Source organism: Notolepis coatsorum, assembly GCF_963971535.1.
Source record: "Notolepis coatsorum genome assembly, chromosome: 3".
NCBI classification, from domain to species: domain Eukaryota; kingdom Metazoa; phylum Chordata; class Actinopteri; order Aulopiformes; family Paralepididae; genus Notolepis; species Notolepis coatsorum.
In genome coordinates this window covers 96,395,193-96,539,371 of record NC_140167.1, presented here as the reverse complement: position 1 = coordinate 96,539,371, position 144,179 = coordinate 96,395,193, and the positions used below count along the sequence as shown (strand labels likewise).

General features: G+C 44.9%; 2 protein-coding genes across 2 annotated transcripts in view; both read left to right on the top strand.

Annotated features, from left to right (window-relative positions):
- Positions 1–38,309: 38,309 nt before the first annotated feature.
- Positions 38,310–103,330, top strand: LOC311225925 (dynein regulatory complex protein 11-like; the record flags this gene model as incomplete). Its single annotated transcript, XM_084311316.1, has 21 exons — positions 38,310–38,405; positions 40,284–40,434; positions 40,648–40,750; positions 49,024–49,351; positions 53,137–53,259; positions 53,791–53,970; positions 56,203–56,274; positions 65,168–65,373; positions 67,279–67,363; positions 67,566–67,667; positions 68,343–68,418; positions 91,384–91,490; positions 91,983–92,078; positions 92,491–92,543; positions 93,082–93,164; positions 95,998–96,105; positions 97,310–97,509; positions 101,457–101,543; positions 101,659–101,833; positions 102,304–102,542; positions 103,232–103,330. 21 exons carry the CDS (start codon positions 38,310–38,312, stop codon positions 103,328–103,330), a joined length of 2,769 nt encoding a protein of 922 aa, XP_084167442.1.
- A 19,822-nt stretch (positions 103,331–123,152) lies between these two features.
- obscna (obscurin, cytoskeletal calmodulin and titin-interacting RhoGEF a) overlaps positions 123,153–144,179 on the top strand; it is a gene marked incomplete at its 5' end in the record, with an annotated part of 182,792 nt that continues 161,765 nt past the window's right edge. The window contains 2 exons of the mRNA XM_084311315.1: positions 123,153–123,459; positions 125,465–125,626. Of these exons, the coding sequence (XP_084167441.1) occupies positions 123,153–123,459; positions 125,465–125,626 (469 nt within the window). The remainder of the gene's footprint in view (positions 123,460–125,464; positions 125,627–144,179) is intronic.

Genomic DNA, 144,179 nt, shown 5'->3' with positions numbered 1-144,179 from the left:
GCCGTGTAGCTCTCACCTCCATAGCCATGAAGTGCTTTGAGAAGCTAGTGAAGGGCTACATCTGTTCCTCCCTCCCCATCAATCTGGACCCCCTGCAATTTGCATATCGCCCCAACAGGTCGCCCATGTGCTGCACACAGCAGCATCACACCTGGACAAGAGGCAGGGGAACTATGTGAGAATGCTATTAATCGACTACAGCTCAGCATTCAATACCATAGTCCCCTCCAAACTCATAGCCAAGCTCAGGGACCTGGGCTTGAACTATGACCTCTGCCAGTGGGTCTTGGACTTCCTGACGGGCAAACCCCAGGTGGTGAGAGCAGGCAACTGCACCTCCTCATCCATCACTCTCAAGGGCCCCCCAGGGCTGTGTTCTGAGTCCCCTCCTCTACTCCCTGTACACACATGACTGTGTGGCACAGCGGAACAACAACACAATTATCAAATTTGCTGACGACACAGTAGTGGTGGGCCTGTTCTCTGCAAACGACGAGAGGGCCTACCTGGAAGAGGTAAAGGTTCTAGCGGGATGGTGTCAAGAGAACAGCCTCTCCCTGAATGTCAGCAAAACAAAAGAGATGATTGTGGACTTTAGGAGGTCGGGGGTCAGGGACTACAGCCCCCTGAGCATCGACGGGGCACCGATTGAGAGAGTGAACAGTTTTAAGTACCTCGGAGTCCACATATCTGAGGACTTGACATGGACCACACACATTGACAGTGTTATCAAGAAGGCACGGCAACGCCTCTACTTCCTTAGGCGCTTAAGGAAGTTCAATGTGAGTTAGAAGATACTCAAGAACTTCTACTCATGCACAATAGAGAGCATCCTGACTGGCAATATCACCTCCTGGTTTGGGAATAGCACTGTACAAGACCGTAGCAGACTACAGAGAGTGGCCCGTTCAGCCGAACGCACAATTGGAGGTGGGATTCCCACTCTCCAAGACATTTACAACAAGCGGTGCATGGGTAAGGCAAAGAGAATAATCAAAGACTCCAGCCACCCAAACAACTGCCTCTTTGAACTGCTGCGGTCAGGCAAGCGATACCGGAGTCTCATGGCAAGCACAGAGAGACTCAGAAGGAGCTTCTATCCCCAGGCCATCAGGATGCTCAATGAACAATGAACAATAACAAACCATCAATACACCCACAGCACACACATGCACACGCACACACTCACTTTAAATAAACAACACACTGTAGCACCCACTTTACCACTTTAGACACTAACACACTTTACACTTTATATTTATATGATTGGTAAGGAAATTGCACATCAATCTCATTCCTTATTGCACCTCATTGCACCTCACCACCACAAGGTGGCACCACAAGCTAAGCTATACCTCACCATTTCTACACTGTACTGTACCTGCACTGTATATACTGTACATACTGTATATAGGTATACTGAACATTTTTGTTGTTTACACTTGTTACATACTTGACTTTCTTGACTTTCTATTTTATACTTATATTATACTTATTTTATACTATCTTGTTATTATCTAGCACACTCTCAGGAGCAAAACAGAAAGAAGCATTTCATGCAAAGTATTCTGTATTTCTGTATGACAACTAATAAAGAAACTTGAAACTTGAACTTGAATCCACCCCAACAGATTACTCAGCACAGAGGCGTTAGCCACCCCAACAGATTACTCAGCACAGAGGCGTTAGCCACCCCAACAGATTACTGAGCACAGAGGAGTTAGCCACCCCAACAGATTACTCAGCACAGAGGCTTTGGTTTCCAACCTTAAAACCTCTGGATGGACACTACGTACAAAGAGAGGTACGGTTTTTGTTGAGTATGTGTGTATTTCTTTGTGTATTTGTGTATTTGTCCACCAATAGAGTATTATCCTTACAACAATAGACACATGAATCAAAAAGCTAGAACGCTCAATAGGGCACAGAACAAAAATCAATACTTACCAAGCTTATCACCGTACTGGCTGGATTCATTGTGAGGCCATTATGAGTTACTGAGGTTAGGTGTTGGCTGGCGGACGGGACCTTGCACTCCTCTTACTGCCATGTTTAGATCTGATGCTCCTATGTTTGTACAGTATGTCGTGTGGAGTGTGGGAAATTATTATCAGGCTTGAGAACATTCAGTGACGTTGTACTTATTATTTACCTTATTGGGGACATTGATCTAAGTTAAAAGTTATTATTAAATGTTATTAGGTACAATCATTATCAATATAGAATATTGAGTATGAGTTATGATGACATTATGTAATTATGTCATTCAGGCCTCCCCTTAGTTCAGTGGTGTGTCTGTGTCAAGGCCAAGCACCTGTACGGTTCCCTGGTTACTGTATCTCTGGGCCAGTGTTGGATTGGCCACCGACCACATATGCCTATGGACAGAGCAGAGCATAAGAAGGAGGGCTATGGCATTAGCTCTCTCTCTCTTTCCGGTGTCTCTTTCTGGCTGGACTCCACTCTCTTGGTCTGGAGTCCTCTTTCTGTCTTTCTGGACTTCTATCTTTAATCTCTCTTTTCTCCATCTATTCTCTTATTTCCTACTATACTTCTCTATCCCCTTCCTGGTTATTCTTTCGTCATATCTTCTGTCATGTCATTAATGTCTGTTTAAGTGTTCCATGGACCACCCATGGATCCACAATTAAGCCTGACTCTGGCTGGTCAGCCAGTGGAACAGGTAAAAGAGGCTAAGTTGCTTGGCATGGTTCTTGATTCAGGTTTAAAGTGGACAAAGCAAATTGACAGTATCATAACAAAAATAGGAAGGAGCATAGCTGTGACAAGAAAATGCACAAAGTATTTAACACCAACCACTTTGAAAGAAGTCATCCAGGCTCTGGTTTTGTCACATCTTGAGTACTGTCCCGTAATATGGTCATCAGCAGCAAAAACACATATACAGAAACTACAAATAGCTCAAAATAAGGCTGCAAGGCTAGCTCTCCACTGTTCAAAGCGCACTAACATTGGAGTTATGCACAGACAATTATCATGGCTTCCGGTTGAGAAACGTCTGCAATCCCGTCTCATTACTTTTCTCAGAAATGTTCAAGTTGTCAAAAAACCACAGTATTTTTATGATCATATAGTTTACATAAGAGAAGAACATGACCATATGACTAGACAAGCTACGTCAGGCCATCTAATGGCACCTAAACCGAGAACAAATCTACTAAAATCTTCTGTGACTTACAGAGCTATCATGGAATGGAACTCATTGCCAAGCTACTTAGCTGAAATAGAATCCAAGGCTACCTTCAAGAGGAAGTTAAAGTGCCATCTGCTGACGAGCATGCACTGAGCCATTATGGCATAGAGGTGAAAACCAGTTGACTGTTGGTTGTGTTTAAGTTGATGGCGGTGAGTGCTGCTCAGGAAGCACTATTTGTTTGATTTTAGTTATTTTAGTTATTTTAGTTTAGTTATTTTATTTGAATGCTTTTTGTCTGACCATGAAAAGCAATCAATGCTAAAAAAAAAAAAAAAAAAAAACATCAATCAAAAAATTATAAAACAAGAACTTAAACCTGAAATAACAAATGTAAATATAAAATACCGGGACTGGAGAATGCAGGTTGACTTAGACCAGAAACTCATCTTTCCGCCTGAGATCGTTACAACTAACCTCAGGCCGGACCTGGTCTTGTGGTCAACCTCCCAGAAGTCTGTATTCATTGTGGAACTGTACCATGGGAGGCTGCAGTTGGTGATAAGGCTGTCAATCGATTAAAATATTTAATCTGATTAATCGCATGCTTGTCGATAGTTTTTATCTGTTCTAAATCTACCTTAAACTGATATTTTTTAAGTTTTAATACTCTTATCAACATGAGAGTCAACAAATGCTTGCTTTATACAAAAAATGCATGTTTATTTATTGCCACAATGAGAAATACTGTCCAGAATCGTCATGTAACTAAGATGTGCAAACTGCATTGTAAAATTGCATAAAAAAAGAAAAGCCCAACAAAAAAATTGCAGATGGGCATACCAATTTACTAACTGTAACATTACATAGTAATGATTACTAACACAGTAGTGTGTTGAACTTTACACTTGAACTATTCATCCCCATTTTTTTTGTTTAAGCAGCCATTTAACACAAAAGGATGACCCTCATACATTGCAAATATGCATAAAATTCAAAACAAACAAAATAACTTAAAAGAAAATAATAATTTAAAACAATGAATAAAGTGTGCATGAAATAATAGGGGAAAGAAAAAGTTAGGAACTTGTTACATTCACCCACACAAGGGCTGAGGACTCGCACCCCCGCCCCCCCTCTCTCTCTCACACACACTCTCCCAGATCATTCTCTTTTGCCCCTTCCTCATCTCTCTCACCCCCCCCCCCCTCTCTCTCTTTCTCTCTCTCTCTCTCTCTCTCTCTCTCTCTCTCTCTCTCTCTCTCTCTCTCTCTCTCTCTCTCTCTCTCTCACACACACACACACACACACACACACACACACACACACACACACACACACACACACACACACACACACACACACACGCACACACACACACACGCACACGCACACACACGCACACACACACTTTGAGTCAGAAACAAACCTAGTATCAATGAGAGTATCAATAATACTGAGTGAAGTCTAGTAAAAAAAATATATTAAAAAAAAAAAAAAAAAAAAAAAATTAAAACATCTCGAGATAAAAAAGAATTTTGCGTTAATAACGCAATAACTGTGACAGCCTTAATATGAACGTAAACGGCTGATGTACTCCGACATAGCAGCCGAGGCAGAACAACACGGCTGGCATGCCCAGGTGCTTCCGGTTGAGGTCGGGTGTAGAGGATTTGTTGCCACGTCCACAACCAAGCTTCTTAACAAATCTCCTCTTTTATCATCTTGTTTTTATCACTGTTATGATATGCCTTCACAATCCTAATCCTCTGTTTGCCTTTTTCGCCTCTGGTGGAGTTTAAAAAGATCAGAGAGAGAGAGAGAGAGAGAGAGAGAGAGAGAGAGAGAGAGAGAGAGAGAGAGAGAGAGAGAGAGAGAGAGAGAGAGAGAGAGAGAGAGAGAGAGAGAGAGAGAGCGCTCGCAGACATCAAGCCTTATTAATCCATTCCATTCAAATGTAAATTAAGCTGAATGTGTGTGTTTTGTTCGAGTGACTTTGACTGGGGTGTGTGATTGTTATGTGTTCTTACTTATGAGTCCACCGTCCACTGTCATTGCTAGGGTTATGCCCACTGGCAGATTTAGATGGGACCAGGTACAGGATTTATTTTTTTGCAGTGTGTGGTAGGGCTGACCTTCGAATATTTTTGGGGAATTCGAAGCTTCGGGCCGAGATTCAATTTTAATTCAAAGCTTCGAGATAAAAAAATAATAATTATAACTATAAATACATTTAAAGAAAAAATAATAATAATAATTTATGTTGTGGGACCTGTACAGGACTTTGTTCAACTTTGTCAGTGCTGTAAAGTTTAAACCTTTTTAAATCTTAGACAAACGAAACACTTTGCTTTCATGAAATATTGTAAGCCGTCATTTGAGGCTTTATAAAAGCAGCACAATGAACACAAATCTGTCAGTGCAGAGTCCGACCTCATCTTAAATAACAAACAACATTGCTCATTGTAGTTAACAAAGAGAGGCAGAGTTGATTTTGCACACACAAAAAAAATAATAAAATAAAAATAAAAATACATTTAAAATTTTATTTATTTATTTTTTAATATATTCAACATTTATTTTCATATTCGAATCCCATGCCCATCGAACGAAGCTTCGAAGTTTCGAAGCATTTAAGACAGACCTAGTGTGTGGGCATTATTCACTTTTGGAAGGGGCCTCTCTTCTCGACCCCCAACACCAGTGGTGGCCGGCCGATAGAGGGCGCTGGGGCGCCGCCCCCCCCCCCCCCCCTGATTGAGAGAGAGGAGAAGAACTTGTGTTTTTTATTTTAGATATTTTGAAGCCCTAAAAATAAACTAAACATGTTTAAAATGAATAATAATTACTATTAAAATGCACAATACCGTTAATATAGTATATAAATCATTGTTTTGTGCATGCTATTCTTTCTCCCCCCTCGTTTGTGATTGACGTCACTCTCAGAAATCTACCTACCTCCAAACCTGGGCGCTAGTCCTTAACGCACGTTGACTCGGCGTCACTGCGCGCAAGCGGCCAATGTAAATGATTCAAGCAAATAAATTGAGCCTATCAAGGGTCATAAATATGATGTCTGGGGGCGCGGCTTTCTAGCGCTCAAACAAAGCAAGCAGTCACGCACTCTGTGCGCCACTGTTGTCACTCGTCACCAGTCCTCAAACAGAAAAGACTTGCTGTTTCGAGGAGTATTTTCATTTTCGATTTCTAGCTAGCTACCATGGATAATTCTGTTAAATCCATCAAAGCAACACCATTTGAAAGACGGACACTGCAAGAAAAACTCAGATTGAAAGAGCTTCTGTAGTTTTCTAGCTGATTCGGTAAGAAGTGTTGGCTAACAAGGAGCTATATGGCTAGCTGGATGCAGTCATGTAAATGCCGTTTTTTCTTCCCATGCCTGCTTTTTAAAACGCGGGGACAGATACAACATGCCCATGGACTGTTACTGGAGTAAAGGACATGAAACACTTTATTTATTTATTTTTAAGTGGATTAAGGCTTGTGGACAGCTGAATATCTCGCCCCCTTCAACTCTTCTGATGGTAAGTGAGTCATATGTTTAATTTACGCAAGCCAGCCTTGGCTCTTTTAACAATATGCAAAATATGCTGTATTCATACTGAAGTTATTCTTGGTATACTGTATACTGTCTGATCCTTTGCAATCTTCTAAATTGTGTAGTGCTTTCCTGCTTGGGATTCCATGTGAGGTACTTAATGCTGTGTGTGAGAGAGAGAGATAGAGAGATAGAGGAGGGGGATACTAATAAATTTCGCCGCGGGGGGCATAAGCCACGGGACAATGTATTGGTAACTTGTCTCAAATGACAATATATACATCTGTGATTATTATTGTACGGATCGGAATACGGGCATGCGCGTGGGAGCATGCACAAAGATATTACAGAGCTAGTGCTCCCGACTGGAAGAGAGAGAGAGAGAGAGAGAGAGAGAGAGAGAGCGAGTGCGTGCGTGTTTGTGTAGGCGCTATTGGAAACGTGGCTGCATTGGCTGATCATATATTGATTGATGGCAATGGTGATAGTTGTACTGTACCTACTTAAATATTCGTACCTTGTGGTTTCGCCCAAGCTCTGACGTGCACAGTAGGCTATACTCAGTGTGTGGTTTCGCCAATGCGTGCACGCGCGTGTTTGTGTTTGTGTGACATTGTGATACCTCGGTACATGTTTGCAAAATTCCCCCTGGAGAAGAATTCACCAGCCGCCACTGCCCAACACCCATTTAGCAAATGTATCCATGTAATGGAGTGAAAGAATAGCACTGTTTTTTCAATGTGTACATAATGTAAATAGCTGTAGATGACAGCATCTACTCTGACAGATCTATAGAGGAACAGCAGCTTTCATTCGTGTGTGTTTTCAAGTTAGACTGGGCTGGGGAGCCACAGACAGACAGAGCGGAGAGCAGATAAGGACTTGGGCTGTGCGCCAGGGTCAGTCACGGAGGACAGAGAGGGAGGCAGGGCAGAGAGAGAGAGAGAGATTTGGGTCGTATAGGTGACAGGGGACGTAGATGCATTGCGCGGTTGCTATGGGCTGTCAGCCGTTGCTAAGGACTATAGTTTATAGCTGGGAGGTCTTCTGGTTTGACTCAGACTAAGAAACGAAGCGTAGACAGAGAGACCTCAGAAGCTAGAGGGTGGGGGAAGGGAAGCTGACGCGTAGCCCCCACCCTCCGGTTGCCACGAGCTAGCTTCAGCTAACAGGGAAGGCTTTTGGATAACACGAGGCCGCGACAACCACCGGGCTGGTAGAGAGAGAGAGAGAGAGAGAGATCATTAGAATAATGAATTCAATAGCAGTCAAAGACTTTTCAGAACGGTTTTCCATCTTGTACCGAGTATGTTTATGAGAATAAACGTCAACATCCAGGAGAGGTATCCTGTTTCCACTGTGTCATTGATTATTTTGAGACGAATGTATCAACGGGGGAAGATATCGGATGATATCAGCTAGTACGATGAGAAAGAGATAAACACAACGCAGAAACTTCACGGAGCCACAGGTGACGAGGTGATTACTGGCTGATATCGTGAAATCCAACAGGAGGTACCGCGAGTATATCAACAGTCACGATGGACTTCAAGTGTTGTGAAGTGACTGTGGACGTTAGCGGTACTGCAAGTTAAACGAACTCCCCCTTAAAAGGCATACAGACACGTTACCAAGAGGTGAATTCACCTCTTGGTATAAGTGGCCTGCGACACTGGAAGGCGAGGGAGCGGGGCCAGGGTCCCTGGAGGGTGAGGGCGCGGGGCCAGGGTCCATGGAGAGCGAGGGCACGGGGCCAGGGTCCCTGGAAGGCAAGGGAGTGGGGCCAGGGTCCCTGGAGGGTGAGGGCGCGGGGCCAGGGTCCCTGGAGGGTGAGGGCGCGGGGCCAGGGTCCCTGGAGGATGAGGGTACGGGGCCAGGGTCCCTGGAGGGCGAGGGCGCTGGGTCCTTGGAGGGCGAGGGAGCAGCATGTCTGGAGGGGGGACCAGGTGTGGGAGCATGATGTGTGGATGGCACGGGAGCAGCCTGTCTGGAGGGGGGACCAGGTGTGGGAGCATGATGCATGGACGGCACGGGAGCAGCCTGTCTGGAGGGGGGACCAGGTGTGGGAGCATGATGCGTGGACGGCACGTGAGCAGCCTGTCTGGAGGGGGGACCAGGGTCAGAGGGAGCAGGGTCCCTGGAGGGTGCGGGGTCCCTGGAGGGCGAGGGAGCAAGACCAGGGTACGGCGCGGGAGCGGGGTCCCTGGAGGGCGCGGGGTCCTTGGAGGGTGAGGGCGCAGCATGTCTGGAGGGGGGACCAGGGTCCCTGGAGGGTGCGGGGTCCCTGGAGGGCGCAGGGTCCTTGGAGGGCGCGGGATCCTTGGAGGGCGAGGGCGCAGCATGTCTGGAGGGGGGACCAGGGTCCCTGGAGGGTGCTGGGTCCCTGGAGGGTGCTGGGTCCTTGGAGGGCGCTGGGTCCTTGGAGGGCGAGGGAGCAGCATGTCTGGAGGGGGGACCAGGGTCCTTGGAGGGCGCTGGGTCCTTGGAGGGCGAGGGAGCAGCATGTCTGGAGGGGGGACCAGGGTCCCTGGAGGGTGCTGGGTCCCTGGAGGGCGCAGGGTCCTTGGAGGGCGCTGGGTCCTTGGAGGGCGAGGGAGCAGCATGTCTGGAGGGGGGACCAGTTGTGGGAGCATGATGCGTGGACGGCGCGGGAGCAGCCTGTCTGGAGGGGGGACCAGGTGTGGTAGCATGATGCGTGGACGGCGCGGGAGGAGCCTGTCTGGAGGGGGGAGCAGGTGTGGGAGCAGCCTGTTTGTCACGGGACCAGAGAAAACCTGTAGAAAAACACAGATTGTATACAGTAAGTATTTATGTGTGTGTATATTCGGGCTGTCAGTTTATCGCGTTAATTAGATTAATTAATTACACAGCAAATTATTGCGTTATGAAAATTAACTTAAAATGTATTAAAAAATAAAATAAAATAAAAAATTATTATATTATTAAATATATGGTATCTGATTCTAGGGACATCTATGGATCTCAGGGAATGTATTCCCAGTGTCATAAATACTGTGTCTGTTACTAGGCTTGAGTAAATTGTAATGAACCAAATGAGAATATCAATAAAAAATAATTTATCTTTGACTGTGAATAACACCATGCTAAAATTGACCAGACCTGAAAAATCTAAGCAAATTAATAAATGGAAGATGATTAAACAGAAGGTTTTGTACTAGATACAGTACTGAATTCTGCCATCCGGACACATGCCATTTGAAATATGATTATAAAATATAGAATATCAGGCCTAAAATGGTTATGCGATTAAAATGCGATTAATTAGATTAATTAATTACAAATCCTGTAATTAATTAGATACATTTTTTAAACGCCTGACAGCAAGCACTAGTTACAATACAAACCAGGAACACATTTCTGTTAACGTAGTTGTCTCTGGCTGTGGGTACAGAGCGAACAAAGAGATTGTTTCAAGTCAGCTGTTATCATAATGCTCAGAGAACGAGATCAGAGTGCATTATTCACACAAAGAGTATCAGAGTCACGCCTGGTAGGGAGAGACTTTAAACATTACATGTCACGTTATATATTATTTTGTATTTTTCCACAACGCAGTGCTGCAAAGAGAGTCCTCTGTCGAGGAAGGCAGTTAGGGGACGTGATCTCCATTGAATAACTGATCATCGTCATCATAATGTGTATCATAATGCAGCTATAATGTTCATCAGCCACACGACAGCATTTCATTACATTCAAATAGGGACTCAAAAGTGGCGACGGTAATAGATGACTTTACATCAAAAAAGCTGCCACATAAAATGGCCTAGAAATCAAATGGGTTGAACGCCTGTATCATCATCACCTTTGACCCTCTGTTCATCTCTCTCTCTCTCTCTCTCTCTCTCTCTCTCTCTCTCTCTCTCTCTCTCTCTCTCTCTCTCTCTCTCTCTCTCTCTCTCTCTTCTTCTTCTTCTTCTTCTTATTTGGAATTTCCGGCAGTGTAGACGCATCGTGGCGTATTACTGCCCTCCACAATTCTTGCTTCGCCCACACTTGAGAAAGTTTACACTCCTCTCTCAATTCAATTAAATTCAAATGGCTTTATTGGCATGACGTACTTCTACATGTTGCCAAAGCAAATGATTAATATTAAACATAAACATGGATTACAAAACAGATATCAGAGTACATACAAAATATCATCATAAAATAAAATATAAAACAGTAACTACTGGATTGTCAAGAGAGGTACGAACATTGAACTGTATAAAATGCGGTGTTTACTGTATTTTGTAAATGTGTGTTTGGCTATTGAGAACATTGTTAGAGCTCAGCTGATGCATTTTGAACAATATGTAAAATGTTCTTTCAACAATATAAAGTATCAATACTAGGCATGCTCAATATTGACTTTTTTACCAATACCGATATACCGATATTGTCCAACTCTTAATTTCCTATACCGATATCAACCGATACCGATATATGCAGGGTCCCCCCCCCCCCCCCAAAAACGGAATAATTTCAGGTAATTAACATTACATATCTCTTGTTGTGGAATTAACACAACATTATGCATACTTTTTACAATAAATGAAATCAGTATTTGTTTTTACTTGCTTGCCTGGTTAAATAAAGGTTATAGAAATGTAAAAAAAAAATAAAAATCTTAAAAAAAAAACGATACCGATATTTTCCGATATCACATTTTAATGCCAATATCGGTAGGCCGATAATATCAGACATCCCTAGTATTTATAGCTCAGTTGACATTACACACACTTCTGCCGTCCCTCCCGCCATCCCTCTCTCTCTCTATCTATCTCTCTCCCTCTCTCTCCCTCCCTCTCCTCGCTAGTTCTCTGCCTGTCAAACCCCGTTTTAGGAAGTGTCGGGTTACACTATGCCTACGTCCCCGACACACACGCAATCAAGTTTGTGTATGTGTGTGTCCCCGGCGAGGGAGAGAGATGGTGCACACACATTATACACACTTCTGCAGTTCCTCCTGCCGTCTCTCTCTCTCTCTCTCTCTCTCTCTCTCTCTCTCTCTCTCTCTCTCTCTCTCTCTCTCTCTCTCTCTCTCTCAATGCTATGTCGACGTCACAAAAACCGTCAAATCAGAACAGTTTAGTTGAGTGAGGGAAGATCTCGTGAACTTGAGACTAGACTGATGAGTCAATATGATAATTAGAGACACTGACCCATTGATACTAACCTGTATTACTATAAAACCATGCTAAACACAGAAAAAAGGCATTTATAATGCATGTCCCCTTTAAATTAACTTTCCAGCCCCCTGTCAACTGTCAAATGATGTCAACTGTCAACCTGAATTAACATTCAGTATTCAATATGGTCTGATATTAACATTCAGTATTCAATATTGTCTGATTCAATATTAACATTCAGTATTCAAGTAGAACAGCTAGCTAGCTGTTGTGGACACTCACCTTTCCACAGCAAAACGGTAGGCAAGGCACCTTGGTTGAGAAATGCAGGTTTCAGTCTATGTGTTGTAGGACAGTCTATCTATCCTGTCTCAAGAGGCACAATGAGATCTTGAGAGAATTGTTGAATATATTCTAGAACATTCTATTATGACATAATACTGTGACATCACAAATGTTCTAGAATGTCTATTATGACATCATACTGTGACATCACAACGGAACATGTTTGAGGTCCATTTGAATAATATAAATAATATGTATGGTAAGGCTGTCCCCGAAGCCTGTTTTTGGGATTCAAACTTCGTCAGGGTTCGAACCTTCATTTTTAATAAAAAATTGTAAATAAAAAAAAAAGTATTCTCATTTTTTTAAATAAATTCTATATATATATATTTTTTTATATCCTCAAACTAAATCCTCAATTTGAATAAAGTGATTAATCTGATTAAATTAGTATTTTTTCTTTTATTAAATCAACTTTCCAGCCCCCTGTCAACTGTCAAATGATGTCAACTGTCAACCTCAATTTACATGTTACGTATGGGGGTGAGTAGTAGTGAGTCCAATGGTGGAGGAGACAAGGAGAGACGGAGATAGGTAGCTATTTCTAAGGATGCGTCTTTATTAAAACACAGAGCAGTGATAACTCAGGAAAGACGCCGGGCGTCAACAGAGAGAACAGGCAAAAGTAATATAAGTGCATCGCGAGTGGCTCAGCAAACTCTGACCAACTCCTTCCCACACGAATGGTATTCTGAAGCCTCGACAACAAACAAGGAAACAGAGAAAGAATAAGTAGTCACCAACCAAACATTCCAATCAATTAGCAGTGACAGCAAATTGACAGCACAGTGACAGCAACAGTGGAGAGTACCAATCAGTGACAACACAGGAATGTGAGCGTGACAACCAAAATGCAAATACCAACCACCAGGTGAAAACATTCCAGACTGACAGCTGGGTTCCCGGGAGAGGGAACCCAGATCGTTACAGTACCACCCCCCGACGAACGGCACCAGACGTTCACCTAGGGGCCTCGGGATGCAGCCGCCGGAAATCATCGATCAGGCTGGGGTCTAAAATATCCCTTTGAGGCACCCAAGAACGCTCTTCTATCCCGTACCCCTCCCAATCCACCAAGAACTGAAACCCCCTACCCCTCCGCCTACAACTCAGGATCCTCCGCACTGTATAGACAGGCTGACCATCAATAATGCGAGGCGGAGGAACCGCGGGGAGTGGCGGGGACAAGGGCGATGAGAGGAATGGCTTCAACAGGGACACATGAAACGTCGGATGAACCCTCATAGAGACCGGGAGCCGCAGCCTGTAAGCCACAGGGTTCACCCGACGAACCACTTTAAAGGGGCCTATGAAGCGAGGAGCCACCTTCCTGGACTCCACCCGGAGAGGGAGATCACGGGTGGAAAGCCAAACCCGCTGCCCAGGACGGAAAACCGGAGCCGGACGACGCTTACGGTTAGCCTGCCGCTGAGCCTGAACAGAGGCCTTCTGCAGCGCCGTCCGCACCCTGTTCCACGTCCTGCGACAGCGAGCCACATGTGCCTGGGCTGATGGCACCTCAGCCTCCTGCTCCTGTTCGGGGAAAAGAGGAGGTTGAAAACCATATTGACACTGAAAGGGAGACATACCAGTAGAGGAGGAGAGAAGGGTATTATGTGCGTACTCAGCCCAGGCCAACCTCCTACTCCACGTCGCCGGGCAACCTTCTCTGCCTTAACAAATAGTTGATGCTTAAGGAGAAAATTAGGATGTCATCTAAGTACACAAAAACTGACACCCCAATTAATTCCCGCACCACGTCGTTAACCAGGGCTTGGAAAACTGCCAGAGCGTTAGCTAAACCAAAGGGCATGACTAAATACTCATAATGCCCGTTAGGCGTGTTAAATGGAGTTTTCCACTCGTCCCCCTCCCTAATCCTGAACAAATTGTATGCATTACGTAAGTCAAGTTTAGAGAAAACCTGTGCCCCCTGTAAGCACTCAAAGGCGGTGTCCATGAGAGGCAGCGGGTATCGGTTCTTGATGGAAACGTCGTTCAATCCCCTATAATCAATGCACGGCCGCTGACTCCCATCCTTCTTAGCAACAAAAAAGAAGCCAGCGCCTGCAGGAGATGTGGACGGACGAATATGCCCCGCGGACAGTGCCTCTCGAATATAAGTGTTCATGGACACTGTCTCAGGGCGAGAGAGAGAAAACATCTGCCCACGGGGTGGAGAAATACCAGGTAGAAGATGAATGGGGCAGTCGTAAGGTCTATGAGGCGGTAGTGCGTTAGCACGCGTTTTACAAAAAATGTCCGCCAGGTCAAAATAGACCGCAGGCACTCCTGCTAAATCGGGGTAGGGAGATATGAAGGAGTCTGCAATGCTCACCGTCAACCTGGAGAGAGACAAAAGAGGGGGGGGAGGCGGGTGAACTCTCGCCAGCATCAGCCTTGACGCCGCTTCCCATGGAGAGTTCACCAGTAGCCCAATTAATACAGGGGTTATGTAATACGAGCCAGGGGTGACCTAATACAATCAGAGAACAGGGCGACATGCCAACAAAAAATCTCAACATTTCCCACCCATTACCCGCCACCTGCACCTGTAGCTGCCCGGTGTGTTGCGTAATGAGGCCACATCCCAGGGGTTGCCCATACAAGAATTGGACGGGAATGGGTACCTCTAAAGTTTCTAAGGGGACCCCCCACTCAATAACCAACCCCTCGTGCATAAGGTTCCCCGCTGCCCCAGAATCCACCAAAGCCCTGGTGGTTTTAACAACATCCCCTCACCCCATAGAAATGTCAAATACAGTGCGATTGTCCTCAATGACTGGGAGAAAATGCCCACCTGCTAGAAGCTTCCCTAAGCTGTCCCCGACAGGCAGAGAAGCGATGCCCCGTGCGGCCACAACGAAAACACAGCTTCTCATCAATGTACTTGTGTCTGTCCGCCTCGGACAGGCTGAGGACGCCGAGTTGCATGGGTTCACCACCCAGGCTCTCTCTAGGGTGGGGAAGTGCAGGGGGTTCGACACCGAAAGAGGTGCGGAAGAGTGCCTGCGACGAGGCTCCCCTCCCCTCTGGGTTGCAGTCCTGTGCCAACCAGCTAGCCCCGGTGTTCACCGCCATATTTAATCAATCCCTGGCGGAGTCAGTGGTCCCTGCCTGCTTCAAGATGTCTACCATCATCCCTGTACCGAAGAAACCCTCCCCAACATGTCCAAATGACTACAGACTGGTGGCACTCACCTCTGTGGTCATGAAATGTTTCGAGAGGCTGGTCAAGGACCACATTTGTGCCTCCCTCCCCAGTGATATGGACCCTATGCAATTTGCATACAGGACAAACAGGTCCACTGACGATGTGGTCTCCCAGGTACTGCACAGCACCATCTCTCACCTTGACCGTCAGAAGGGGGGCTATGTGAGACTGTTGTTCATTGACTACAGCTCAGCGTTCAACACCATAGTCCCCACCAGACTGGTGGACAAGCTGATCGAGCTGGGTCTGAGCTCCGCCCTGAGCGCCTGGGTACTGGACTTTCTGAGTGAGAGACCCCAGGCGGTCAGGGTGGGGGGTCAGACCTCCAACACCATCACCCTGAGCATCGGGTCCCCCCAGGGCTGTGTTCTGAGCCCCCTGCTGTACTCACTCTACACACACGATTGTGTGGCCAAGTTCAGCTCCAACTCCATAGTGAAGTTCGCAGACGACACGGTGGTGGTGGGGCTGATCTCGGACAACGACGAGAAGGCCTACCGGGAGGAGGTTGAGGTACTGGAACGCTGGTGCCAGGACAACAGCCTGCTCCTGAACATTGGTAAAACCAAGGAGCTGATCGTGGATTATAGGAGAGGACAGCAGGAGACACACACACCACTGAGGATTAACGGGGCTACCGTGGACAGGGTGAGCAGCTTTAAGTACCTGGGGGTCCACATCTCAGAGGATCTGACATGGTCAACACACATAGACACAGTAGTAAAGAAGGCAAAGCAGCGCCTCTACCACCTGAGACAGTTAAGGAAGTTCAGAGTATCGGGGAAGATACTCCAGTCCTTCTACTCAGGAGCTGTAGAGAGCATCTTGACCGGAAACATCACTGCCTGGTATGGAAACAGCACGGCACAGGACAAGAAGGCCCTACAGAGAGTGGTGCGCTCAGCCGAGCGTACCACGGGTATTGCACTACCTCCCCTGCAGGTTCTATACAACAAGAGGTGCAAATCCAGAGCCTGCAGAATAATGAAAGACCCCCACCACCCCAATAACAGCCTGTTCCAGCTGCTGAGGTCAGGCAGACGCCTGCGAACGCCAGCTACTAGGACAGAGAGGCTTAGGCTCAGCTTCTTCCCCCAGGCCATCAGAGCCTTGAACAATGAACATTGAGTGCCACAGAACACTGAACTATCCACACACAAGCACACATGAGCACACACACGACACGCACGCTGTGCACGCTCACACACTAGCAGCCACTTTAACACTTTAACATGAGCGGGCACACACTCATGCTGCACACACCCACACTTATTGCCAAAAGGAAAGGCCACTTTAAATTAGTATAGCAACAGTAACAGTGTATTGCACTACCAAAGCTACCTAGCATGTCATATATGCTCTGTAAATAACTATGTACAGATACCGAGATGTCACACCATGTTACCTGTTACCTGTTATTGCACAATGTTGTTTTTATTGGATTCTATTATATGTTGTACCACTGTATTGCACATCGTTGCGGGCAAGACCACCCGCATTTCATTGTATACTTGTATGCCGTGACAAATAAAACTCTTGACTTGACTTGAAAATAAGAGAGCACTGAGTGACAAACTCACGACATCCCTCCGGTCTTCCTCCGTAGCGGTCAGGAGGTGGCAGCCTTTGCTCCCGGATGATGTCCTCTCTCTGGTTGGAAAGTCCCAGCTCTCCTCCCCTGCTGGCCTGCGGCGCTCCAGTAGCAAGTCCTCTGGCTGCCTCCGTCTCGGCAGCGCTGGAGCGGGCGTTGTTGACCGCCGCCAGCGCCGAGTTAGCCGTCTCCGGGATGGATACCGACAGGTCTCCTAGCCTGCCCAACTCGACGCTGACGGCCGACTGGCGGTCGAGAAGAATCCGTAGCTGGTCCTGCTGTGCAACCATCTCCTCTCGAGCCCAGCTCTCGGCGTTGCTTCCGGCTTGGCTGGTCGTTCATACTAATACAATTGGCAGTATTAGGGGGTGGGAAAGCCGGTGGGTGGGGAAAAAGTAGATAAAAAAAAAGAAATGCAGGCTTCAATCTATGTTGTTTAGTCTATCTGTTCAGTACTCAGTGATGTACCTGAACGCGTTCAATGAACGATCGTTCGTGAACGCGTTCGTATTTTGGGCGAACGTGAACTGAACGTACTGTATTTCCGCTAAATGAATGTAATTGAGAACGTGTTCATTCTCAGCGCTGTATAACGGCGTTCAAAAGTGGGTTCATTCTCAGCACTATATTATAACGGCGTTCAAAAGTGTGCCAGATTTCATATGCCTTTCAGCCGAAAACCCAGTTAAAACACACCGTAAACAGGCTTCAAAATAATGCGGAAAACCACCCAATCTGGCAACCGCTCTAGGCGGAGCTTCGGGAAGTCGGGTAGTTGTATAGCAGCAGCACTCACACTTTTAGAAGGCTCTGCCCTCGCTCAGAGTCAGACTCTATGCGGCGTCGGCGTACAGTATGAGCATTTAAAAGAGTTTTAGTTAAAGTCAGTAAATGTTTTGCACTTTGAATATTGAACTTTGAGGTACAACCTTAGTTTCATACCTCAGCCTGGTTCCTACCTCGTGTTGTGTTAGTACAGAGTTATGTCGGCACATGTTTATATGTTATATGTTTATTGTTTGCACAATGACTACTTTCACTTTTGGTACTTTACCAAAATTACGTTTTTCCTCATGTTTTTGAAAATATACTGTAGAGATGAAAGTTGCAGCTGCTACTAGTGTGGACTGAATGGACGGCAGCAAAGCGTTATGGAAATGCCAGTATTCTGGGTTGTGGCAATACATTTGACAAATAATAGCTTGCAGCAACGTATTGAAAAAAGAACTATAAACTATAAATTAGTTCATTTTTGAAACTATGAACTTTAGTTCTGTGAGGAGGGGATTTTGGCGGAGCCCAATAGAAAACACAGGAGGAGAGAGAATGGAGCGGTTTAGGGTTGTTTAATGTAGTTTCCCAAGCAGACAGTTTTGACAGATGGAATGTGCGACAGACAGGTATGGAAAATGTTCTTGGGGGTTAGTTCAGGTGCACTCGTTGTGCAGTCTGGGAGAAGGTAGACACAGGCTGTGTCGGGGGTGAGAGCAGGGGCACTCCTTTGTGCAGTATCAGCCAGCACGGGAAGGTACTGGAACAGGAGGTCCTGGGCACACGGAGAACAAGGGTTAGATCAGGAAATAGCAATGAGTACAGCAAGGCTTAGGTTCAGTCTTCTTACTTGGAAGGTAGTTTAACACTCCCACGACGAGGAGACAGGCTCCGGTAGCTGAAGTACCTTCTGGCTGATGGGTGGATGAGTGACAGAGGATGAGGAAGAGTGAAGAAGGTGTGTGGAGGATGTGAAGGGATGATGAGGAATGAGGAAGGCCCCTGCTGTGATTACAACAGGACCCCCTCCCTCTACGGGCGCCTCCTGACGACCCCCCGGGCTTGCCAGGGTTGGCCCGATGGAAATCCCGGACGAGGTCCGGATCCAGGATCAACCCGCGGGAGACCCAGCTGCGCTCCTCTGGGCCGTAGCCCTCCCAGTCAACGAGGTATTGGAAGCCGCGGCCGCGGCAACGCATGTCCAGCAGCTGCCGGACGATGTAGGCCGGGTGGTCGTCGATGACCAGCGGAGGGGGAGGCTCCGGAGCTGGGGGAGACAGGGGACTGGAGACCACCGGCTTCAACTGGGAAACATGAAACGAGGGGTGAATGCGCATGATGGAGGGAAGCTGGAGTTTGACAACCGAGGGGTTAATAATGAATAGAATTTTATAGGGACCAACAAAACGGGGGGTGAGTTTGCGGGACACCGACTTGAGAGGCAGGTCCCGGGACGAGAGCCAAACCATCTGACCTGGTTGATAGTCGGGAGCCGGGGTCCGGTGGTGGTCGGCGAAGCGGCGGTTCTGCTCAGCGTGAGCGAAGCGGCAATTCTGCTCAGCGTGAGCGGAGCAGCGCAGCCCTCGTGTCCTCCCATATCCTCCTGCAGCGGCGAAGGTGGTCCTGCACCGATGGAACAGCGATCTCCTCCTCCTGTGCAGGGAACAGTGGGGGTTGGTAGCCCAGAGAGGACTCGAAGGGGGACTGACCTGTGGCCGCGGAGGACAGAGAGTTGTGGGCGTACTCAATCCATGGCAGGAAAACACGGATCGTCACGCAGCGGAGGGCGGACCCCAGGTCCTGGTTGGCCTGCTCTGACTGGACGTTGGTCTGCGGGTGGTATCCAGAGGAGAGACTGACGTGGCCCCCAGGGCCCGACAGAAGACCTTCCAGACTTGGGAGATGAATTGCGGGCCCCTGTCGGAGACGATGTCCACCGGGATCCAGTGGAGGCAGAAGATGTGGAGCACCATCAGGTCCGCAGTTTCTGAAGCAGAGGGGAGTTTGGGGAGAGCAACAAAGTGCACTGCCTTCGAGAAACAGTCAACGATAGTGAGAATGACTGTGTTACCGTGTGAGGGGGGCAGACCGGTGATGAACTCCAGGGTGACGTGCGACCAGGGCCGACCGGGAACAGGGAGCGGACAGAGCCCGGCGGGTGGTCGGTGGGAAGCCTTCCCACAAGCACAGACGGTGCATGCAAGGACGAAGGCACGGGTGTCCTCCCTCATGGAGACCCACCAGAAGTGCCACCTCAGCAGGGACAGGGTGCGGTCGATCCCAGGATGACAGGCCAACCGGGAGGCGTGGACCCACTGGAGCACCTGGGAGCGGACAAGGTCGGGGACAAAAAGCCGGTTAGGTGGGCTGTTACCTGGATCAGGCTGGACGCGCTGGGCCTCCCGGACGACGGACTGGATCTCCCAGGTGGCGGCGGCCACCAAGCAGGAGGAGGGGAGGATAGTGTCAGGGTGCGCGGGACCCTCTTCGAGGGACAAACTGCCGGGAGAGGGCGTCTGGCTTGGTATTCTTGGAGCCTGGCCTGTAGGTCAGGGTGAAATTTAACCTGGCGAAGAACAGTGCCCAGCGGGCCTGGCGGGAGTTCAGGCACTTGGCCGTCTGGACGTAGGCAAGGTTCTTATGGTCCGTCCAGACCAGGAAGGGGATCTCTGAGCCCTCCAGCCAGTGCCTCCATTCCTCCAGGGCCAGTTTGACTGCCTGGAGCTCCAGGTTTCCAATATCGTAGTTGACCTCCGCTGGGGTCAGGCGGTGAGAGAGGAAGGCGCAGGGATGCAGTCTCTGGTCGAGAGCGGAGCGTTGGGAGAGGACCGCCCCTACTCCGGTACTAGAGGCGTTTACCTCCACCACGAACTGGCGGGACGCGTCCGGCTGGACGAGGATGGGCGCGGAGGTGAAGCGCCGGCGCAGCTCGGCGAAGGTGGAGTCCACCTTGTCAGACCAGATGAAGGGCACACAGGGCGAGGTGAGTTGGGTAAGAGGTGCAGCGACCCGGCTGTAGTCCCTGATGAAACGCCGGTAGAAGTTAGCAAACCCCAGGAAGCGTTGGAGCTGCTTGACGTTGGTGGGATGGGGCCAGTCGGACACCGCCTTGATCTTCTCAGGGTCCGCCCAGATCCGGCCGCTCTCTATGATGTAGCCGAGGAACCCGATGGAGGAGACGTGGAACTCACACTTCTCCGTCTAGACGAACAGCTTGTTCTCCAGTAGGCGTTGGAAGACCCGGCAGACATGCTGGACGTGCTCCTCCATAGAGGGGGATAAAATCTGAATGTCATCCAAATAAACAAAGACAGAGCGGTTAAGGACATCACGGAGAATGTCATTGACAACGGCCTGGAAGACAACAGGGGCGTTGGTCAGCCCAAAAGGCATTACCTTGTACTCGAAGTGACCGAGCGGGGTCTTAAAGGCCGTCTTCCACTCGTCCCATTCCCGGACACGGACAAGGTGATAGGCATTTCTGAGGTCCAGCTTCGTGAAAATGGTGGCACCTTGCAGGGGTTCGAAAGTTAATCAATGGCAGGGGGTACTTGTTCTTGACCGTGATGTTGTTGAGACCCCGGTAATCAATACAGGGGCGAAGGGAGCCATCCTTCTTGGAAACAAAAAAGAACCCCGCGCCGACAGGAGAGGAGGAGGGGGTAATAATGCCTGAGGCCAGGGACTCGTGGACGTATTTCTCCATGGACTCCCTCTCTGGGCGTGAGAGGTTAATCAGGCGACTAGCGGGGAGCGTAGCTCCCGGGAGCAGATCAATAGCACAGTCGTACTGGCGATGAGGTGGCAGGGAGAGAGCCTGTTGTTTACTAAAAACAGCCTCTAAATCGTGATAAATTGGAGGAACAGCTGAAAGGTCAATAGGTTTGTTGGGAACGGGAGAACCAGCGACTCCCAGTGGCGACCGAGCTGACTGTAGACAAGAGGCGTGGCAGTGAGCACTCCAGCTCGTGACTGAGCCCGTTGGCCAGTTTATTACAGGATTGTGTAGCTTTAGCCAAGGCATGCCAAGAACGATGGGATTATGGGGGGAATTCGTGACGTGGAAACGGATGTCCTCGCTATGATTCCCTGAGAGTTGGAGGCGGAGAGGCTTGGTGTGGCGGGTTATTCGCGAGAGCAACCTCCCATTTAGACCTTGAGCATTGCGGGGAATTGGCAAGGCGTCAGTAGCAATGTGGAAGCGGGACACTACACCAGCATCAATGAGGTTTTCGTCTGCACCTGAATCGACCAGCGCGGACATAGGGAGCGATTGACCATTGTGACAAAGCGTGGCGCTGAATTGCATGTTTGGGCCGGAGCTGGGAGCATAATTAAGGCTTGTACATGCGCCCAGCGTCACTGTCGAGCCCCGTCGTTTGGGCGAATCGAGCATGAAGCGATGGAGTGGCCGAGTTGCCCGCAGTACAAACATGCCCCCGTCCTGAGTCTGTGATGGCGTTCGCTGAGAGGGAGGCGAGAGCGGTCGAGTTCCATAGGCTCCGAGTCTTCAGCTCTGCAGCGGCACACTATTGACGGCGCGCTCCGAGTCTTCGGCTCTGCGGCACTGCAGCTGTACCCTATTGACGACGCAAGCCTTTACATGGCGGTGTTCGCGGAGGCGCGTGTCCAATTATCTGGCTAAATTAATTAACTCATCAAGGGAAGACGGCTTCTCCTTAGACGCCAATTCATCCTTTAGGACGTCGCTGAGGCCTTGGCGAAAAGCCCCTCGTAATGGTGTGTCATTCCACTCGGAACCTGCTTCTAGGATACGGAATTCAATTGCATATTCGCTCACGCTGCGATTACCTTGGCGGATTGTGAACAAGGCGGCAGTGCTGTCCGAACTCCCGGGGGGATGGTCGAAGACCTTTCGCATGTCGCTGACATAAGCAGAGTAGGAATCGCAGAGGGGGGAACGACTAAAGTGGAGGGCGGTTGCCCATTCTAGTGCGGGACCCGTGAGCAGACCTGACAGGTAGGAGACTTTGGATCTTTCACTCTGGAAGGTGTGTGGCTGTTGCCCGAATACTAATGTCATGGATTTCGACTGGTCATAGAATGCTTAAGGCATACAGAATAGACACAAGATAGGCCTGATGAGCGCGTGTAAATGTCAGACCACAACAGGGTCTCGCCCCGGCATTAAAGCAAACAGTAACATGGTCAGACAAGAATCAAGTAATTAATGAAGCAAGGAGATAAGGCTCTGAATACTTACATTGGTTTATTTGAACAAAAAAGGTTTACATCCATGGAGGACTCTCAGTTTGGCAGAGTGTAATCAAGGTACATGAACACAGGTTTGCCAGAGCGAAGCAAACAAAAGCATAGTGTGTTACGTTATAAGCATAGCGAATAGAGACGTATCATTGGTGCATAATAGTTTTGGGAGGATCATTTCTGATTGGGTTGGGCTTTATTATGGTCATTTGGAAGACGGAAGAGATATGCTTTTGAAGAGGTGCAAACGGGGCCCCTCGCAGGAACACGCTGACCGTCGACTGTTGCAAACCTTATAAAGCCTGATGAATGGCTCCATTGTTTTTGTAGAAAGCCATAAGCCTGACTCACAAATGAGGAGAATGTGAAATTACACTCACATTTCCCCCCTTTGTGCCATTCTTGGCACATACCTTGGTAATTTCAAACATCAACATCACCAAACTACAGTCTCAACTACTAGGTAGAACAATAAATCAATCATCAATACATCATAATCACATACCTTGGTAATTTCAAACATCAACATCACCAAACTACAGTCTCAAGTACTAGGTAGAACAATAAATCAATCAATACATCATAATCACCAAACTACAGTCTCAAGTACAAGGTAGAACAATAAATCAATCATCAATACATCATAATTTCATACTTGGCAGAAAGTAGCACGATAATTCTAAGCATTAATATAACTAAACCACAGTCTTAAGACACTATCCACATATGCAGGTAATCGTAAAATGTCGTATTCCTAGGTAGAATAAAAGGAACAATCATAATAAAAATAAAACAATCATGAAAGCAAATGAAAAAACGCGGTACTGTTAGCGTTGTTATCCTCCGGACAGTCGATCACCCCTTAGATGAGTAGGGGCGTCGGAATGCCACTTGTCGGAGAGAGGCGCTAATCTCACCCTCATCTCATCTTGATGAGCGATGTGTCATTTTGACGTTTGTGTCTCTTTGCAAATGTTCAATGTATCTTATGTGTGGTGAGAAGACTTACACACAATCCTCAGAATCAGACCATGGATTCTATACTACCAGATGACAGGTGCCCCTAGTTGACAGGTGACTGTCTCTGGTGGTCGATGGATTCAGAATACAGTGTCCAGGTCTGGGTGGTCAAAGGTGGATTCATACACAGTGTCCAGGTGGAAAACATATTTCTCCAAACTCTTCACCAGGCTGGAAAGATAGAATCACAAAACACAAAAACCAGTATCTTGCAGAAAAATCATGTCCTTATACAAACTTATTCAAAACAACAGCGAGCATGAACAGATAACATGTGGCCTACATGTGACAAAACAAAAACGTGAAGCTTGGTACATGTGACAAAACAAAACAAAACATGACGCTTGGCTGCTATAGACCTCCTTGACACCACATTCCAATCCATCATAGTAATCAAAACAAAATCATCCCAATACCCTCAATACTCAATTTGCATAAACATCTTCATTTTGACAGTAATAGACTCCAAACAAAGTTCAGTATATATATTGTCTGTAGTGTGTGTTTCAACTCGCCTTATCATTTGTAGAATCTCAGGTGGCAGGTCCCCCTCCCCTCCGCCATCCAATACGCCGTCCAGTCCGATGGTTCTCTCGTCGTCCCAGCAGTTGGTCTTCTTCTTTCGCATTGTCCTTGGTTCGTTTCACAACTGAAACAGGCTAACTGTCTTTTCCTCTGATGAAGGAGGTTCGGTTAAAAGCCTGCTGGTGAATGGCAGCAGGAACTGTCTCTTAGATCTTTATCTTCTTTGGCAGTGATAAGGTTGCTGTCCCATAGCTGGGTGGTGGTCAGTAGCTGCAGAGTGGAGCAGGCTGGTAAGGTCTTAGCCTCCCAGTTCTGGAGCAGTACGGTCAGCTGGGGTCAGCTGCATCTGCTTCCCTCTGGAGCAGTGAGTCAGCTGGGCTCAGCTTCCTCTCTCTGGAGCAGTAGGGCCGGCGTGCATTGGTTTGGCACAGAGACGGAGGACCCCCCCTGAGAAACCACAAAGGAGAGGGGTACAGGTGTACGTGGGAGAGAGGGAGAGAGAGATGTTGTAGTGAGTGCCAGCTGGAAGACAGAAATCACAAAGCTCTGTATATTTCATTTAAAATATATATATATAATAATAATAAAAAATAATAAGTAGTATTTTCAAACTCTGCATATGTACACATATCTAAATCAGAATTTGACTTTCAATATGCACAATGGCTTCTGCAATGAGTGTGTGCATTGGTGTGTGTTGTTTAACTTCCCTTGTAGTTGAATAGTCTTCTTGTTGTTGAATACAGTAGCAGTCGTCTTCTTGTAGTTGAATAGAGTAGCAGTCGTCTTCTCATTGTTGAATAGAGTAGCAGTCGTCTTCTTGTAGTTGAATACAGTAGCAGTCGTCTTCTTGTAGTTGAATAGAGTAGCAGTCGTATTCTTGTTGTCGAATAGAGTAGCAGTCATCTTCTTGTAGTTGAATATAGTAGCAGTCGTCTTCTTGTTGTCGAATATAGTAGCAGTCGTCTTCTTGTAGTTGAATAGAGTAGCAGTCGTCTTCTTGTTGTCGAATAGAGTAGCAGTCATCTTCTTGTAGTTGAATAGAGTAGCAGTCATCTTCTTGTAGTTGAATAGAGTAGCAGTCATCTTCTTGTAGTTGAATAGAGTAGCAGTCATCTTCTTGTAGTTGAATAGAGTAGCAGTCGTCTTCTTCTTGTTGTTGAATAGAGTAGCAGTTGTCTTCTTGTTGTTGAATAGAGTAGCAGTCATCTTCTTGTAGTTGAATAGAGTAGCAGTCATCTTCTTGTTGTTGAATACAGTGGCAGTCGTCTTCTCATTGTTGAATACAGTAGCAGTCATCTTCTTGTAGTTGAATACAGTAGAAGTCGTCTTCTTGTAGTTGAATAGAGTAGCAGTCGTCTTCCTGTTGTTGAATACAGTAGAAGTCGTCTTCTTGTTGTCGAATAGAGTAGCAGTCATCTTCTTGTAGTTGAATAGAGTAGCAGTCGTCTTCTTGTAGTTGAATACAGTAGAAGTCGTCTTCTTGTTGTCGAATAGAGTAGCAGTCATCTTCTTGTAGTTGAATAGAGTAGCAGTCGTCTTCTTGTAGTTGAATAGAGTAGCAGTCGTCTTCTGTAGTTGAATAGAGTAGCAGTCATCTTCTTGTAGTTGAATAGAGTAGCAGTCGTCTTCTTGTAGTTGAATAGAGTAGCAGTCGTCTTCTTGTTGTTGAATAGAGTAGCAGTCGCCTTCTTGTTGTTGAATAGAGTAGCAGTCGTCTTCTTGTTGTTGAATAGAGTAGCAGTCATATTCTTGTAGTTGAATACAGTAGCAGTCATCTTCTTGTAGTTGAATAGAGTAGCAGTCATCTTCTTGTAGTTGAATACAGTAGAAGTCGTCTTCTTGTTGTCGAATAGAGTAGCAGTCATCTTATTGTAGTTGAATACAGTAGCAGTCGTCTTCTTGTAGTTGAATAGAGTAGCAGTCATCTTCTTGTAGTTGAATACAGTAGCAGTCATCTTCTTGTAGTTGAATAGAGTAGCAGTCGTCTTCTTGTAGTTGAATAGAGTAGCAGTCATCTTCTTGTAGTTGAATAGAGTAGCAGTCATCTTCTTGTAGTTGAATAGAGTAGCAGTCGTCTTCTTGTAGTTGAATAGAGTAGCAGTCGTCTTCTTGTAGTTGAATAGAGTAGCAGTCATCTTCTTGTAGTTGAATACAGTAGCAGTCGTCTTCTTGTAGTTGAATAGAGTAGCAGTCATCTTCTTGTTGTTGAATAGAGTAGCAGTCGTCTTTTTGTTGTTGAATAGAGTAGCAGTCATCTTCTTGTAGTTGAATACAGTAGCAGTCATCTTCTCACTCCTTCGCACACAGAACGACATATCTGTTGCAAGGAGGCCGGAAGCCGTTGAATAGAGTCATGTCTACCAGGTGCAGGAAGTAGGGAGGTAGGATATTCGTAGCGGGTGTGGTTTGTACAGGCCAGGGGTCATTGTTGGTGTGGTGGGGTAGGTCCTACTTATGCATAAGGGTTTGGGTCGTCGTCTATGGGTGGGACCGAATCGTTGCTGGTGTTGAGGTGCAGGAATGGTATTTCCTCATTTAAGAGGATGTCATTGTCATGGTCGTTGTTACGGTCGTTGTTCCCGGCCCTCCTCCTTACCCGCTGCTCGTACTTGCGGGTCCTGTCGCTCTTTGGGGCCTGGCACTCAGAGGCTATGTGGCCTGCTTTATTACAGTTGAAACATTTACCATCATTCATGTTTTCCTTTCGTCGTGTCCCAGAGTTGGAGTGTTCTGATCTTCATGGCAGGGCGAGGCTATCGTACAGGGAGCTTAGGTGGAGTTCCTGTCCCAGTTGCTCTCCCAGGGCCTCCACTGATCCCTGGGCCCCGCTTCCGTAGCTCCGGCCCTGCTGTGGTGTTGCCATATCATGCGAGATGTTGAGCGGGCGGTTCCTGTTGGACTCGGGACTGGGCCCGATTAGTTGTCATGGATCATAGTCTGTCTAGCTGCGTCGTCCTCCGCGGGCTCATATGGGTATGGTGTTGCGGCCCTGTATGGCAGTGTTCCCGTTGTGTCTGGGGTTGTTGCGGGGTATAGTGGCTGGTGGGCCGGTGGAGATGGGGCCCCAGGGAAGGCCTGGCCCTGATGTGGGGATGGGGCCCCCAGGTGGGGTGGGGCCCCAGGGAAAGCATGGCTCTGCTGTGGGGATGTGGCCCCCAGATGGGGTGGGGCCCCAGGGAAAGCGTGGCCCTGCTGTGGGGATGGGGCCCCCAGGTGGGGTGGGGCCCCAGGGAAAGCGTGGACCTGCTGTGGGGATGGGGCCCCCAGGTAGGGTGGGGCCCCAGGGAATGCATGGCCCTGCTGTGGGAAGTACGGCTCTGGAGGTGTGTACTCCTGTACCCTCCCCCATCGTTCTCTTAACCGCTTCCTCCCCCCCGCTTGCTTCGCTCGCTCTCAGCTTGCTACTCTCACATTTAAACTTTCCTAGCCTCGTCTTCTCATATCTATATTTCGCCTCTGTTAACCACACATTCAAACAATGAAGTACATTATTTTTGTGTACTCTGTACTCTGTGTACTCTGTGTTTGTTATTCTTCTCTGCTTTGAGGACAGCAGCGAGTATGCCCCCTATCTTACTTACTGACAAAGTGCCTCCTTCTGGCCAATTGAAATGTTGGAGCTTTGCCAGGGGCACAATCAGTGGCGGCTGGCCACTGGGGGCGCTCGGGCGCCGACCCCCCTGTTAAAAGAGAGAGAAGAAAAAAAATATATTTTTTTTGTTTTTTGTTTTATAGCCCTATAAATAATATAAACATGTTTAAAATGAATAACATTTACTCATTTTAAGTATGTTTGTGTTTCCAATGCACAATATAACGTTAATATATCAAATAAAAAATAATCGTTTTCCTGAACAGGAAGTGACTCACTGCGCATAGCCGCATTTCTCCCTAGCCGTATTTCTCGCCCGGGCTAGACGCAATAGCGCTCTGAGTGCGTCATCGCTGTATCCGTCGCAGCCAATCAGTGCGTAACGCGCTGTGCGTTGAAATATGATGTATTATGTTGGAAGCCGGGCGCGATTTGAAGCGGTCTAGGCAAGCAGCCTTAGCAGTTTTCTTTATTTCCGTAGCCGCATTTCGCGGAGACGCTCTCTGATTGGCCGACGCGGCGACGACAGTACTTTTCCGTAGCCGCATTTTGCAGAAGTGGATGGTAGATCGCCAGGTAGTTTGCCGGATGTTCGATGCTGTGTGTTGTGATGCAGTCTCGAGTCTGGACAGTGGGCAGTGGAATATACATCGACAACAGTCTGGGGGACAGTCAGTGGACATACACTTTATTAAGCCCTCCGGCTGGACCACGTTTCAATTAAACAAAGTGAGTTAATTCTCTTTCTCTCTCTCTCTCTTAGCCACTCAGCTAACGCTAGCCGCTGTTAGCCACTCAGCTAACGCTTTCTCTCTCTCTCTCTCTCTCTCTCTCTCTCTCTCTCTCTCTCTCTCTCTCTCTCTCAGCCACTCAGCTAACGCTTCTCTCTCTCTCTCTCTCTCTCTCTCTCTCTCTCTCTCTCTCTCTCTCTCTCTCTCTCTCCTCTCTCCTCTCTCTCTCTCTCTCTCTCTCTCTCTCTCTCTCTCTCTCTCTCTCTCTCTCTCTCTCTCTCTCTCTCTCTAACTAACTAACGTGATTCTCTCTCTCTCTCTCGCTCTCTCTCTCTCTCTCTCTCTCTCTCTCTCTCTCTCTCTCTCTCTCTCTCTCTCTCTCTCTAACTAACTAACGTGATTCTCTCTCTCTCTCTCGCTCTCTCGCTCTCTCTCTCTCTCTCTCTCTCTCTCTCTCTCTCTCTCTCTCTCTTTGATTGATTGATTGAAAACTTTATTAACAGATTGCAGAATGGGTACAATACAGTACAGCTCAATACACACAATTGTTAAGGGGATGCAGACCAGAGAAAGACTTTCGTCTTGTTTACATCAGGGTCCCCCATTTTCAATTCATCAGTTCACTCTCTCTCTCTCTCTCTCTCTCTCTCTCTCTCTCTCTCTCTCTCTCTCTCTCTCTCTCTCTCTCTCTCTCAGCCACTCAGCTAACGCTTCTCTCTCTCTCTCTCGCTCTCTCTCTCTCTCTCTTTCTCTCTCTGCGTGTGTTTGGAGACGGAGCGAGTTTGTTTCTAACTTTTCTATTTATATATTGTGTTTCAAGTTGTGAATTAGACTGTACTTTATTTGACTGGTTGTGTGTTGTTGGTGGTTTGGTAGTGTTGTGGGGAGTCAGTGTTCGCTTGGTCAGCTGTCCGCTGCCAGTGACATGCCAATGCGTGGTACATGTTTGCAAAATGTTTGGTATAGCGCCCCCCATCGAGAAGAATGTACCGGCCGCCACTGGGCACAATGACATCATCTCCATGCTTCTCATGCATTTCACGGTAAACCTGGCTTTGCGAGAGAGCGAGGGCCAATTCGGCCTGTTGAGCGGCCGTTGCGGTCCCCATATCTCCCTTGTTACAGTAGAATTTTAGAAATATCATATCCCATTAAAGTTATACCTTTGATATTTTAAATGTATTATTATTAAAGCCTTTTCTCTTAGCGTATCTTAACACAGATAGAGCAGTGACCGAAGTCCAACCGGGGTTGAACTTCTCGCAGTGTCACTAAATCCCTTTAAGCATTTATAGGTTGTCTTAACACAGATAGAGCAGTGACCAAAATCCAACAGGGTTGACTTTCTCGCAGTGTCACTAAATCCCTTTAAGCATTTATAGGTTGTCTTAACACAGATAGAGCAGTGACCAAAATCCAATAGTTCTTTCTATATAAATAAGACAATATTTACAGACAATAAGTTAGTAACTAGCTGAAAGACTATAGGGGCTTTCCCTATGTGATGTCACACACACACACACACACACACACACACACACACACACACACACACACACACACACACACACACACACACACACACACACACACACACACACACACAGACACACAAATGCTTTTGCAAGATCAATACAAATTGCTGCACAATGTTGTTTGGAATCAAGAGTGGTAAAGATGTCATTGAGGAACTTAAGGAGTTGCAGTGACACAGCCACGCCCAGACCTGGATATAATACTGTGAGAGTCAAGATAAGACTCTTTGTCTTTTAAGCACCGTAAAGCACTTGAGATGATTGTTGACACACACACACACACACACACAAACACACACACACACACACACACACACACACACAGGGGCGGAGCTTCCTACAGGCGATATAGGCGGTTGCCTTTTTTTGCTTGCCCCAGTTTTGGCGCCCCCCTCTATATCGGCAACCATTATTTTTACATAAAAAAAAATTCTAACATAAGGGAAAATGAGCCAAAAATATAAAATGGTCGGTCGGTCTGAGACTCAGCTTTAGGTGTTCACAGTCAGAACATGCTAGAGCGCTGTGCATTGATGGGTATCGGTCAAGTGTTTATAGAATTGAGCGTGGAGAGCAGCTGGGTGGCGCAGCGGACATTGCGCTCGTCACCAACGCAAGATACACCGGGTTCGAATCCGGCTTGGACCGGCCGTCATACTAACTCAATTGGCAGAGTTAGCGGGTGGGTAGTCGATGGGTGACTAGTCGATGAGCGACTCCTACAGGTCGGTTGGGGCGCCTGCACAGCAGAGACAGGAAAATGGTGGGGGCAGTGTGAGCCTCCTACACGTTACTCCTCGCCAAAATGAGAGTCCGCGCTGGCAGGTGAAAAGATGTGACAGGCTGCCTCCACATGTATCGGAGGGGACATGTGACGGGCTTCTATCCTCCCTACAATCGGCCAGTGGGGGGCACATGCGAGTGTAGCACAAGTGTCACTAACAGTAACAGCTGTTCGCCACGGGCACAGTTCTAGGTTCTAATGAGGAGAGGAGTAATATGCACAATTAAAAGAATAGTAGACCAGAGACAGAGTTATAACAATGACCGGTTTATTAATTAAAAGCGTGCTAGCTAGACATACAGACATACAGACGTAAAGTACTAGTTGTTGAAGTATCCCTTTTAGGTTCTTTCAGTAACCTCTCCTTTAAGGAGGGTTAGTTCGATATCAAGTCCTAGATTGATTGGATCAACACATTAGGTTTGGTTCAGACGTCTCTGAGGTTATCTCTAGCTAAAAGCTAGGTTCAAGGTTGGATATTGGATGTATCCTTTTATCATCAGTAAACTCTATATCAGTTTATCATTTCAATAGGTAAATGTTTAAACATATTAATTTAAACCTTTAAATGTGCAGGGAATGCAAATACCTTATTAGGTGAAATGCTCTTTTAAACTCTTCCTTTGAAGGTGTAACACAACAAAAGTACCAATAGGAATATTCCAGGTTATGGGAATGCAAATACCTTATTAGGTGAAATTACCCTTTAAACCATCTTTCTTTACAGGAGAACCATCAGTGATTCAACTATAATCAATGTCATCAATGGGATTCAATATCTTATTGGGTACATTGACCCTTTAACTCGTCCTCTTTACAAGAGAAGATCACTAGTTCAGGGCCCTATTCCCCGTACCTGGTTCAACTAAGTCGATCAAAAGTCCCATTATCCAGATTCAATTAACCCGATGTTTGAATCCAGGCTTTCCCTGTTCCTCGAAGGTGGATTCAGTCTCGTTAATTCGAACCAGACTTGATACTCAGGATAATTGCACGCGGCCGCCTCACCTGAAAAGACAGCAGGTGTAGATCGCAGAAATCCTGATTTTCCATCGGCATTGATTGATTGATTGATTTAAAACTTTATTAACAAGATTGCAGAATGGGTACAATACAGTACGGCTCAATAGCCTTGCAGAGAAGTTAAATGCATAATCTATAGGCACATTTTAAGTTCCTCATTACCCCAATCAATCAGATTATATTTCTTTAAATGTGCCTGCTGGCACTAGGCTTAATGGAATGAATAATCAAATGAGATCTTGCTAGCGAAAATAATTAGTTCAACTCTTTCAGAATAAGGATAAAAACAAGCCCAAATATATCTAATTGATACAAATTATATTATGAGGATATCTGTACTGTATGTGCTTAGGTATTATGTACTATATAAATACATGGTTCCCAAAGAGAGGCTTGGAGGGAGGCTTGCAGTTACACTATTAATCAGGTTTTAATCTGTTTTGGACATCATCCATACATGCATTGAATTGATTAACCTTTGGTTTATACCAGTGACACCTCATGTTCATCATCAGATAACAGTGCTTGAAAAGATAAATGCATTTTCTCAAATTCATTCATCAAAAACGTCAAAGGCTCATTCAATTGATCAAGTCACGTCACGTCATCAAATCCATCAAACAGCGCATCTCCTCATATATTTTAAACCCAGTTACAATATCACAATAACGCATGACTGTCACAGTGACAGTGATACAATTAAACAATCCACAGATTCAGATTCCTCATAATTCATATCCACAATCCACGCATAGACGCTTCAATGTATGCTTGAAATACACAGTGAAGAATATTAAACTAATCAGAGCCAAACGCCGGATAGGTTTCATTAATTAAAAATATCCCCGTGGGATTCACATTTGCAATGCGCCGTTATTAAAATAACCACATGCAGTGTATCGCGACTCCGAGCGCCGTATCCGTATAAATATGATGTGCATTATTTAGGACAAAGTAAATCTATAGGCTGAATGTGATTTATTATCAGCATCTTAGGTATATTATTTTACATTTCAAAAGCCCCCTCTAGAAGAACGAAGCACAAAAACATAATTCAGAATGGTATAATGGGATCTAGACTGTGAGAATTATTTCAGGAAGCGAGCTGCATTTATTTGCAAGGGTGTGGCCATGCAGGTTATCCAGCTAACTGAACTAAACTCCCTCGACCAGGTTCAAACTTTCTGATCTGTTGCCATAGCGACTTAGACAATCCGACGTCGGGGAACGGAAATGTCTGGCTTAAGTCAAGCTATGCTGAAAATTATCTGGCTAACTCAGTTAGCCAGGTACGAGGAACAGGGCCCAGGTATCTTACTGGGCGTATTTACCCTTTAATTCTCCTTTCTTATAGGAGAAATTGTTAGGGTTTGAAACCGACCTCAACAGCACGGCACAGACAGGTAGTTCAGAGTTAGCCAAACACTAGGGCGTATTTATTTACAGAATCAAAAAGAGTCAAGTAACAATTCTGAACAACAAAAAAGGAGAATGCCTTCGGCAGAGTTATCTGCGGCTCTGCAGATCCTCCCGGTGTTAGAGGTGGGGAATCGGCGTAGACGCCGTTGCGGCTCTGCAGATACTCCCAGCTCCAACTCGGAGTGGAAACGGAGAGAGAGAGAGAGATCAATAACAGTCCAACAGTACACAGAGGCAGTGCAGTTCAGTCCTCCCTTAGCTGAGTCCAGTATGAAATACAAGTGACTTGATCTTCGGTGTAAACTACACACAAGTTAGCTGAGTCCAGTACAAAACAAAACGGTACCTCTTCAGTGTTATCCAAACACACAATTTAGCTGAGTCCAGTACAAAACAAAACGGTACTTCTTCAGTGTTATCCAAAACACACAATTTAGCTGAGTCCAGTGCAAACAAAAACGGTACTTCTTCAGTGTTATCCAAACACACAAAAACAGATAATCCAAAAGAGTTTGGTTCCAAAACTCACCAAAGCGCAAACGCGTAAAGCGGGCAACGAGGCGCAGCTCCAAACGGATGATCAAGATATTCACCAGCGGCAATCCAAAGATGTCCTGGAGGGAAAGTAGACGAGGCACAACAACGGGGGGAAGGCAGGCAGAAGCAGTAGTATTCAAAACGACCCGACCACGATTGAAAGAAGGTCCGAGTATATGAAGCCTCTGGAGCGCTAATTACAAACTACAACAGGTGTGTGATGGAATTGATAATCGCTCCTGAAGCGTGTGGCGGGGAATGGACCAATCATCACAGTACCTTAAGAAGCGTGTGGCGGGGAATGAACCAATCCTCACAGAAATATCAATGGTTCAAGTATCTTACCAGTGGTTCAAGTATCTTACTGGGTGTATTTACCCTTTAAGTCTCCCTTCTTATAGGAGAATATCAGTACCCATATATCAAATCAAATACAAAACACAATATCAAAATAACAAAAGGTGAACGGGGTCGAAGCCCTTGGAATGTCCTTGTATTCTCGTTCAATCAGTTCGTGCATCAGAAAAGGATATAGGTCAGTTCAATCCATGGAAGTTCTTATGATTCAAGTTCAATCAGTTCAATCATACCGGACTGTTGAGGTAACAGGAGTTGAGCAACAGGGGTATTCACATCAGGCTGGCATTGGCCTTGAGCTATATCAGAGTTCAGTGGGTTGGCTCGCCATCTTGTATCGATCCGGCACACCGCCTGGTCCCCGCGTGGGCACACGTGGTGATGGGTGGTCTGGAACTGCTCCCAGGATGGAACGGGGTGCTGGGAAAACCTAAAAACCTGGCCTGCTTGCAAGCAGGCATTCAGAAAATAAAAGCTATTTACCATCTTTTATCGCTTCATCATCCTTTCATTGCTTTCAGAATGAATAATAAATCAGGCTACTTTTAGCTATGCTAAGCTAAAGTAGGCTATCTTATCACAGCATGTGGGAATATCCGTCTGTCCCATGCTAAGTTAGGCTAAAGTGCGCTAGCATATGGGACATTCCTCACGTTCCATATTAAACTCTCAAAAACAGTCAAAATGTATATAGACCATGTTCTTATCGTACAGCATATCAATACAATTATAAGTACTTCTGAAATGGTTCCTTCCTAGTTTTCATTTAACTAAATTAAGCTTGGAGCTTCGCTAGCATGACTCAGAATGAGGCTACGTTAATTAGCTTAACGTTATTAGCTTGTAGCATGGAACTAACCATTTTGCACATTCGACAAATGAACAGCACAATGTTGATGAAACTCACCAAAACCGCAGGCTACTTTAACTGCAACGCTTCTTCGGTTTTGCAACTGGGGGATTATTTTATAACTGTTCGATAACTGTTTTTATCATGCTATTTCGTCTCGCTAGTTCATTTCAGTATCCAGCAGCATTTAGCTGCGTCAGTCTCCGTCAATCTATAATCTCATCGGCGTGGTGCAGACTCACCTGCCGTAAGGCAAGGCGTGGCTGTCGTGATATCTATCTCGCGTCATGAAGTAAATTAAAGGGCAGTGCTGTAATTCAAAGGACTTGGTACTCAATAATATTAACTACTTATGTTCTTACATAATAGCATTAACTATTTATGTTCTTATTCAATGGCATTAACTATTTATGTTCCTATGACTAAATAGTTATGAATCTGAAACCTGGGTTACACGAGCAACGTTCAAGACAGGGGAGGGGAGAAAAAGTGGATAAAAAAGAAGAATTGAGCGTTGAGGAAGGAAAGACTAATGTTAGAGAACTATGAAGAGACAAAAGCCATCCGGGTCGCAGTATAAAAATAGAAGAAAAGAAGAAGAGAAACGTGCCAAGGTAAAAGGTATGCAATTTTGTACAACTTCCAAGACCTGCCACACCAAGAGCTGATGAAGCAAGCAGAGGCACCTGTACACACCTTAAACCATGGAGGGCAATCTGATTTGGATGAGAAGGAGCTGGCTCAGGAGTTGGAAAATGTACCTGACTTGCCATCAAAGAGCATGACAACTCTTGAGTTGTTGAAATTCATACACACAAAGCAGCTCACAGAAATATATCCCAACTTGTGTATTGCTCTGCGGATCAGTGCAACGCTACCAGTAACAGTAGCTTCAGCGAAGAGGAGTTTTTCCAAATTAAAACTCTTGAAAACATACCTGAGGTCAACCATGGCTCAAGAACGCCTCAGTGGTCTGGCTGTAATCAGTGGTCAGATTTCATATGATGATGTGATTGATGACTTTGCAGCGAGGAAGGCCAGAAGGATTGCACTGTAAATGGAAACCAGTAGGAGCTACAGGCTAACCTTGAAGTGTGATGATAGGGAGTGGAATGTAAATAGTTCTTCAGACAAAGTGAATTTGTAATTATTATTTATTTGTTTGTTTATTTAGCATATTATATTTTGATTATATATGTGTAACAGATTTTACAATACATAATTTTCTTTTAAAGCAAATGTGCACGTTATTTTATTGTTTGTTATTGTTATTATTATTGATTGTTAGCTAAGTTGTTTGTTTTAATTCTTTAGTGTGCACTTTATGTTGTAATCACAGCACAGGCATACTTCACTCCCCCTCCTTTTCCCCTCACGTTCACCACACTCTCCCCTTCATCCCCCTCTCCATCCACTACACACTCCTCCTCATCCTCTCTTTCTCAATTCACCCTTATACGACCAGCATCACTTCACTTCACGTCACCTAGCACAGCTGCACTTCATCCCCCTGATTCGCACGCTGCCAGGCACCTCTCTCCTCACAGCTTCATCCTATCCCCCGTTGACGAGGTGCCTACTTCAACTCCAAGACGCTGACCAGAAATCGTCGTGGTATTAAATACCACTACCCAGGTATGACATCTCTACCTAAAGCTCTGCTGGAATCTACCCTTTGTATTGCCTTTCCTAACCTGTTTCTCCTGTGCCGTTCCTGCCTGGACCTTCCCTGTCCCCGAAGAGGACCACTTGCCCGCTCGCTGCCACAGCAGCCCCAAGACAAGAACAAGGACCACTTGCTTGCTTGCTGCCACAGCAGCAGCCGCAAGACAAGAACTATAACCCCGTTCTATTCCCCTCCAATTCCTGTACTACTGAATTCATTAAAACCCTTGAAATGCTCCAATCTCCTCTCCTGTGTGTTCCAGACCACATTCTCACAGTATACCATGACCAAGATGACAGCACCAGCTGCACACGAGATTGAGGAATGGAGGAAGTTTCAGAAGCATTCTGTGAGTATAATCAACGGCCAGGCCGCCCGAGTAAACCAACTCGCTCTCTCCATAGACACCGTCACTGCTCAGCTGGCCGCTCTCGCCCTCGACTCTGCTGAGCGAGAAAGACAATGTGACCGTATCGAGGCACACGTTGCCCAGCAGGCTCCACCAGCTTCTTCCCCCGCTGCGGCGATACCCCCGTATAGGGAACCCCCTGTCCCCACACCAGAGCGCTATGACGGAAGCGTCTCCAAGTGCCGAGCTTTTTTATTTCAGTGCTCGTTAGTGTTCGAACAACAACCACTCACGTTTCACAGCGATAGGTCTAAGGTAGCTTACCTATCGGCTCTGCTCACGGGCGCGGCGCTGGAATGGGCTACCGTTCTCCACTTCAACGATTCCTTCCTCTGCCATTCGTACTCCGAGTATGTCGACGACATGCGTAAAGTATTCGGCCACCCTCCGGCTTGCTTACGATCCGCCAAGGAGGTCGCAGTGTGAGCGAATATGCTATCGAGTTCCACATCCTAGCAGCCGGCTCTGACTGGGGGGACACGCCACTGCGAGGCGCCTTCCGCCAAGGCTTGAGCGACGTTATGAAAGACGAACTCGCGTCCAAGGAGAAACCAAACTCCCTAAACGAGCTAATCCATTTGGCCAGGGAACTGGACATGCGTCTTCGTGAACGTCGTCGAGAGAAAGCTAGCACCACTCGTCCGCCTATACCCGGCCCGACTCGTTCTCCCCGTGCCGCCCGATCTCGACCACTCACGCCTTCCCCCCAGCGAACGCCGACACAGGCTCGCCACAGGAGCATGTCTGTACTGCGGCCAAATAGGTCACTCCGTTGTCTCATGCTCGCTTCGCCCAAACAACGGGGCTCGACAGTAGCGCTGGGCGTCTGTTCGAGTCTTGATATCGCTCCCAGCTCCGGCCTAAACATGCTATTCAGCGCTACGCTGTGTCTAAATAACCAATCGCTCCCGCTATCCGCCCTGGTTGACTTAGGGGCCGACGAGAACCTCATCGACGCCGGGGTAGTCTCCCGTTACCACATCGCCACTTGCCGATTCCTCGTGACGGCAGGGGGTTAAACGGGAAACTGCTCACACGGATAACTCACCACACCGTACTCCTCCGCCTCCTGTTATCCGGAAATCACAGCGAGGATATTCGGTTTCATGTTACCAACTCTCCCCACAATCCCATTGTCCTGGGCATGCCTTGGCTCAAATTACACAACCCTGTTATCAATTGGCCTACCGGCCTAGTGGCCAGCTGGAGCGCCCACTCCCACGTCGCATGCCTACAATCGGCTCGGCCGCCACTAGGGGCCGCTGGTTCTCACCCCCCCAATGAAGACATTGACCTGTCTGCTATTCCCCCTGCCTACCATGATTTAAAAGCGGTATTTAGCAAGCAACAGGCTCTCTCCCTGCCTCCTCATCGCCAATACGACTGTGCTATTGATTTACTCCCCGGAGCGCCACTCCCTGCTAGTCGCCTGTTCAACCTCTCACGCCCAGAGAGGGAATCAATGGAGAAGTACGTCCACGAGTCCTTGGCCTCAGGCATAATGACCCCCTCCTCCTCTCCTGTCGGCGCAGGATTCTTCTTCATTTCCAAGAAGGATCGTTCCCTTCACCCCTGTATCGACTACCGGGGTCTCAACAATATCACAGTAAAGAACAAGTACCCCCTGCATTTAATCAACTCTGCTTTTGAACCCCTGCAAGGTGCCACCATCTTCACAAAGCTGGACCTCAGGAACGCCTATCACCTTGTCCGCATGCGGGAAGGAGACAAGTGGAAGACAGCCTTTAAGACACCACTCGGCCACTTCGAGTACAAGGTAATGCCCTTTGGACTGACCAACGCCCCTGCTGTCTTTCAGGCCCTCGTCAACGACGTTCTCCGCGACGTACTCCACCGCTCCATTTTCGTCTATTTGGATGACTTTCTGATCTTCTCAAGCTCCATGGAGGAGCATGTCCAGCACGTCCGCCGGGTCCTCCAGCGTCTTCTGGAGAACAAGCTGTTCGTCAAGGCGGAGAAGTGTGAGTTCCACGTCTCCTCCATCGGCTTCCTCGGCTACATCATTGAGGGCGGCAAGATCTGGGCGGACCCCGAGAAGATCAGAGCGGTGTCCGACTGGCCCCGTCCCACCAACGTGCCCAGCCGGACCCAGGTAACGGTCCACCTAACCGGCTTTTTGTCCCTGACCTTGTCCGCTCCCAGGTGCTCGAGTGGGTTCACGCTTCCCGGTTCGCTTGCCACCCTGGGAACGACCGGACCCTGTCCCTGCTGAAGAGGCACTTCTGGTGGGTCTCCATGAGAGAGGACACCCGCGCCTTCGTCCTGGCGTGCACCGTCTGTGCATGTGCAAAGGCCTCCCATCGACCGCCCGCCGGGCTCCTTCATCCGCTCCCTGTTCCTGGTCGGCCCTGGTCGCACGTCGCCCTGGACTTCGTCACCGGCCTTCCCCTCTCACACGGTAACACAGCCATCCTCACCATTGTTGACCGTTTCTCAAAGGCTGTGCACTTTGTTGCTCTCCCCAAACTCCCCTCTGCTGCAGAGACCGCTGACCTGATGGTGCTCCACGTCTTCTGACTCCACGGGATCCCGGCGGACATCGTCTCCGACAGGGGCCCTCAATTCATATCCCAGGTCTGGAGGGCTTTCTGTCGGGCTCTGGGGGCCACGGTCAGTCTCTCCTCCGGGTTCCACCCGCAGACCAACGGCCAGTCGGAGCGGGCCAATCAGGACCTGGGATCCGCACTCCGCTGCGTGACAGCCCGGGACCCTTCCTGCCGTGCGTCGAATACGCCCACAATTCCCTGTCTTCGGCGGCCACAGGTCAGTCCCCCTTTGAGTCATCTTTGGGCTACCAACCCCCAATGTTCCCTGCCCAGGAGGAGGAGATCGCCGTGCCGTCGGTGCAGGACCATCCCCGCCGCTGCAGGAAGATCTGGGAGGAGACTAGGGCTGCGCTTCTCCGCACTACGGACCAGAACCGGCGCTTCGCCGACCGCCACCGGACTCTGGCTCCCGACTATAAACCAGGTCAGATGGTATGGCTCTGGTCTCGGGACCTGCCACTCAAATCCGTCTCACGAAAACTAACCCCCCATTTCGTGGGGCCCTACAAGATCCTGTCGCTCATAAATCCCTCTGTTGTCAAGCTCCAGCTCCCCTCCCATATAAGCATCCACCCCTCCTTCCATGTCTCCCAGCTCAAACCGGTGGTCTCCAGTGCCCTGTCTCCCCCTGCTCCAGAGCCTTTTCCTCCGCTGGTGGTGGACGACCACCCGGCCTACGTGGTCCGGGAGTTGCTGGGCGTGCGGCGCCGCGGCCGCGGCTTCCAGTATCTGGTCGACTGGTAGGGCTACGGCCCGGAGGAGCGGAGCTGGATCTCCCGGAAGATGATCCTGGACCCGGGCCTCGTCCGGGATTTTCATCTGGCTCACCCTGACAAGCCTGGGCCACCGGGAGGCGCCCGTAGAGGGGGGGGGGGGTCCTGTTGTAATCACAGCATGGGCATACTTCACTCCCCCTCCTTTTCCCCTCACGTTCACCACACGCTCCTCTTCATCCCCCTCTCCATCCACTACACACTCCTCCTCATCCTCTCTTTCTCCATTCACCCTTATACGACCAGCATCACTTCACTTCACCTAGCACAGCTGCACTTCATCCCCCTGATTTCTCCTGTGCCCCAGGACCGTTCCTGCCTGGACCTTCCCTGTCCCCGAAGAGGACCACTTGCCCGCTCGCTGCCACAGCAGCCCCAAGCCAAGAACAAGGACCACTTGCTCGCTCGCTGCCACAGCAGCAGCCGCAAGACAAGAACTATAACCCTGTTCTATTCCCCTCCAATTCCTGTACTACTGAATTAATTAAAACCCTTGAAAACGCTCCAATCTCCTCTCCTGTGTGTATCCAGCAATTGGGCTGTGTTCCAGACCACATTCTCACACTACATTTCTTCTTAATTTTCTTTGAAAGCAAATGTGCACATTCTTTTATTGTTTGTTATTATTATTATTATTATTATTATTATTATTATTATTATTATTATTATTATTATTATTATTATTATTATTATTATTAGGCGCCAAATGTGCTAGGTCCGCCCCTGCCATGTGTGTGTGTGTGTGTGTGTGTGTGTGTGTGTGTGTGTGTGTGTGTGTGTGTGTGTGTGTGTGTGTGTGTGTGTGTGTGTGTGTGTGTGTGTGTGTGTGTGTGTGTGTGTGTGTGTGTGTGTGTGTGTGTGTGTGTGTGTGTGTGTGTGTGTGTGTGTGTACTGTACACACAATCATCTCAAGTGCTTTACGGTGCTTAAAAGACAAAGAGTCTTATCTTGACTCTCACAGTATTATATCCAGGTCTGGGCGTGGCTGTGTCACTGCAACTCCTTAAGTTCCTCAATGACATCTTTACCACTCTTGATTCCAAACAACATTGTGCAGCAATTTGTATTGATCTTGCAAAAGCATTTGATTACAGTTGACCACTGGATCCTCAGAGACAGACATTGGAGTTAACCGCAATTCCTTAGCCTGGTTCCCCAACTATTTGGCTGGTAGAACCCAATACGTTAAATCACCACTTGTCGGGGCGGCCGGGTAGAGCAGCGGACTAAGCGTCTGTCTACCACCACAGAGACAGTGGGATCGAATCCAGCTGTGGTGCCTCCGGCTTGGCTGACCGTCCATACTGACACAATTGGCAGTGTCAGCGGGTGGGAAGCCGGTGGGTGGTATTCTGGTCGTTCAGGGCACCTGCACAGCGAGGGAAGGAACTGGGTAAGGTAGTGTGATCCTCCCACGTGAGAGTCCTCGCTGTCAGGTGAAAAGAGGCTGCTGGCTGTCTCCTATGTATCGGAGGACGCATCTGATAGACTTCAGGGCTCCCTAGACCGACCAGTGGGGGGCACATGCGAGCAACGACCAGGAAGGGGAGGGGGGAATTGGCATAACGACAAAAATAAAATAAAATAAAAACTATTTATTAATAATAATATATATATATATATATATATATTAAATACTATATGATACTATATAATGAAAGAGGATATCCCTACTGAGTACAATGGCTCAACCCGCAAGTCTCTATGACAAACGGTTCGAAAGATACAAAAAGGGGGTGTGGCCTAAGGATCGGGGGAGTAGTCAACATAGACCAATGAAAGAGGATATCCCTACTGAGTATAATGGCACAATCCGCAAGTCTCTACGACAAACGGTTCAAAAGATACAAAAAGGGGGCACGGCCTAGGGATAAAGGGTCATGGCAGCACTGAGTTGATTGACAGCTCCCTCTGAGTCATGCATACATTGTAGCTTTAATTGATTCAAATCCTAACTGACAATTCCATCCGCAATGCATCTCAATGAGGCTTTTGTCCGCTAATTCCTCTCAGAGCTTTCGCACCACATACACGTGTAAGGTATCAAAACGACCGGTCCAACTCGAGTTGCTATTACTTTTTGGAAAGTTTCACCACACCGTTTGGCTACAAATCGACTTTAAACGGGAAATTTCGGTCCATAGGGAATGAATGGCGGAATGTAATTAACTAGAGTGTATAAAGCTGCAATTTTTTGTTTTACCACCACCTTTTGTAAATTGCGACAGTGATCTCAATTGGATGTAGATATAAAAATAACATATCAAAATGATAAATGGATAAATAAATGGAATTGGACATTTCTATCTCAACATATGACCATTTCTTTGAAAGTCATGTTCCACATAGACACGAATGGGTTCTCCACTCTAGCTAAAATCTGATTTTTTACCGTTCCTTCCCTTGTTTTCCGATCGCCACCCAGGCCACAATTGTTGACGGAATTACACAACATCGCACATAACCCTTCACATAACCCTTCAAGTGCTCATATTAAGACAACTAAGCTTCATCTCTTATCGTTTTGCTTTAATCATCGTGAGAGTGAAGGACGCCTCAGCCCTCATTGAAATACATTGGGTCCATAGTATTAGTGCATAGTCATTGTGTCAGTTAGGATTCGAATCAATTAGGGGTAGCAGGTGGCATGACTCAGAAGGAGCTGTCAATCAACTCAGTACTGCTGACCTAGCAATGACCTCTCCGGGAGTTAACCCTTGATGCCCCCTTTTTGTATCTTTTGAACCGTTTGTCGTAGAGACTTGCGGGTTGTGTCATTGTACTCAGTAGGGATATCCTCTTTCATTGGTCTATGTTGACCACTCCCCTGATACTTAGGCCACACCCCCTCAGGTCACGCCCCCTTTGCGGGAGTGAGTAGGGGAGACAGTCGGGAGGAGAGTAAGGGTAAACCAAGGGGGGTGGGGGGGGGGGGCAGGAGAGGAGAGAACGTGGGGCAGGGGGAAATGGTGGCGAGTTGGAGGAGGGTGGTTATGGGTAAGGAAGGTTGAATGCTTGGGAGAACAGGTAGGTTTTGAGTCTGGATTTGAAGGTGGAGAGTGAGGGAGAGTCTCTGATGGTCTGAGGGAGGGAGTTCCAGAGTCGGGGTGCAGCTTGTGAGAATGCTCGGTCACCAAAGCTTTTGAGTTTGGATGACGGGACAGTGAGGGAAATAGTGGAAGAGGACCGGAGGGAACGGGTGGGGCGGTAGGGGAGAAGGAGGTCAGTCAGGTAGGGGGGGGGGGCAGGCTATGGAGGGCTTTGAAGGTGAGGAGTAGTGTTTTGAAGTTAATGCGTTCCTTGATTGGGAGCCAGTGGAGGGAGTGGAGGACAGGAGTGATGTGTTCGCGGGACCGGGTGTTAGTTAGGAGGCGGGCGGCTGAGTTTTGGACCATCTGCAGTTTATGGAGGGAGCGGGAGGTGATGCCAGTGAGGAGGGAGTTACAGTAGTCCAGGCGGGAGGAGATGAAGGCGTGTATGAGGGATTCAGCAGCAGGGGGGAGAGGCAGTGACGGATTTTGGCAATGTTGCGGAGGTGAAAATATGAAGTTTTGACAATGGAGCGGACATGGGGGTCAAATGAGAGGGTGGGGTCGAGGATGACACCGAGGTTGCGGACTAGGGGGGAGGGGGTGATGGTGGAGTCATTGATGGTGAGTGTGATGGGTCCGGATCTGGTGAGGGTGGTGTTGGTGCCGATGATGAAAAGTTCTGTCTTGTCGCTATTTAATTTTAGGAGGTTATGGGTCATCCAGGTTTGTAGTTCAGTGATGCAGGATTCAATGTGACTGAGGGGAGGGCTGTGGGGGGATTGTGTGGTGATGTAAATTTGGGTGTCATCAGCATAGCAGTGGAAGTTGAGGTTGTATTTGCGAATGATGTGACCGAGGGGGAGAATGTAGCAGCCTTGGGGGACCCCCTGTCTGACTGGGGAGGGGGAAGAGGTGTGGCCGGAGAGGGAGATAAATTGATGTCTGTCAGTGAGATAGGAAGAAAACCAGCCATGTGCTGTGCCCTCAACACCCAGTTGGTGCAGCCTTTGGAGGAGGATGGAGTGACCCACTGTGTCAAAGGCTGCACTAAGATCTAGTAGGATCAGGATGTTGAGGGCACCAGCATCAGCAGAGATGAGGAGGTCGTTGATTACTTTGACCAGTGCAGTTTCAGTGCTGTGAGCAGGGCGGAAGCCAGATTGAAGGGGTTCGTAGAGGGTGTTGGACTGGAGATGGGAGTGGAGTTGGGAGGCAGCAATGCGTTCAAGTGTTTTGGAGAAGAAAGGGAGATTGGATATGGGGCGGTAGTTGGAGAGGTTGGATGGGTCGAGGGTGGGTTTTTTGAGGACAGGGGTGACAACGGCGAGTTTATAGGGGGAGGGGACGTGGCCTAGGGATAGTGACTGGTTGAAGAGGGCGGTGAGGTGGGGGATGAGAGCAGGGAGGCAGGCCTTGGTGAGAGTAGTGGGGAGGGGGTCAAGGGAGCAGGTAGTGGACTTGGAGGTGGTCATGAGGTCCGTGATGAAGGAGGAGTTGACTGGGGCGAAGGCAGTAAAAGGGGTGGGAGGGATGGAGTGAGGTGGGGGAAAAATTATAGTGGGGGGGGCGAGGGTGGGGGAGTTGGCGATGCGGGCGGTCAGTGAGCTGTTGATTTGAGAAATTTTGTTATTGAAGGAGAGGAGAAACGAGTTGCAGAGGTCAGGGGAGGAGAGTAAGTTATTGTCCGGGGGTTGTAGGAGTTCTTGACAGTGGAGAAGAGGGTCCGGGGGTTGCGGTTGCTGCTGTTGATGATGGTGGAGTAGTGGGCGGATTTGGCAGCTTGAAGTGCATCACGGTAGGAGGAGACATGCTGTTTGTGGAGGTCGGCATGGATGGTGAGATGTTTTTTTTATAGAGGCGTTCAAGTTGGCGGCCGGTCTGCTTCATGGAGCGGAGTTCTGGAGTGTACCAGGGGGAGGAGGTGGTGAATGAGACAGTGATGGTTTTCAGGGGTGCCAGTGAGTCGAGGGAGTCAGAAAGAGTGGAATTGAGCAGGAGGGCATAGTCATCGGGGTTAGAGGGGGCGGAGTCAGGGGAAAAGGCAGAGGATATGGACTGGGACAGGATGAGAGGGTCAATGGATTTTATGTTTCGGAAAGAGATGGTGCGTTTGTTGGAGTGGTGGGGTGGGGGGAGGGGAGCAGAGAAAAGGATGCAGTAGTGGTCAGAGAGTGGGAATGGGATAGGGTGAGGATTTGATATGGGTAGGGAGGCAGAGCAGACAAGGTCAAGTGTGTGGCCTTTGTTGTGGGTGGGGAAGTTGATGTGTTGGGTGAGGCTAAAACAGTCAAGGAGGGAGAGGAAGTCAGGTGTGAGGTTTGAGTTAGGTTGGTCAACATGGATGTTGAAGTCACCGGTGAGTAGGAGGCGGGTGGAGAGAGTGGAGGCTATAGTCAGGAGATCGGAAAGTTCAGTTAGGAAAGGAGGCTTTGGAGGGCGGTAAAGAAGTAGTGCAGTGATAGAGTTGGGGGGGGAGAAGGCGGGGTATTCAAAGGATAACATGGGAGGGAGGTTTAGGTGCAGTTCATGGCGTTGTGCCATTGTACTCAGTAGGGATATCCTCTTTCATTGGTCTATGTTGACCACTCCCCCGATCCTTAGGCCACACCCCCTTAGGTCACGCCCCCTTTGTGTCTCTTTTGAACCGTTTGTTGTAGAGACTTGCGGGTTGTGGCATTGTACTCAGTAGGGATGTCCTCTTTCATTGGTCTATGTTTTTATTTTTATTTTTTTTTATTATCTTTTTCCCCCTCCTTTTTCCGATTTTTCTCCCATCCCACCCTTCCTGGTTGTTGCGCACTTTCCCCTACTGTTGGTCCGAGAGACCGGAGACTGTCACATGCTTTCCTCCGACACATGTGCAGCCAGCTGGCAGGCCAGCCTGGCCGCACAAATTCTCACCGGGGAGAGTGTAGCGTGTGGGAGGCCGCACTATCTCTCCCTAGATCCTACCCTTGCTGAGCAGGCGCCCCGACCGAACTGTAGGGGTCGCTGTCCACAACGCCCAGGACCCACCCTTCAGCTTTCCCACCCTCTAATACTGCCAATGGACCTATCTCAAACCCTGCCCTCTTTTCTTGATCCTCCAATCACAGCTGTCGCTTACCTCGGACTTCCTCGGTAAGCGACAGCTGTGATTGGAGGATCAAGAAAAGGGGCAGGGTTTGAGATAGGTCTATTGTATTAGTGTGAACGACCAGCCAAGCTGATAGCAACGCCGGGAGCTGGATTTGAACAGGTGAATCCAGCGTCTCCGGCGTTGGTGACGAACGCAATCTCCGCTACGCCACCTGACCGCCCTTCATTGGTCTATGTTGACCACTCCCCCGATCATTAGGCCACACCCCCTTTTTGTATCTTTTGAACCGTTTGTCGTAGAGACTTGCGGGTTGTGCCGTTGTACTCAGTAGAGATATCCTCTTTCATTGGTCAATGTTGACCACTCCCCCAATCCTTAGGCTGCGCCCCCTTTTTGTATATTTGTAACCGTTTGTCATAGAGACTTGCGGGTTGTACCATTGTACTCAGTAGGGATATCCTCTTTGATTGGTCTATATTGACCACGTCCTTAGGCCGCGCCCCCTTTTTGTATCTTTTTAACCGTTTGTCATAGAGACAATACAGACCCTCTCCCGTTGGCCGGTGGTGCACAGGCATCACCCACACTTTCACAATTTCCCAGCGCGGATTTGTCTAATTGACTATTTTTTTATTTTTTTTATTAAAAACTAAGGTTCAAACGTCCGTTCGAAAAACCCTGATGAAGTTTGAATCACTTTATTCAAATTGAGGATTTAGTTTGAGGATATACATTTTTTTTATTTATTAAAAAAAAATATGTTAATTAAAAACGAAGGTTGGAACGTTCGTTCGAAAAACGCTGACGAAGTTTGAACCACTTTATTCAAATTGAGGATTTAGTTTGAGGATAAACAAAAAAAAACTCATATATATATATATATTTTTTTTTAATTAAAAACAAAGGTTCGAACGTCCGTTCGAAGAACCCTGGCGAAGTTTGAATCCCAAAAACAGGCTTCGGGGACAGCCTTACCAAACATTAATTATATTATTCAAATGGCACTCAAACATGTTCCATTGTGATGTCACAGTATGATGTCATAGAACATTCTAGAACATTTGTGATGTCACAGTATGATGTCATAATCAAACATTCTAGAACATTTGTGTATCTATTCAACAATTCTCTCAGAAGATCTCATTGTGCATCTTGAAACAGTACTGAACAGTACTGAACAGATAGACTAAACAACATAGATTGAAGCCTGCATTTCTCAACCAAGGTGCCTTGCCGACCATTTTGCTGTGGAAAGAGACAATACAGACCCTCTACCGTTGGCCGGCGGTGTACAGGCATCACCCACACTTTCACAATTTCCCAGAGCGGAATTGTCTAGTAATAATATCGGACATCCCAACCTCTAACAACTGATTTTGTATTTTGTTTCAGTTCTAATAAGAGGTTATGAATATCCCCTCTTCAATGTGGTAGGTATGCCTTATCAATCCCTACAGGGAAAAGATGGAAGTCACATTTTAGTGAAGTTATTCTGCACCAGTAGCGGATGATGTGCTTGTAGGCCCCATGTTAAAAAGAAAAACGTCCTTTATATTGACTCTTTGTCACATACTTATACATAAAGATTATTTATTTTTTCCAGTCTAGGCCTCAACTAATTCCCCTCCATAGCCAGAGAGCTAATGGCAGCAGAACTTGAGAACTACTAGGAATGTGATCACTGAGTGTGTCTGACTCCCACCTAAACTGCACACATATGACATATATATCATGTTGGTTAGGGTATACCTTGTGTATACTGCACCTGTGTATACTGTACTTACTCATAGTATATATTTAGATTCTAGTGGTTATTGTAACCATATTTATTGTAATGTATAATATAACTGATAGGGCATATTACAGACCCTCATCTGCACCTTTGATCACACTGCCTACTTGCTCATATGCTTATATTCAGAGTTAATTATATTGTTTACACTGCCTATTTTTACCTTTCTACTGTACTATAATATTTATTGCCTGTATTTATGTCTTACTATTACCATGCCGGGCATGCCCATACCTGTACCCCCCCCCCCCCCCCCCGCCCCCATACTGCTATAATGCCTAAATTCCCCCAAGGGGATCAGTAAAGGAATATCTGATCTCATCTTATCTCTTTCCAGTGCGTACAACAAGCAATGGGCAGAAGCCCAAGTGGAGCTGAGCAGTCTGCTGACTCAGGAGCTCCCTGTCGAGCCCCTTCGTCCAGAAAAGGACCGGGTGGTGTTCGTCCAGCGCGTGGCCATCCTCTACGTACGTTACATTCTAATCTTCCGGCAGCTGGAGGAGGCCTACAACCAGGGGGTCCACCCCCAGAAGAGACGCGCGATCCGGGGGGTCCTGGAGGGCGTGATGGGGAGAGTGCTGGAGCTCAAGCACGAGATGGTGGAGAAAGAGTTCTTGGAGTACCACAACCTGGATGATGTCGTCCAGGATCTGAAACTCACACCTGTGAGTCTCAGCAGTCAATAATAATAATACACTTTATTTGTATAGCACCGTTCATACAAGAAGTGCTTCACAGCAGTAAAAAAAAGACATAGGCAAAAATTTACAAAAAATTGGCAGATCAAGAGCAATGCATGAAGTGCAGACATAAAACAAGTATACAATGAGCATAAAATAGACAGCAGCCAAATAGACAAATTCAAGGTAAGGCATAGAACATTAAATCACATAGTTTTTCACATTAGGATCTAACATCTTAATAAGCCTCTTTGATTATATTGATTTATGGTTTGATTATCACTGATAGGCCTACTCATAATATAGACAATTAACATTTTTAATAAAAGAGTACAATATAATAGACAGTAAAATAGTGCAGTGCAATAAAATAGTTAGTAAAATAGACAGAGTAAAATAATGCAATAGTGCAGTGCTCCGCTTTACAGAACAGTTTAAACAATTACAATTACTGTTTAAACAGTTTAAAACCTGACAGTCTTTCATAGTTTAAAACCTGATCTACTCACAGTTTTTCCTCCTGTTTGATACCCACACAGTTTAAAACCTGACAGTCTTTCTTCCCTGCTGCTTGATACCCACACAGCCCAAAACCTGACAGTCTTTCCTCCTGTTTGATACCCACACAGTTTAAAACCCGACAGTCTTTCCTCCTGTTTGATACCCACACAGTTTAACAGTCAACATAAATATTTTATTTAATTTAAACCTTTATTTAAACTCGAAAGGCAACTGAGGTTTCCCTCATTTACAGTCACGTCGAGTGTACATACAGAAATAAGCAAAGAAAAGGGCATATAAAATCACACAGCACATAAAATCATAACAATAAGACAACAAGGCGAGTAAGGATAAAAGTAGTAAGGATAACAAATCTATTAAAACATGTACAACTTGATTGACAAAGGTTGGAGATCAAGGTTTTAAACTCTGAAACAGAGGGGAGAATCTCAAGCTTTAAGGACTGTTGGAGTTCATTCCATGAGCTAGGGGCATCATAGCAAAATGCATATTTAGCCTGTTTACGAGCAAACTGGACCTTAAGCACCAGCCAGTCACTAGAATGGGATCCATAGGTACCAACATTCCATTCCAATCATGATTTAGTATAATAATAATAATAATAATAATAATAATAATAATAATAATAATAATAATAATAATAATAATAATAATAATAATAATAATAATAATAATAATATCAATATCTTAAATGTATATAGCGCCTTTCAGGAGACCCAAGGCGCTTAACAGCTAAGGGAGGGGGACAGGGAACAACGTAACAACAAAATAATAATCAAAAGGAAAGAAAGAAAGAAAACGAAAGAAAAAAGGGGAAATCAGGCAGAGTCATTTACAAATTTGGTGAAAAGGTGGGTTTTGAGTTGGGATTTGAAGGAGTGCAGGGATGTAGCACTACGGATGTTTGGAGGGAGTGAGTTCCAGAGGGTGGGTGCGGCCACAGAGAAGGCTCTGGGACCAACAGTCCGCATGTTGATGGTGGGGATGGAGAGGAGACCGGAGTCAGAGGACCGCAGCCTCCGGGGCGGGATGTAGGGATGGAGGAGGTCCGCTAGGTACCGGGGGGCAAGGGAGTGAAGGGCTTTGTAGGTGATGAGGAGGATCTTGAAATTGATGCGGGACTTGACTGGAAGCCAGTGGAGGTGGATGAGGGTGGGGGTGATGTGGTGCCAGGACTTGGTGTGGGTGAGAACCCTGGCAGCAGAATTTTGCACATATTGTAGCCTGTTCAGGGCATTACTGGGTAGCCCTATGAGGACAGAGTTTGCGTAGTCAAGACGGGAGGTGACGAAAGCGTGGATGAGAGTCTCTGCTACGGAGTCGGGGAGAGATGGCCGGAGTCTGGAAATGTTTCTGAGATGGAAAAAAGCTGATTTGGTTATTGTTTTGATGTGGGAATGAAAGGAGAGGGTGGAGTCCAGTATGACGCCCAGGTTGTGAATTTCTGGGGAAGGGTGGATTAGGCAGCCATCCACTTCAAGGAAGAGATCTCCAACCTTCCGGACCTGACTGCTTGGCCACAACCATGAGCTCAGTCTTCTTGCTATTTAGCTTCAGGAAATTGGATGACAACCAGGCCTTGATGTCAAGGAGACAGTTGACGAGGTGCTGTGGGGGGAGAGGAGTGGAGGGTGAGGTGCTGATGTAGAGCTGAGTGTCACCAGCGTAAGAGTGGAAATTGAGACCATGTTTCCGGATGATGTGACCAAGGGGGAGCATGTAGATTGTGAAGAGGAGTGGACCAAGAACGGAGCCCTGCGGCACACCTTAGTTGACTGGGGCAGAGGTGGAGTTGCAGATGGAGATTAACTGTTTTCGGTCAGTGAGGTAGGACTCGAACCAGGTTAGAGCAGTCCCAGTAACACCCAGGTGGTCAGCGAGGCGGTTGAGGAGAATGGAATGGGAGACCGTGTCAAAGGCCGCAGATAGATCCAGGAGGATGAGGAGGCTGATGTGACCAGAGACGGAGGCAATGAGGAGGTCGTTGGTGACCTTGGTGAGGGCAGTCTCGGTGCTGTGGTGTTTCCTGAAGCCAGATTGAAAGGGTTCATAGAGCTCATGGTTGGACAGGGGTTGGTGCAGTTGGGCGGCCACTGCTCTTTCCAGGATCTTGCTCAAGAAAGGAAGGTTGGAGATCGGCCAGTAATTCCCAAGGTTATCTGGGTCAAGACCAGGCTTCTTCAGAACGGGCGTGACTGATGCTGTCTTGAAGCTGGAGGGTACCCTGCCCGATTCCAGGGAGGAATAAATTATTCCCATGATAGTAGGGCACACGGCAGGTAGGCCAGCTTTGACCAGGACTGTGGGTAAGGGGTCAAGGGAGCAGGTGGAGGCCTTGGCCTTGGTGACCAGCTTAGCCACCTGGGAGAGCGTCGACAGGTGCAAAGGAGGAGAGGGAGCACTGAGGCGGATTAAGAACAGGGGGGGGTGAAGTGCCCAGCACCCCCACCCCATCACACATTGGATTGTGAGTGGAATGGGGGGGGGGGGGCAGGGATTGAGAGATGGTGGTACAGGTAGATGGAATCCACTTTTCCCTGAAAGAAGTCCTGGAATTTTGAGGGGAGGTCGGTGGCATCTGAAGGGTGAGGGGTGACAATGGGGGAGAGCAGGCGGTTGATGGTCATAAAAAGACGTCTGGGGTGGTTTTGCTGGTTGGTGATGAGGGTGGAGTAGTAGAAAGTCTTGGCCTTGGCCAAGGCATCCTTATACCGTCCCACATGGTCTTTGTAAGCCTTGCGATGGTCAGTGAGGCTGGATTTATTGCGGTGCCTCTCCAGCTGGCGGCCAACCGCTTTCAAGGTGCGAAGTTCAGTGGTGAACCAAGGGGTAGGACGGGTGTAGGTGACAGTCCGGGTTATGATGACAGTCCGGGAGGTAGCTTACCAAGGAGGTAGCTTACCAAAAAGGGCCTTAAAAATGAACAAATACCAGTGTTTTTTTGCACCTCCATCAGAGAGGACCAACCAACCTTCTCATAAAGGACACAGGGATGAGTGTCGTATCTATCATTAGTGATGAATCTGAGGGCAGAATAATATACAGAGTCCAGGGATTTAAATATCATAACGGTGCTGTCTTGGGGGCAGAAGTGACCAGCAGTCTGTTCACTTAACATACTTCATAACCAGGCAGGGACTGTAAAGGTTGGCTCATGGTAATGCCCTTCCCCAAAAAAGAAGAAATGCTATAGATTCTTCAATTGCCACCAAATCATGAGAGCTGTTGTCTTTGATTTCCCCTTATAGGCAGACATAGTGATCCCAATCCCTCGCTATTTCATCAGTGAACGCAGCGAAATGCTCCAGGAGCGAAGGGCGACGTTAAAGGACATCCTCAACAGGATGGAAGGTACTCCAGAGAGACCCCAAGTGAGTTCTACACTGGCTACAGTTCAGTCGAGGGAAAAAATAACATACTGTACTTGATCATGTTATTTACTATTCACTTGGTCATTCATTAAAAAAATAAGATTACAGTATTTTTACAGTATAATCTATATCAGGGGTTCTCAAACTTTTTTATACCACACCCCCATTTTATTTTGGATTCTTTTTGGCGACCCCACACTTAATGTATCGTGTAATTTCAATGTGGAATTAAGGAATATCAAACTAAAAGCTATTTTTTTTTACTTTGATCATGCATATTTATTAGACAATTATATTACAGCACTATGGTATCAATACACATTTATAAAACGAGGCATATTTAGCCAAAATATGTTGCCAGAACATAAAAAATATATATAAAAAAATGTATTTATTTTATTTAAAAAAATGTACTTGCCAATGCGCTGTCACCTACCCACGACCCCACTTTGGGTCGCGACCCGTAGTTTGAGAACCACCGATCTACATATTACTACAGTATCAGTTTACCACTTCTATTGTCCCTGTCAGTCTGTAGCATTAACAATGGACCTGGAGGAGGCGGTTAGGATCATCCAGGTAGCAGAGAGAGCTCGCCAGGGGCGCACCAGGGCCATGAAGGAGATCCACAGGGTCCAGAGGCAGCGTTTGGACCGTGACAGGGATCTGGGGGCAGCTGCTATTGACTTGGCTGCGGTCTGCATCCAGAAGGTACTGTGCACCGTGCTCATCAGGAGGGGTAATGTAGCTACATCACTACGTACTGTACATTACCCCTCCCTCCCTCCCTCCCTTGCTAGATACAGATGGTTTCATAGACACGAGCTCTGAGATGTACAACTTCTCATTGGGTCTCATTCCCGAACGAATTTACAACCAAAAATTTTCTCTTAGGCAGATTTCTGGCCATTTAAGACATATTAGGGCTGGTAGCGCAAGTCCCCAAATTTTCCTGAGATCAGATTTGAGCCTGGCTGAGAGCAGATTTAAGAATAGAATAGAATAGAATAGATATTTATTTGTCATTGTTGGTACAATGAAAATTTGTTAGGAACATCACCACTGACATACAAACATAAAATATAGCATAGTAAAATAATAATGTCAATAATAATAGTAATATAATAATAAACTATCAATGTCCCAATGTCCTCAATAATAATAACATACCATCATTGTCCCAAGTGCATTTAGTGCTAGTGCAAATAATAAATATAAATATAAATATTTCAGTGACAGTCCAGTGAGTTAATGGAAGGAGGGGGGGGGGGGGGGGCGTTGACTTGCAATGGATGAAATAGTGTATAGTGCAGCAATGCAAGTCCGGTTCACAGTTATTGTTGTAATGTGGAAGTGGGGGGGGGGGGGGGGGGGCAAGTTGATGTTGATCGTTGAGCAGCCTGACAGCCCGTGGATAGAGGCTGTTGGTCAGTCTGCTGGTTCTGGACTGGATGAATCTATACCTTCGACCAGAGGGCAGCAGTTGAAAAAGATGGTGTGCTGGGTGGTACTGGTCTTGTAAGATGTTATTTACTCGACGTAGGCAGCGGGAGGTAAAGACTGTGGAGATATCTGGGAGGCTAGCTCCAGTGATCCTCCTTGCAGCCTTGACCACTCTGTGGAGGGCCTCCTTCTCTGCCCTGGTGCAGCTAGAAAACCACACCAGTAGTCCATACGTGAGTACACTCTCTACTGCGCAGTGGTAGAAGTTGGCCATCAGTCCCTGTGGGAGTTTAGCCCATTTAAGCTGAGGAGCACGCTTATGATTGATTGACTAATTGAAAATTGTATTAACTTGACTGTGTTCTCATAGTGATTCCTTCATGTTAAAGCTACAGGCCTCCTTGGAATTAATTACTTAATCATAATTAAAATAAATATGACAATATTTGTACGATAAGAAATTACGCATTTGATGTCGGAAAAATAAAGGCACTGTACAAGCAAAACTACATTGGAATATTGACAAAACCATGCTTGGTCATTTACTGTACATTGGAGGGGGTTGATCTAGCTATAAACCTGCATTCCTTCGAATATATTATTAATCAATTAAACTTATATTGAAATACACTATATAGCCTATACACCAACACTGAAATGACAGTGGATAAATAAATAAGAACTAAAGCTAATCGCATGGAAATAGACTGCATTAATATTCCATAACAAGTCTTGTGTGAGCCAGTATGGACTACGTGTCTAATGAACAGTATAGGCTTAATATATTCTAGTTACTTGTTTCATTAGGATTTAGTAGATACTATATATGCACTGCCTCTGCCCTACGTACAGTATAAGTACAGACTGTACCTATACTGTACGTAGGGCAGAGCATATAGTATCTACTAAATCCTAATGCAACAAGTCATTAAGGAATAATAAGCCTATACTGTGTTCATTCATTACGCCGTAGGCATTAATGGAATAATAAGCCTATACTGCGTTCATTCATTACGCCGTAGGCTACAGTATACTGCGCGTGTGTGTGTGTTTGTGTGTGTGTGTGTGTGTGTGTGTGTGTGCTGCGCTGCGGCAGGTGTACCACGAGCTGTACTATATATGATGACAATACATTAATCTAATCTCATTTCGATGGGTTGCGCAAGACTCACAAGGCACTTCCGCATCCATTCCCACACAGCTGCGTCATTACTTTACCTTATAAGGGGCTCTGGAGGCGTTGTTTTGTATGCAAATGACCTGAACAGGAACGCGCTTTCGAGTTTAAGACATAATGCCATTCTCCAAGCAGATATCAGATCATATCACAGCTGTGACCGTTTCAGCCCAGCACGTTCGGGACTCAGAGTGAACTTGTCATTGATTCTGTCTCAGTCGGTTCCAAGATAAGTCTTCCAAGAGAACTCTTTGAAAAAATTTGGAGAATGAGACCCATTGTTACAAGATACAAATGATGACAAATGAAGACTTCATTCTCAGGTGTGGAAAGGCTACATACAGAGGAAGAGGACAGTAAAGGAACGTGAGGAAGAGCTGATATTTCTGGGCATGGTGAGTTAAACAGACATGGCGCTGGTTGTCTCTGGTGAGTTAAACAGACACGAGTTGATTGATTGATTGAAAACTTTATTAACAGATTGCAGAATGGGTACAATACAGTACAGCTCAATACACACAATCGTTAAGGGGATGCAGACCAGAGAAAGACTTTCGTCTTGTTTTTTTTTGTATCCATTTTTTTATCCTCAAAATTTTCTCCCATCCCAATTTAGCCGTGCCAATTCTCCCCTCCCCTGTCTTGAACATTGCTCGCATATGCCCCCCACTGGTCGGTTGTAGGGAGGATAGAAGCCTTGCATCACATGTCCCCTCCGATACATGCGGAGGCAGCCTGTCACATCTTTTCACCTGCCAGCGCGGACTCTTATTGGCAAGGTGTAACGTGTGGGAGGCTCACACTACCCCCGCCATTTTCCTGTCTCTGCTGTGCAGGCGTCCCCCAACCGACCATTAGGAGTCTGTGGGATATTCGTGGATATCCTGAAGAAGAATGTTCTCAGTCAACCGAGGTTTGGATAATAACAAGGTTTATTAACCAAACAGATAGAGATATATATATAGTACATAGAGAGAATGGCTGAGGGCTTCGCCCCAGGTGATCAGCTGAAATGACCCAGGTAAAATACCTTGAATTGTTCTCGGGAGGAGCCTTATATAGTTAAAAGGGGGGGGAGGTGGTCCCATTTGATAGGTCAAAATGGGGGAGGGGGGGGGGGCACACAGGATAGATACAGGGGAGGGGAATGTCTTTACATGAGAGAGTTGGGGAATCATTCTATTATTCCACAGTTACTCACTTTTCTCTATTATAATGTGGGTGAGATTATTATATATTATACCAGGATTATTTGGAACAGGTAAGAGTGAATAGATATGGTAATAGAATGGGACCGATGTAATTCATCGGTTATCAGATAATGAATGAAATAGAAAACAATTAAAATAATTAACATTTTGGCCAATGTGATCTGTTGGTTGGCATAACAGTTTAAAATAGAAATATTTACATACGTGATTCATGACATGATTTACTGGACTAGTCTGTGTTATTTTGATATCAGAGATGTGGGGTGTGGGAATATCACCCTTTTCTTTTATTAATAATGGTCTGATTTAGCCACTCAAATACCTATATCAATGAGTGGTCCTCAACTCTGATATCAAACAACAATTAACATACTCATTAGAAGCTATAGCTGTGCACATATCTTGGCCTACCTCCAGTCGCTCATGTCGTGACTCAGCCATTTAAGTGGTAACTATGTGTCTTCATGATAATATCTATGGGAGCTAAGATCATGGTTGTACACATACAAACATAGTAATATTTACAATAGACATTACCTTAGTGGCTAATGTGTCAAAATAAGATTGAAAACCGTTAACCTAGTGGTTAATAAAAACTAACATGATTGATTATGGGAAAATGTTCAAAATATATATATATATGCACAATTTATAATGATTCTTGATGAAATTACTTAAGATCCAGTTGTATTTAACCTGAGTTTGAGTGTCACTTTCATCTGTGATTGTCTCAGTTTTGTTGGTCTTTACTTAGAATCAGACAATTTTGTAACTTAAGTAATTCAAATGTGATGTAATGTGACCATGTGACCACTTCTTCCTTCAGCAATACATTTTAGCTCATTATTACTTGGCATTGTTAATGCTATCTCATTGATTTAATTTCATCACATCTTTAGTTCATCATTTTCCAGATACATACAATTTTGAGGCTGCATTTGTTCGTGAAGGTATTAATCTGAATGATGTCACGTCGTTGTTGACCATCTGTTCTCTGTCTGTCGTGTGGCAGGGCCAAACAGTAACACAGTAAAAATTAAATAAATACATAATAATGTGGACAATGTGTTCAGATGCCTCTTGGTCCACAGGTCTCTGATGATGTCTCTCTTCTTGACGGTGCAGTCGGGAACATTCACTCCTCCATCATTCAGAGGGGGCCTATAGGAGGTCACCATCCACTTCCTGTGTGCCTCGTCAAGGGTCACAGGGTCACCGGTAGTGGCCTTGTGGACTCTTTTCCTGGAGTCTATGTTGTTCTTCACCGCCATCACATGTCTGCCACTGTGCTCACGCTTGGCTTTTATCAGGCCCAGAGACATGGTCGGCCTTCCGTTCCTTGTTATCGCGGTACCGCTTAGTGGAGGGCGAAGGTTTGCCAGACGCTCTCTCTCACACGGATGGTGGAGATACACATGGCCTTGGTCTGTCGTAGGCTGCCGGGGTGGCGCAGCATGTCGTCCTTTCTGTGTCTGCTCCCCTTCCTTTGGGGACGTCTGTCGTGTGGGCTGGGTTGGATGGCGGCTCTCTCAGGTTGTGTCCGTAGCTCTTTGGCGGCGTCCCTCGTGGTCCTCTGCTGCCGTGGGTCGCCCTGGTCTCTGGGTTGTGTTCCTCCTTGCCTGGTCCCGCCGTCGTTCGTGGTTCAGGTCACGCGTCGTCTCACTCGTCCTGCCCTCTCACCAATTTATGATCTGAGGATGATGAAAACTGCCTTAGAAAACCTCCTCACATAAATGATTCAACGCCTTTCTGCTAAAGAAGAAAATCATTTAGGGTTAATTCAATTCATAGTTTTTCATTGTGTAATACCATTATGCATGTTCTTTATTTTACTTACCATTGAGTCGATGCATCTTCGTACTAACCTGTCCTTAACGGTGTTTGGGTCGTGACCTCTCTGGTTCTCTTTGCAATTTTCTCGCCGCTCTGTAAGCATAGAGAAAAACACACAACAAAAACCTCTAGGCAGCCAGGTATTTTGCATGGAATATACTCATTCAATGTCTCGTCTATCTAAGTAGTATTAATTAATTTAACCTCTAATACACCAAGAATAAAATCTACCTCTAACTAACCTTACTGTCATGCATTTATCCTAATAAAACTAACCTACACTGTAGCACTCGACACTTTGATGGACGTTGTTACTCAGTTGATAGAGTTGTGCCCTTCCTGATGTCCTGTCGCACAGAACCTGTGAGTCGCTTTGGATAAAAGTGTCAGTTAAATGATCAATGTTGTTGATAATAATTGTGTACCTCTTGGTGGTTTGATATTTGCAGTCATAGAAATGTATTAGTTTGTTAAAAGAAGAGTCATGCATGTTATTAGTTAGTGGAAAAAATAGAGTTGTGAGTAATTGTAATTTCCTGACTGCATTCATCAGGTACCAATGAAGGGGGGATGTTTGTTTTTAAAACATTTCATTCAATGCATTTTGTGGTTCCCTGTTATCTATTGTCAGGTGAGTCCACCAAGCGTGTGGTCAGAGTGCAGGCATTTGCATTGTTTTGTCTCACTCATGCCATACCCCTTGGGTTTCAAGTGCCCACTCTGAATAGCTTTGTTTCTGTAAAACAAAATTTACATGTGGGTGTTTGGATGCAGATTTGTTTTAAACTGGTCAATCGATTGTCTTTCAGCTCCACACCATCTTCGATTGAATCTTATGTTGACATGCAATTGTTGGAGTTTCTGTCTTTTGTGATACAATTTGGGTGTCGACCTGCACTGTTCTGCATCTCGCCTCAGAGCCAGACTGTAAATACAAACACATGTTAATGTTCCACTCCTAAGACCATTTTTGAGTGTGTTCTCTTTGATTTTGAGTTCAAACATACATCATCTAGTCTTTATCTATATAAGGTCTAATCGCTTATACTGGGAGTAAGTGTGTGTTACTCATAAATTGTGTTGTGTTCAGTTATGATGCATGATTTTCTATGGTACCCCGTATCAAAACAATAGAGACGTGGGAGTTAAAACATACACTGTTTTTAAAATAGAAATTATTTGTTGAATAAACATAGCATGTTTGCCTTATCACTAGCCTTGTGCACATTTCTAAGATATAGAAACCTATTTATGAGGAGCGAGCCTGCCTGCGCGCCCACAGATACATTTACACATCTGAAACAGGCATTGAGTTTAGCTTTCTGTGACTTATAACGTGTACAGTAATGAAAAACAATCACTCAAGCGATATGGGATATCTGTAATTTACTGCAAATGAGAAGATAGTTATGTCATGCATCTACATTAGGACTTCAAAACAATCACTCAAGCGATATGGCATAGCTGTAATTCACTGCAAATGAAAAGATAGTTATGTCATGCATCATCAAGGTTTGTTTCATACTCACCGGAAAAAGCTGTTGTGTTCACGTTGGATCCTCACATTTCAGTTCAGTTATTTGTATAACCATATTATCTTACCCCCTTGCAGCGCGTATTTACACATACAAATAAAACATATACTACATGTGGATTTTATATACCCTCGGCCTCGGGCATATTAAACTTTACGTTCGCCCATGGATAGCTTCATATCAAAATCATAAGTTCATGGCGCACATAGTATGACGTCATCGCTCCAAGCGACGTTCATGCGTTCCCATTCACCTCGGAAATAACGCTTTGCAATCCATGCAGTACTTTTCCGCGAGCTCTCAATAGCCTGGAATTCACCTAAAACCAGCGTTTTGTACCGAATGAACGCGCCTGTGCATATGTGAAACGTAAACAAACAGAAACCATAAACCTACAATTCCCAACCGGACTTTGCATGTCGCGAGAGTTGTACCCCAATGTTATTCCCATAACTTTAACTCATCTCCCAATGCTCGGCGCGATATCGGGTTCTATAATACTGTGCACATACAAACGAGACTTAAACAGACAAACAAACAATAATACATATAAGTTAACGTGTGTATATACCTGATTGTATTGGATCGCTGTTTGTTTAATCGACCAGCACCATGCTGCGATAAGGCTTGATTACCCTCGATATACACTATACACCGTTATTAACGCATAACGACCGAACCTGAACTTCGAAATTTAACAGCGCTATATTGGATTATATATACCGTTTAATCACACTCTCTGTCTCTTCAACCCGCGACTAATGTCCCGTTTAATGTACATTCACGTACTACCGGGACGTCGCATAGTCACCTTCCCGCTATCTATATGATCAATTGGTTAATCTAATCCGAATATATCGTTTTCAGGAATGGAAGAGATTGTGGGCTTAGTTTGAGGTTGCAACGTTACTCTGGTAAATCTAATTATGATTCTATCAGCTTCTCGGTCCTACTTCCCGCCTCTTTGCAGAGGAATCACAGAACGTTTCTAACAGAGTAGCGTTTTCCAAGGATATCAAGTCTAATAAGCCCACGTATCTTTTTTTGTTGCCTATATTTCAGTCTGCATCAGCTAGACTTGGGTTAGCAATCCAACAACCTTTATTGTGTGCCTTAGCTTTTGGTCGGCACCAGCTCTATCCGGGAATAGCACTTACAACCCCGCAAATCCTCTCAGAACCGCCTGATAAGGACCCGGGTACACACGTTCCCCGGTAACAAATCTCAATACAGCCCAGATATTCAATACATGCTATTCTTACTCAGCCATGATCTCAATATTTGACAACATTCTGCAACATTCACCTGGCACAGAGAAAAGCGGGAAGGTTTTAATTCCTTGCCATACATTTTTGGTCGACCATCTATTATACTCACTTTTCTCTGTATAGATGAAACAATACAGCACGCCGGTAGGATGCAAAGAGTCCGTCACAAGTTCGTAGACGCCAATTGTGGGATATTCGTGGATATCCTGAAGAAGAATGTTCTCAGTCAACCGAGGTTTGGATAATAACAAGGTTTATTAACCAAACAGATAGATATATATATAGTACATAGAGAGAATGGCTGAGGGCTTCGCCCCAGGTGATCAGCTGAAATGACCCAGGTAAAAGACCTTGAATTGTTCTCGGGAGGAGCCTTATATAGTTAAAAGGGGGGGGGGGTGGTCCCATTTGATAGGTCAAAATGGGGGAGGGGGGACACACACAGGATAGATACAGGGGAGGGGAATGTCTTTACATGAGAGAGTTGGGGAATCATTCTATTATTCCACAAGTCGCTGTCCACAATGTCCAGATTACCACCCATCGACTTCCACCCGCTAACTCTGCCAATTGAATTAGTATGACGGCGGCCCAAGCCGGAGGCAACACCGACAGCCGGAGTCAAACCCGGTGTCTCTTAGACTTTCGTCTTGTTTACATCAGGGTCCCCCATTTTCAATTCATCATAACATATGACATACATGACATACAGATAGACCAGGGGTAGGCAACCCTAGGCACGTGTGCCTGCATAGGCACGCGGGGGCATTTGCATAGGCACAGGGGGCAGCACTAAAAAAGAAAAAAAAAAAAATTATTAAATTTTTTTTTATTTTTTTTATTTTTTGCTTTGAAATATTATAGTGAACTATTTTGCACTGGTGTCGCATTTATCTTGTTGAAATCCTCCCACAGGTTCTTTTTACTTCCACATATTTAATTGAGACCCTTTATTTGTTTATTATTTCAATTTAACTGGAAATACATTGCTACATCATTCAGTAACATTTGCAGAGCCTTATAACAAAAACATTATTACGGTCACCATTGTGACCAGTGGGATTAATCAACAAATTGTATTATTTATTTTTCTATTTCATTGAACATTGCACATGTTAAAAGCCATTTTTTTACTCAAAATGTGAGTATTACCAAGTCAACTTGTGTTCTTAAAACAATGACAATAAACATTGTTTTTTAGTTTTATTAGGATGAAATAATGTGGTTGTGTACTTATTTTTCTGTTAACTTATTATGGATTGAAAACTGAAAACCTTAATGCACAGTAACTGAACTCAATATTTTTAAGTTCTGGTAACTAATATATTTTTTTTACAGTGTAGTCTTGCGATCAATCAAAACTTATTTACACGATATACCTCACATTCACCCTCCATTCACATCCTGGTGTTCTCCTGGTGTTCTCCATTAGGCCTGTAGGTGGAGCTATGACAGCACACGTACAGTACACACACCGATGGTGTGTGATGTGTCCAAAAATGAATGGGCAAATGTGAGTGAAATGGTCGCACTGTATGCAGCTGTTTGTCTGCATTGCATTCCCCCCCCCCCCCAACTCAGATTTAGGGTTGATACAACCATCATAATAATATTGTTAATAATAACAATAACAATAATGATGTAATAATGTAAAAATTATCATTAAAAAGACCTGATTATGAGAAAAAAAATTATGATGCATGGAATATTGTTGAGGCACACTAGTTACAACTATATTTCAAACAGGCACTCCATGTCAAAAAGGTTGCTGACCCCTGAGATAGACAGTACTACTGCTACATCTATACGTTTATGACATACCAGATTTACAAATACAGTACTGTTTGTGATACAAAATGAGTCTAAAAAAGAGTATATACATTTGACGTAGAAACTGTACATTGGAGGAGGTTGTGTAGGTGGGGTGGGGGGCGGACTGTACATTGGAGGTGGTTGGGTGGGTGGGGTGGGTGGGGTTGGGTTGGGTAGGCGGGGTGGGGGAAACTGTACAACTGTACAAGCAAAACTGTACATTGGAATATCGACGAAACCATACTTGGTTACAAGAAGAGGGTCTCGTGTATTCTTGGGTTAGGTCATTTACTGTACATTGGAGGGGGTTGGGTTAGGACATTTACAGGGGCCAGTTTCGAATTGCAGTCTCCCGTAGGTGTTCTTTGAGAGTGTGTAGTGATTCACATTCCTTTACAGCTTTGGGTAGGGCGTTCCACATTGATGTGGCATAATTGCGAAACGTGTTTAGTCCCTTGTTTGAGCCGAATCTGGGTTTAACATGATTTGTGGAGCTCCCTCTGGTGTTGTGGTCATGGTATTCACTGACCTTTGGCAAGTATTTTGACATGTACATGGGTATCTTAGTCGTGTAGTGTATCTTGTAGACCAGGCCCATTGCAAGTTGCTGTACTCTGTCTTCTACTCTAAGCCATCCTAGGTTGTCAAAGTGGGCAGGGGTGAGGTGGGTTCTAGGAGTAAGGTCAAGTAGTAGTCTGACCAGTTTGTTTTGTGATGTTTGTAATCTTGTTTTTAGTGCCTTTGAGGTACTTTGGTACCATGAGGTGCAAGCATAGTCGTAGTACCCTTGAATGAGTGCTCCTGCCAGAGTCTTCAGGGTATTCTTGTTTACCAGAGAGGAGATCCGGTACAAGAATCTAGTTCGTTGGTTGACTTTTTTGTTGACTTTTTTTATTATATTGGATGCCATTTTGTCACAGGAAAGATTTGCCTCTAGGATGGAACCTAGGTATGTAATTTCGTCTTTCCTTGTGACAATATTGTCACCCACTGTAACTGAGAAGCCGTCGGCGACGACACTGGTTGTCTCTGGGCATGGTGAGTTAAACAGACATGACACTGCTTGTGTCTGGTGAGTTAAACAGACGTGACACTGGTTGTCTCTGGTGAGTTAAACAGACGTGACACTGGTTGTCTCTGGTGAGTTAAACAGACATGACACTGGTTGTCTCTGGTGAGTTAAACCGACACGGCACTGGTTGTCTTTGGTGAGTTAAACAGACATGACACTAGACTCAAATTGATTTAAAAAACATAAATGTATGTTTTTGTATAGTATAGTTAGTATAGTTACATATAGCATACATTTATATTGTATAGCATATTGTATAGTAGTGTATATAGGACTCATTACCTTTAATTCGTAAGCTTAGCATTGTATAGTATTTTATATTAGTACCTTTTATCATGTCTATTTATTATCAATTTTATTTGTATTTCTTTGCACAATCAAGGCGGGCATGGCCACCTACATTTCACTACATGTCTCGTGTATGTATGTGACTAATAAATCTCTTAAATAAATCTCTTGAAGTTCCATCAACACGCAGTCTTGCACTCTCCATAATTTGTATACATTGTTAGACAGACACTGTATCCTAGTGACGCTGTATGAATGTCTTCTCTCAGGCTTTGGACCCAAAGCAGCAGCAGCCCGCCTCTGCCACAACCTCCGCCCAGGCTATCAACGCTCGCAGATGGAGTAAACAGGGAGAGAACGAGGAGGAATACCAGGAGTCCATGGTGGCCATCACCAGAAACCTGCGAGATGTGGAGGGGCCGGACATGAAGGAGACCATGCAAGAGCAGATCCGGCAGTGGTTCTTTGCATGTCGGTAAGATCGTACAGAGAGGTTAACAGAGGCCGACCAGTGACCGAAAGGTTTCTGGTTTGAATCCCAGGCACTGGCAGAACGATGAGTCAGTGACTGAAGGGTGGCTGGTGACCACAGTCTGCCTACGTGCCCTTGAGCAAAAGGCTCCAGGGGAACTGCAACTGTGGGGCGACCCCCTGTGCTCTGACATCTCATGAAATACACAAGTGTAAGTTATTACCATGTGTATCTAGGAGGGATATATGCAGAATAAATACACTGCAATTGCCTTATGGACATTGACAATAAAATATATATTTTTAGTCCTCTTTTTACACAGAGCATTTCCCCAATCAGGGTGATTTTGATTAAAATATATTGATGGTCCAATCCAATCCATCCACTCCAACTTTATTTATAAAGCATGTGGAAAACCTATCTTCCTACTCTGCGTATGTGCTTGCTTGAGACCCCTGGTCTCGGATGCAGGTGTAGGCGTGCGAATAAGCAAGACGTCAGACAACTGCTTCTTAGTGCATTCAATGCCAGGAGTTTTAATGATTTCTCCTGGAAACTCACACTATTCTGTCCATCCAAACTGAAAGCCACTATAACAAGGTATTTCGTTAGAATCGTCTAAAGCAAAAGTTACTGGTGTTCACAAGTAGTCGAATTAAGCTGGATATAAATGTCTCAAAAGTTCAATCAAGTAAGCTAGACACGTGGTATTTCAATCTTCATCGATGACGGAGTAGTGTAGGTTTGTTCTTCGTCTCCTCGTCTGGTGTGTGTGTCCCCTCCTCCGGCATCGGCCTTAAAAACCTAACTGGACACGCCTATCGCAAACGTCATCTCCATGACGCCTGCAACTGGTTCATCCAATCACCGTTTTGTAGCCAGATTGCGACAGAGGATGACATCGAGACCACTCCTCTTATCCCGTGACAGGCAGAATTCAGTTTTATCATAATATAGACAGTAACATTGTTTTATTTCAAAGTAGTATATCTAGTTTAAGCTATATCCTTTTTTTTCTTTTTCTTTTTTTTTTTAATTATTTTTTAAAGCTATATCTTTTAAGAAGCATTCCCGTAGTACTTTTCCTGAAATCTAGGCTGTTGATTTTGACTAAAAGAACATTCAAAAGTCATTTTGAAATCATAGGGTTATTGTCATCTCACTTTAAACATAATTTCACAATGTTTGGCAACATTCAGCATCAATTGGACACAACAGTTTATAATTTGTAAGTTGCATATCACTTAACATCTGATTATTACCAATTAAATGCATTCTTATCTTGTTACTGTTATCCTTGGTAGTTTGAACTCGTTTTTAGTATCCAGTCACTCAAATTAATGAACAGAACATACTTTTCCCATTTCTGAATTAGTTTGTTATCAATATCAGCTAGATATTCTACTTAATCGAATTCCTTCTATACGCTTCTGCTGGGCAGGGCTTAATTTGAAACCTTGATGCAATGAGTACATCTGGTAACCCACTTGGTGCAAGAAGGGTCATACATTTTCAGGCTTGAGGGCTTTGCTTACAGTCTATTGTTCCTGACCCCTCATCCGTTACACCCTGGTCAGTTTAAAACAGCTATTTCCTGTCATGTTACCCCCAACCCTGCATAGTTCTCAGGGTTAATTTACACTATACTGTTTATAACCCTGTAAGGCCTTGTATGGGCTTCTTATCTTGTGCCTGCATCCTGTTCCAAGACATGCCTGCTGGCTTTGTTTGGACAGCTGGGCCCGAGAGATTGTCTCTCACCAACTCAGCTGTTCAAATGTATACTTTTTTAGGACATCATAATCTCTTATGATTACGACAAGCGCTTTAACAGCCACAGGGGCACAAAGTGCTGATACGTTGATGGTTATATAATGTGTAATTCTTTCCTGCACGTTTTACTTCTAGTGATGCAACAGGATCTTTTCCAGACTACCCAGAGCAAGAGGCCGGAGGCTCCACTCTTCTCTTCGCAGAGAAAACCCCCCAGGAGGTATAGTACAGCATCTATCTCCCATCACACAGTCAAACTATAGTTCACAGCCTGCTTGTACAGTAGTTCAAATCTGTATTACATTATCATCGCAGACATCTTGGTAGGCAAAGATGTAGAAAAAATAATCAGTCAATCAAATCGACAGGTGATCATTAAATGACAGCCAAGGCCGGTGATGCAACTATACGCTTTGTTTCAGTTAATGGAGGAATTAGCTGCAAACGAAGCGGAGCCAAAGAGCAAAGAAGAGCCGAAGGAACAAGGAAAGAAAGGAAAGGACAAAGGGAAGGGAGGAGAAGAGGTGGGTTGTTCTGGAATTGTGTTGTTTTCAATCATGTTTGTATTATGTATTATGTTGTATTATGAATTCTGAACAATATAAAGATCTAAAGCATTTATAAGGCTGATTACTATGACCACACAAATCCACTGTTTATAAAGTTATGAAATGTAATGATTTGGTTTATTATAAAAATCATGCAAATAATGTACAGTGCTAAAGCAAAGTTACTCCCGGACTGTGTGCAAAGTATTTTTTTCCAATACAGGAAAGCAAATATGATTTGAGAGACGTTTGTAAGTTTACTGTTCAAAAAGCTAAGAAAGGGATTAGAAGGAGATGTATTTCTATTGTTGAGGTTAACTTGTGGAACAATGCTGATATACATTTAAGAATGAGTCATTTGCTTTTGCTTATCCAAAAAATGGTTTCTATAGATATTATTGAAGGTTACAAATGTGAATAAGCCTGTACTTCAGCCTGTACCTTTTCTGTCACTGCCAAAATCAAAGACCGTTGACAGTCTGGAATGATTGTGCATATTGTATTGTGTGTGATGACTGAATAAAAAAAATTACTAATACTACTAAATAAGAGAATTTAGCTCAATCGAATCACCATAATGTGATCAGGTAGAGATTGCAATGCAGTGCGTGTTTAGATGGACCGGCGTAACCTTCTACTGAACCACAGGAGGAGGAGGAGGTAGAGTTGAAGATGCTGCCCTCTGCTTTCCTGTCTGATTTGGAACTGGGACACAAGACCTTTGTGGGTAAGGTCCATAGAAAACCTCATACTTGAACCCTTTCACTACCACACTACAGAAGGTTAACCTTTCACTACCACACTACAGAAGGTTAACCTTTCACTACCACACTACAGAAGGTTAACCTTTCACTAGTGTCACGTTTTAGACTCAATCGTGAAAGTTGTAATAAGATATTTAAAAATATAAGAGATGAAACACTTTTGAAGGTATTTATTATAAAAATTGAACAAGCAATGTAATATAAAAGTGAATAAGCAAAGTATTTATACAAGGTGAATATAGCAAGGTACAATTGAAATCTAGATTGTTACAACCGGCCGGTCGAGTATATAAAAGAAAGAAAAAACAGTCAAGTCATTTGGCCCGTCAGTCCAGTCTCGTCCGTGGAGTCCAGTCAGTCCGTGCAGCAGTCTCGTCCGTCCAGTCCAGTCAAAGCAGAGAAGTCCCCCCTTCCCTGTGAGGGTGATCTTTATTAGTCCCCTAGTCCAGTGTGTGTATGTGGTGTCTCTCCTCAGTGCACGTCGTGTGTCTTGTGTATTGGTCAGCCTGTATGTCAGCCGTGCATGAGTGCGTGGAACACACATTTACGTGCGCATTTGTGCATGTGTGTCTCTCTGATAACGATCTGTGATTAATGGAGACTGGAATATGCGACCAGTGGTTGACCTGGTCGTATATTAGTTGGCTTGTGGCATTTTGTCATAATGAGTTGAATTATTTGATCCGGGCTAGTCTGGTGGGATCTCTCACCAAAGGCGAGGGTGTATGCATGTGTGTGTGTGTGTGTTGGGGGGGGATGTGTGCGTGTGTGTAGGTTTGTGTGTGTGTGCTTTGAGAGTGTGGGGGTGTGGAGTGAAAGTGTATGTGTGTGTGTGTGAGCTTGTCCTATGTGTAAGTGTGTGTGTATCTGGTGTGTGTGTATCTGTCCTGTGTGTATGTGTGTGTGTATGCTTGTGTGTGAGAGGGGCGGAATCACAGCCTGCACCAAGGGTCAGCAGGTCACTGATAAGAATCTGTGAGTGGCCCTCTGGCTGGGAGAGAGACGTCTTTTTAAGGGAAACAAACTTTGTATAGTGTAATGATGGGAGAATGTCTCTGCTATTCATTTACATGATATACGTGTCATATTTCAACAGTCCCCCCTTCCCTAACTTTAGTTAGGGAAAAAATGAAATATAAGGGGGACCATATGCAAAATCATCAACAAACAACCAAACAATAAAAAACACACCCAACCAGCTGACCCAACATATCAAGCACAAGAGTCAATAGAGAAATGGCACAATCATCAACTTCTCCACTGGTCACATCAAACAGAGTCCTGCATGTGGCCAAAAAACCTCCCGAGACAATCTACGGCCCAGAAAGGACGGCCTACTAAAGAATATACTTGAATAATAATTTGCTCAAAACTATGATATAATTGGAGGATGACACAAAATGACACGTCAAAACAGGAAACAAATGATCTACACAATATCTACTTCTAAAGGACACAGGAATGGAGACCACTCCAATGTTCCTACCAACACCTAGCAAGAACAAGGCTGCGGATGAATCATAAACACATACCACAGACCTCAACCTCACTAAGCATGAACCTGTTAAAAGGCCAAAAAATATCTAATATTGAAGTCCAGGAAAAAACGTCCTTGGCACAGGACACCGCCGTCCGACGTCCGCGATGGATCCCAGCACATCTCTGGACATATTTCTAATCACAATGTTCAACGTATGGGATGACCAACACATCAGACTTGCACTTAACCTAGTTGGGCTTGTGGAGTGTGACCACATAAATTGGGGGGCCCAGAGGAGAGAGAGAGAGATGGATGCGGTCAATGAGAGGGACAGAGAGAGATGAGAGAGATGGTAGAGTAGGAGACAGAGTCCTATAATATGAGGCTTCTTCTCCCGGTATCAGGTGCAGGAGAGTCCATGTTATCTGGTGAGGAGAGACTAGGCATAGCTCCCTCCCATATCTGGATAACACAATCTGGTAATACGTGGCAATGGACAGCTCCACTTCCTGCACAGTCAGTTGGGGAGAAACGGGGGAGGAGGAGTAGAAGAGGGGAGGAGAGATAGCACCGTGGTGGGGACTGTCATGGCTCTTGGTAGAATACTGAGAGATGGCTTTTTAGGAGGATACAGAGATGTAGCAGCGGCGCACGTCCTCTGTCAACCTCAGCGAGCGTCCATCCCAACGGCCGCCCCCTTCAACATTGGAAAGAAGGAGGAGTCCTTGTCCTCGGTGAGTGCAGCAGCAACCAGCCGGTCGGCCGACACCACCCTTCAGGATGATAAGAGTACTGGCATCAGTGACACAAACATATCCGACAAAGACAGACCCGTATTCGTCCAAACCGCTCCATGGCTTCACAGCGGGGGGTCCTCTGTACCGCTGCTCCGTGCCAGCCCATGACCCCAGGTCGCCAGGCCCAGCAGGACCTCGACCACAGAGCCGTCGGGGGATGTAACGTCACAACTTAGTGTTCCAATGTCTCATACTCCACCTCTTCTCCTCTATGAGCTTCCGGACCTGTTGCTGTCAGTGTGGTCCAGCTGTCACCATGGCCCGTCCCCCCTTGACAGAGGATATCCATGGCTGAGTATTGGGTCCGTGTGGGATCCGAGCAGAATCAAGTCCGCTGCCCGTCCCAGAGCCACAGAGAGAGAGAGAGAAGAATAGAACAGCGGCCCTCCCCGCCAACATTACCAATCAATCCAACACATTAAAATGACATCCAGACAGAAATTAGAATAAAACGGCAAATTTAAAATGAACCAGACTCAAAACCCAAAAAGAGTAAAAAGAAAAAATACAAAATCTACACCCAAAAAATAAAAATAACGTAAAATAAGGACCAAATAGTGAGAGAGAGCGAAGCGGAGTGTCGTGTGTGATGGGCGCACAGTCAGCGTGTGTGTGTATCAGAGTGTGTGTGTTCATGTGTGCGTGTCTGGAGCAGTCAGTGTACGTGTGTGTGTATCAGAGTGTGTGTGTGTATGTGTGCCTGTGTTCGTATTAGGTTGTGTGTGTGTGCAGACAACGTGTGTGTGTGTGTGTGTATGTGTGTGTGTGTGTGTGTGTGTCGTGATCGTGCGCGCCAGTGTAAGGGCGTGTGCTAGCGAGATTATCAGCGTGTGCGTCAGAGCTTGTAGATGCCAGTGTGTTTCGGGGCGGGACCTGCCGCTGATAACCTAGTTGTGAAAAGGGGCCAAAAAACTCTAGACCTCCCTCGTGGGTTCCCCTGTCCTGATAACAGTTCCGGGCCCAATGGCCGGGTTTTCCACAGGTAAAGCAGTACGTGAGGTTCCGCCGTCGCTCCGCGCCCCCTGTCCCTCGTCGTGCACGTCCAGCCATCTGTCAGTTTGATTACAAAATACAGACACATGACTCGTTGGATGCAAGAGAGAGAGAGAGAGAGGGACGCGTCCACGCTGCACCATCATACAATGCACACTGAAGCCGTGAGCGGTGTAATGCCGCGCATGACTGGGCAGCATGCAGCAGACCTGCCCTCAAAATCCCCAAAACCAAATGCACTGTGCAAGGCAGGTAATCTACAAATCCAAAGATTCATTTAAACTTGTGTAATTCGGCAGTTCAACAAGTCGAAAGTACTAAACTTCTTGGGGTGAAGCTGGATAGCACTCTGTCTTGATCTCAGCATATTAATTATATTGTTTTTAAAATGGGAAGGGCAATCGGTATTTCCAGGAGACGTACTCATGTCAGATAGTGCAACGTTTAGTTACACGTCATCTTGACCATCGCTCTGCGATGTGGCACTGCCAGCGGTGACCTCTGTAAGCTCCAGGTTGCCCAGAACAGGGCAGCACGGTTAGTACTATATGGGCTGCTGACCAAGGTCTAATGTGAGCCGTATATGCATGCCCGCCGGGCGCCTCTCTTGGCCTAACGTTGAAGATTGTCTTATAATACACTCATGCTGTCCAAGTTGGTCATGAGCAGTAAAAACTCCTGTAACCATACATAAACAGATAGTCATTTGTAATACTGTGCATGAGCAGTACACCAGAGCGCTCTAAGGATATCTTTTATTTGTAGAGCATTAACTCCTTGGATTAACCTGCCTCAAAACCTCAGCTGTATTTACAGCAGATACACTTTAAAAAATAATCTCTAATTGTATTTAATACTGTTATTAAAAAGCATACAAAATATGTTGACCTGTCTACCTTTGTTTTTTCGTCACTGTGCACGCACGTAATTTCAGCCATTCAACCCGTTATTTCCATCATGCAATATGTGTTTGGTACTGCCTTTAAAAAATAAAGAATTGTAATAATAATAACTGTTCCTCATGGACCCCAGGAAGACCAGCAGGCTATGGCACCAGCCAGGGGATCCGTAATAAACCCAAATAAAATCAAATAATAGGTAAAATGACTAAATGTATGATTGCTCACCACTCCGTCGTTATAGACAGCTAAATGCATGCTCGTCTCGCATCGGAGCGTGGCGGCGCTGCCTGCGCAAATAAAAACGTCTCCCTTTTATCAAAAGAAAAAACAAAACACCTGGTTTTATCGACCCGCTTCTCCTATTTTGCACCAAGACAATAATGAGAATGCATCCACTCATAATGGCTGTTTTAACTATGCAGATTTCGACTTAACGTAACAGGTCCTGCTTACCTTTGAAAGTGGATCCTTTGAGTGGATGTTCAGTCAATATTGTCCGCGAAACAGGTTGGCAAGTCCGAATGAAGGCCCACCCAGGGAAAGCCAAATTGTCACGTTTTAGACTCAATCGTGAAAGTTGTAATAAGATATTTAAAAATATAAGAGATGAAACACTTTTGAAGGTATTTATTATAAAAAGTTAACAAGCAATGTAATATAAAAGTGAATAAGCAAAGTATTTATACAAGGTGAATATAGCAAGGTACAATTGAAATCTAGATTGTTACAACCGGCAGGCCAGGACAGTGTTTCTAGTTGTATTCTAAAATTCTATTCTATTGTATTCTAAAATGTGACTATATGGTTTTATATTAACTTAATAAATAAACAAAAACGAAAAATCTACTTATTTCAACGAACATTTCAAACTAAATAACAGATTATGCACATAAAACGCTGAAAACAACCGAAGCAACAATAGTATTTTAATGAGGCTATTATTATTAGCATTATTATTTTGCAACAAGTTAGCCCTCTCATAAATAGCACATATAAATGAATAACTAACTTGAACTAACTTAATAGGATTGAAGTGATATTTGGCTTAAAAAATCGGTCGCCTGGCAAAAAAAAAAAAAAAAAAAGCCAGACGATGTGCATTGGGCCGCGGCTCTCTGACGCCTTATTTTCTGGGCCCTGGCCTGAAAAGTTTGGGAACCCCTGCCCTAGTCCAGTGTGTGTATGTGGTGTCTCTCCTCAGTGCACGTCGTGTGTCTTGTGTATTGGTCAGCCTGTATGTCAGCCGTGCATGAGTGCGTGGAACACACATTTACGTGCGCATTTGTACATGTGTGTCTCCAGGGCCGCCTGGGAGAAATGCGAGGCCCTGTGCGAGATTTAACGCGAGCCCCCCCCCCCCCCCCCCCCCCCCCCAAAGGTTAAAAAAAATTAGAATAATTATATATATATATATATATTTTTTTCTTTTTTCATACAGTCAACATATTCTTAAATAATAGCGCTGCCCGAGGCGGGGCATGATACAGTCAACATATAGCAAAAGAGAGAGCGAGAGAGAGCTCCCATTCTACAGTCAATATACAGTGTACAGAGAGAGAGAGAGAGAGAGAGACACATTGGAAGAAATTGAAATGCTATTTGGCCCTAAACAGAGAGTACACAGTGGCAGAATACCTGAGCACTGTGACTGAAGATCCTTGACTATACAGACTCAGCGAGCACAGCCTAGCCATCGAGAAGGCCGCCATAGGCAGACTGTGTGTGTTAGAAAGAGGAGAGAGAGAGAGAACATGTGTGTTTGTCATGTGTGTGTGTGTTAGAGAGAGAGCATGTATGAGAGATCCAAAAGGACAAAGATCAACACTTAAATCCAAGGGAGAGAGAGAGAGAGAGAGAGAGAGAGAGAGAGAGAGAGAGAGAGAGAGAGAGAGACATTGGAAAGAAATTGAAATGCTATTTGGCCCTAAACAGAGAGTACACAGTGGCAGAATACCTGAGCACTGTGACTGAAGATCCTTGACTATACAGACTCAGCGAGCACAGCCTAGCCATCGAGAAAGGCCGCCATAGGCAGACTGTGTGTGTTAGAAAGAGAGAGAGAGAGAGAACATGTGTGTTTGTCATGTGTGTGTGTGTTAGAGAGAGAGCATGTATGAGAGATCCAAAAGGACAAAGATCAACACTTAAATCCAAGGGAGAGAGAGAGAGAGAGAGAGAGAGAGAGAGAGACACATTGGAAAGAAATTGAAATGCTATTTGGCCCTAAACAGAGAGTACACAGTGGCAGAATACCTGAGCACTGTGACTGAAGATCTTGACTATACAGACTCAGCGAGCACAGCCTAGCCATCGAGAAAGGCCGCCATAGGCAGACTGTGTGTGTTAGAAAGAGAGAGAGAGAGAGAGCATGTGTGTTAGAGAGAGAGCATGTATGAGAGAGAGAGAGAGAGAGAGAGAGAGCATGTGTGTGTGTGTTAGAGAGAGAGCATGTATGAGAGATCCAAAAGGACAAAGATCAACACTTAAATCCAAAGAGAAGAGGGTCTATACCGACATCAGCTAAATAGGTGAAGTATCCTTTTTGGCTTCATTCATCTCTATTTGTGATCGTATAGTTTTCTATTACCCTTTCCTCTGCATTGGTTTAGGTATTTTCAGATGTTCGGTTTCAAGTAAGAGGAGACTGACGATATGGTCAAAATCAACGGGCGGCGGTTGTTTATTAATACTACAGCTTAGGAATCAAAAACAAGTACATCGTCTCTTTGGTTCAAATCTAATTGTCTCTTTGGTTTGTGGCTGTTTGGTCCATTGCTCGGATCAGCTAGGCCCGATCAGAGCTTTTCTTCTCCTGTGTGGTTCTCTGGTTGTTGTCTTGGTTTCCAGGCCAACACGCGTTCTCTCTAGTGGTCGTGGTCTGGTTGTCACGGCAACCTTGCTTTCGGATCCTGGGAGGTTTGGGAGCGCTTGGTTCTTTCATCTACCCTCGGTGGAGTCTGGATCCCCTGCTGCGAGGCGATTTCATCCGTCATCGGGTCTCAGTCCCTCTGTGTCACGGCTTGGCTCTGCAGTAGCCGGCTTGGCGAGTCTCCCTCTGTGGGGGAGGTTTTCAGCGCTCCAGGTCTGTCTCTCAGTCTCCAGGTTCCCTGCTGGCTGTGTCTCAGGCTCTTCTCTCCAGTTCTGTGTGGCTCGCCTCTCAGGGTCCGTCCCCTGTGTGTCTCCAGGTCCTTTCTGGTGTGTCAGCGCTTCTCCAGGTCCCTTCTGGGTGTGAGTCTCCTGAGTGTGTCGCCATCAGCCCTTTTTATCAGAGAGAGAGAGAGAGAGAGAGAGAGAGAGAGGGAGAGAGAGAGAGAGAGAGAGAGAGAGAGAGAGAGAGAGAGAGAGAGAGAGAGAGAGAGAGAGAGAGAGAGGGGGGGAGAGAGAGCGAGTCCCTGCCTGCCTTATTTTGGTCACATTCCAGCAGAAACTTGTCTGCTGGTGTCCTGTGACCACATGTTTCGCTGACACAACCGTTTGGGTCCTGTGACCACGGTTTCACAGTTTGAATCTTGCTGACACTTCACTTGATGAGAGGATTAGTTTTTCCCTGAGTAACATCCTCATGCTTGTGACAAAAATGTTTACATAGTCTAGATAAGAAACAGACTACTTTTCAGACAGTGCCCAGACAACAAACCATATGCCTATTGGGTTCATTATTTTATATTTAGCATTAGCATTTCACCACATGTTATTTGATTTCCATCTCGTAGGACGATTTACTAGTCTCCATGAAACACCACATTTTGCAAATGGTCTAACCCTTCGTCTCTGATATTTACCAATTAACTGCATTTCTTATTGTTTCTTCCGTTTTCTGATTTGCTAAACCTTGATGCATTTTGAACACTTGGCCTCACTTGAGTGCTGCTGACTCATCTATCTGAGAGGCTCTTTTTACAGTCCGATTCACTCTGTCCCCTGACCACTCTGCCATGTCGTAACTTGAAAGTCCTTACTTAGGGTAAATATGACCTTTGATCTCAACTGTTATTCTCAGTTTGTTTTAGTTCTCAACGATAATGATCTCCTCTCTTGTCAGTTGGAGGGGGCCTAAACCACTTACTTTAAACCACCTCGCTTCCTGCCAGCTGGCTGGGTGAGGGGCCACTGTCTCTCAACCTCTTTAGCCAAAGTACATACGACTCCTTTCGGCCCGTCTTACTATAGTCCTGAGGGGTCAGTTTTATTGTCTTAAGGTCAGCCATCTGTTTCTGGGGAGTCAACCTGCCTCTACCCTCTCAAGCCTAGGGTCTCAGAAATAACTTCACATGGTGTACTCTAAATGGCCCTTCTATCAATCAGCATTTGTCTTTCTAATCATTTTCCTTGTACATTTCACTTGCATTTATTCATGTTCTCATTTAGAAATATACGACAGTCCACCCTTAGGGGGTTTAATAACCCACTATACAACATTAATATTCTAAATTAAACATGTTTAAAATCATTCTCATAATTTTTGCTAATATTTTCTAAATTTTTCAAAAAAATCCAAAATTTACCCAAATCGAACTACAAACCCCTTTCCATCTGTACAGTTACAAAATCATCATTTCACCTACCTTTTCCTCCTTTCACAGTTTATACATCTTATCAGTTATTATTATGACATCCAGGCTACGAAAGCTGTTCCTGTTTTTACAAGAAACACTCTTTCAATATTAGCTTTGTTGTTTAGACTATTTTTTTTTAATCCGTGTAATTAGCTTAAATGTCTATTTTGTGTAATGGACTCTGCAAGAAAAGATTAATACATCACACCACTAAAAGATTAACTCTCTAAACATTTGAGGGAAATTCAAACAAGCAACATAAATTATTTCTTCTCCTTGAAAAGACCACTGAGGCCTCAATTATCCTTCGCTTTCATCCCTGTCAGTTATCCCTATTCCAACCTCCTAAGGCCTTTACTGCTAACTCGTTTTTGACCGTTTTCTTTCTTCTTGTTGTATTTTGTGCTAATCACCGCCTCTTTCTTCGTTGTATGCAGGTCTCTGGTACTGCTCCGATTCTCCACAGAAGGAAACGATTTTCCCTCTGTCCTTTTTTTCATTTTGGATTATTATTTACAAACACACAATAGATTGGAAACATTTATTTTCGCAGATACATTCTCTACTGTTCTGCATTCTGACAATACATTTTTCTCCAAATTTTTTATCTATGTATTTCACAGCTTCCTACGTTAGCATTCAATCAAATCACCTTTGTCTCATTTCTTTTTGTGCTGTACTGTTTTACTAGATCAAATATCTTAAGATCAACACAACTACCACTTCCACCCTTGACAGTGGAATAACCATTATTTCACTTTCAAATACCTTGTTTCCCGACAGCTCCTCGGTCCGGACAGTCAGCTCTAGACGAGGCCAATCACCAACAGAACCTATGTGCATGGTCAACAAACCACAGTCCCTTTAAACACACATCACACACACCCCGCCAGCTTTCAACAAGCCGGTGCAGAGCCTCCCATAAGTCAATCATCAAATTCACATGTCTGCACTCTACATGAACACTGTCTGGCCAATTTGCGACCAAAAACCTACAGAGCTTTCTATAGACAGAGAAATATGTTTCCCCAACCCTTACCATAACCCAAAAAGTGACACAACCCTCCAGATTCTACATCTGGAGTCTTAATGAGCGGAAAACAAACCATGAACCAGCTCCCGTCCATTCTCAGTTCCCAGCTCATTATATCAGACTTCCTACCAGTCCCGCTGTGTCACCACCACCTGCTATCCCTGACCGGCGAGAGATCCCCCCCAGCCAGCCAGTTTCCTATTAAAATATGGAGTACCAAACAAAAACAAACAAATTAACAAACAAAAAATTGTGAGCGCCTACATGCTACACCCCCATCAAACAGAACTTAACAATCATCTAGAGGCATAAATACCCCCGCAAAACTAAGACAGCAAAATTAGAAATCCAAAAAGAAATAAAATAAGTAATGAAATAATAATTGTGGTTTTTTTATATTTTTTTTTTTTTTTTTTTTTTTTTTAATTCCTTAATTCAACTTTGACCACCCTTTGATCAAGTATTGTAATCACTACTATAAATAGTCCTTTGTTTCTAACTCTGTCTAATATTATATGTTCCATTGTTCCTGTCTAAAACCATAAATTTTGTTAGTTTAGATTAATCCATGCAATTTTCCCAGTTACTTCATCCCTCTATAGCCCCAACTTACCCTGGTTAGTCTTCCAAACCATTTTAGTAACTTGCACACCTAATCAAACCTTATCTATGTATCCTCATCGCTATCCTTATTCTAATCAGTCTCATTTTCCATCTTAATTTATCAATAACTCTATTTACTCAAGCACCCAAAAGGCTTTGTTTGTGCATTTCCGCTTTGCTCTTAATCAACCTATGACCTATGCAGACACCCCCTATTTACACCCCCTCTGAAAATGTCCCAACTCTCCACATTTCCAGCAACTCTGTTTGGACTCTCGCATCCTACTGGACGTTTGCTGAGCCCTCCACCCTTTGTCACATGACCGAGCGAAATGACCAACCTCCCCACATTTCCAGCACACAGCCGACGCCGGCCATCCCAGGGGTTCCAGTTTACCACGACTCCCGCAGTCTCTCGGCTGGCATCCCACAGTCCTCGCCAGGTCAACCCCTCTCCCGTCCTCTGGGCGCATGTCCTGTTGCCTGGAGGAGAGAGGGGCATACCTGTCCTTTTCTGCTGCCTCTCCTCGGGCCTTCTCTTGTTGGGAGGGGCCTGGAAACTCACCCCTCCTGCGGTTCTGCTCACCCTGTTGCGGCCCAGTTCCCTGTCCGGGCAACGGAGCACAGGGCACTCTTTGATCACGGCGGCCTAGGTCAGACGCTCGAAGCATGATCTCAACAGCTGTCGCTTCTAGCAGCGCAGCCTTTCTTGCCAGTTCTTGTTCCAATCTCTGAGTCTCGTGTGCGGCTTGACCGATCTCCAGCTGTGTCTTCATCAGATCTCGATGAACTGCCTCGTGTTGTTCGAACGCTGTCACAAACGCTCTCTGTTGTCTATAGGATGCTGCCTCTTCCCCCATCTCAGCACTGGCGGTTTGACTTCCCATCGCTGGGCTCCGCCTCTCATCTTGGCTTTGGTGCTGAGGGCAGGGTGGACATGGGAAACGGGTGGGCTGTAGAAACTGTTCGTGTAGTATTCCATACCTGCTGTCGGTCTCAGTTCCAGCCATCCAGCCAGAGTGGACTTCGTGGGACTGCTGTAACCTCAGTCTCTTTTTCTGCCCCTTGGTTAAACCGCAGTCGCCTGCAATGGACACTCCAGCTTGAATCGGTTCTGGTTGGAGTAACACCGTTGTCACTGGTTCACTCCCCTGTATTGGAACCAAAGTCAACATTTCAAGTCCTTCTGTCGTACTGGTCACATGAGAGAAGTCCCAATCAATCAGATCATTATCACTGGTAAAGTCTATCTGGGAAATGTCTGCAGAGGCTCTCGGCCTTCTCCCCCCAATGGCCTGATCACTAAGGCCCTTTTCCATATTGTTGTTGTTGTTATTCTATTGTTATTGCATTTAACGCTTCAGTTATTCCTATCAATGTTCCACTAAGGTGAACTTCCTATGTTACTGTCATTCACTCCACTTTCAACCACTCCTGTATTCACCGTTTGAAAAAACAAGTTTCTCTGTCTTTCACTATTTCTACTTACTTGAGTTAAAACACTCACACTGTCAAAATTTTACTGTGCAGACAAGATTGATAACTGGCTTATCATTCATACTTATACCAAGGCTCATTACAGCCGTTCCCCTAGATGGTTATGGAAATCGTCCAGAGCTCCTGTTCAGCCGAGCACCTGTACAGAAAGAAAGCAAAAACATCCAGACTTAATACAGTGGCATTTCCCTATTATTTCCACTATTCGTTATGCATTGGAAATGTCGGGCAACACTATACTAAAATGTTTAGAGAGACACAGTGTGATCTGTTTGAAAATAACGATACAGCTTATCTTGATTGTCCGTTCCTTCAACAGGAACACTGGAGGTTTCCAATCCCCTGTGTGTTCTCTCCACCTGATTTTCTGGGAAACATAATCATTAGTCCCCCGCCTATCAATTGCCTAATAACCTTGGTAAACCCGGTCTTTCATCCGTTCCAATCTCTCTTTGCTTGATGAATCTGTTCATCCTAATCTTATTTCTTACTTTAAATGTCCGATTAGCGTATCGACTAAATGTATTATTCGCTTTTGCTTCACACTCCTCATACAACATCAATTTCATTCACTCCTTACACACACACTTGTACCCCCTCACAACACTTAATAAAAATTAATCAGTGTTGCTACTGCTACCAACCACCAATCAGGGAAAACAATAAACCTTTAGCAACTTAGATCACTAAAACCCTGACCGACACATAGCACAGCTGGCCACGTTAATAAATTCACGGACACCCGCACCATGCCACCGCAATATCCTTCAGATCCTTGAATACACAAAGAACCGTCCGTCTTCAGCCCAAAGCGTTTTCCTCCAGTCGCGAATCCGAACGAAAACACCCCAAGCCTCCCACCAAGGAACATCACAAACTCAACCTACCATCACCAGCACCTAGACAGGCCAGCGCCCATCCGGTACCCACTTCACATACACAATAACAACGCAGTTCAAACAAACCTACAAACCCACAACATACGCCGCAAATCTAGGGATGGTGAACCACAAGGAGAAATACAAGGAGAGACAGAGAAGGGGCGAAGGGAAAAGAAAAAAGGAGGGAGGGATACAGGGATACAGGGACTAAGGGGAGGAAAGGGGGGGGGGGGGGGCACACAACGCAACATTAACTATTACCAAAACCGTCTACACTCAATCAGCAGAATACCCCGTATCGCCTGGTCCCGTTTACCCACAGGGCTCCAAACACATCACCATCATCTGCTGCCAACTTTAACTTAATCCAACCTTAACTTCAATCAGACCAAAAGAACGACCATGAATATTCTATCTATCCTTACGTAATCCTATTTTAGCAAGTAACACTATATTAATATAACCAACACTCCAAGCCCACCATAAAGGCAACAACAAAACTCCCTTTGCGCACCTGTCATCCCACAAAGTCAAGCTGGGAGACAGGGATGGAGCGGAGGGGGGCGGGGGGGGGGGGGGAGGGAGGGAGGGAAGGAGGGAGAGAGGGAGGGAGGGAGGGAGGGAGGGAGGGAGGGAGGGAGGGAGGGAGGGAGGGAGGGAGGGAGGGAGGGAGGGAGGGAGGGAGGGAGGGAGGGAGGGAGGGAGAGAGTGTGAACGAGGAAGGAAGAGACAGAGGAAAAAGGGGGGGGGGGGGAGGTTCACGCCAAATCCCATCACAAAACGCCGCTGCTCTCACTTCAACCATACTTGGCCCATAACAAATACAGATTTATAATCAAACAAGTATACACATCCATCATCAATAACTGAAAAAACCGAACATAAAGAATTTACAAATCTCCACAGATGGTCGCTACTCAAAACATAGCGACATACATAATCACAAACTCTTCTCCATTGCTCCCCGTTCACATGTGTGGAGTGGTGCAACAATCAAAAAGGCAACACTGCCCTCTACTGGAACGTTCGCTCATCACCACCAACGCACCACAACACTCACCACTTCCTGTAGGAGGCGCCCACGCCCTCCCCTGCAAGTGCGTCATCACGTAACGGTAACACCACACCAAGACGTCAACCTGACGTTCCACCTCAACCACAAAACAACAACTCCCAGAATCCCCTACACCGGAAGTCCCTGTCCTCCGCCTCTCTAAGAGCCCGCGCCAGCAAAGAGTAGCAACACGCGAGATTCCCCGAGAGTTCAATCATGCTATATTGTTAGCACAGGTAGCTTAGCATCCAACATCACTCCTCCTAAACGGCCCAGTCTCCTGTTGATCCGAGCGGCACAACACATCGCAACGTTTACACAACCCCTGCTTTCCCCCGTAACACAACTTTAATCCTATTTAGCCCCCGTTCACAGAACATATATCATTATCCTTATTCTAGTATGCTCGCCCGATTGGCCCCGCCTGACCGAAATACACAGTATATCAAACGCACCCCAAGCTCCGACGCTCCCAGTGACGTCATCAGCTCCAAAATCTCCGTCCCTTTTGATCGTTACTACATTATTTTTAGACTTTATCCCCACCGTTTTGAAAAATTCCAACAAACATTACACATCATCCAGGTTCCATCACACTTGCCATTCATTCAATTCACTCGAATACGCAACACAGCGACCACACGCTAGTCCCGTCGCGCTAGCTAACACTGGCAGCTAAATAAACGCCTCTTCCCAGACAGGGGTGCGGTTTCCCCGTTGCAGCCTTGGCCACCTGGTTCATAATAATACAAAAAATACCTTGGCATTCACTCAGAGCTCCTAACATTCATCCATTTAAACACATATACTTAGCAAAACAATGTCTCATTCATAAGCATACCATTCATTAGCGCACATCCATCCTAAACGCATTTGCTGCCCATTTCACACAATATCCTCCTATGTTCTAATCACATGTGCAGTATCTACTTCCAAAGTGCTTCATATATCTACTGAGTCCGACTTGCTATACCCCTGAGAAAACCCCACTCCATTCATGTATAGTAGCCCGTGAAGAGTTTCAGCAGCGCCCTTTGTTGGCTTGTATCGGAGTGTTATATGGCCAAATCGTGTGTTCGACCGTACTCCCCGCTACCCGTAGAGCCCCTTGTCGGCTTGATTTCCTCTACATTCCCTCATTCCTCCACGCGGCTGATGTTCTTCAGATATCGACCTTAGCCAATCTGAGCCTAAATGACGTCGGACTAGAAGTGGTAATTCGCTTATGGAACGTCTTCCAAAGTCCATTACTCCGTCGCACCGATTCTAAGTGTGGTTTCTACAGCATCCTAGCCCGAACCCTATCCTCTTCTCATCTCCCTGTTCTCTGTTTCTCTTCGCGGAACCAGGCTATCCCTGTACTTCACCACGGTTCTCTTATTCTACTCTTTAAGATCTGACTACTCCTCTTTACCCTTTAATGAACCACTACGTCACGCACAGTCCCACTTCCCGCTATCTGTGACTAATCTCCGTTCTACTGCTCCTACGCCGGTCCCCTCAAATATTTTACCTAATCCCTAGCCTATCCCCTAAGCTGATATAACTAAATACAGACATCTATTTCCTCTCCTCACTTGGCCTTGTACCAACTATAGGCATCCTAACTGAACATCCCCTAACCCCTACGCTTCCTAAGTGCAGCGCCGGTGTGTGGCTGAGACCAGAGCCAGGTTGTGAAACCTGGACCCCGATCCCCTCCAACACCAACTTTATCCTGGTCCATTTACAACTCATTCCTAACCAAGTAATAGCAACCCCAACTTGTGAGACTGCTTCGACCATTACCAATTTTAATCGCCATTAATACTACTTACCTATCCCCACTGGTCACGGTCGAAATGGTGACGATCCTCAGTCCTCAGTCGTAGAGAGCATCGATGAGGGGGAGAGAACCCCTCTGTGTCCTTGAGAAGTGGCCGCCGTCGTTGTCAACCGGTTCTGGTCGAATGCAGCACGGGTCACCGCACCAATTGAAGTATCCTTCTTGGCTTCATTCATCTCTATTTGTGATCGTATAGTTTTCTATTACCCTTTCCTCTGCATTGGTTTAGGTATTTTCAGATGTTCGGTTTCAAGTAAGAGGAGACTGACGATATGGTCAAAATCAACGGGCGGCGGTTGTTTATTAATACTACAGCTTAGGAATCAAAAACAAGTACATCGTCTCTTTTGTTCAAATCTAATTGTCTCTTTGGTTTGTGGCTGTTTGGTCCATTGCTCGGATCAGCTAGGCCCGATCAGAGCTTTTCTTCTCCTGTGTGGTTCTCTGGTTGTTGTCTTGGTTTCCAGGCCAACACGCGTTCTCTCTAGTGGTCCGTGGTCTGGTTGTCACGGCAACCTTGCTTTCGGATCCTGGGAGGTTTGGGAGCGCTTGGTTCTTTCATCTACCCTCGGTGGAGTCTGGATCCCCTGCTGCGAGGCGATTTCATCCGTCATCGGGTCTCAGTCCCTCTGTGTCACGGCTTGGCTCTGCAGTAGCCGGCTTGGCGAGTCTCCCTCTGTGGGGGAGGTTTTCAGCGCTCCAGGTCTGTCTCTCAGTCTCCAGGTTCCCTGCTGGCTGTGTCTCAGGCTCTTCTCTCCAGTTCTGTGTGGCTCGCCTCTCAGGGTCCGTCCCCTGTGTGTCTCCAGGTCCTTTCTGGTGTGTCAGCGCTTCTCCAGGTCCCTTCTGGGTGTGAGTCTCCTGAGTGTGTCGCCATCAGCCCTTTTTATCAGAGAGAGAGAGAGAGAGAGAGAGAGAGAGAGAGAGAGAGAGAGAGAGAGAGAGAGAGAGAGAGAGAGAGAGAGAGAGAGAGAGAGAGAGAGAGAGAGAGAGAGAGTCCCTGCCTGCCTTATTTTGGTCACATTCCAGCAGAAACTTGTCTGCTGGTGTCCTGTGACCACATGTTTCGCTGACACAACCGTTTGGGTCCTGTGACCACGGTTTCACAGTTTGAATCTTGCTGACACTTCACTTGATGAGAGGATTCGTTTTTCCCTGAGTAACATCCTCATGCTTGTGACAAAAATGTTTACATAGTCTAGATAAGAAACAGACTACTTTTCAGACAGTGCCCAGACAACAAACCATATGCCTATTGGGTTCATTATTTTATATTTAGCATTAGCATTTCACCACATGTTATTTGATTTCCATCTCGTAGGACGATTTACTAGTCTCCATGAAACACCACATTTTGCAAATGGTCTAACCCTTCATCTCTGATATTTACCAATTAACTGCATTTCTTATTGTTTCTTCCGTTTTCTGATTTGCTAAACCTTGATGCATTTTGAACACTTGGCCTCACTTGAGTGCTGCTGACTCATCTATCTGAGAGGCTCTTTTTACAGTCCGATTCACTCTGTCCCCTGACCACTCTGCCATGTCGTAACTTGAAAGTCCTTACTTAGGGTAAATATGACCTTTGATCTCAACTGTTATTCTCAGTTTGTTTTAGTTCTCAACGATAAAGATCTCCTCTCTTGTCAGTTGGAGGGGGCCTAAACCACTTACTTTAAACCACCTCGCTTCCTGCCAGCTGGCTGGGTGAGGGGCCACTGTCTCTCAACCTCTTTAGCCAAAGTACATACCACTCCTTTCGGCCCGTCTTACTATAGTCCTGAGGGGTCAGTTTTATTGTCTTAAGGTCAGCCATCTGTTTCTGGGGAGTCAACCTGCCTCTACCCTCTCAAGCCTAGGGTCTCAGAAATAACTTCACATGGTGTACTCTAAATGGCCCTTCTATCAATCAGCATTTGTCTTTCTAATCATTTTCCTTGTACATTTCACTTGCATTTATTCATGTTCTCATTTAGAAATATACGACATAGGCTAGCCAGGTACTGTGACACCAGGCCACACACAGCTTTGGCCAACGGCCCAACGCTACCCAAGCTACACAAACGACCAAGACATTCACACACAGCACATGTCGTATCTCCAAATGTTGTGAAGTAGCATATGTTTTGCCTGGAAAAAAACATCGTTATTAACAAAACATTCGGGAGGGGAAGGAAGGAAGAGTGGGGTAATGTCATGACATTTTCATTAATCTTACCTGCACCAAGGAACGCAGGGCGAAAGGCCGTAACACAGGTCTTCACGTTGACGAAAGGCCTCTCGCTGTCGGGACAAAAATAAGCTGCTGCCAGAGCCTTGTCATGGTGCAGGCCCGACTACATCTTCTGTCAAAGATGATGTCGTAGTCAGAGTGCCAGAACCCCCTGCTATTCTCACGGCTAATGTCAATGGTCGTAGCACAAGCTAACAGCTAACTCAAGGCTAACTGATAGCATCAAACGAACGTTCCCAGCCGAGCGCAGCCGGCAGTTAACGTCGAAGCTAAACAGCTAACTGGCTAACAGTTAGCTCAACCAGGCTATCGCTAACCATTAGCTAACGCAGAAGCAAGCTATGCGGCTACATACAGCCAGGTGCTGACACCAGGCACACACCGTTAGCTACTAGTAGTACTATTAGCTAGCTAGTCGACCAGTTTGGCTCCAGAGAGAGAGAGAGAGAGATAGATCCACGGCGGGAATATAATAATAGTTGACTCACCATAACGCAGTATCAATGCGGCGCCAATGGTAAAGTTGGAAGGAGACTTTCTTGGCCCACGGTGTAATTTCTTCTGATCCATGCTGCTTTTGAAAAGACATCCACTGGCTCCTCTGAATAGCGCTGAATTAGATCATCCCTCTACCTCGTGTGTCTTCTTCTTCTTCTTCTTCTATTTGGTATATTACGGCGGACGGGAGAAGAGCCCGGAAACACTATCCTAAAATCTGTAGAGCAGCAAAGCCGCAGAAACCGGAAAACTGCAGTCTGCAGAGCCGCAGAGGCAGGAACAAGTCAGACACATTCTACAAACGTGTCTAATGTGAAATATATAAGCATATAAGCAAAACTAGATTTTAGGTCTGTGATGAAAAAGGGCCTCGCGGGAAGGGGGGCCTCGCAAAAAAAAAATAAAAAATAAAAAGAAAATAAAAAAATAAAAAAATAAAAACATGTTTTTTTTTTTTTTTGCGAGGCCCCCCTTCCCGCGAGGCCCTGTGCGACCGCACTGCTCGCACACCCCCTGAGGCGGCCCTGTGTGTCTCTATGATAACGATCTGTGATTAATGGAGACTGGAATATGCGACCAGTAGTTGACCTGGTCGTATATTAGTTGGCTTGTGGCATTTTGTCATAATGAGTTGAATTATTTGATCCGGGCTAGTCTGGTGGGATCTCTCACCAAAGGCGAGGGTGTATGTATGTATGTGTGTGTGTGTGTGTGTGGGGGAGATGTGTGCGTGTGTGTAGGTTTGTGTGTGTGCTTTGAGAGTGTGGGGGTGTGGAGTGAAAGTGTATGTGTGTGTGTGTGTGAGCTTGTCCTATGTGTAAGTGTGGGTGTATCTGGTGTGTGTGTATCTGTCCTGTGTGTATGTGTGTGTATGCTTGTGTGTGAGAGGGACGGAATCACAGCCTGCACCAAGGGTCAGCAGGTCACTGATAAGAATCTGTGAGTGGCCCTCTGGCTGGGAGAGAGACGTCTTTTTAAGGGAAACAAACTTTGTATAGTGTAATGATGGGAGAATGTCTCTGCTATTCATTTACATGATATACGTGTCATATTTCAACACTAGCACACTACAGAAGGTTAACCTTTCACTAGCACACTACAAATGTTATGGAACGGTGTTGTGGAGGACCCAATAGCAGACAGGAAGAGGAGAGAATAGGCAGGATGAGACGGGGTGTAGTCAAAAATAGAGTTTTACTAAAAAACAAGGCAATAAACAAGGGTTCTCCAAAACGAGAGCACAGCAATGCTGGCAGAGAGAGCAATGGTACAAAAACATTAACTGAAACCTCAGCAGAGCTGGCAGGGAAAAAAGGAACACACTAACTACAAAAACAAACACTATCAAAAACAAACTGCAAACACGAAAACAAAGATGGTGGAAACAACAAAACACTAACACTAGAAAATACTTACTGACAAGTAGGGATGGGCACCGAAACCCGGTTCTAATAGGAACCGGTTCCTAACTTTGTTAATTAATACCCTAGTTACAGTACAGCAACCAAATTAAACTATCAAGTCAACTGAAAATGTGAATAGTATAAAAAAAAAATAAGATAAAAAAAAAAAAAAAAAAAAAAAAAATCCTGCGAAATAAGCTGTGACCTGTTTTGACCTGCACCTCAAAGAATCGGAAGCGAGAATCGTTTAGAACAGGAATCGATATGGAGAATCGGAATCGGAACCGGAACCGGAATCGTTCAAATCCAAACGATTCCCAACCCTACTGACAAGGCACAGGATACAGAGCATGAGCAAGCACGAGGAGCATCAACATGGAACACTAAACATCAACAGGAACATGGACATCAAACAACAAACCGACAATGGAGTACAGGAAACACACAGCAGATATAGGGAGAACAATTAACACATGGGACACATCAGGGCAATCAGCAAAACGAGAAACACATGGGGGGGGGGGGGGGGGGGGGGGGACAACCCGACAGGATACTAACACAGAAAGGACCGAACACTAGACAAGAGAAACATAACAACAACATACAACAACACAAGGAAACTAACAACTAGGAACATAACACTTAACAGGGGAACATGAAGGGCAAGAGACACAACAGGAGACACAGTAACAGGGGAAGGACACAGAGGAACATGGAAACAATAAAAAGCCACCAGTGCACCAGGAGGGTATGCACTGGTGAGGGTAGTCCAAGGGTGAATGATGGGAATTGTCCAGCAGGTGGGGGAAAGTGAGAAGCAGGGAGAGGGGGGATCAGGGCAGGGAACGGTGAACCGTAACAACAAAGGGTTAATCCTTTCACTACCACAGTACAGAAGGTTAACCTTTCACTACCACACTACAGAAGGTTAACCCTTTCACTACCACACTACAGAAGGTTAACCCTTTCGCTACCACACTACAGAAGGTTAACCTTTCACTAGCACACTACAAATGTTATGGAACGGTGTTGTGGAGGACCCAATAGCAGACAGGAAGAGGAGAGAATAGGCAGGATGAGACGGGGTGTAGTCAAAAATAGAGTTTTACTAAAAAACAAGGCAATAAACAAGGGTTCTCCAAAACGAGAGCACAGCAATGCTGGCAGAGAGAGCAATGGTACAAAAACATTAACTGAAACCTCAGCAGAGCTGGCAGGGAAAAAAGGAACACACTAACTACAAAAACAAACACTATCAAAAACAAACTGCAAACACGAAAACAAAGATGGTGGAAACAACAAAACACTAACACTAGAAAATACTTACTGACAAGTAGGGATGGGCACCGAAACCCGGTTCTAATAGGAACCGGTTCCTAACTTTGTTAATTAATACCCTAGTTACAGTACAGCAACCAAATTAAACTATCAAGTCAACTGAAAATGTGAATAGTATAAAAAAAAAATAAGATAAAAAAAAAAAAAAAAAAAAAAAAAAATCCTGCGAAATAAGCTGTGACCTGTTTTGACCTGCACCTCAAAGAATCGGAAGCGAGAATCGTTTAGAACAGGAATCGATATGGAGAATCGGAATCGGAACCGGAACCGGAATCGTTCAAATCCAAACGATTCCCAACCCTACTGACAAGGCACAGGATACAGAGCATGAGCAAGCACGAGGAGCATCAACATGGAACACTAAACATCAACAGGAACATGGACATCAAACAACAAACCGACAATGGAGTACAGGAAACACACAGCAGATATAGGGAGAACAATTAACACATGGGACACATCAGGGCAATCAGCAAAACGAGAAACACATGGGGGGGGGGGGGGGGGGGGGGGACAACCCGACAGGATACTAACACAGAAAGGACCGAACACTAGACAAGAGAAACATAACAACAACATACAACAACACAAGGAAACTAACAACTAGGAACATAACACTTAACAGGGGAACATGAAGGGCAAGAGACACAACAGGAGACACAGTAACAGGGGAAGGACACAGAGGAACATGGAAACAATAAAAAGCCACCAGTGCACCAGGAGGGTATGCACTGGTGAGGGTAGTCCAAGGGTGAATGATGGGAATTGTCCAGCAGGTGGGGGAAAGTGAGAAGCAGGGAGAGGGGGGATCAGGGCAGGGAACGGTGAACCGTAACAACAAAGGGTTAATCCTTTCACTACCACAGTACAGAAGGTTAACCTTTCACTACCACACTACAGAAGGTTAACCCTTTCACTACCACACTACAGAAGGTTAACCCTTTCGCTACCACACTACAGAAGGTTAACCTTTCACTACCACACTACAGAAGGTTAACCTTTCACTACCACACTACAGAAGGTTAACCCTTTCACTACCACACTACAGAAGGTTAACCTTTCACTACCACACTACAGAAGGTTACCCTTTCACTACCACACTACAAAGGGTTAACACTTTCACTACCACACTACAGAAGGTTACCCTTTTACTACCACACTACAAAGGGTTAACACTTTCACTACCACACTACAGAAGGTTAACACTTTCACTACCACACTACAGAAGGTTAACACTTTCACTACCACACTACAAAGGGTTAATCCTTTCACTACCACACTACAGAAGGTTAACCTTTCACTACCACACTACAGAAGGTTAACCTTTCACTACCACACTACAAAGGGTTGACACTTTCACTACCACACTACAGAAGGTTAATCTTTCACTATCACACTACAAAGGGTTAATCCTTTCACTACCACACTACAGAAGGTTAACCTTTCACTACCACACTACAAATGGTTAATCCTTTCACTACCACACTACAGAAGGTTAACCTTTCACTACCACACTACAAAGGGTTAATCATTTCACTACCACAGAAGGTTAACCTTTCACTACCACACTACAAAGGGGTAACACTTTCACTACCACACTACAGAAGGTTAACACTTTCCCCTAAAAAGTGGTTCCCCCTATCTGACGATGCTTAAAGGTTAGGAGTTACAGTAGAATGGTACCGCGTATCAGATGAGGCTCAAAGGTTAGGAGTTAGAATGGTACCGCGTATTGGATGATGCTTAAAGCTTAGGGTTAGGGTTAGAATGGGCATCGGCAGTGAAGAGTTGGTGTCGCTGCCTCCCTGACCTCAACTGAACGTGTCTTTTATCATCAGCTGTGTGGCAGAACCGTGAGGAGTCCAGCAACTACAGCCAGAGGTATGAAGCCGAGCTGGTCAAAGAGGAAAAAAGGAAAGAGATTGAGGCAGAGATCCGCGTGCAGGTAATGCTGCCCCTGTGGATACACGGACTACAGGATAATAGCACAGTGGCTCAGGAGGTAGAGCGGTCTAGAGACAGTGGCTCAGGAGGTAGAGTGGTCTAGAGACAGTGGCTCAGGAGGTAGAGCGGTCTAGGTCTAGAGAAAGTGGCTCAGGAGGTAGAGCGGTTGTCTGGTAATCTGAAGGTTCCCGGTTCGATTCCCACTCCTTCCTGGCAGCGTGTCGAAGTGGCCTTGAGCAAGACCCTTAACCCCTAATTGCTCCCGATGAGCAGGTTGGCACCTTGGTAATCCTGTGATTACATTTTGTATTTGTACATTGAAGACTTGGGAATAAGAATTGCTACTGTCAAGTAAAGCGTGATTTACTTCGCGTTATTCTGGTTTAATGAAACAGCGGTTTAAAACCGAGAGAATAAGCAGTTGTTAGAATGATAATAATAATAATTAGAACATCAGGCAGTGGTGTTCACTGGTTCGCTCTGTTTCCATCAGGTGGATGAGTTGATGAGTCAGGAGCTCGCTAACCTGAAGCTAGTTGTGGATAAAGTCCCGGCTGCCAAACCCAAGGTAAGCACCCAAGGTGGCAAGGTATATGTGGTGCATTCGTAATATGGGCCAAGGCCAAACGCCATGTGCACGCGTATCTCTCCTCTTTCATGACGGAGCTGGGGACGAGACGGGCGGTCTTTTGTCACATAACAAACACACGCCCAACACTCCACACACACGCACACACACACACGCACACACGCACACACACACACACACAGTCTAGGTGATAAGTGCCGGCCGGCACTTATCACCTAGACTTTGCATAATAATAGGATGCGCGCAATTCTGCCTCAGTGACAAAGCCCAAACGTCGTTTGACCGTGTATGCCCAGCACTGCACCCCTGTTGAACACATTAGAGGTTTGACATGTCTTATATATAACGCTCCAGATGTTTGTTCCTGTTGGTTTACTTTGTGATGTATAGTAATGATGTTCATTTTGCTTAGAAAACTAAAGAAGGCAAAAAGAAAAAAAAGGACAAAGATCTGACAGCTGAGAGGTAAGGTATCATTCTCCTGTGACATATTAGCCAGAGCAACTTCACAAATATTTATACTTTCTTTTCAAGATGCTATAGATAACATTTCTATGTAGAGTAATCATAATAAAAAAATAAAACGAGGAATACAACCACAGAGATTTTAGAAAGGTGTGGAATAAAAGTATTGCTTTAACCCCCAAAATATTTTTTATTAATGAATTTAAAAAATGTGCGGGTCCAAAATGAATGTTGTTGTTTACATGTTGCGTGCATGTATCCCCTCCCTACTTCCCATTTCCCCGCGTGGAATGCATCTGATTGGATAAATGACATGCTGGCGCTGTAGTAGTGTAGTGCATGACATCTAGTGGCTGAATGTTATCTATACCACCACCTAGTGGCTGAATGTTATCTATAGCACCACCTAGTGGCTGAATGTTTCTATAGCACATTTAACTTGTCGGTTTCAGTACAGCATCAAGAGATGCACACGTTGTATATTAATGACATAAGAACAAGGAGCAACAGGCTCATGTGGTTCATCCACCTCCAACAGGAGTCTTGAGTCCCTGGTGGAGGAGTTGGTGGAGCAAGGCTTATTGAAACAGGCAGATGATGTTCTGCTACAGGATTACGTAGGTAAGATATATCATTTGCATGTGATTGTAGCGTGTCACCTTTCAGCACTTATTGCATCTTCGTACATGTGTGATTAAGGCTACTCTTAATTATTTATTTAACCTTTATTTAACCAGGCAGGTCAATTAAGAACAAATTCTTATTTTCAATGACGGCCAGGTGAGAGGACAAAAGGTCCCTCGAAGGGTACAAAAAAAAAGAGACAGATGGTACTGTACATACATCACAGAGGTAAGGTAAATAATTAAAACATGCATCAAACAACCAAATAAAATTACAAGGTATATAATACATGAAGCAGAACAGTCAAATTACAGTTAAAAGGCCGCAGGGTGACAGTTGCAGGTGTGTGTAAACAACTCTGTGATAGAGTCCTTAAAAGTAACACAGGGAACATCTAGCGAGATATGGTGAGCAGCTCTGGTGTTATAGGCCCGTAGATGACCATTTTATTAACAAGTGTATCTAATAAGGAGGGGTCAGACGAGGAAGGTTTTGTAAATTAGTATAAGCCAATGAATTTCTCGGCAAGAGTGTAACGATGGCCAATTTACAGATGTGTACAAGTTGATTGAAAACTTTATTAACAGATTGCAGAATGGGTACAATACAGTACAGCTCAATACAAACAACTGCTAAGAGGATGAAGACCAGAAAAAGCCTTTCGTCTTGTTTACATAAGGGTCCTCCATTTTCAAGTCATCAAGACATTTATGTACATACAAGACATACAAATATACGGTACTGTGTAAGAACGAGAGAACATCATAAAAAATAGAAGTCGAAGGGGAAGAAACTGTACATTAAGCCACAGTGATGTGTTGAAAAGGGGGCATTTGTAGCAAACCTAATTGCTGAGTGATACAAAACATTAAGGCGATCATTGTCTGCATGCATGTAAATGACATGGCCACAGTCAAACAGTGGGAGAATGGACATTTGGACTAGGGAGCGTTTAGCAGAGTAAAGCAGGAGCGATTCCTGTACAAGAAGCCAAATCCTGCAGATATCCAGGTATTTACAAGAGGTGACTGTATCCAGAACTGAACCATTAATAGTTGTGATATTTCCAGGAGGGACAACAGACCTTTTTCCAAACCACATAACTTTTGTTTTAAATGTGTTCAAAACCAGGTTAAGACTAGAGAAGGCAGCCTGTATACTATTGAAGCTGTCTTGAAGAGAGTGCAGAATAGCATCAGGAGAAGGTCCAACTGAATACAAAACTGTGTCATCTGCATACAAATAAATGTTCTACTATACTAACAATGTTATTTATGTATAGAGAGAACAATGTGGGGGCAAGAATGGAACCTTGGGGTACACCTTTAGTGACAGATAAGGGCTGCGACAAGTGGTGATTTTTTTAATATTTTTTTACTTTCTCTTTTTCCCCCTTTCTTTTTCCATCTTTCTCCCATCCCATTGTTAGTCGTTATGCCAATTCCCAATCCCCTACCTGGTCGTTGCGTGCTCTACCCCCTACCGTCGGTCTGGGAGGGCGGAGACTATCACATGCTTCCTCCGACACATGTGTAGCCAATCCCCACTTCTTTTCACCTGGCAGCGCGGACTCTCACTAGGGGAGTGTAACGTGTGGAAGGATCACACTACCTCTCCCAGGACCCGACCTTCATGCTGTGCAGGCGCCCCGACCAATCTGTAGGAGTCGCTGTTTTACAACGACCAGGACCCACCCTTGCCGGCTTCCCACCCGCTGACACTGCCAATTGTGTCAGTAAGGATGGTCGGCCAAGCCGGAGGCAACACAGCTGGATTCGATCCCACTGTCTCTGTGGTGGTAGACAGACGCTTAGTCCGCTGCGCTACCCGGCCGCCCCGACAAGTGGTGATTTAACGCATTGGGTTCTACCAGCCAAATAGTTGGAGTACCAGGCTAAGGAATTGCGGTTAACTCCAATGTTACCAAGTCTGTCTCTGAGGATCCAGTGGTCAACTGTAATCAAATGCTTTTGCAAGATCAATACAAATTGCTGCACAATGTTGTTTGGAATCAAGAGTGGTAAAGATGTCATTGAGGAACTTAAGGAGTTGCAGTGACACAGCCACGCCCAGACCTGGATATAATACTGTGAGAGTCAAGATAAGACTCTTTGTCTTTTAAGCACCGTAAAGCACTTGAGATGATTGTGTGTGCACACACACACACACACACACACACACACACACACACACACACACACACACACACACACACACACACACACACACACACACACACACACACACACACACACACACACACACGCACGCACACACGCACAGTAGCTACTCTTTGAGGATCGGTAGCACTGGAGTTGATTTAGTGGGGAAGTGCTGCCCTCTTCTGGCCTAAGACTGTCAAAACACCTTTAATGACGGGCATTATACGGGCAAAATGGGCATTATAACCTATGGGATCAGGGTCTAGATCAGTGGTTCTCAAACTACGGGTCGCGACCCAAAGTGGGTCGTGGGTAGGTGACAGTGTTGGCAAGTACATTTTTTTTTATAAATTTTTTATGTTCTGCCAACATATTTTGGCTAAATATGCCTCGTTTTATAAATGTATATTGATAACATAGTGCTGTAATAAAAAAGTTTAATAAATATGCATGATCACATTTTGATATTCCTTAATTCCACGTTGAAATTGCGCAATGCATTAAGTGTGGGGTCGCCAAAAAATAAACTAAATAAAATGGGGTCGTGGACTCGTGGTATAAACAAGTTTGAGAACCCCTGGTCCAGATGTTAGGAATCCTGTCCTGTTTTCCACATCTCCTACACCGTTGATTGCAGTGTTTATAGTGGTTTCATCCTTTTCATTCAGGCGACTACAGCTACCTCGGGACAACCCTGAGGCAGACCGACATTGAGCCCATGCCTTCATTATGTGACGTGAGACAGGCTTTGGCTCTCTATGCCGTCTTACCTTTAGGTATGACGACTCATTTCCATTCAAAACCTTTGGTTATCGGGTTATATATAACCCCTATACATACTTACTTGTACACCTGCATGTGACCCATAGCTCTGTATGATAGCATACAATAATGCTGTACTATATATATATATATATATATATATATATATATATATATATATATATATATATATATATATATATATATATATATATATATATATATATATATATTTATTAGTGCTGTCAGGCGATTACACTTTTTTATCTAATTAATTACATGATTTGTAATGAATGAATCTAATCGCATTTTAATCACATAACAATTTTATGCCTGATATTCTATATTCTATAATCATATTTCAAATTGCATGTGTCCGGATGGCAGAATTCAGTACTGTATCTACAAAACCTTCTGTTTAATCATCTTCCATTCATTAATTTGCTTAGATTTTTCAGGTCTGGTCAATTTTAGCATGCTTTTATTCACAGTCAAAGATGAAAAAGAAAAGAAAAAAAGATTTAATTGATATTCTCATTTGGTTCATTACAATTTAATCAAGCCTAGTAACAGACACAGTATTTCTGACATGGGAATACATTCCCTAAGATCCATAGATGTCCCTAGAATCAGATACCAAGAACATGCAAATGGACCATATTAAAAAAAAGTCTGTACGTTCTTATGGAATGAATGAGATAAAAAAAAATTTATTTAAACTGCAATAAACTGACAGCCCTAATATATATATATATTTAATCTCATCGCATATATATATCGATCCACACCTGTGTGTACATACCTGCATATAATCCTTTTACATATCTGTAGTATCTACATACTAGTACATACTATAGTATCTATCTATATCTGTACATATCCTACTCTTTACTTACACTGCTGGCCAGTAGGTCTATGACTACTACCATACTATCTTCATACATGTATCACTGTACATGTTATACTACAACTCTGTACATACATCTGATTAGCACTACACTCAGTAGTACTAATTTGTATATTTTGTACCCAGTTTAATCACCTGCACATTGTATATTGCTGTTGCACTTTACTGCTACATTTGCACTCTGGTTGGATGCCAAACTTCTTTTTGTTTTACTGTACTTGTGCTGTATGATGATACACTTGAATCTAATCTGATCTAATCGTGCTCGGGTAAACGTATTGATAGTGAAGTGTGTGTTGTGTTGTGCGCAGGCTCCCAGGTCGTCCATGAGAGAGCTCCTCTGGTCAAGGCCATCCTGCTGGCCGGGCCGGCTGGCGTGGGGAAGAAGATGTTGGTCCATGCCATCTGCCAGGAGACGGGCGCCAACCTGTTTGATCTTTCACCCCTGAACACAGCCGGGAAGTACCCGGGCAAGACCGGCCTTGCTCTGATGCTCCACATGGTCTTCAAGGTAACCTACCGGTATACCGGCAAAGACCGTTGCCTTTTTGCATTTAACAAGGTTATAATGGATATTATAATTCTAAGATTAGATTAGAATCACATGTATTGTCATCATACTGTCATGGTTTTTGCCTTATTTCACCTTTCTGTGAGGGACAGCTGTCTATTTTTGCTTTATTTCACCTCTCTGTGAGGGATAGCTGTCAATCCCTGTTCCCTGTGGTTAATTGCCTCATGGGTCGGCAGGTGTGTGGGCTTGATTGCACCTGATGCAGTGCAGCTGTGCCTATGGCCATGTGGAGTCTATTTAAGTTTGGAGATTGCAGTGTCAACTGCTTTTTCATTTTCCTTGTGCTGGCTATGCTTTTGGTCAGGCTTCTTATATTTAATTGTAGTGCTGCCCTATTCAGCATTTAGCCTTCTTTTGTAGCTATACTCGTTTTTGTCTACTGGCTTAGTTTACACTTTATTTTATAAAGGCTGAGTCCTTTATGGTAGTGTTTTCTTTTGTTCTTTTGGAACTGCCCTTTGCACATAAACTTCCTTGGTGGAGGTTTATTGTTTTATGTTTGCAATATAAACTCTGTTTTTAGGAGTTGCCTTTGTGGCTTATTTATTTTCTCTACAATACCTCTTTAATGAGTGTCGTCCTGTTTTTTTGGACATTACTTATTTTCTTGAATACTCACTTTGAGGCTTCCACCTGTAAAGGTTGTTTTGTGTTGTTTATTTTTCCCCTTCTCCTAAAACGTCTGCGTAAGCAGTAGGGTTGGGCACCGAAAACCGGTTCTAATAGGAACCGGTTCCTAACTTCCGGTTCTGGAAAAAAAATCTCCTTCGAAATAAGCTGTGACCTGTTTTGACCTGCACCTCAAAGAATCGGAATCGAGAATCGTTTAGAACAGGAATCGATATGGAGAATCGGAATCGGAACCGGAATCGTTCAAATCCAAACGATGCCCAACCCTAGTAAGCAGTTAGTGGTCATCCGTTTTACGTAAAACTTTAAGAATCCCTATTATCTGCTCATGACCCACACACACACCCACAGCCCTCACACATACAGCAGGAAATAAGTTTGGCATCCAACCAGAGTGCAAATGTAACAGTAAAGTGCAACAGCACAATATACAATGTACAGGTGATTAAACTGGGTATAAAATATATAAATTAGTACTACTGGGTGTGGGGGTACTACTGAGAGGGCATACATACCCTCATCTCGCACCTTGTTGCCCATATGTGCATGTCCAGAGTTAATTATATTGTATATTGTTTACAGTGCCTTTTTATTCTATTTTTATTTTTACTTATCCACTGTACTATAATTCTGTGACCTGTACCTGTATGTCTTCTACTACCTGTACCTGTACCTCCCCCCTCCCCCATGCTGCTATGATGCCTGAATTTCCCCAAGGGGATCAATAAAGGAATATCTTATCTTATCTTAGATGTACTAATATACTGTCTATTATATATACTATTATATACTGTAGGTACTGTAATATGTACTATATTTGTGTACTGTAATGTGTACTATATGTATGTACTATGTAGTATGTACGTATGTAAATAAAAAAATTATAATAATTTAAAAAAACGAAACGTAAGTCTTCAGGGGTAGGGCCCGACAAGCCTAGTGCTTCTCCCTAGCCCTTTTTGGACAATTGGACAATGCTGCAATAGCAGCTGGTAAAACGTTGGCGATTTATGGAATGACCATTGTTATGTGTCCAAAACTCGAAATAAAAAATAACTGCACTGAACTGTATGTACAGAGTTGTAATACCAATATTTACAGTGATACAGGTATAAAGCATAACTAGTAAGAGTAGGTAAGGGATATGTACAGATATAGATATAGTATCTACAGATATGCAAAAGGATTATGTGCATGTATGACAGGTGGTTAGATATACTGTATATACGGTAAGAATCAATATATATATACATACATACAGTATATACAGCATTATTGTACATGCTATCATACAGAATTATATGGATTATATGCAGGTGTATAAGTAAGAGGATTTATGCAGACAGATACAGTATGGATATGTATATATATGCAGTAAATATAAATATATAATGTTTTTATGCAGTATATACATCCATCTATCCCTCCAACCACCCCAGTGTTTCATTATGACCCTGTGATTACTGTATTGTAAATGAGGGCTATTTAATTGTATTGATTTATTGTACTGTAAATGAGAGTAAGATATTCCTTTATTAATCCCCTTGGGGAAATTCCAGTGACACACACATACAGCTCATCGTCTCATTAATAACAACATATCACAATCATTACATTTTTACAGTAACAACGGCACAACATAAATTCACACAGACATGTACATTTGTTGACATGTCATCTACAGAATGCCTGAGGCTACGTTTAGACGAGCGTTTTGGGATGGAAGTCTGAACAGAAACCGCAAAAGTCGTCTTGCGGTTTCACTTTTAATTTTGCGTTTAGACGAGCGTTTTGGGGTGGAATTCTCCATGCAGACGAGGCTGTAACAACTCGAGACAACGGAGCCCCGCTGTCACACGATTGGCGCATATGTCACATGACGTGCTGTGAAGACCCGCCCTACTCTGCCTCTGATTCGCAGAGTGTGGGTGGGGAATGTGATTGGACCAAAGCAGAGTCACTCACAGACAGTGGGTCCAGTCATAATAGTTGTGATAGCCGCGGGACAGATTCTTGTGTATTTAAAAGTACTGCCAATGTAGCCTTCAGGTGATCGCCATGGATAGAATCAGACATGCTTTGTTTACGCTTCTAGGCTACTGGCGCATGCCTGTGATGTAAGCAGTAGGCGCGACGAGAGCCTTGACGACCCTTTCGTCATCGTTTTATGCGGTTTGACAGTTTAGACGAGAGCGCAAAGGTTTACCGTTTCTAGGAATTCCACCCTGGAAGGTGGTCTCACTTTTTTACGGTTTCACCCCGTAAAAACGCCATTTCCGTATAAACGAAAGGCACATCTGAAAAAATATTTTTGCGGATTCACCTGCTAGCGTTTCCGTCTAAACGGGGCCTGAGACGCCATATGCGATAGTCGGCTGCAACAACAACAAAGTGTCTGAAACAAAGTGTCATCGCGCCAGGTGGCGGGAGGGAGGGCGGAAAAGATTGTCCAGAGGGAGGGGGCATGGACTGGGGGATAGGACTTTGGTGATGAAACAGTCTTAGGCCCCCCCCCCCCCCCCCAGCATGCGTACTAGTCGGCTGCCGTCACCATCACGTGGGAGTGGCGCCGGGCGTACACGCGGGAGGGGGGATTGGGTAGGGATTGGGGGTGGGGGAAGCCGCTCGCCATTCTTATCTCCCAGGGGGCCTTCGACTCCACAGCTCTCTGGTTCGACCTTGGTCCAGGAATTTGTTTTGGCTGACTGACATTTATCCCAGCCACGTCACTTTAAATTTGATTTGAATAGAGTGAAATATAACTATTGATTTGAGTGGAGTGAGTTTTAACAACTCCGTCCAATGACTGAATGCATTATTAGTCCAAGTGTCCAAGTGTCTTAATCAGTTCATTTTGGTAGGTCCTGTGCGCGGTAAACGGATCCAAAATCTTCTTATTGCAGTCCAAAAGCTTCGATAATCCAAAAATGACCACGTCTTCAAGTTGGTAGCCCGATTATGATGTCCCAATAGGCAGAGAGGGTTAGCCTTATTCTGCTTCTTGAAGAAAATATGCAATCCACTGATCAGATCCATTTAGAGTTGATTTGATATCTTTTTTATGCTCGTTATACTTGCTCGTTTTATACTTATTTTATGTCTGCATTTTATGCATTGCTCTTGATCTGGCAATTGTGTGCTCCTTTTATGCCTGTCTTAAATTTTTTGTAATAATTTTTTTTTGCTGCAATTCTTGTATGAAAGGTGCTATACAAATAAAGTGTATTCTTCTTATTATTATAACGTCTGTGCAGGTTGCCAGGCTGATGCAGCCTTCGGTCGTATGGATTGGAGATGCAGAGAAGATGTTTTACAAGAAAGTCCCCAAGGAGGAGAAACAGGTACGAGAGAGACGTGGCGACCGACCACAGGTCTATTGCAACCACACAGTATGAATTCTGCACTTTGTTGGATCTGGTGATTTATGAGATTCCATACTTCCATGACATGACTCAGTTAGATCCCAAACGTTTGAAGAAAGACTTGCCCAAGATCCTCAAGACGATCAAAGGAGAGGATCGTGTTTTAATAGTGGGGACGACGAAGGATCCTGTCAGCGCTGATATGTCCCTGTGTAAGGTGTTCAGCAAGATCATCCTGATCCCACGGCCCGACTACGGCTCCAGATACGGTATGTTTGCTAACCCTAACCCTAGCAGCTGACAGTCATAGTATCTATCTACGGCTCGAGACACGGTAAGGACACTCATGTTTACTGTAACAGCTAACAGTTATAGTATCTCTAAATAGTAAAACCTTTGTTTTAAAAAGGCAGTTTGTGACACCTACTGTATAGTACCTGACTGCCTAGGTGTTAAAAACGCAGCCAAACTTTTGATTGGATTTTCTCTGCACTGAGACTTGAGGTTTAACTAGATTCAAATAAGCATATCTTCTTTTCAGATTTCAGATATGTATGACACGTCATTTGAAAGCTTAGCTTACTGTACTTTCATAATCTGTAGAAATCTGAAAAATGACACTTGTGCCACGAACTGCTGGGCTCAGTCACAATTTTAACTTTGTTTATACCTACAGCATGAATATACATTTTATTGGTACTATACGTTGAATGACCTTTCGAAGCGGTTTTGTCTCCAGTCATATGGAAGCAACTGATCATGAAGTGTGGAGGTGAGGTGACCGGCGCCCTGGACCTCAGTTCCCTGGCCAAGATCTCTGATGGCTACACCCAGGGTCACATGGTCCAGGTGACCCGGGGCGTCCTGACCCAGCGCCGGCTCCTGCAGCAGGCCAAGAGGCCCCTGACCGCCGTCGAGTTTGTGGACCCCCTGGCCAAGATGGACCCTGTGCTTCGAGACGAGGAAGAGGCCCTGAAGGTACAGCAGACCTAGATCATGTTTACATTTTAATTAAATGTTTCAACTTCAACTTCAAACTACTTTATTTTCCTTTCGGAACTTAATTTGTGCAGTAGTTAAAAGACAAACATACAGTCACAATACATAGACACTCACCACTATAAAAAAACATCAACTACATCAAAACTACAGTAAAAAACACCACTATAAAAAACACCAACTACATTAAAACTACAGTACTTAAAAGCATGATATATTCAAATCCATATGGAGCAATTCTATGTATTAAAATAATAAATAATAATAATACAGATGATATGCGGCCATCAGGTGGAAGGAGAGTCTATTGTTAGCAGGTAGTCCAAAGTCCGTGGGGGGGGGGGGGGGGGGGGGGGGGGGCGCAGTCCGGCCTCCACCAGACCTAGGCGTTCAGCAGTCTGATGGAGGTAGGCACGAAGCTATCTAAGCCCCTTTTATTCAGCGTCGAAGCTCTGTATCGGCGGCCTGAGGGCATTAGTTTGTGATGGGTGTGAAGGGTGTGTGTGTGTTGTCCTCAACTATTTGAGAGGCCTTCTTAACTGTCAAGTTTCTTGTGGATGCTGCAGAGTGGCTCCTGGTCCTGGTTTATTGGTTCAGTGAGAGTGGCTTGGATATTTTTGTTTTGTTTCTGCTTTTGTAATAATTCCGTGCTTTATTTGTCTCTTCAGAGCTGGTACACCAAGACGCCCCTGGGAAAGAAGCGGCTAGCTTCCGCTGAGGCAGAGAAGGAAGATCCTAAGGATTCAAAGAAGAAACAGAAGAAATGAAATCTAATTTTATTACCACAAATTTAATTAAACTCAAGAACTTAGATTATAGGTGTAGGTGTAGGCCTAAGGGGTGTTCCCCAACAATTGAGTAGTAGATCAAAATATTACTGTTTCATGTTACTTAAATCCTCTTCTCAAAGACTGATCTGTCTCATCTAGTACCTTTCCATAGTTTAAAGAGACCCCATCTTTTGCCCAGCATATTTTCATTCTTATTGATTTTGTAGGTTACCTTTTCCATACTATTATGTCCTCTACAGTTTCTAACCATTTGTTTACTTTCGGGGGTTCAAGTTTTTTCAAAGCTCTTGTTATTTGCTTAAATGCTGCAGCTCTCTCTCTCTCTCAAAAAAAAAAGTATAATTCTTCTTTTTGTAGGTTTTTGGGACGTGTTCCTAACAGTACAGTATATCATGTTTTTCTAGATACCCCACTTTCTCGAACATCTGTTCTATTATGTGTAAAATATCTGACCAGTAGATTTGTTTTTGTTTTTACATGTGAAGAATATATGTGTAGGGTCAGCATTCTTCTCCCCACATTCCCTCCAGCAGCTGGGATTATTTTGTGCGAATTTGGACATACTCGATGGTGTTCTAAAGTACCTCATATTTATTTTCCAAGTATACTCCTGCCAAAAGGGTGATTTTATATAATGGAAGATATCTTTAAAGCTTTGATCCCACTCCTTATCTGGTATGTTTGTTCTGTATCGTATCGCTCTCGCTCGGCATCGCTCTCTGCACTATCTCGCATACGTGCACGCGCACTGAATAAAGACCACAATGTACCTTTAATCCCAATATTCGTCTGACCACACCCCTATCAGCTTACCCATATAAGCAGGGGTGGGGCCACCCACTCTCCTCCTTCTCGCTTTCACCACAAGGAAGAAGTGCCTCGGTAGATCCCCACACTTGACACCATGATGGAAGAAAGGTTTAGGAGCAGCTTTGGGAAACAAGGATACGTTGACATCATATCTTTATTTTCTCTCTCACTATTTTCGAGAAAATACGGCGATATTGTCTTCGTACTGGAGTGTCTGGAAAATGATGATCATTCTAAAAACCCTCCACCGGTTTTCGTATTGGGAGCACGCCGCTGCATGCTTCTCAACTGCAGTTCCTTGCTGTGTTTGTTGGGGTGAAACCTGTCAGGCCACAGCTGAACTGTCGGACATGCCGCTGTTGTGAGAAGCGGTGCGTTCCAGGTTGGGTGAGTAGTGTTTGCTGGCGGGCTCCACTTGTCTGTTAGTGCTATGGGGGCTACTTGACAAAGTTTATGGAAACCGGCCCCAGGCTAGGGTCTTTTGTTCAGCCACCTAGGCGACAGAAGGCCTTGGTCTGAAGACCATTATAGTTTTAACTAGTGGGCCGCGACCATTGACACTGGTGATCCCTGTGTGTTCTGGACGAGTGGATTCTCTCTGTCACCGTGTTAAGGCCCCATCTTTCATATCCAAATGAGAGTATTCCTTCACGAGGGGATATGTGCATGTAATGTGCGATAGCGGCAGATTCATGTTCAAAGTCAGCTACACAGGCCAGTTGGTACTGTGCTGATTCCGTCGGATGTGGTAAAGTCACCGTTGTGAAGCGGTGTTGACATCTTGTTTTCTCTTTTCTCTTAAAAAGTGAGGAGAGGTTCAGAACGGCGGCCTGTCTGGGTGAGTGTTATGTCATTGTTTACATGTTCATAGCTTACGGTTAGCCAGTCAGCTGTTAACTGCTGCGTTAGCCTGCTGGATCGCTGCATGGCCTGCTTAGGGCCTACTATTAGCCAGTCAGCTGTTAGCTGCGGGGCTAGCATGTCGTGGTCGCTAGGTAACGTTAGCTTGCTGCTATGGCCATGGCCTGGCGCGGGGTAGCTTAGCTTCTCGCGCGCCGCCGTGAGCTCGCTTCTGATCGCGTGCGTCGTTAGATCGGCGTCTCGCGAGCAGAAGCAGTAGCACCCGAACGGTTGGAGCGGCCGTTAGCTTGATGCTATTCTGTTGAACGTGCTTTGATTTTAACATGTTTTACACTCTTGACCACGACGTCATCCTTGACAGGGGATGTTTTCGTCGACCCTGCCCTGAGCCAGGACGGCAAGGTTGCATCAACAGGGGACTGTAGTGCGGGTTGGGGCGGTGACGCTGCCCAGTTCGGACAACACAGGAGCGGCTGTGTTCCTACGGTGTCTGTGACTGCACTTCGCTGATCTGCGTTCCGGGTAGGAACGGGGTTGACCAGACCTCATAACACGTCTTCTGGTTTTACTTTGCTAAATGTATTGTGAATAACGGTGTTTTTCCCAAAACGTGTGTTGCTACAATGCATTTAGGATACGTTGCGGGTTATGTGTGAGCTGTTTTTGTCACTGGCAGTTAGCTTCTCCGTGCAAACGGGATGTAATGATCTGGTTGTTGTGTGAGAAACACGGCCGTGTACTCACAACTAAGGTAACTAACCTATGAAGCTATGCTTGGTGACAAGTGAGTAAAAGAATGTTCTTTCTCAGACTGTAATGACAATGAACAGTGTGTTCACACATTAACAGGTTTTCCTGTTTTAACTGGCCGTATTGAGGGTAAAATAGGAGGATTGTGTTTCCCCCCCGGTTCCCTGGGGACTTTTTCATCCTCCTATCAGACATGTTGTGCATTAATTGTGTCTTTTGTGTGGTAGGGATACGATGTAACTCTTAGCTTGATTGCTGAGGTTGTGCTAAATCTGCTGGAGAAACTTATTTCCTAAAGGGAAATTGGTTTGGTTGCTGTCATGTGTGCTTAGCAAGGCCTGTGGTCGATACTAATCAAGAATGATGTATTCTCTCATTGTGAAAAAAACGGCGTTCCTCTGTTGAGTGTTTTTGCCATTTTTTGTAGGTGATGATGGGTTGTGTGTGTCATGTGACCTACAACTGGGTTGTACTGGCCACAGAAGCACATGTGTATGTTGGACCAGGGTTCTTAGAGCCCTCTCTATTCTGTGTTTTTCCTTAGTAAAAATCAGATAGCAGGTTAGCTCATGCGCTGTGTGGAGCTGTGAAACGCTTCATAGAGCTGACTATGACTGTGTCATATTCTCTTTTTGTCGTTACATCGTATCATGGGTGTGGGGTCGTAAAGGGGTGAACTGGTAACCTTTCCTCTCCCCATTGTTCTGTCGGTCAGGGGTACACCCCCTGTCCTTCAAGGTTCCCGTCACGTGGCGGTTCGGTACGTTACGGGGGGGGGGGGGGGGGGGGGGGGGAGGGAGTTCCTGGTCCCACGGCCTGGTATATTGGGCGTGTGCACCGCAGGAATTCCCCCGCCATAGAGTACGTCACCGTGCGCGTCTCTGTTGGTAGGACTTCCGTGTGCTGTTCAGGTCCATGTGATGGATCTGTTTTCAGGGGGGGTGGTCAGGGCTCCTCCTCACCAAGCGCCTATTCAGGCCTTCTGTGAGTTCGGACTCCTTCTTCCATGTGAGGAAGCCTCCATCAGAGTACAGAGCCTTCCTCCTCAGATTGTCAAAGTGAGTGGACCCTCTAGAAGGGTCCTTTTCTATTGTATGTATATTCGATTCAATTTGTTTATTGAGTGTGTATGGGTTCAGTGCCTCTTCCCCGGAGGCCCTAAAACCAGTTTTTTACATGGCTCAAGGTGCAATATATTCTTTTCAATCTGTACAGCTCGCGTGGGAAGTCTCTCTGGGGATCCCCGTCTCTTTCCTATGGGAGGGTGGTGGGATGTAAAAATGTGAACATTTTTTACCCCGGCTGTGTAGACTGGGATACATACTGTTGATGCTTCCTTCTTTCTATTCCAGAAGTGTTGGAGTTAGGGAGTGTCACACCCCTCTTGTCGTTCCCCTGGGCGCCTTGGGGATTCAATGACAGGTCTAAATAGCCTGTTCATTGATGGGGGTGTGTCCCGACGCACGTATAGTGCTAGCTCGCTGTAAACAGGCGATTGACTGGCACGCCTTGGTTGCTTGTGGTTGAAACAGCGTTTTTATAAAGCAACTGAGATGGGGCTTTTTCCTCTTCCGACGACCACATCCCATGACCTGGGTGGGTTGTCGACGGATTCTCGTTCATGTCTGGGGGATGATGACGGGATGGATCTGAACATATGTGGTGGGGTCTCACGCCCTTGGGGTGGGCCACCAGGCGCGGTTCGTCCGAACGTCTGGGTGGCGCCTTCTTTTCATGTTAAGATCAACACGCATATCTGCCCTTCTCCTGGAGTAGGCATGTCGGCGTGGTTAGGGCACGGGACTGGTTCTGGTCACGCTGGTCCAGATCAGTTGAACCCGTTGTCCGCCGGGGATGCAGATCTGCTGTTCTGGTACCCTGAGGGACTTGGGCTTTTTTCAGGGGGAAAAATGCCAGGTCGGTCTGGGTGTCACAGGGTTAAGCGCTATGGAGACCCTGGTTGGGTATGTTTTTACTCAGCACTGTCGTCATGGCTTACAGCCATGCCATTCTGTACGCGCTCGATCTCGTCGGATCTCGGCCGCTACACAGGTTGGTCCTGGTTAGTACTTGGTTGGGAGACCGCCGGGGAATACCAGGTACGGTGTGCTTAGGGGCTGGTTCTCCATTATTTTTCGCTCCTCTCTCACGCATGGCGAAGAGGGGCCTGTGGGGGTGGTTTTTTGACCTCCTCTGGTGACCCTGTGCTTCCCGTACCGCCAGGCCCGGTCCGAAGTGATGTTTGCGACCCGTAGGCCTGGGTTAACCCTTTTTGGAAACTGAAACACTTGTACTGCGGTATAGCCGGTGTATACCCGCAGGTGTGTTTTGGAGTTTTTTCTTGAGGGGTTATAGGAACAACCACCGCATTGGGTAACACTGAGGTGGTTGATTCCCTGGTGTGTTGGAGCAGTGTCAACTCCCGGGTTCACCGTTTGAGGGTGCCCCTGCACGTTCATGACGTCTGCCAATCGTGTCAGCCTTCTCTGCCTCGACCCCTCTGGGTGGGGGTTTTTAAATGGAGGCTTGGTCATGCAACACCGCCAGCTTACGCTCCTTCCGCCGGGGCGGCTGTGTTCAGCTGTCCCCTCTGGCGCCTGTCTCGTCCGCAGTCTCCAGGCTAGGGTTAACAGCCTGTTGCCTGGTTTTTCCCCGGTGCGCTGCCTGCTTCCGTTGGTTAACCTTTTTTGTGTGCTTACGGCCATGCTGACTGGCCAGGCGGTGTACTATTGGGGGGACAGGGCCCGCTCGGCTTACGGCCATACCAACCTGAACACGCCCGATCTCGTCCGATCTCGGAAGCTAAGCAGGTTCTGGCCTGGTTAGTACTTGGATGGGATTCCGCCTGGGAATACCAGGTGCAGTAACTGAGGGGCCTTTGTCCGAATACGCTGGCGATGTGGGGGGCGGGGCACTACGTGCCCACCTGGTGGGGTCTTGATGCTGGCATCATGGACTTTTCCGGGCCCCCATTCTAGGGAGTCCAGTCCTTTTGGTGGGTCTGGGTCTTCCTTCGTGCTCCGCTGCTACGGCCTTGCCACGGGGTTGGGTTTGCCCTTGACCCCGTGATTCTGGGGGCAGTAACGAGGTTGTTCCTCCGTTCGTTCCCGGGTGGCATGCGGGTTGTGCGTGTGTGTAGTCGTGGGGTCAAGCCACGGTCTGCTCACCCTGTGCGTTGAGTTGCTTGAGTGCCTCTTCGCACGGTCGGGTCCGTCGCCCTCCCGTGAAGCCCCTAATAGGGGGGGTGCCCGCCATTAGGGTGGGTCGGGGGGGCTCGGCCCTCCCTGTTCTGATGGTTTGTGGGGGGCTGTCAGCGGGGTGTATTTGTCGGCCGTTGGCTCTCGCTCGGCCTCCCTTGTGCAGAGAGCGATGCCGAGCGAGAGCGATACGATACAGAACGTTAGGTTATGACTATAACCAAGTTCTGTTAGTATAGCGACGCTCGGCATCCGACGCCGCTGCAGCCTTTGACCTCGCCTTGTGGCGAAAGCTTGGGAAGGAGGAGAGTGGGTGGCCCCACCCCTGCTTATATGGGTAAGCTGATAGGGGTGTGGTCAGACGAATATTGGGATTAAAGGTACATTGTGGTCTTTATTCAGTGCGCGTGCACGTATGCGAGATAGTGCAGAGAGCGATGCCGAGCGTCGCTATACTAACAGAACTTGGTTATAGTCATAACCTAACGTTTTCAGTTCCTTCTCCCATTTATTTTTAATATAGCTTAAATCTTCAATTTTGTACTACATTTTCATATCTTTTATTATTATTTTATTCCTATTGTTTATTCCTCCCCCCCCCCCCTTCCCTGTCCTGGTACGTATGGGTGTGAATGTGATCCCGGGGAGGGCGGGTGGGTAATTGGGGGAGGGAGGGAGGAACAGGGGACATAACTGCAGAAGATCGAACTATTCAAGAATTAGCATGACACTATAATTAGGGGTGGGAAAAAAGTGTGAAATGATATTGTTGATTTTTTCCTACAGCCATATCTGTGTTAAAGATTTTTTTTTTCTCTTTTTATCAAATTATTTGTGCGTACTGCAGATGTGTTTGATGTCAACCTCTGGGGTGGGATGGGGTGGGTATGAGGGAGGGGAGGAGGGAGGGAAAGGGGGGGAAAAGGAAGAAAAAAAAGAAAAAATGGAAAATGTACAATGGTTACAACTGAAATGTTCAAATAATTATTCGGTAGATTTGTCCAGTTGTGTTTTTGAGGTTATGGCTTTGTTGGGTCTTTATCATGTATTTCAGAAGGGGGTGGAGATCTTCAAGAGTTTTAATTTGGACTTTTTCTCTCAAGTAGCTTCTTACTTGCAGGTATGGGTGAAAGTGATTACTAGGACAGGCATATTTATTAGCTACATTTTCAAAAGAATCCACTCCTTCATTGTACATTTGATAGAAACATATGAGGCCCTTAGCTTCCCATGTCTTAAAAAAAACCATCAATACTGTTTGGAGAAAAATCTGGGTCCCATGCTATTTGTCTTAAGCAGATCATTTCTTGTTCCTTAATTTTATTTATTTTACATATTTCCCTCCAGATTTTAAATGTGTTATATATAGAGTAATTGTGTATTTTGATCTGTGCTCTTTTATATCTGAGAAGATCAATGTGTTGAGTGATTCCACTAAATTCAACTCAATTGACTTCCATGTGGGTCTCATCTCGTTTTTCATCCATATTAGAATCGGTTTTACCTGTGCTGCGTAATAATAATTAATTAAATTAGGTAATGCAAGTCCCCCTCCTTCTTTTTTGTTTGAGTTTGACTCTAGGCTTCTTTTCATCCCATATACATTTTCTCAGCAGCCCCTCCCAAACATTGAAACATTTAGGTGTTATGTATAATGGCATGTTTTGGAATAAAAATAGAAAACGTGGCAAGATGTTCATTTTAATAATATAAATTTTTTCAAATAAAGTGAGAGGTACAATTTTCCACCTATTCAGATCTTCCTTTACAGATGGTCTAGGTTATTGTGTATAATGAAAATTCAAGCCTTTTTACTTATTATTTATATTTATTTTTTACTTTATTTTCTTTCTATTATTTCATTTTTTATTTATTTATTATTATTATTATTATTATTATTATTATTATTATTATTATTATTATTATTATTATTATTATTATTATTATTATTATTATTATTATTATTATTATTATTATTATTATTATTATTATTATTATTATTATTATTATTATTATTATTATTATTATTATTATTATTATTATTATTATTATTATTATTATTATTATTATTATTATTATTATATATATATATATATATATATATATATATATATATATATATATATATATATATATATATATATATATATATATATATATATATATATGTGTATGTGGGGACGAGTAGGAATGGATATTAGATGTATACCATGGATGGATAGGTATACCAGTCCAGGATCTATACTGGTACTCACCCTTTTGTTTGTGTTTTTGTCTCTTGTTTTTGTATGGGTGATACAAAAAAATTAAAAAAAGTGTCAAGATTTAAAATATGCGTACCGTATGTACATTTGTGTGTGTATGTACGTATGTAAGTATGGATATGTGCAGTTATGTATGTGTATGTGGGTACACATACTATACCTAAATGTAAAGTGACTTTCTTTGACACAATAAAGTATATATATAAAAACAAAAAAAAACGTAGATTAGATAAAAAATAAAAAATTTAATAGTTGATTTCTGGTGAGATGAATGGAACTTTATTTATTCAATGCACAAATAAAAACGACATTTTGCAATGTTACTGTTCATTGGTGTTGTTTAACGTCCTGCTACTAAGCGGCGGGCGGCAGTTAGGTGTCGTGTGACAAGCTGGCACTGCTGCCGCTGGCGTGGAACACATGCTGACGATAGCATGCCACCTCTGTAACCCAAACTCCATTAGCAGACATCTCTAATGCCACAGCCCTCGCACTCCAAACGGGACCGGGGACAGTCTGCAAGGGACAGGTTTCAATCCCTGCCTGTGACAATTATATACGTTTATTACATGGCGTTTTAACATTCGCCAAAATGCTTGATTGATAGCGCTTGGTTGCCCTTGACAGCGGTCAATTATTTCTCGATAACTGACCGCTGTCATGGGCAAACGCGCAATAATGACCGCTGTTAGGGGCAACATAGCGCTATTGACCAATCACAATCAAGCATTTTGATCGCAGTCACGAAAGCTAAGCTCAGCATATGCACAGCTGCACTACATCAGTGCAATCAGACCACACACCTGCCGGCTGCCGGCGATGACAGAGGAGCCACAGAACAACTGCGTCTGCATTTGATCTCGTTTTGTCGATGGTGTAAAATGAATTAGGTATATTGTTAGTAAGTTAGCCATGTACAGTAATAAGCGGGATAATGTATAGCTATACTCTGTCATTGTCGCAAAATAATTGACCTTCACTGCGTCCAGAACTCCGTGTCGGTCAATTATTTTGCGACAATGACCTCGTAGATATACATTATCCCTTACATACTGCATAGCAGAGGTCTCCAAAGTAGAAATCAAATGTTTGCCCGCAATTAGAAACGGAAAAACATTGTACTTTCCTCCCTTTAAACCATTCTGTCTTGTTTTTAGGTTTAAAGCTGCACTATAGGCAACCTTGGAGAAAAGCAAGAGTGAGATCGGCAGCTGGTTTTGCACGTTGTATGTATTCTTTTGACGAGGAATGTGATGGTGATCCTAGTTGTCTAATGCAAGGCAGGGAACACCACTTGGCAGAGGCCAGAGAAACCTCTGATTGGCCAAAAAACAACAGCTCCCTGCATCAATAACCAACCAGACGTTTTCTGCCAAGCGTTGTTCCCGGGGTCGCATCGGAAAACTATAGGACCGCCATCGCGTTTTCTAATTCAGTTTAAATCTGCCGGTGCCTCTGGGAGTCTGTGGGACACCGTTGTTGCGTGCGCATGGGCCTATTTCTGCTGGGCAGGTTTAACTCACTCTTGGTCATTTCTCAGACGTTGCCTACTGCAGCTTTAACCCTTTATTTTATAAAAAAAATTAATAAAAATTGCAAGATAGCATAAGGATATTATAGTATAACTGTATATTGTATAGCATAGTATTGTATAGTAGTGTACATAAGACCCAGTGCCTCATCCGTAGCTTAACACTGTATTGCACTATCGCAGGACCTTAGCATGTCTTTTACCATGCATTTTAAACTTTATGTACATTATACCTGTTATGTCTTATTCTTATTACTTGTATTATTGCACAATCGCTGCGGGCATGACCACTCGCATTTCACTGTATGCCCTGTATGCCGTGACAAATAAAACTCTTGACTTGACTTTCACTGCCACACTACCAAACGGTTAACCCTTTCACTGCGACAATACAGAAGGTTAACCCTTTCACTGCTGCACGACAAAGGGTTAACCCTTTCACTACCACACTACAGAAGGTTAACCCTTTACTATCACACTACAGCCGTTTAACCTTTCACTACCACACTACAGAAGGTTAACCTTTTACTATCACACTACAGACGGTTAACCTTTCACTACCACACTACAGAAGGTTAACCTTTTACTATCACACTACAGACGGTTAACCCTTTACTATCACACTACAAACGGTTAACCCTTTACTATCACACTACAAACGGTTAACCGTCTGTAGTGTGATGGCAAAGGGTTAACCTTCTGTAGTGTGGTAGTGAAAGGGTTAAAGTTACACTTTCCGATTGTGATGTTTTGAACTAAGTCACGTTGACACCAGCAGGATTTGAATGGTGACGTCTGCTGTACTACCTACCCTTGCTTATTCATCTCATGCTAATACAATTACCAATCACAGGCATCTGAGACAGATATGAACTAGGCCACATAGTCTGAATGTCAATTGTAAAAAAAAAAACACACATTTTTAAAAAAAAAGTTCAATGGTGCAGCCTCTGTGGGGAGCCCTGATCTACTCTTATGACTGCAGTTGTCAGACCCAAGGCCACACTGTAATTAGATGTGTTAAGACTTGGCTGTTCCATCTACTCCAGTCAAGGGCGTCTAATATAGTCTAAGACTAAGACTGGTGGAGCTGAGCTGTGATATTATAGACTATTAATCAATGAATGAAACAGTGTCCTGTCAAAGTTTATTGATCTCACCGCTGCAGTACTAAACGTTGTAGTCAAACTGTGTTTATTAGCTTACCACGCCCGAGTAGGGTCCGTAGAACACATACGCCTACCGTACAGCCGGGCAGTGACATGTCTGTGCAGGGGTGGAGCTTCCTATAGGCGACATAGGCGGTTGCCTAGAGCGCCACCCAGAGGGGGGTGCCAAAAACTGCACCCAGCAACAAAAAAATATATATATATTATTATTATTATTATTATTATTTTTATGAACACAGTTTTTGCACCCCCCTCTATATCTGCAACCAATATTTTGACATTTAAAAAAATATATATATATATCTAACATAAGGGAAAATTTGCCAGAAATCGGTCGGTCTGAGGTTGGGAGGGTGCCACCTCGGCTTTAGTTGTTCACAGTCAGAACATGCTTATTATTATTATTATTATTATTATTATTATTATTATTATTATTATTATTATTATTATTATTATTATTATTATTATTATTATTATTATTATTATTATTATTATTATTATTATTATTATTATTATTATTATTATTATTATTATTGTTGTTGTTGTTGTTGTTGTTGTTGTTGTTGTTGTTGTTGTTGTTGTTGTTGTTGTTGTTGTTGTTGTTGTTGTTGTTGTTGTTGTTGTTGTTGTTGTTGTTGTTGTTGTTGTTGTTGTTGTTGTTGTTGTTGTTGTTGTTGTTGTTATTATTATTATTATTATTATTATTATTATTATTATTATTATTATTATTATTATTATTATTATTATTATTATTATTATTATTATTATTATTATTATTGTTTGTTAGCTAATGTAGACAAGGTGAATGTGTCTGACTGTGTTCATTATAACTGTGTCAATGACCCGTTTGCTCTTGGGCCCGACGGGGCATCGTGGAGGACTAACACTAGGGGGAGCTGGTTGGCGTTGGTCTGGTAGTCGGTAGAGAGATGCGAAGAGGACCGGTATCCAGGAGGAGCCACATGTGCGGGGTCTCTTCGGCGTTAGCCACGGAAGCAAGTGGACGTGTTGGCCACGAGCATTCTACTTGTTGAAACACGTGAAATACCAATTGTGCACCGGAGCAGAAGAAGTAACGGCGCGTGCCGTAAGCTTATCCATATCAAGTATAGTGATTAGGGTACGCCAAAGACGAAGAGGACGTTCGGCAGATGGACTGTGAAGATGAACATTAAAGTGTTGCGTATTAGCACGTACAGTCGGGGAGTCAGGCTAGCCATTTAGGCTATTAGCTTAGCTCAAGTATAGTGCACTAGCCTTTTTAGCTTAGCACGTCGTATCGCCGGTTTCCAGCGGCAGGAGGATTCGGGCCCGAGGGATTCTACTGGATATTCACAGCATTGCTACCGACTACCTGCCGACCGCCAGACCAGCCCCCTTCTAAGTATCACAGGTGACAGTTTCTCGGGACCTGTTACGGCCAAATAACTCCAGACCATTGCTATGCAGGGCTAACCAGCACTCAGACTATAGACTTTCATTCAAGGGTGAGTCGAGTAAAGGTACATTTCGTGCCTACTCGTGCGCTGCAGAGTATTAACAATTTATTTTGTAGCATGCTCAGATGGAGTGAAGGGGCCGTCCCGTTTTGGGCCACTACGTTCCCGAGCCACGACACAGAGCTCCAACGGGGTTTATTATTTTGGTAATGCCGGCTTAGCTCTATAGTGACTATTCTTTCTAAAGTGTGGGCCCCACTTAGGTTTGGTTTATTTTGAGTGTATATAGTGTTACCAGTGTTTGCAGGCTGGGAGGTGTGCGCTGTGAGTACAGTACAGTAGCACAGTTGTGCACTAAAATATTATTGTGTCGCCAAAGGGCGAAGGTTTACCATTAACGTAACCGGTGTATGCGTTTGGCTACTGCTGTGTTGCCCTTAAAGGGAACGTTCACATTAAGGTGGACTTGTGATGTGCTGTTTTATTGCCATGTCCACATGCAATTCCAACAGTAAATGGAGAGACTGATAATTGGATCCACGGTGTTGTGTGTATTTACTTCAACTAAGATAAGTACTTACTCCAGTGAAATACTTGTGATAAATTGACCAGCACATGTAAAGGGGTTCTGCATTAACACGATCTCTCCACAGCGGAGCAAGAAGGTAATATTTGGGGAAGACTGTTTTGATCACTACTTTCACCGGGTGTGAGGGGGTACGCCGCTTATTAGACAGGACGCAGTTGTAAAGGGGGGTTACAGGGTGTTGAAGTTAGATGTTATGTATGATTGCATGTAACTGTCTAACTTTTTCCACAAGAGGGCGCTATAGGCGTAGCTATTGAAGCTGACGCCAGGTGAGAGGTATAAAAGGAGATGTTACCTCCCCCTCACTCTCTTCCTCCGTCGCTCTCACGAGAGAAGGTCTCATGTGTACTGATGTGTGCAATGTGATAATAAACCACGCCAAAGGCTAAAGAGAGAAACCTTGTCGTCATGAACATATTATTGTCGCTCCACAGCTGACTCTGTCAACACAGGGTACTGATGAGTATTTGTCATTATAAAATTCTGCATGACTACTGTACATGTCCCTAGGTTCGTAAATCCTAAGGCCCTGCTTACTGCATTCCTACCCCTTACGTCTAGCAACGCGGCCACTACAGTTGGGGGTTCGGTGGGACTTAGCTCCTCCGTGTCCCTGCTATCCGGTGTTCGTATAATCTCACCCTCGCGGAGGTTATCCACCCCGCTACACTAAGTTGTTTATTTGTTTTAATTCTTTAGTGTTTGCACTTTACATTTATTCTTAGCTCTTGTTCTTGTTTGTAATAAACATAGGTGCAGTACTTTACTGCATAACTGTTAAGATGGGGGGGGGGTGCGCAGTGGTGAAGCTTGCCTAGGGCGCCAAATGTGCTAGGTGCGGCCCTGTGTCTGTGAAATGATTCATGCGTTGAACAGACCTAGAGACCGCGGTCAGGTGTGGAGAGTCCGAACCAGAGGAAATGTGAGCTGCGGAGGGGGAGAGCGCTTCCAAACAAGGACTCTGAGGCTTAAGGTGGAGTGTTCAGCTGTTTTGTCAAGTTCTAAAGTCACTCAACACATCCTCACATTGCCTTGGTTCCTTTCTGCTTCACTGTATTTTTAGCTTCCTTGCGTGTATATCTACTGTACGCCACCTCTTGAGCGGCGTCTCAACTTGACCTTCCTCTGCTCCTCTCTCTGGATCCTCTACACTCCTTTTATATGCTATGAGTTCCTTTGCACTCCTTTGCCAGATTCACGCAGACCAGTGGCAAAAATCCAGCAGCAAATTGTTTCGTGACTTAATCGTAAGAGACTTTGTGAGAGGGTAGCACAGCGGACTAAGCGCCTGTCTACCACCGCAGAGACACTGGTATCGAATCCGGCTGTCAGCGGTGCCTCCGGCTTGGCCGGTCGTCATACTGGCACAATTGGCAGTGTCAGCGGGAGGAAAGCCGGTGGGTGGTAATCTGGTCGTTGTAAACAGCGACTCCTACAGGTCGGTCAGGGCGCCTGCACAGCGAGGGAAGGAACTGGGTAAGGTAGTGTGATCCTCCCACGTGTTACACTTCACCAATGAGAGTCCTCGCTGCCAGGTGAAAAGAGGCTGCTGGCTGTCTCCTATGTATCGGAGGAAGCATGTGATAGACTTCAGGGCTCCCTAGACCGACCAGTGGGGGGCACGTGCGAGCAACGACCAGGAAGGGGAGGGGGGAATTGGCATAACGACTAAATTGGGATGGGAGGAAAAATACAGAAAAATAGGAGGAGAAAAAGTGTATTGTTACTTTGTTACTGTATAGGCCACCATTCCATTCTCAGTGACGCAGGTTTGTTTTCCTGCAGCCGCAGTGCAGCACGGAGATTATTCTGTCGATAGAGTTTCACTGGACTTAGTCGGGGCTCAGTGGCACATGGAGCTGTCGCTCAAAGCCAGGGTTCAAAACAATGCCAGGGGGGGGGGGGGGGGCTGGCTATGTCCTGGGGGAGCATCCTGGCCGGGGAACCCTGCAGACTGAACTCTTTTGTATTTTGTATTTATTGGTTTAAAATACAGAGACAGTGCATGTTAAGGAACGTTTCTGTAAATATGAGTGTTTAGCCAGGTTGGCAAATCTTCAACTGTATAGTCTCTGGGGCAGGTGTCATGAGAACTACAATAATTGATTGAACATTTTATTAACAGATTGCAGAATGGGTACAATACAGTACGGCTCAATACACACAATTGTTAAGGGGATGCAGACCAGAGAAAGACTTTCGTCTTGTTTACATCAGGGTCCCCCATTTTCAATTCATAGTGACATTTATGACATACACAACAAGGGCTGACCCCTATTAATCGATTAGTCGACTAATCGGTTGAAAGGAGCCGTAGTCGACTGATTTTTGTAAAATATAATTTACAAAAATATTAAAAAATATTAAAAGAAATTGAAATTGTTTTTTTTTATCATTCTTTCCAAAAGAAAAGAGGCCTAGAAGCGTGGCTAACGCTAATGGCACGCATACCAGAGGCTAACTGCCTACGAAAACAGGCACAGGGGCACTGAAAGAGGATTTCACCCATCTAATGAACACACTAGACTAGACAAATATCAAGATGTATCCATCAGTGGACCAATTGCATGCTTTTGCAGAGGACAAGAAGCCTTCAGTCGACTCCTTCAGACATTAAGCACCCCCCACAGCCCAAATGGAATGATAAAAAAATATATTATACTTTTTTTTTTTTTTTTTTTTTTTTTTGACCAATAGTCGACTAACGGCAAATTTTGGCCAATCCTAGTCGACCATCCAAATCCTTAGTCGGGGACAGCCCATACAGATATATATCATGACATTTACGACATACTGTACATGACGTACAGATATACAGTACTGTTACATTTATGACATACAAGATATACAAATATACAGTACTGTTTACCAGAGATCCTAACAGAAACTATATACATTCGAGCGGGAGGAAACTGTACATTAGGAGGGGGTTGGGCGGGGGGGTGGGTTTGGACATTTACGGGGGCCAGTTTCGAATTGCAGCCTCCCCTAGGTGCTCTTTGAGGGCGGTTTTGAAGGTGGGTAGGGATCCACATTCTTTTACAGCTGTGGGTAGGGCGTTCCACATTGTTGTGGCATAATTGCGAAACGTGTTTAGTCCCTTGTTTGTGCCGAATCTGGGTTGCACATGATTTGTGGAACTCCCTCTGGTGTTGTGGTTGTGGAATTCACTGATCTTTGGGAAGTATTTCGACATGTACAAGGGTACCTTAGTGGTGTAGTGTATCTTGTAGACCAGGCCCATTGCAAGCTGCTGTACTCTGTCGTCTACTCTAAGCCATCCTAGGATGTCAAAATGGGCAGCGGTGAGGTGGGTTCTGCTTTCACAGAAAAGGCTGCCTGACTAAAAGCAGACCTCCTGTTTTACTTTGGAACTACCGGTACACAGTCCCCTCTAACAACAGACCTGGTATATCTGTCAGCAGATGCTTTCTAGACTCTGCATAGACTGTAGAACGGCCAGTGCTGCTATCTGGACACATTAAACACAGACTGAACTCTGCACAGACTGTAGAACGGCCAGTGCTGCTATCTGGACACATTAAACACAGACTGAACTCTGCACAGACTGTAGAACGGCCAGTGCTGCTATCTTGACACATTAAACACAGTATCTTGGAGGAGGAGGAGCATGTCGGGCCAGACTGCTGCAGCTCTTGACGTTGACTGAATATGCGATGCGTGACTTCAGTGTTACTATTTAAAGTTACGTGTTGGTCAGTCTGTATCCTTTGAGCCCTTCGTCGCAATTATAGGAAGAGCTCTTATTGTTGTATTACTGAGGGATATAATTACTGAGGGATATAATAGGGGACTGCTATTATCTCTGACTGTAATGTAAACAATATACCCCACAATGGAATCTAGATGGAGCTACTGATAGGGAAAGGAACATGTGTGTGTGTGTGTGTGTGTACACTCATACATGATGTGCCTCTGAGCTTAATATCACTTAATCTCCGGTGACCTTTCAACTGTGGCTGCTGTGGAAACTCCCTGTGGAGCCTAATGGGGTTTGATCCAACAACTAACCTGTGGCTCAGGGGACTGACGGTTATATGGGTCAGCAGTGTAACCACAGAGCAGGATCATCTATAGCGTGCAGACTGCTGGGAGAGGAGGTCTTTGGGATGAGTCATGGGTCAAAGAACCGTAGTTAGAGTGAACATATGAGTGACTTCAGTGCATTTTGTTGCAGTCAACAGAAGTTGTACAGTATAATATAGTCTCCGACACTGTAAAAAAGAAAACAAACAAAAAAAACGGGTCTGGCAGCAACGGTTGCCAAATACTTACTGTCAAATTACAGTCAAATCAAATACATTTACAGATTACAACCTTTATTTAATGGTTAATATTTTGATACAAGTTAACTTACTGTATTATTATGGCATTTACACTTAAAGTAGAAAAACAAAAGTAATCTGTAAAATAATAGTGAATTTCCTGTGAATTATTATTATTTATTTTTTTACAGTGTAGGTTCTACATCATCACCTTGAACTTGTTAATCATGGTTCCTATATGAAAGACGGCTCCAAAACTAAATTAAACGAACGCAAAGCCTGCAATTGTACAAATACAGGTTTTGCTTCATGGCATGTCCTTCACTCACTCACTCACTCACTCACTCACTCACTCACTCACTCACTCACTCACTCACTCACTCACTCACTCACTCACTCACTCACTCACTCACTCACTCACTCACTCACTCACTCACTCACTCACTCACTCACTCACTCACTCACTCACTCACTCACTCACTCACTCACTCACTCACTCACTCACTCACTCACTCACTCACTCACTCACTCACTCACTCACTCACTCACTCACTCACTCACTCATATAGGAAGATAATCAAAACATGTCTACTTCAGTGTTTCCCACAGGATTTTGTGAGACTGTGGTGGGTGAATGCCGGGGGCATGCCAGGGGCATTTTTGTATATTTTAAAGTTAAATGCATCAATCTGGTGCACTTTGAGAGCAAAATAAAGAGGCTAGATCTATGATGAACTTTGTGCTCAAAACACAAAATCGACTAGACTAGTGCTTCCCAATCCTCTCCTCGAAGCACCCCAGCCGTTCAATGTATTTGTTAAATTCCACCACCAGCACTCAACTTACAGTAACTAGCCCTTTATTAGTTGAATGGGATCATCCCTATGTTCCCCGGGTCCTATGTTCCCCGGGTTCTATGTTCCCCGCTTTGATTGATTAATAGATTGAACATTTTATAAATGTTTATTATTTTATTAATTATTAATGTCCGCCTTGTTTCGAACGGTTAAGCTTAGGCCCTCTTTCAAACTGGTTAAGGTTAGAGTTTGGAATCAGGGCTGGTGGTCTAAAATTTTCAATCAATCAATCAATCAAAGCGGGGAACATAGAACCCGGGGAACATAGAACCCGGGGAACATAGGACCCGGGGAACATAGACATGCTCCCAGTTGAATCAGGTGTGCTGGTGGTGGAATTTAACAAATACATGGAACGGCTGGGGTGCCTCGAGGAGAGGTTTGGGAACCACTGGACTAGATCATACATTTGAGCCATCAAAGAAATGAAGCAAAAGTGGTTACCTGTGTTGAACTGGTTTATTTTTTTGAAAGTAACAAAATATACTGGATTACTATTACGACTACTACCACTGCCAATACTACTGATATATCCCTATTGGCAAACTTTATATTAAAAAAAAAAAAATCGTTATTTTTTTTTTATTACATTTTTTTTGGTTCATTATACAACTGTGGCCGCCACAGTCTAGGTAATTAATGGGAAACACTGCTACTTTATCTAATTGGTTTGGTGGCAGTTGTAGTGCATCTATTGATGCTGCCTCACACGCCAGTGGAGCCAACACTGTCTTAGCCTGCATAATGACAGATTGCTATTTTGGAGGCCACTCTGTGAGGAAAGATATGTCAGCTGTTCAGCATTAGGCTTTACCACAAAGAGAGGGGGGAAAAAAGAGAAAGCGTCCAGGCTGTCTGCTTCAGGGACTTGGGACGCAGCTTGCTGTAACCTGTGTGCTCGCCTCCGGGCCAAACCTCTGTCGCTAATCTTAAGGAATTTGAGAGAAGCGGGACTTGGATGTACCTGTTAACAATGGTGGATGTGGTTGCCAGCTTCTGTCCAGGTGAGTGTCGTCGTGTCTTTATGTTTTGAACGCCGAGAGATAGGAGAGACATTTAGGCAGGATATAGGAGACACATTTCAACCAGAATACAGCTGTCCAAGCTCAAGGTAGGTAGCCTACATCAGCAGGTGGTCGAGTTTGTCATGATCTGGTCGATTTTTTATCACGTCTAGTTTAGTATAAAATTGGAAAGTCTTGATAGGTGTACAGTTCACTTGATTGTCAGCTGTTTTTTTTTTTTTTTTTTTACTGTGATTGTTGTTACAGTAATGAGAGATATCAAGTATTCTGGAAATTCTGTGTTTCATAGTATATTTTTCTTTATTGCTTTAGAGGTCTCCTGGAAAATTGCTCATGGATGCAGTGCTGCTGTATGACACGTGATAAAATGACACATAATAAGATGACGTGATATTTTCAAGCTCTTACGAAACATCACACCTCTGATAATAGTGGGAGGAGTCAACATCTCAAGCCATCTAACCATGGTTTCCTGTTCTCAGTCAGTTACTGTATGTGATTGACAGCTCTCATCTGACCTCATCTGATCTGAAGCCGTGGGGAGGTCTCTGCTTAGTTCCCATGCGTGAAGCCGTGAGGAGGTTGGCAGCACAGCTGACCCTATATCGGGGGTGCCATGGTCATCCAAGTGAAGCGACAGTCAGAGATTACTTAACTTTTCATCACAGAAGAGTCCAGCCATGCCAGAACTGGGATGATCAACTCCATTAGAATGCTGTGACAGACGTCCATATACAGTATATTTGAGTGACCGAGCCAGAAATAAAACATACAAAACAATCAATAAGGGAAGATTATATTAACATTTTATTAAATAATGCTTTTAGCACTAGGTTCACCCTAGAAGTTATTGTGGAGAAAAGGAGATCGCCTGATCACTGAGAAAAGAGGGTCTCAGTCCGGGCCGTCCTGTCCATCCTGTCCAACCATGGGAGATAATAGGACAGGAGGAGTAATAGCCGCTGCAAGTAAGTCCTCCTCTCACACACATCATGTATGACCTTTCACTTTGTTCTTGAAATGCATTTGAGGAGCTTTCGACTGGGTCTGTGTGTATCAGAAAACCGTCTGCAGGTGGTGAGGGGTCTGGAGGATGGGAGGGTGTGTGAGACGGGGAGCTGCTCCCTGGAGGTGGCCCTCAACCTGGCCTACGTCGAGGGAACCTGGGCCAGGGATGGGGTTCAACTCAAGTCCAAGCCCACGTGTCGCATCAGCGCCACCGGGAAGAGACACATCCTCACGCTCAGCAGGGTGGCGTTAGGAGACGCAGGCCTGTTCTCCTTTCAGGCCGACGGCATAGAGACCTCGGGTAGACTCACGGTTCTAGGTAGGCTGCCTGAACACACTGATCAATAGCGCCTTTCCACAGCGGATACCGATTCCTAGCCTATTACTTCTACTGAACATTAGCCTATAGACGGAGACGGGAAGGAACCGGGACATGGAACTCACTATAGCTACTACCATCACCAGACAACTCTCTATAGCTACTACCATCACCAGACAACTCTATATAGCTACTACCATCACCAGACAACTCTCTATAGCTACTACCATCACCACACAACTCTCTATAGCTACTACCATCACCAGACAACTCTATATAGCTACTACCATCACCAGACAACTCTCTATAGCTACTACCATCACCAGACAACTCACTATAGCTACTACCATCACCGCACAACTCTCTATAGCTACTACCATCACCATACAACTCTCTATAGCTACTACCATCACCAGACAACTCTCTATAGCTACTACCATCACCAGACAACTCTATATAGCTACTACCATCACCAGACAACTCACTATAGCTACTACCATCACCAGACAACTCTCTATAGCTACTACCATCACCAGACAACTCACTATAGCTACTACCATCACCAGGCAACTCTCTATAGCTACTACCATCACCAGACAACTCTCTATAGCTACTACCATCACCACACAACTCTATATAGCTACTACCATCACCAGACAACTCTCTATAGCTACTACCATCACCAGACAACTCTCTATAGCTACTACCATCAACAGACAACTCTCTATAGTTACTACCATCACCACACAACTCTCTATAGCTACTACCATCACCACACAACTCTCTATAGCTACTACCATCACCACACAACTCTCTATAGCTACTACCATCACCAGGCAACTCTCTATAGCTACTACCATCACCAGACAACTCTCTATAGCTACTACCATCACCAGACAACTCTCTATAGCTACTACCATCACCAGACAACTCTATAGCTACCATCACCAGTCAACTCTATATAGCTACTACCATCACCAGACAACTCTCCTACTACCATCACCAGACAACTCTATATAGCTACTTATATCACCAGACAACTCTCTATAGCTACTTCCATCACTCTGGGAAAATAAGCAGACGGGGGACACTATGAAATGAATGGAGTGAGACGTAAAATGGCTGATACCAGTAAAAGTAGAGGAGTCTTATTTGATTGAGGAACAGATTTGCCATCTTTAGAGTCTTAGAAACATGTTGACATTTTAAAATTGGAATGTCATTCAGTGGATCTTTTTTGAAAATAAATGTTGTTATATTTTGGGTGCAGACTGATGTTGTATTGAACCTTTTTAGACAATTGACACACACAAAAAATAGGGTAAACTAGGCTAACAATTTGGCTAGTTCTGACATCAATTTGAGAACATCTTTTATTTATTATATTGAAATAGACATTCCTGATATTTAAGCAGTTGGTTGCTATTCAGCACACATTTTTAAATGTTTTGGGACAGTATTTGCAGTTGTGAAGTTAATCTAAATCAACACTTAATATCTTTAGATAACAAAGTACTCAAACCTCTACTGTCTTTAACTATGAATGAACACAATACACAATAAAACTGACATATTATGTTTCTTAATCTTGGGTATTCAGTTATTGATTGGACAAAAATTACTGATCCATTTTCTCCACAATTCAGATCCAACATGCATCTATGTGTTGACCACAGTATGTACAGTATGTATGTAATGTATAGAGAAATTTGACACTACAAATCACTCACATTAAACATTTAGACATAGAACAAAGTCACAAATAAGAATAACAAAACAAATTGCCTAAGAATAAGATCCACAATTCAGATCCAACATGCATCTATGTGGATCGATTTTTTTTTAATTACTGGTACCAGTCCGATATCACATAGCAGTATTGGTACCGGTGGTACAGAAAGAGCAGCACAACAGAGAGAAGAAGAGAAGAGAACTGAAACAAAATCAGTTGTCAGAGGTGTCTCGTTGTCTTTCATCTGCGTGTCCACCCGCCGTCCTCCATCAGCCAGAGACATCTACATAGCGAAGGGGCTGGAGGACGTGGATGTGATGGAGCGCGAGACAGTGACTTTCCAGTGTGAGGTCAACCACGTGGATCTGGACGGTCGTTGGTACAGAGATGAGAGAAGGATCAGACCTGGGGACAACATCAAGATCAGACATGATGGTGAGTATGTATTATTGTATGTATGTATGTATGTATGTATGTATGTATGTATGTATGTATGTATGTATGTATGTATGTATGTATGTATGTATGTATGTATGTATGTATGTATGTATGTATGTATGTATGTATGTATGTATGTATGTATGTATGTATGTATGTATGTATGTATGTATGTATGTATGTATGTATTCAAACCTTTATTTATTCTCGAAAAGACAATTGAGGTCACCCTCGTTTTCAATGTTGTCGAGACTTTACAGACATTTCAATGCACACATTTCTACATGTATGTGTGTACTGTATGTATACTGTACCACAGTATGTATGAATGTATGTATACCACAGTATGTATGTATGCATGTATGTTTTGAATTGATTGATTGAAAATTGTATTAACAGATTGGATGCAGACCAGAGAAAGACTTTCGTCTTGTTTACATCATGGTCCCCCATTTTCAATTCATCATAACATATATGACATACATGACATACAGATACAGATACAGTACTGCTACATCTAGACATTTATGACATACCAGATCTACAAATACAGTACTGTTTGTGATACAAAAAGGGTCTAAAAAAGAGAGTATATACATTTGAGGGGGAAGAAACTGTACATTGGAGGAGGTTGGGTAGGTGGGGTGGGGTGGGGGGTGGGTTGGGTAGGCGGGGTGGGGGGGGGGGGGGTAACTGTACATTGGAGGGGGTTGGGTTAGGACATTTACAGGGGCCAGTTTCGAATTGCAGTCTCCCGTAGGTGCTCTTTGAGAGTGGTTTTGAAAGTGGGTAGTGATTCACATTCCTTTACAGCTGTGGGTAAGGCATTCCACATTGATGTGGCATAATTGCAAAACGTGTTTAGTCCCTTGTTTGAGCCGAATCTGGGTTTAACATGATTTGTGGAGCTCGCTCTGGTGTTGCCGTCGTGGTATTCACTGACCTTTGGGAAGTATTTTGACATGTACATGGGTACCTTGGTCGTGTAGTGTATCTTGTAGACCAGGCCCATTGCAAGTTGCTGTACTCTGTCGTCTACTCTAAGCCATCCTAGGTTGTCAAAATGGGCAGGGGTGAGGTGGGTTTTAGGAGTAAGGTCAAGCAATAGTCTGACCAGTTTGTTTTGTGATGTTTGTAATTTAGTTTTTAGCGCCTTTGAGGTGCTTTGGTACCATGAGGTGCAAGCATAGTCGTACCCTTGAATGAGTGCTCCTGCCAGAGTCTTCAGGGTATTCTTGTTTACCAGAGAGGAGATCCGGTACAAGAATCTAGTTTGTTGGTTGACTTTTTTTATTACATTGGATGCCATTTTGTCACAGGAAAGATTTGCCTCTAGGATGGAACCTAGGTATGTTATTTCATCTTTCCTTGTGACAATATTGTCACCCACTGTAACTGAGAAGCCGTCGGCCTTGCTGAGTTTGTTGTTTGAACCGAAGAGAATGGACTCTGTTTTACCCAGGTGTAATGATAGTTTGTTATCAGCGAGCCAGGTGCAGATTGCAGATGTATGTATGTATGTATGTATGTATGTATGTATGTATGTATGTATGTATGTATGTATGTATGTATGTATGTATGTATGTATGTATGTATGTATGTATGTATGTATGTATGTATGTATGTATGTATGTATGTATGTATGTATGTATGTATGTATGTATGTATGTATGTATGTATGTATGTATGTATGTATGTATGTATGTATGTATGTATGTATGTATGTATGTATGTATGTATGTATGTATGTATGTATTAGGGGTGTAACGGTACACAAAAACCACGGTACGGTATGTACCTCGGTTTTGAAGACCTCGGTTTTGAAGTCACGGTTCGGTACGGTTTTTCGGTTCCACTCAGGGGTGATGTAGTGTGCAGTAACTAATTGTACTTGTACGGCTGTCAACGAATATTCTATATTGAAATTAATAATCGACTTGTACAAAAAAAAAAAAAAAAGTATAATCATTATTATATGCGGCTGGGTGGCGCAGCGGACATTGCGCTCGTCACCAACGCAAGAGACACCGGGTTTGACTCCGGCTGTCGCCGTTGCCTCTGGCTTGGGCCGGTCGTCATACTAACTCAATTGGCAGAGTTGGTGGGTGGAAGTCGATGGGTGGTAGTCTGGACGTTGTGGACAACGACTCCTACAGGTCGGTTGGGGGACGCCTGCACAGCAGAGACAGGAAATGGCGGGGGTAGTGTGAGCCTCCCACACGTTACACCTCGCCAATGAGAGTCCGCGCTGGGAGGTGAAAAGATGTGACAGGCTGCCTCCACATGTATCGGAGGGGACATGTGATGCAAGGCTTCTATCCTCCCTATGACCGGCCTGTGAGGGGCATATGCGAGCAACGTTCAAGACAGGGGAGGGGAGAATTGGCACAGCAAAATTGGGATGGGAGAAAAATTGAAAAAGAGGAGAAAAAGTGGATCAAACATGTTTTTTATTATATTATAATTATATTAGATTGTGAAAAAAACAGCCCCCGGTGGGCGGTCGTTAGTGGTTAACATACCATTGTATTAGTTTGGTACACAGCCATAGGCACCTGGCCAATGGAGCATGCGGAGCATCCGCTCCACCAGTATTGAACTTGGGGGTGCAAACTAGGGATGCTCGATATTGGCTTTTTTACCGATACCGATATTGTCCAACTCTTAATTTCCGATACCGATATCAACCGATACCGATATATGCAGGGTTTTCACCCCCAAAAAAAGGAATAATTTCAGGTAATTAACATTACATATCTCTTGTTGTGGAATTAACACAACATTATGCATACTTTTGACAATAAATAAAATCAGAATTTGTTCTTACTTGCTTGCCTGGGTAAATAAAGGTTATAGGAATGTAAAAAAAATAAATAAAAAAATTGAAAACCGATACCGATATTTTCCTATATCACATTTTAATGCCGATATCGGCCGATAATATCGGTAGGCCGATAATATCGGACATCCCTAGTGCAAACGTGTGCTTTTGCACCCCCACTTTTTGATCATATGAAAAATATGATATATCCCCCCCCCCAATATATAAATCTAACCATAACTACGTAATTTCAATCAAATTAATAATACGCAATGACACTTAATAGCAAGTTTTTAAGTTTCCAAAGATTGTGTGACCCCCCACATTTAATGGTTTGATCCAGTGCCTCCCACGGTCCCTCCCCCAGAGCAAGAGCGTATTCGACGTGTTGGAATGGGGGAGGCGGCTGTTTTGAATGCCTCGTTTGAATGAAGAAAAGTTCACCTGGAAAGTGGATAACATTCGCTTTGTGAGGATTATTCGTCTGCGTTTTACACCAAAATGGAGCAAATCATTACGTAAATCGAACACTGTGACTGTATACTAAAGGCGCAAACAGATTGAAACTGAATATTTCTCGTATGGTGATGTGAGCCGCCGCACTGACTGGGGCTATTGATAGCGTCAATATTGCAATATAGCGTCAATAAGCTTGCTTGGTATCCAACGCTAGCTCGGCAGACAGTGAAGTGATGCTACTGTAATATATAGCTACGTGCTTAGCTAGCGTTAGCTAAAAGAGCCCTTGCAGTGAATCTTTCATGTTGACGTGGTCATGATTTAAGAATGGTTGTTGTTGTTGTTGCTACTGCTGCTGGGGATGTGAACGGAGGGGCTTCGGGAGGATCGGGAAAGATCTGTATCAGATACTCAAAATCAAAAAAAAAATGCGATCGGGACATCCCTAATTAACACTATGGTTGCCAAAACCGCCGTACCACGTCTTTCCTCTCCATGCTCATTCTGCCAAAGACGCCGTACCACGTCTTTGATATCAATATTTCTCCCCCGGAGACTTGAGATCTACTGTTGACCCCCTCTCAACTCTCCAACGGTTCAAGAGCGCCATCTGGTGGCCGATCGGCGGATCGCCCAGAGCGGAAACAGGAAATGGAAGCTGGTGCTCATTTCAATTCGGTCCGATCACTCGGTAATAGTCCCAGGACTCAAGCTGGACACAACGGATAGCAATCCGTTACCAATAACTCGATTAACAACATGATTTGGACGTATATACTATTATACAACCTGGAAATGGATCGCATATTTCTACATCCCATAATAGGAAACTTTCTGTTCCACGCTCATTGCCCAACGCTATGAGGAAGCTACGGTAAGATTCAGCGTTATTTTTTAACGTGTTCGATACTAACTGCTCTAATGATCATATCACCCACACTAGATGAATCATCTAACGTTGGCCACGGAATTATAAACGACCCCCCCCCTCATCCGGTCAACATCAGATGATCAGTAGTAACTTCTAGAAGCACGTCCATTTGAATTTTTTTATCTCGCGCAGATTCCTATCAAACTGTATTTGATCATCAATATAATGCATTTGGGGCTATAAATCACGTTCTGGAGAAAGCTGCAGAAAACGATAAAAACATACTTATACTTTAGACCGTATTTTAGTATGAATATGTGAATGAAAAAGTATAACGTTGCTACACCCTGAACAATAGATACTTGATGTTGAATGGGCCATAGTAATGTCAATTTAGCAATACAATTTAAAAAGTTATAGCCCTGCAAAGAAGGGGAACTTCTCCATATTAAATAGGGCTGGCGGAGGATGGTAAATTATGAATTTAAGCCTGGCGATCAAAGTGTTATTATTATTATTATTATTATTATTATTATTATTATTATTATTATTATTATTATTATTATTATTATTATTATTATTATTATTATTATTATTATTATTATTATTATTATTATTATTATTATTATTATTATTATTATTATTATTATTATTATTATTATTATTATTATTATTATTATTATTATTATTATTATTATTATTATTATTATTATTATTATTATTATTATTATTATTATTATTATTATTATTATTATTATTATTATTATTATTATTATTATTATTATTATTATTATTATTATTATTATTATAGTAATTGGCTATCATACTGCAATATAAACTGAGTTTTATAGTGAAAAGAGCAGTTTTATTGTTCAAGATTGAAGGCTCTATATTGCAGGAAATTGCACATACAGGTGTTCATTAAATAAAAAATAAAAAACACCCCTTGCCTGTCTTAAACAAACACACTGTAGCACCCACTCCACACACTTTATAGCACACACCCACTTTAAACAAACACACTGTAGCACCCACTCCCCACACTTTATATTTATTGATGAAGGATTGCACTACAACTCGTACACCTTACTGTAAATTGTACCTAAATTGTACCTCATCCCATTTCTGCTTTGCACTATATAGTACTGTACATTAGTACACTGCATAGTATTGTATATTATATGGTAACTCAGTTACGTCTATTCTGCATCGAACATTGTACATATGTCTATATTGAACACTGTGACCTCATTTTCTACTTCTAAATTACATGCTATACTATGTTATTTGATACTATCTTGTCTAGCACAGTCTCTGGAGCGTAACAGTAAGAAGCATTTTGTATGAAAGTATTCTGTACTTCTGTATGACAACTATTAAAGAAACTTGAAACTTGAAACTTGAAACTTGCACCCCCAAAAAAAGCAAAAAAAAATTAAGGTAAAAAAATATATATATAAAAAAAAAGAAATCTTGCACCCCCACTTTCAACTATAACTAGGCGGCGATCATGTACACAGCTGTTCGGTACGTTACGGTACACCAGTGACGGCTGCTGGATGCTTCGCCACTAGGGGCGCTATACCAAACATTTTGCAAACATGTACAAGGCACGCATTGGCGAATATTATCACCATTGCCATCGATCAATATATGATCACAGTCAGTCAAATGCAACCACGTTTCCAATAGCCCAACACAAACACGCACAGCTCTCTCTCTCTCTCTCTCTCTTGCTCTCTCTCTCTCTCCCTCTCTCTCCCTCTCTCTCTCTCTCTCTCCCTCTCTCTCTCTCTCTCTCTCTCTCTCTCTCTCTCAGATCGATTCAATAAGAAACACATATGTATATATTGTCATTTTAAACAAGTTACCATTCATTGTCTGAGTGGTTATGTTCTACCCGCGGCGAAATTAGAGAGAGAGAGAGAGAGAGAGAGAGAGAGAGAGAGAGAGAGAGAGAGAGAGAGAGAGCGAGAGAGAGCGAGAGAGAGAGAGAGAGAGAGAGAGAGAGAGAGAGAGAGAGAGAGAGAGAGAGAGAGAGAGAGAGAGAGAGAGAGAGAGGGAGAGAGAGAGGGAGAGAGAGAGAGAGAGAGAGAGAGAGAGAGAGAGAGGGGGAGAGAGAGAGAGAGCAAGAGAGAGAGAGCGAGAGAGAGACCGAATTAACTCACTGTTTACGTGGTCCACTCACTGTTGTCCCGACTCCCCAGACTGTTGATGTATATCAAGACGGAGGGCTTGATGAAGTGTATAATCCTCTGTTGATGATGTATATCCAGTCCACTGTCCAGACTGCCATATAGCTTGTTAGCTGTTAGCAGTTAGCACCACACAACAAGTAGTTTGATTTCTTTGTCCATTTCCGCGTCGAACAGACTGCAAACTACCTGGCGTTCTATCGCCATGCTCTAAGACAAACTCTAACCTTAACCAACTTTGAAAGAGTGCCTAAGCTTAACCGTCGAAAGAACTTGCAGTCACGCTCTAAGACAAATAGCTTGCATCTCAGTCACAACAACACAACTATGATCTCTACCACCAAGCTAGAATTGGAACATAGAAATTGGATTCGGCCAATCAGAGATCGTCTCCGCGAAATGCTGCTACGAAAAAAAAAACTGACGTCGGCCAATCAGAGAGCGTCTCCGCGAAATGCGGCTACAGAAATTCTTGACGCTGCTGCCTAGACCGCTTCAAATCGCGCCCGGATTCCAACATAATAGTCATATTTCAACGCACAACGCGTTACGCACTGATTGGCTGCGAGGGATACAGCGATCAAACTGTGACGCGCACTCAGAGCGCTATTGAGTCTAGCCCGGGCCGAGAAATACAAAAAAATTTAAAAATTAAAAAAAGTGTGTCACTTCCTGTTCAGGAAAACGAGTATTTTTTTATTTTATATATTAACGTTATATTGTGCATTGGAAACACAAACATACTTAAAATTAGTAAATATTACTAATTTTAAACATGTTTATATTATTTATAGGGCTATAAAACAAAAAACAAAAAAGTTTTTTTTTCTTATTCTCTGATTTAACAGGAGGGGGGGGGGGGGGGGCGGCGCCCTAGCGCCCCCCAGTGGCGGCCGCCACTGCGGTACACACTGAAATGGTTCGGTACGGATACATGTACCTTTACACCCCTAGTATGTATGTATACCAGATATGTGTTGTGACAGACTCTGGGGTGTATTGAGCTTGGAATGAATAAAATACACACAGCACAAGGTAGAAGCAAGTTTAACAGCCGTTTTATTGCTGTTTAGGGGGGAAGGAAGAGGTTAGTGTAAGCGTCAGCCAGTCCGTAATCCGTGAGAATCGTCGTTGTCCCATAGCGGGGGTCGGTAAACAGGGATTGGTTCTTCTCATACGGGCGGGGGCTGATCCGGGAGAAGAGACGTCGGGCAAGCAGGGGTCGATACCAGTCAAGTCAAGTCAAGAGTTTTAATTGTCACGGCATACAGGTATACAATGAAATGCGGGTGGTCTTGCCCGCAACGATGTGCAATACAGTGGTACATATAATAGAATCAAAAGAAGAAGACAACATTGTGCAGTAACAGGTAACAGGTAACATGGAGTGACATCTCGGTATCTGTACATAGTTATTTACAAAGCATATGGGACATGCTAGTTAGCTTTGGTAGTGCAATACACTGTTCCTGTTATTCTAATTTAAAGTGTCCTTTCCTTTGGCCATAAGTGTGCGTGTGTGCGACATGAGTGTGTGCCCGCTCATGTTAAAGTGTTAAGTGGCTGCTCGTGTGTGAGCGTGCACAGTGTGCGTGTCGTGTGTGTGTTCATGTGTGCTTGTGTGTGGACAGTTCAATGTTCTGAGCACTCAATGTTCATTGTTCATGGCTCTGATGGCCTGGGGGAAGAAGCTGAGCCTAAGCCGCTCTGTCCTAGTAGCTGGGGTTCGCAGGCGTCTGCCTGACCTCAGCAGCTGAAACAGGCTGTTATTGGGGTGGTGAGGGTCTTTCATTATCCTGCAGGCTCTGGATTTGCACCTCTTGTTGTATAGAACCTGCAGGGGGGATAGTGCAATACCCGTGGTACGCTCGGCTGAGCGCACCACTCTCTGTAGGGCCTTCTTGTCCTGTGCCGTGCTGTTTCCATACCAGGCAGTGATGTTTCCTGTCAGGATGCTCTCTACAGCTCCTGAGTAGAAGGACTGGAGTATCTTTCCCGATACTCTGAACTTCCTTAACTGTCTCAGGTGGTAGAGACGCTGTTTCGCCTTCTTTACTACTGTGTCTATGTGTGTTGACCATGTCAGGTCCTCTGAGATGTGGACCCCCAGGTACTTGAAGCTGCTCACCCTGTCCACGGTAGCCCCGTTAATCATCAGTGGTGTGTGCGTCTCCTGCTGTCCTCTCCTATAATCCACGATCAGCTCCTTGGTTTTACCAATGTTCAGGAGCAGGCTGTTGTCCTGGCACCAGCGTTCCAGTACCTCAACCTCCTCCCGGTAGGCCTTCTCGTCGTTGTCCGAGATCAGCCCCACCACCACCGTGTCATCTGCGAACTTCACTATGGAGTTGGAGCTGAACTTGGCCACACAATCGTGTGTGTAGAGTGAGTACAGCAGGGGGCTCAGAACACAGCCCTGGGGGGACCCGATGCTCAGGGTGATGGTGTTGGAGGTCTGACCGCCTGGGGTCTTTCGCTCAGAAAGTCCAGTACCCAGGCGCTCAGGGCGGAGCTCAGACCTAGCTCTATCAGCTTGTCCCCCAGTCTGGTGGGGACTATGGTGTTGAACGCTGAGCTGTAGTCAATGAACAACAGTCTCACATAGCCCCCCTTCTGACGGTCAAGGTGCGAGAGGGTGCTGTGCAGTACCTGGGAGACCGCGTCGTCGGTGGACCTGTTTGTCCTGTATGCAAATTGCATAGGGTCCATATCACTGGGGAGGGAGGCACAAATGTGGTCCTTGACCAGCCTCTCGAAACATTTCATGACCACAGAGGTGAGTGCCACCGGTCTGTAGTCATTTGGACATGTTGGGGAGGGCTTCTTCGGCACAGGGATGATGGTAGACATCTTGAAGCAGGCAGGGACCACTGACTCCGCCAGTGATTGATTAAATATGGCGGTGAACACAGGGGCCAGCTGGTTGGCACAGGTCTTGAGTATGCGTCCTGTTATGCCATCTGGGCCAGCAGCCTTCCTGGTGTTCACCTGCATAAATGCTCTTCTCACACTGTGTTCCGACAACGAGAGAGTGTCCCCGCCCCCCCGCGGTTGCCCCCCCCCCCCTCCACAACAGCCGGCGCGCCAGTGACGTCACTAGCCGGAGAGCCAGCAGCGCCACTGTCTACACCAAACCGAGCGTAGAAGATGTTGAGCTTGTCCGCGAGGGAGGCGTCGTCGCTCCCCATTGAGGGGGCGCTGACTTTATAGTCAGTTATTGTCTTCAGTCCCTGCCATAATCCTCTTGTGTCGTTTTGTGCCATTTGTGTCTCCAGTTTATCAGCATATGTCCTCTTAGCAAGTTTGACAGCCTTGCGTAGAGTATAGACTGAAGCCTTATACTCCTCCATGTTTCCTGACTCTCTACCCAGGTTGTAGGCGGTGGTACGAGAGTTCAGAGCTGCTCTAATAGTGCTATCCACCCACGGTTTCTGGTTTGGGAAAATCCGCACCGTTTTTCTGGGGACAATACCATCGGCTATTGTTGTAATGTAGCACACCACTGTGTCTGCGAGCTCGCTGACGTCACTGGCGCTTCCTTTGAACATCTCCCAATCCGTGTCTGCAAGCACGTCCTGGAGCGTGGCCTCTGATTCGTCGGTCCACTTCTTTGTCTCACGTGACACGACGGCGTCACGTGATCTCTGTTGATATGCCGGAAATAGCAAGATGGAGTCGTGGTCGCTCGAGCTTGTGGACCCCGTTAATGGCGGAGCGGCTACTGCCTTGTATCCGGCTCTGAACGGGGAATAACAGTGGTCGAGTGTGTTTTTCCCTCTGGTGGAGCAAGCGATGTGCTGAAAAAAGGACGGCATCACTTTCTTCAGGTTGGCCTGGTTGAAATCGCCGGCTACTACCATCGCTGCATCTGGATGTTTGATCTGGTGTTTGTTGAGATGATCGTGTAGTTCTCCCAGCGCTTTGCCCGTATTCGCGTGTGGGGGAATATATACGGCGGTCATGACGACCGCGGAGAACTCCCTCGGGAGATGAAACGGACGGCACAGAATAGAAAGATGTTCCATGTCCGGGGAACACGAGTTTTAGAGAACATGCACCCCCTCGGGATTAACCCAGGAATTGTTCGTGATGAGGCAGACCCCGCCGCCGATGGTCTTTCCTGAGGCAGCGGTACGATCTGCACGTAAGACTGTAAAGGCATCAGAGGGAGATACGCTTTTGTCCGGGGTCGCCGACGTGAGCCATGTCTCCGTGAGACATATGATGTTGATGTCTCTCATCTCCCGTTGGAACCGGACCCTCGCCCTTAGGTCATCCATCCTACCCTCCAACGAACGGGCATTCGCCAGAAAGATGGATGGAATTGCTGGGCGGTAAGCAGCTCTTTTTAGTCTCAGTCTGATACCTCCACGTCTCCCTCTGTGTCTCTTCCTGCCGTGGCCTTTGTTCTTTTCCTTGCCGCCATTCTCCCGTCTGATTTCTGCTGGCCATTCTAGGTCAAAAGTGTCTCCGAACTCCTCTTTGAGCCCGGGGTTCAGGTCCATAAGTGTCTGACGGTCGTATGACGTACCCGCCAGTGTTGCTTTAAATAAAAAAGTAGAAAAAACAAACATAATAGCTAAAAGTGTGTACATCGTTGCGGAGCTAAAACCAGAGGCGTCTGACCGGGGTCGCGTCCTCAGAGTAGACCAGAGCAGGTTCTCAGGCGGTCGAAGGGTTTGGCACACAGCGGGGATCTCCTTCCGAAAACAGTCATACTGTACACAGCATTGGGTGGTTACACACACGGCAATCTCCTCCTCTTCTCTATATCTCCCCTCTTCCACTTTCTTTCTCTCCTTCCTCCTCTCAGGTTTCACCATAGTTACTCCACTGATTCCTTCTCTCTGTCTCCATTTTCTATCCTGCTTAATTGCGCTTTGATTGAGCTCACCTGTCCCGGGCGGGTCTGGCACAGGTGCGCTGCATTAGTGCTGACGCGCTCTGCTCTGCCAGGAGTCTCCTCGGACTTCCTAATATGGGCATATGCCCCAGTACCTTGGCAGAGACTTTCCTCCAGTACCATACCACAGTATGTGTGAATGTATGTATACCACAGTATGTGTGAATGTATGTATACCATTACCACAGTATGTGTGAATGTATGCAGGGTGCGAACCATGGGTAAGCTGGGTGAGCCATTGGCCATTCAGCTCCCCTGAAAACATGATTTGTGAATTTTTGGGGGGTCTCTAAAATACTGAAAATAAATGCTATTTTTGCGATGCATTTCTAATTTTTCTGTAATTTTCTGTATCATCATCGTGTATAATAATAAACTTAGGCTATTTTGATGTATGATTAATAATTTGCGCACTAATTCACACACACCGTAATATGGCAACATGCATGCTATTCTTTTTTATTTTTTACATACATACATACACAAGGCCTACTACAGGCTACAATATGTCTGCGATCACAGTATCCTCCGACAGTCCGACTCCTCCCTGCGAGGTGCTTCAGCGTGCTTCAGTGGTTCTTTATGGTTCTTCATGGTTCTTCAGTGGTTCTTCGTGGTTCTTCAGTGGTTCTTTAGTGGTTCTTCAGTGGTTCTTTAGTGGCTCTTTAGTGGTTCTTCAGTGGTTCTTCGTGATTCTTCAGTGGTTCTTCAGTGGTTCTTCAGTGGTTCCTTAGTGGTTCTTCAGGTAAACTGTGTGTATGCTAGGGTGCTTTTGGCAGCTTTTGGTAACTCTAAAGTGAGTAGTTTGTGGCGCTGGTACAGTGAGGATGTCTACCATAAAGGATTTTGTTGAGAACCCTTCTGACGAGATGTTGGAGAGGTTTTCCAAAGAGCAGCTTCTGAAGCTTGCTGTGCACTACAATGTGGAGCTTACTGCCAGTGAGAAGCGCAGGGCTCTACAGTGCGACCATATTGCTCGCATATGCCCCTAAAAATATATGTGTGCGAACCTCAAAAATCAATTACGCGCACGGTGTGCGACTGCAGATTACAGCCTTCAGTCGTACTTTTTATTTCTCCGCTGAGAATCGTTAAAAAACTACAAGTCCCACATTGCACTCAAGCCAACGGTCCAATCACAGTAGAGTGAAGTGACTGGTTTCATGGGAAATAAAGCAAATGACCAATCGGAAGGTCTCATTTTGCTTGTTTACTTCCTGAAACTCCGCCATTGCGATCAGGGCTCTCGTTTTCCGAGACACTAACTTATTATAGTATCTCTCTTACCAATAGCAATAGATTTTAGAACACCTAGATTTATCGATAGCAATAGTAATATAACGTTAATGCAACAAAACGAATGCCTTGCTTTGTTAATCATAACGTTGATGCAGTAGCGTATGTCGGTGTGTTGGCTGTAACGGACAAGGCAATAACATAACGTGTACAATTAAAATTGCGATAATCTATTCTAACATTTTCAAATCGATGCAGTTGAATTTCCCCCTTAGGATCGATGCATTGTTACACCCCTACACCAAATTCACTGGCCCACTGTGTATCTGTGTGTATAATAACTTGGCTAGCGTTATCAACAGCAGAGATGGGCAATAGGGTCCAGCTGCAGCGCCGGACGGCCGGAGTGCAAGCGGTGTGATGTAATTGGCAGACTCGACTGTCAATCAATGGTCTACCTGACACGCAAACTCATAAACAATGTTTCTGTACTGGAGGTGTACAGTATTTCAATAGGCAACCCTGAAAGGATTATTTTTCTAGAAGAGCAACACAGCCAAAACATAGGCATTGTATGCATAAAAGGGGCAAAAGCTAAAGTTAAGTGACTGAACCTTTTGTAGCAGTAGTTTGATTTGATAGTTTATTTGATAGGGACAGCACATGAGTTTATTTGATAGGGACAGCACATGTACATCAAGTACAAAATACAAAATGTAAACATGCAGGGTTGTAGCAAGAGCTAATTTACACACATGCACGCACAGTACAAATATACATTTATTTTTGAAAAAAAAAAAACTCTGTTACTTGAAATATTTTCACTGTGCTCCTAAATATTTTTGGGTGCTCCTAAATTTCTTTGTGTGCTCCTTGGGAAAAAGGTTAGCGTAGAGCCCTGAAGCGGTTAAAAATGACTGCCTTGGGGACTTTGAGGGCTATACTCATTGAGGAGCAGGTGCTTGTGGCAAAGGTGGATGAGCCTCTTTTGTCTGAGGTGTCTCCACAACTCTCTGGCGTGGCGGAAGGTGTTGCCATTGATTGGGGGCCTAGGGAGTTAGCATTTAAGGAAAAACAGCTACAACAAGAGCGTGAGCTTAGGGAACAGCAGCAGCAACAAGAGCGTGAGCTTAAGGAACAACAGCTACGACAAGAGGAGAGGAGAGAGAGCGTGAGCTTAGGGAACAACAGATAAAACAAGAGCGTGAGTTTAAGTTGCTAGAGCATGAACGTGCGCTGAAGGAGCTTGAATTTAAGCATGCTGCCTTGCAGGCAGGTTCTCTGCATTCAGAGTCGCGTTCCGGTTTTGATGTCGGCAAAAATATTAGGATGGTGCCTCCTTTTTTTGAGAAGGATGTGGATAGGTATTTTCCCCTTTTTGAACGGGTGGCAACCACGTTGAAGTGGCCTAATACGGCCTGGACGCTGCTGCTGCAGTGTGTTCTCGTTTGTAAGGCACATTGCTCTGTCCCTTGAACAAAGTGCTGACTATGAGCTTGTTAAAGCTTCCATATTGAGGGCTTATGAGTTAGTCCCAGAGGCCTATCGTCAGCGTTTTAGAGGCTATCGCAGGTCGGAGGGACAGTCGTATGTTGAATTTGGAAAAGCAGAGTCAAGAGAGCAGCTTAGACAGTTGATTTTCCTAGAGGAATTTAAAAACTGTGTTCCTGATACCGTTTCCACGCATCTAAATGAGCGTAAGGTATTGAAGATAGGCGACGCTGCTGTCTTGGCTGATGAGTTTGTGTTGACACACAAATCCGTCTTTGATTGATTGATTGATTGAAAAGTTTATTAACAGATTGCAGAATGGGTACAGTACAGTACAGCTCAATACATACAATTGTTAAGGGGATGCAGACCAGAGAAAGACTTTCGTCTTGTTTACATCAGGGTCCCCCATTTTCAATTCATCATAACATATATGACATACATGACATACAGATAGACAGTACTGCTACATCTATACATTTATGACATATCAGATTTGCAAATACAGTACTGTTTGTGATACAAAAGTGTCCAGAAAAGGAGTGTATATACATTTGGCATAGAAACTGTACATTGGAGGAGGTTGGTTGGGTGGGGTGGGGTTGGGTGGGTTGGGTGAGGGCTGTACATTGGAGGTGGGGGGGGGGGGGGGGGGTTGGGAAGGGGACACACACACATTTTACACTGTACATTGGAATATTGACAAAGCCTTACTTGGTCATTTACTGTACAACTAGGTTAGGACATTTGTAGGGGCCAGTTTCGAATTGCAGTCTCACGTAGGTGTTTTTTGAGAGTGTTTTTGAAGGTGGGTAGTGATTCACATTCCTTTACAGCTTTAGGTAGGGCGTTCCACATTGATGTGGCATAATTGCGAAACGTGTTTAGTCCCTTGTTTGAGCCGAATCTGGGTTTTACATGATTTGTGGAGCTCCCTCTGGTGTTGTGATCGTGGTATTCACTGACCTTTGGGAAGTATTTTGACATGTACATGGGTACCTTGGTCGCGTAGTGTATCTTGTAGACCAGGCCCATTGCAAGTTGCTGTACTCTGTCGTCTACTCTAAGCCATCCTAGGTTGTCAAAGTGGGCAGGGGTGAGGTGGGTTCTAGGAGTCAGGTCAAGTAGTAGTCTGACTAGCTTGTTTTGAGATGTTTGTAATTTGTTTTTTAGTGCCTTTGAGGTGCTTTGGTACCATGAGGTGCAAGCATAGTCGTAGTACCCTTGAATGAGTGCTCCTGCTAGAGTCTTCAGGGTATTCTTGTTTACCAGAGAGGAGATCCGGTACAAGAATCGCGTTCGTTGGTTGACTTTTTTTATTACATTGGATGCCATTTTGTCACAGGAAAGATTAGCCTCTAGGATGGAACCCAGGTAGGTAATTTCATCTTTCCTTGTGATAATATTGTCACCCACTGTAACCGAGAAGCCGTCGGTCTTGCTGAGTTTGTTATTTGAACCGAAGAGAATGGACTCTGTTTTGCCCATGTGTAATGATAGTTTGTTGTCGGCGAGCCATATGCAGATTTTGCCTAGTTCCGAGCTGAGGGCTTTTTCAACCTGTAACTTGTTCTTGTCAGAGACCAGCAGGGCTGAGTCGTCCGCAAACAGGAACAAGTTGCAGTCACAAGCTGACGACATGTCATTTGCATAAATTAGGAATAGTAGCGGTCCTAGTATGCTTCCTTGTGGAACACCACAGCTCACTGTGAGGGGGGGGGATAGGGTACCGTTTACTTCCACCATCTGTTCCCTCCCCTCCAGGTAGGATTGTATCCAGCTCACTGATAAACTATCAAAACCAATTGCTTTTAGCTTGTCAATCAGAATGGTGTGATTGACAGTGTCGAAGGCCTTTTGTAGGTCCAGCATGACCATGCCGCAGTATTTGCCCGCGTCCACCTCTTGTTTGATGTGGTCGTTCAAGTAGAGAAGGCATGTGTCAGTGGAGTGGGATGTTCTGAAGCCAGATTGGAATTCGTAGATTAGATTTTTTTCCGCGAGGTACTTTTCGATCTGTTCGTATACTATTTTTTCCATGACTTTCGAGATGGATGTAAGGATAGAAACAGGGCGGTAGTTACCCGGGTCTAATTTGCTGCCCTTTTTGTGCAGGGGTGTTACTCTTGCAATTTTGAAGTCCTTGGGGACGTGTCCCTGTTTTATGGAGAGGTTTATTATGTGTGTGATGACTGGGGTGATGGCTGCTGCTGAGTCTCTGAGGAATTTGGAGGGGATGTTGTCATGGCCAGTGGCCTTGTTTGGTTGGAGGGCGCTCAGTTTTTTGAGTACCTCATCTGTAGTTACTATTTCCAGTTTGAAGTCGTCTTTGTGGACGCCTAGGTTCATGTAGTATGCTACTATGTGTTCTACCCCATACTGCCCTGAGTGGGAGGGTAGTTTGTTTACCAGTGTTGTGGCTATGTTTGTGAAGAAAGTGTTTAAGTAATTGGCTACATCCAGCTTGTCTGTGATGAGCGTGTTGTCCGTCTTTATGTTTATGTTTGAGAACCTGGTTTTGAGTTTTTTACTGCAGCCTAGTTGATTGTTGAGTAATTTCCAAAGTTCACGTGGTTTATTTTTGTTTTCCTCGGTTTTGTCATTGATGAAATTTTTTTTAGCAGTTTTGATCATGGAGTTTACGTCATTTCTTAGTCTGTTTCTTTCTAGTTTGAGTTCAGTCACGTGGTCTTGGAGTTCACTGCTCGTGCTTTTGGTAAGCTTTGACTGACTTTTACGAAACTCAGAGCATTTTTTGTCTCTGGCTTTCATAGCGGTCAGTATTTCAGTGTGCATCCATGGCTCAGCGCGATTTTTTACCCTGGTGGTTCTTAGGGGGGCCATTTTGTTTAGTATTGATGAAAATTTGGTTTTGAAGCCAAGCCAAGTTTCTTCAACCAGTGTACCATTGAGTTCATCTGACCAGTCCAGACTCTCCAGTTCAAGGTTAAAGGCCTCGCTAGAGTAGGTTTTGAGGTCTCTAGATGTGACTGTTTTGTGACAGCCAGCCTTTAGTTTTAGCTTTTTGCGGGTACAGAATATCATGTAATGATCACTTAACCCGCATGCTATAACCCCTTTACTGGAGATCTTGGACTTGTCAGAGGTCAGTATGAGGTCAATGGTAGTCTGAGTTGATTCACATATCCTTGTGGGTTGGGTGATTAGTTGGCTGAGGTCGTGCAGATCACAAAACCTATTGAAGGATTTGAAGACGGGTGCATTTTTTTGTTGCATATCCGTGTTCCAATCCCCAATAAGAATTTTTTCCGCATCCTCAGCTCCAGCTAAGCACACATCCAGAGTATCATAAAAGCCAGTTTGATCTGGCGGTCTGTATATTGTGCCGACTAGAACAGATTTTGCCCTTTCAAATAAAATGTCCACCCATACGGTTTCAATTGTCTCATGATGAAGGTCAGTACGGGTAATGAATTTGGTGTCCTTATGTATGTACATACAAACACCACCTCCATACTGGTTTCTGTCATTACGGACTATAGTATAGTTCTCTATTTCTATTTCAGGGTCTGTTACAGATGGATCAAGTTTAGTTTCAGTAAAGCATATTATGTCTACCTTACCGCTCATAAACAGGTTTCTTAATTCGTCCAGCTTATGCTTAATGCTGTTTACATTAAGGTGAAAGATGTGTAGTCCGTTTTTATTAGCTGTGTTATTGATGTCTTTGAGTTCCAGGTAACTGTCTTCTGGTGCTGCTGTGGGGGAGGGAGGGGGGGGGGCTTTGTTGTTGTCTCCGTGAGGTCTGTGTGTTGGTGTGTGGGGAGGGGGAGTCCTTTGTCCTGTCTTTTCTGGCGGCAACCTTTTGTTCTCCTGGGCTGGTAAACATAGCCAGCCTGGCTAGGTTGGCTAGTTTATCAGGCGATTTGTCCGTGGGGTTGCCGGTTGGGGGGGCTTTGTTGACGTGGGTGGGAAGGGGGGAGGGGGGGGTCGGGACCCGCGCCGTGCTGGTACAACAAAGGACTCGGTCCAGAGTCCTTTGTTCCTGGATGTTTTCGCCGTTAGCTCCGCTGGCTAGCCGGCTATCGGGCGTCGAGATGTTTAAATCCCGCGTCGGGATGGTCGTCATGGTTTCGACCCTCGGTTCACCTCCTCTCGTCTCTGCCTCACGTGTGCTCGTCTGCTGCGGCGTCATTTGGGGAGAGTTGCCGTCCGCGCAGTGGATGTAGCCACAGGTTGAGTTGTTGATATTGGTCGCGATGGTAACCTCCCTCGCTTCTTGCGCTGCCAGACCAAGTCTTCTCGCCTGAGTTCTGGTCATGACCGGGCCTGGGTTTAGATGAATGTCTCCCGAGAGTAGCAGGATAAGGGACAAAAAGGTCTTTCGGTCCATTCTGCCATTCGGGGGTCTGTTCTTTCTTTCAGGATTGGCCGTTAATGTTGCGTGAACGGTCGCTGTCCCCACGGCCAGGTGCTTGTGCTCCGTGCCGTTTTGGAAATAAAAGTCGCTGTGTACCTCCTTTTCTATTTTTGCTCTTCTCTCCTCTTCTGTCTGGTTATGCTTCATCGTTGAGTAGAGGTACGAATCCGTTATCCAAAACATAACGAGGAGA